Raw genomic sequence first — 112,403 nt, 5'->3', positions numbered from 1 at the left:
GGGCACTAAATACGTATCTATCAATAATAACTTTGAAAGCAAATGGATGAAATGCTCCAATCAAAAGATATAGGGTATCAGAATGATTAAAAAATAAAGACCTGGGGCGCCTGGGTGGCTCAGTGGGTTAAAGCCTCTGCCTTTGGTTCAGGTCATGATCCCAGGGTCCTGGGTTCGAGCCCCGCATCAGGCTCTCTGCTCAGCAGGGAGCCTGCTTCCTCCTCTCTCTCTGCCTGCCTCTCTGCCTACTTGTGATCTCTGTCTGTCAAATTAAAAAAAAATAAAAATAAAAAAAAATAAAGACCTACTTGTATGGTCCCTATAAGAGACTCCTTTCAGACCTAAAGACAAATGCAGATTGAAAGTGTGGGAAGGAAGAAACGCTCATCAAACAAATGGATGTCAAAAGAAAGCCAGAATAGCAAAACATGTTTTAGAAAAAGTAAACTGGGGACGCTTGGGTGGCTCAGTTGGTTAAGCAGCTGCTTTCGGCTCAGGTCATGATCCCAGCGTCCTGGGATCGAGTCCCACATCAGGCTCCTTGCTCTGCAGGGAGCCTGCTTCTCCCTCTGCCTCTGCCTGACATTCTGTCTGCCTGTGCTCGCTCTCCCTCTCTCTCTCTGATAAATAAATAAAATCTTAATAAAAACAATAAAAAATAAAAAAATAAAAAAAAGAAAAAGTAAACTGTAAAACAAATCTTTTTTTAAAAGATTTTATTTATTTATTTGACAGACAGAGATCACAAGCAGACAGAGAGGCAGGCAGAGAGATAGAGAGGGAATCAGGCTCCCTGCTGAGCAGAGAGCCTGTGTGGCTCCATCCCAGGACCCTGAGATCATGACCTGAGCCGAAGGCAAAGGCTTAACCCATTGAGCTCCAAAACAAATCTTAACAGAAAACAAAGAAGAAAATATGTAATCATAAAGGGGACAATGAAACAACAAGATATAGTAATTGTAAATATTTATGCACCTAACATGTGAGCACCCAAATATATAAAACAATTACAGACAAACATAAAGGAACTAATTGAGAATAATACAATAATAGTAGGGGACTGTAACACCCCACTTACATCAATAGACAGATTATTGTAACACAACATCAACAAGAAAACGATGCCACACTGGACAAGATTGACGTAGATATATTCAGAACATTCCATCCTAAATTAGCAAAACACACATTCTTTTTGAGTACACATGGTATACTCTCAAGAACAGATCACCTACTAGGTCATAAAACAGGTCTCAACAAATACAAAGTGATTGATATCACACCATTCACCTTTTCTAACCACAACATTATGAAACTAGAAGTTAACCTAAAGAAAAATTTTATAAAGACCACAAATACGTGGAGGTTAAACAGAATGCTACCAAACAATGAATGGACCAACCAGGAAATCAAAGAAGAAATTTTAAAAATATGAAAACAATGGAAATTAAAACACAAAGGTCCAAAACTGTTTAGATGCAGTAAAAGTGGTCCTAAGAGGGAAGTATATAGAAATAGAGGCCTACCTGAAGAAGCAAGTAAAATTTCAAATAAACAACTTATACCTACAGAAGCTAGAAAAAGGCCAACACAGCTGAAAGCCAGGAGAAGGAAAGAAGTATTAAAGATCAGAGCACAAATAAATGATATATAAACTAAAAAAAAAAAATAGAACAGATCAATGAAACTAGAAGCTGGTTCTTTGAAAAAACTTAAGAACATTGATAAACCTCTAGCCAGATTTATGAAAAAGAAAAAAGAAAGGACCCAAATAAGAAAAGATAAATAATAAACAACACCTCAGAAATTCAATTATAAGAGAATATTATGAAAAACTATATGCCAACAAACTGGAGAACTTGGAAGAAGTGGACAAATTCCTAGACACATGTAAACTACCAAAACTGAAGCAGAAAGAAATAGAAAACTTGAACAGACTGATAACCAGCAAAGAAATTTAATCAGTTATGAAAATCTCCCAACAAACAACAATCCAGGGCCAGATGGCTTCACAGGCAAATTCTACCAAACATTTAAAGAAGAGTTAATATCTTTTCTTATGTAATGATTCCAAAAAATAGAAGAGGAAGGCAAACTTCTAAATACACTCTATGAGGCCAACATTACCCTGATACCAAAACCAGATAAATGCTCCATTAAAAAAGAGAACTACAGGCCAACATCCCTGATAAATATGGATGCAAAAATTCTCAATGAAGTACTAGCAAACTGAATGCAACAGCACATTAAAAGAATCACTCACCAGGATCAAGAGACATTTATTCCTGTGTTACAAGGGTGTTTCAATATTTGCAAATCAATCAATATGATATACAACATTAATAAAAGAAAGGATAAGAACTATACGATCCTTTCAATAGATGCAGAAATATCATTTCACAAAGTGCAATATCCATTTGTGATTTAAAAAAAAACCTCAACAAAGTGTCATTAGAGGGAACATACCTCCACATACTAAAGGACATATATGAAAAACCCACAGTGAATACCATAAATGGGGAAAAACTGAGAGTTCTCCCTCTAAGGTCAGGAACATGATGGGGATGTCCTCTCTCACCAATATTATTTAACACAGTACTGGAAGCCCTAGCCAGAACAAACAGACAAGAAAAAAATAAAAGACATCCAAATTGGCAAGGAAGAAGTAAAATTGTCATGATTTGCAGATAACATGGTACTCTGCATAGAAAACCCTAAAGAGTCCACCAAAACCTGCTAGAACTGATACACAAATTCAGTAAAGTTGCAGGATACAAGATCATTGTACAAAAATCTGTTGCATTTCTATACACAAATAATGAAGCAGCAGAAGGAGAAATCAAGGAATCAACCCCATTTACAATTGTACCCAAAACCATAAAATACCTAGGAATAAACCTAACTGAAGAGGTGAAAGACCTATATTCTGAAAACTATAAAACACTGATGAAAGAAATTGAAGATGTCACAAAGAATGGAAAGACATTCCATGCTCATGGGTTGGTAGAACAAATATTTTTTAAATGTCTGTACTCTTGGGGCACCTGGGTGTCTTAGTCATTAAGTATCTGCCTTCAGCTCAGGTCATGATCCCAGGGTCCTGGGATCGAGCCCCACCTTGGGAATCCCTGCTCAGTGGGAAGCCTGATTCTCCCTCTCCCACTCTCCCTGTTTGTGTTCCCTCTTTCACTGTCTTTCTTTCTGTCAGACAAATAAAAAAAATCTTTAAAAAAATCTGTACTGGCCAGAGTCATCTACACATTCAAAGCACTCCCTATCAAAATACCACCAGCATTTTTCACAGAGCTAGAACAAACAATACTAAAATTTGTATGGAACAACAAAAGACCTCAAATAGCCAAAGCAACCTTGAAAAAGAAAAGCAATGCTGGAGTCATCACAATTCTGGATTTCAACATATATTACAAAGCTGTTTTCATCAAAACAGTATGTACTGGCACAAAAATAAACAAATTGATCAATAGAATAGAATAGAAAACTCAGAAATAAACCCACAACTATATTGCCAATTAATCTTCAACAAAGAAGGAAAGACTATCCAAAGGGAAAAGGACAATCTCTTGAACAAATGATGTTCAGAAAAATGGACAGCACCATGCAAAAGAGTGAAACTTGACAACTTCTTTACACCGTGCACAAAACATAAATTCAAAATAGATTAAGACCTAAATGTGAGACCTGAAACCATAAAAATTTTAGAGAAGAACATGGGCAGTGACCTCTTTGACATTGGCTATAGCTACTTCTTTCTAGATATATCTCCTCCAGCAAGGGAAACAAAAGCAAAGATAAATTATTGGGACTTTATAAAAATAAAAAACATCTGCATAGTGAAGGAAATAACCAAGAGAACTGAAAGGTAACCTATGGAATGGGTGAAGATACTTGCAAATGACATATCCAGTATAGAATTAGTATCCAAAATATAGAAGGAATTTATAAAACAAATAATTCAATTAAAAATGAGCTGAAGAGATGAAAAGACATTTTTCCAAAGAAGACATACAGATGGCCAACAGACATATGAAATGATGCTCAACATCACTGATCATCAGGGAAATACAAGTCAAAACTATAATGAGATATCACCTCACACCTGTCAGAATAGCTAAAATCAACAACACAAGAAACAACGGGTGTTGGTGAGGATGTGGAGAAAGAAGAACCCTCTTGCACTGTTGGTGGGAATGCAAACTGATGCCTCCACTGTGGAGGACAGTGCAGAGATTTCTCAGAAAGTTAAAAAAAGATGTATCCTGGGACCCAGCAGTTGCACTACTGGGTATTTACCCAAGGAATACAAAAGTACTAATTCAAATGGATACATACACCCTTGTGTTTATAGCAGCATTTTTTTCAATAGTCCAATTCTGGAAACAGCACAAGTGTCCATCAACTGATGAATGAATACAGAAGATGTGGTACATGTATACAATAGAATACTACTCAGCCATAAAAATGAGTGAAATCTTGCTATTTGCAATGATGTGAATGGAGCTAGAGAGTATTATTCTAAGTGAAATAAAGTCAGTCAGAGAAAGACAAATACCATATGATTTCACTCATATGTGGGACTTAAGAAACAAAAGAAATCAAAAGCAAAAAAAGAGAGAGTCAAACCAAGAGATAGACTACTAACTATAGTAAATAAACTGATGGTTACCAGAGGGGAGGATGATGGGTGGATGGGTTAAAAAGGTGACGGGGATTAAGGAGTGCACTCATAATGAGCACCAGGTGTTGTCTGGAAGTGGTGAATGACTATATCAGATCCTGAAACTATTACAATGTATGTTAACTAACTAGAATTTAAGTAAAAATTTTTTAAAAATAACTATCTTCTCTGGTATCCAGTATGAAGTACCTTCAAAGAAATTTCCCACTGTTTTCATTTTCCTTGATGTCTTTTAAAAATCACAAATGTGACTGTGACATTTCATACAGGTATTCCTGAGCTTGAAGATCACACTCCTTGACTTTGGGTGAGTCACTTTCAACTCTGGCACCATTCATTTGCACCATTAAGGAGTGAACCTAAAGTACGATTCTATGGCACAGGGCAGAATCCACTTCTGACTCAGGGAGTCCAGTGCTTGCCAGCCCCTCAGCAGACCAGCAGTTGCTTCACACCTTGCCCAGCTGCTCTTCAAGCCAAAGTGCACTGTAGTCCTCCACCTGTCTATGGCCCTCCACCCATGCAGCTCCCATGTCATTGTGGCTCATGCCCTCACAGGCATAAACTGCTGGCACTATGTACATGTTCCTGTGCTGTCTCAGCCTCCACATGGCGGCAGAGAATCCGGAGCCCATGCTCTGAGTACATGAAGACCCATGGTTCTGCAAATTTTGAGTACCACATAAAGATTATGGATATTGTTGTCAGGCCTAGGTTCTAGTCCAAGTTTTAATTGACCCAGACAAGTCATTTAACCTCTTTGAGACTCAGTTTCCTCATCTGTAATAATGTGGTAAAGATCGCACCCTTTGTTCAAGGTTTTTGTGATACTTAAATAAGATCATTTTGTTAATTAAGATGCTTTAGTGCAGTGCCTGGCACCCAATAAATGTAGTTTGTATTGTCATTTTTTTGTCATCCCCAAGCAGTGCGAAGGGTACAGAAGTGAATAAGCCATGGTCCTTGTTTTCAAGAAGCTTGTGATGAGCCCTGCGTGTTATAAGCAACTAATGAATCATTGAACACTACCTCAAAAACTAATGTTGTACTATATGTTGGCTAATTGAACATTAAAGGATGTAATGGATATACAAATAGCTACTATAAGCTCTATGGCTCTTATAAGATAAATGACACCAAGGTAGGGTTACCAAAAGGCTGTGTGAGTTCAAAGGCTTGAAATGTGGTAGCTGATATCAGAATTTTTTTAATTGTTACATGTGTGATTTTATTAACGCTGATGTCTGGGAATACAGCGCTAAAGCTAGGAGGGCAAGTATGCTAATGCCCTCTTTCTTACATCCATTGACAGACACTACTACTTGATCTCAGATATGGCTTTAAAATTTTTGACATACTGCTTCAGGCATCATTACTAACCAATTGAATTTGTCCTTGAAATAAATTATGGTACCTAACCATATGATGCTCCTGGGAGGATATCAAGAAGAAGGGGACATAGGCTAACAGAACCAAGTAGTAGAGGTAAAAGAGATAGATAGGTACCAATTTTGAAGAAACTTATCCCAGTGAATACTGAGAGACAAATTATATTAAGTTGTAATGTATGATCCATAGTAAAAGTCATAGAGTTGGAGCTTAAAATGGATAGAATTCATGGCTATTGGAGTTGTGGGCATCAAGGAGCTTTGAAGCTAAATTTGTATGGACAATCTAAAGAAATCTTGAAGTTGCCCATGAAGATGGTAGAAATTATAGTGGAAAACAAGAACTGACTGCATGCTGAAGAGCAATGACTTAGGACACAATAGATTATTATTTTTTCTTTTTTTATTAACATATAATGTATTATTTGTTTCAGGAGTACAGGTCTGTGATTCATCAGTCTTACACAATTCAAAGTACTCCCGATAGCACATAACCTCCCCAAATGCCCATCACGCAGCCACCCCATCCCTCCATACTCCCTCCCCTCCAGCAACCCTCAGTTTGTTTCCTGAGATTGAGTCTGTTTATGGTTTGTCTCCCTCTCTGATTTCAACTTGTTTCATTTTTCCCTCCCCTCCCCTATGATCCTCTGCCTTGTTTTTTAAATTCCTCATATCAATGAAATCATATAATAATTGTCTTTCTCTGACTGACTTATTTCACTCAGCATAATACCCTATAGTTCCATCCACATCTTTGCAAATGGCAAGATTTCGGGGTTTTTTGATGGCTGCATAGTATCCCATTATATATACATTCAATATATATACCGCATCTTCTTTATTCATTCATCTGTTGATGGACATCTAGGCTCTTTCCATAGTTTGGCTATTGTGGACGTTGCTGCAATAAACATGTGGGTGCATATGCTGCTTCAGATCACTACATTTATATCTTTGGGGTAAATACCCAGTAGTGCAATTGCTGGGTTGTAGAGTAGCTCTATTTTCAACTTTTTGAGGAATCTCCATACTATTTTCCAGAGTGGCTGCACCAGCTTGCATTTCCACCAACAGTGTAGGAGAGTTCCCCTTTCCCCGCATCCTCACCAACATCTCTCATTTCTTGACTTGTTAATTTTAATCATTCTGACTGGTGTGAAGTGGTATCTCACTGTAGTTTTGATTTGTATCTCTGATGCCAAGTGAGGTTGAACAATTTTTCATGTGTCTGTTGGCCACTTGTATGTCTTCTTTACAGAAATATCTGTCCATGTCCTCTGGCCATTTCTTGATTGGATTATTTGTTCTTTGGGATTTGAGTTTGATAAGTTCTTTATACATGTTAGATACGAGCCCTTTATCTGATATGTCCTTTGCGAATATCATCTCCCATTCTGTCTGTTCTGTTTTGGTTTTGTTAACTGTTTCCTTTGCTGTGCAAAAGCTTTTGATCTTGATGAAGTCCCAATAGTTCATTTTTGCCCTTGCTTCCCTTGCCTTTGGCGATGTTTCTAGGAAGAAGCTGCTGTGGCTGAGGTCGAAGAGGTTGCTGTCTGTGTTCTCCTCAAGGATTTTGATGGATTCCTGTCTCACATTGAGCTCTTTCATCCATTTTGAGGCTATTTTTGTGTATGGTGTAAGGAAACGGTCCAGTTTCATTCTTCTGCATGTGGCTGTCCAATTTTCCCAATACCATTTGTTGAAGAGACTGTTTCTTCCATTGGGCATTCTTTCCTGCTTTGTCGAAGATTAGTTGACCATAGAGTTGAGGCTCTATTTCTGGGCTCTCTGTTTTTTTCCATAGATCTATATGTCTGTTTTTGTGCCAGTACCATACTGTCTTGATAATGACAGCTTCATAATAGAGCTTGAAGTCTGGAATTGTGATGCCGCCAACTTTTGTTTTTCTCTTTCAACGTTCATCTGGCTATTCAGAGTCTTTTTTGGTTCCATATAAATTTTAGGATTATTTTTTTCCATTTCTTTGAAATAAATGGATGGTATTTTGATAGAGATTGCATTAAATGTGTAGATTCTTCTAGATAGTATAGACATTTTCACAATATTTGTTTTTCCAATCTATGAGCATGGAACGTTTTTCCATTTCTTTGTGTCTTCCTCAATTTCTTTCATGAGTACTTTATCATTTTCTGAGTACAGATTCTTTATCTCTTTGGTTAGATTTATTCCTAGGTACCTTATGGTTTGGGGTATAATTGTAAATGGGATTGACTCCTTAATTTCTCATTCTTCTATCTTTCTGTTGATGTACAGAAATGAAACTGACTTCTGTGCATTGATTTTATATCTTGACACTCTACTGAATTCCTGTATGACTTTGAGCAGTTTTGGAGTGGAGTCTCTTGGGTTTTCCACATAAAGTATCATATAATCTGCAAAGAGTGAGAGTTTGACTTCTTTGCTGATTCTGGTGCCTTTTATTTCTTTTGTTGTCTGATTGCTGAGGCTAGAACTTCTAGTATTATATTGAATAGCAGTGGTGATAGTGGACATCCCTGCCATGTTCCTGACCTTAGGGGAAAAGTTCTCCTTTTTTTCCCCATTGAGAATGATATTTGCTGTGGGTTTTCATAGATGGCTTTGATGATATTTAAGTATGTACCCTGTATCCCTACACTTTGAAGAGTTTTGATCAAGAAAGTATGTTGTACTTTGTCAAATGCTTTTTTAGCATCTATTGAGAGTATCATATGGTCCTTGTTCTTTCTTTTTTTTTCTTTCTTTTTTTAAAGATTTTTATTTATTTATTTGACAGAGAGAGATCACAAGTAGGCAGAGAGGCAGGCAGAGAGAGAGAGGAGGAAGCAGGCTCTTTGCTTGGCAGGGAGCCCGATGTGGGACTCAATCCCAGGACCCCGAGATCATGACCTGAGCCGAAGGTGGAGGCTTAACCCACTGAGCCACCCAGGTGCCCCCCTTCTTTTATTAATATATTATATCATATGGATTGATTTGTGGATGTTGAACCATCCTTGCAGCCCAGGAATAAATCCACTTGGTCATGGTGAATAATCGTTTTAATGTACTGTTAGATCCTATTGGCTAGTATTTTGGTGAGAATTTTTGCATCCATGTTTATCAGGGATATTGGTCAGCAGTACTCTTTTTGATGAGGTCTTTGTCTGGTTTTGGGATCGAGGTAATGCTGGCTTCATAAAATGAGTTTGGAAGTTTACCTTCCATTTCTATTTTTTGGAACAGGTTCAGAAGAATAGGTATTAATTCTTCTTTAAATGTTTGGTAGAATTCCCCTGGGAAGCCATCTGGCTCTGGGCTCTTGTTTTTGGGGAGATTTTTGATGACTGCTTCAATCTCCTTACTGGTTATGGGTCTGTTCAAGTTTTCTGTTTCTTTCTGGTTCAGTTTTGGTAGTATATATGTCTCTAGAAGTGAATCCATTTCTCTGGATTGTCAAATTTGCTGGTGTATAGTTGCTCATAACATGTTCTTACAATTATTTGTATTTCTTCAGTGCTGGTTGTGATCTCTTCTCTTTCACTCAAGATTTTATTAATTTGGGTCTTTTCTTTTTTCTTTTTGATGAGTCTGGCCAGAAGTTTATCTATCTTATTAATTCTTTCAAAGACCTAGTTCCTAGTTTCATTGATTTGCCCAGTGTTCTTTTGTTTTGTATTTCATTGATTTCTGCTCTGCTCTTTATTATTTCTCTTCTCCTGCTGGGTTTAGACTATATTTGCTGTTCTTTCTCCAGCTCCTTTAGTTGTAGAGTTAGGTTGTGTATTTGAGACCTTTCTCGTTTCTTGAGAAAGGCTTGTATTCCTATAAACTTTCTTCTCAGGACTGCCTTTGCTGTGTCCCGCAGATTTTGAACAGTTGTGTTTTCATTTTCATTTGTTTCCATAATTTTTTTCAATTTCTCTTTAATTTCCTGGTTGCCCCATTCATTCTTTAGTAGGATGCTCTTTAGTCTCTGTTTATTTGAGTTTTTTTTCCAATTTTCCTCTTGTGGTTGAGTTCTAGTTTCAAAGCATTGTGATATGAAAATACACAGGCAATGATCCAAATCTTTTGGTACCAGTTGAGACCTGATTTGTGACCTAGGATGTGATCTGTTCTGGAGAATGTTCCATGTGCACTAGAGAAGAATATGTATTCCGTTGCTTTGGGATGGGATGTTCTGAATATATCCATGATGTCATCTGGCCCAGTGAGGACACAGTAGATTATAACAAGGAAGATTTTTTTTTTTTTTTTTTTTTTTTACAAGGAAGATTTTTTAACATTTTCACTCCCTTTACTAGATAATGGCATGTAAAAGCCAAGGAATTATATCTTGTTTTCTTTAAATCCCAGGATTTAAATGCAGAGTACAAAACGTTGAGTGAGTGGACAAATGAATGAAGCAATGTTTGGTTATCTTCAAGCAGGTAAGTGTAGACAACTTATTTGAGCACAAGTTGTAGAATCACCCTAAGAGAGATTTGTTTGGGACTAAAGAGAAGTAATGAAAATTGAGTTTCCCTTGAGTAAATCATATCTTCCTTTTCCCGGATATTCAATAGGGAATTTGTCCTCATTCTTATATCATTCTATGCCACATGTACTTTATCTACAAGTTAGAAACACCTAAATACTTTTTAAAAAATCCAATTGCCCCACTGTGCCTCAGAGAAGTCAAACTAGAGTCTCTGGAGGTGTGATCTAGTCTTTGATATTTCTTAAACTTTTTTTAATGGTTTGTATTTCTAAGTATTCTCTATACCCAATGTAGGGCTTGAACTTAAAACCCTGAGATCAAGAGTGGCACACTCTACTGGCTGAGTTAGGCACGCCTAGTCTTTCATATTTTTAAAGATTTTATCTATTTATTTGATAGAGAGGCAGAGAGGCAGGCAGAGAGAGAGAAAGAGAGAGGAAACAGGCTCCCTGCTGAGCAGAGAGCCTGATGAGGGACTGGATCCCGGACCCTGAGATCATGACCTGAGCCGAATGCAGAGGCTTAACCCACTGAGCCACCCAAGTGCCCCTAGTCTTTCATATTTTTAAAAGCTCCCCAAGTCAGGGCATTTGATGTAATGAGCATTTGGTGTTATATCCAACTGATGAATCACTACTAATACACTATATATTAATTAATTTAATTTTAATTTAAAAATTTAATTAATTAATTTTTTAGAAGCTCCCCAGGTAATTTATGCTCCCAGGATTGAAAACTATGAGGTTGAGACTAGATAAAACAAGATGCCAGTGTATTAAATTATTTAATTACACAATAATTAAACATTACAGCTAGATTTAATTTCTAGTAATTTTCTGTAAGAAATGAAGTATCTCAGTTCTCAACTTCTACTTAAAATGTTTACCCCATAATTACATGGTGCCTGGAAGCCTCTGGATGGGTTGTGTTTGGCCCTTATAATGCTGAAAATTTTCGATTTGTTGGCCAACATTTAAAAAATCAGATTTCACATAAAAATAAGAACTTGCAATTTCTCTTCACAATTTGAAGCACCAGTAGAACGATGTTTGCATTCCCTTGTGGAAAAAGTCAAAACTCAGTAGCTGCTGCCCCATTTAGATAGAAATAGTCATTGAATTTTTTTCTTCTTCACTTTGATTAGAGATTTATCAATTTTATTGATATCATAGAACCAGATTTTGGGTTCATTGATTTTCCATTGTTTTAATTTTTTTGCCTTTCATCAATTTCTACTTTGATCCTTATTATTCTCTTTCTTCTGCTTATTTTGGGGTTAATTCTCTCTCTGTGCCACCTAGGCACCTCTATTGGGACTTGTTTTTATTCCACAGAATATGATTCATATTGTTAAGTGTTCCATGTGTACTTGAGAAGAACATATATTCTACTGTTGCTCAGTAGAGTGTTCTATAAGTGTCAATCAAGTCTAGTTGGTTGATTGTGTTGTTCAAGTCTGCTTCATATCCTTGATGATTTTCTGCTTATGTTTTGTATCAGATATGAGAGAAGAGTATTGAAGTCCTTGACTATAGTTCTAGATTTGATTATTTCACTTTGCAGTTGTGAGATAATAGAAAAAATATATATTGGTCTCAGGCCCCAGTTTCTTGGACAGAGCTCCTAAAATCCTTGTAAATTCCTATGTGAGAAGAGTACCAGGAACATCTTTTGTTATAATATTTTCTCTTTGACCCTGGTTCCAGACACAGGGCTCCTGAAACCCTCGCAAATTCTCAAGTGATAAAAGGACTAGTGATGTGGGAAACAAAGGCAAAAGAGAGGTAGTTTAAAATTAAACTAAATTAAAATCTCCTTTCAGCTTGCATCCCACTGATAGATACCTGAAACATGTAGAGTGTGACCTTCAAGGAACTTGTGACTGCCTTAGTGTCTTAATGTTTGAAAGGAACCTGATCTCGGCAGCAGCAGCCGGCCCCTCAAGGTCCTGAAGCCTTTCTTCTAGATTCTTACAGACTTGCACTATCCCTATCTCTGACTGATTAAAAAGTATTCAATCAGGGCGCCTGGGTGGCTCAGTGGGTTGGGCCGCTGCCTTCAGCTCAGGTCATGATCTCGGGGTCTTGGGATCGAGTCCCGCGTCGGGCTGTCTGCTCAGCAGGGAGCCTGCTTCCCTTCCTCTCTCTCTGCCTGCCTCTCTGCCTACTTGTGATCTCTGTCTGTCAAATAAATAAATAAAATCTTTAAAAAAAAAAGTATTCAATCAGTCACCCCTCACAATCCCAGAATAGTCCTTTCTGCCCACAAGTCCTGTCCCATGAATAGGGAGGGGGTTAAGGTATAAGCAGAAGAGAGAGGAGGCCCCTGAGACCTCTGACTAGGCTCTGGAACTACTCCTGGCAGGTGGAGATGCTGAGACAGAGTGGAACAAGAGGTAAAGGAACAAACCTTGATGGCAAAGGAATCTCAAGGCCACAAGCTTCCCAGTCAGTTCTCAATAAAAGACTACCACTAAAGGTCCCTTCAGGAACCCTTTCACTCTAGAGAGTTTTTTCTTTCCTTTCTGCTCTCACCTTCACTTAATAAACTTACACTTCACTTCACCCTTTTGTGTCCATGAGATTCATTCTTGGACTCCTTGAAACAAGAACCCTGTAATCCCGCAACACTAGGCACATCTTTTGTTCCAGTGAGGCTGCTCTAGGTGGGATCCTGGGTGCTGATTGGTCACCAGAAAGTCCAAGCTAAGATTAGAAACTTGGAGTTTTCAGCCCTATTCACCCCATCCCCATCCTCCAGAAAAGGGGACAAGAGCTGGAAATGGAGTTAATAATTGACCATGCCTATGTGAGGAATTCTCCATAAAATCCCAGTAAGTATGGGATTCAAAGAGCTTCTAGGTTAGTGAACACATCCACATAGCAGGAGGGTGATACACCCTAACTCCATGTGGATAGAAGTTCTGGTGCTCAGGACCATCCTAGACCTAATCCTATGTATCTCTTCATCTGACTGTTCCTCTTTATCTTCAATCATATTCTTTAATAATCTGGTAAATAGGGGTGCCTGGGTGGCTCAGTTGGTTAAATGGCAGCCTTCATCTTAAGTCATGATCTTGGGGTCAGGGGATCAAGCCCCACATCAAACTCCTTGCTCAGTGGGGAGTCTGCTTGTCCCTCTGACCCTCACCACCTCCTTGTTCATGCTCTCTCTCTCTCTCTTTCAAATAAATAAATAAATAACTTTAAAAAATAAACTGGTAAACATAAGTAAGTGTTTCCCTGAGTCTTCTGAGTCACTGTAGCAAATTTATCAAATCCAAAGATTTGAGCTTCAGATTACTAATCCATTAGTCAGAAGCAGAGGTCTTATGGGCCTGAGTTCTTAACCTGTGGATCAGGTAGTGAAGGAACTGAATTGAATTGAGTTAAATCACAGGACACCCAGCTGGTGTAGCAGAATTGCTTGATTGGGAAAACCCCACACACATCTGGTGTCAGAAGTGTTATGGGTGTGGTAGTACTGTGAGAATAAAGGAGAAACACAGGAGGAGGACTGGATTTTATCCTGACACAACAGTTCTAACAGGTTTTCCTCCATATGTTTTAATGTTCTGTTATTAGGTAGATAAACATAATTGTTATGTTCTTTTATCTAATTGACTAATTTATCATTAATAAATATCCTTATTGTAATGTGGTAATATTCTTTGCCTTAAAATCTACTTTGTCTTTTCTTTACACTAGAGTTAAGATGGTATATTTTTATTGAAACTGTTTTTATTCTATTTGTTTTTAAAAGTGAATTGTACCTCTTATACGCAGCAGATAGTTGTTTCATTTTTATCTGATCTGCCAATCTATGACATTAAACTGGAATGTCCAAACCAGTAATATTTTGTCATTATTGATATGATTTGGTTTGAGTCTAGTATTTTTCTATCTTTTATTTGTCCTATTTGTTCTCTGTTTCTTTTTCTCTCTTTTTCTGCCTTCTTTTCCTTTAGTCAAGTATTTTTCTGAATCCATTTTATCCCTGTTGCCAGCTTACTACCTATAACTTTTTAATTTTTTTGTTTAGTGGTCAGTCTTGGATTTATGGCATACATCTTTATTTTTTAAATTTAATTTTGTTTTTTCAGTGTTCCAAAATTCATTGTTTATGCACCACACCCAGTGTTCCATGCAATACTTGCCCTCCATAATACCCACCACCAGGTTCTTCCAACCCCTCACCCACCTCCCCTCCAAAACCCTCAGAGTCCACAGTCACAGTTTCTCAGGGTCCACAGTCACTCATGGTTTGTCTCCCCCTCTGATTTCCCCCAACTCACTTCTCTCCATCTCCCAATGTCCTCCGTGTTATTCCTTATGCTCCACAAGTAAGTGAAACCATATGATAATTGACTCTCTCTGCTTGACTTATTTCACTCAGCATAATCTCCTCCAGTCCCATTCAGGTTAATACAAAAGTTGGGTATTCATCCTTTCTGATGGAGGCATAATACTCCATTGTATATATGGACCATATCTTCTTTATCCATTCGTCTGTTGAAGGGCATCTTGGCTCTTTCCACAGTTTGGTGACTGTGGTCATTGCTACTATGAACATTGGGTGTACAGATGGCCCTTCTTTTCACTATGTCTGTATCTTTGGGGTAAATCCACAGTAGTTATGGCATGCATCTTTAAATTACTGTAGTCTACCTTCAAGTAATATTATGCCAGTTTGGGTACAATATAAGATCTTTAAAATAGCTTGCCCATTCTTGCCTCTTGACCTTTATTCCATTATTGTATACATTTTACTTTTACATATGTTATAAAACTTAAAATACATATTATTTTTGTTTAAACAGTCAATTTTCTTTTTAAAAGTTTTAAAAAAGAAAAACACTTTCTTATCCATTTTGTTGCCATTTCTAGAGAAAAACACCCTTCTGTGTGTCTCCTCCACTCTCAATACTCTACTATAATACAATTTCCTTTCTAACACCAGATATGTGTGTGTGTGTGTGTGTGTATGTGTGTGTGTGTGTGTGTGTGTGTGTGTGTAGGGAGGCATTTCCCCATACCAAACAATTCTTTACCAGTTGAGTTTCCTAAAATTTAATTCCACAAGTTAAAGGCTCAATCCCACAAAACTGCCCCCATAACTTTAGACACCAATAGCAAGTCCAAGTTGTTACCTATGCATCTGACCAACTGATTATGAATCAGGTTTTCGCATGAATCCCTCCTTGAGTTTAATTAATTTTCTAAACCAGCTCACATAACTTAGGAAAACATTTACTTACTAGATTACTGGTTTATTATAAAATATATAAATACTTATTTATAAATATATAAAAATATAAAATATATCTCAGGAACAGCTAGATGGAAGAGATACATAGGACAGAGTTTCCATGCTTTCTCCAGGCACACAATTCTCACATCCCCCAATATTTACCAACCTGAAAGTTCTCTGAACCCATCCATCCATTTGGGTTTTCATCAAGGCTTTATTACATAAGCATGATGGATTAATTAAGTCTTTGGCTGTAAGTGATTGAACTCAATCTCCAGCCCCTCTCCCTTTCCTGCAAGTTGGAGAGGATAGATAGAACTGTAATTTCCAACCCTGTTATCAGGCTTGGTTCCCCTGGCAACCAGCCTCCATCCTTAGAAGCTTTCCAAAAGTCACCTCATTAACATATTTTCAGGTGTTGTTGAAAGGGGTTTGTTATGAATAACAAAAGACATCCACTTCACCTTTATGCTCTGAAGCTATTTCAGGAACTGAGGACAAAAGACCAAATAGTATAACAAAGGATGTCCTCATGGCTCTTAAGAAATTATAAGTGTTTTAGGAAATATGTGCCAGGAATAGCAGACAAAGACCAAATATGTATTTATTATAAATAGCAATATCACACCATTTTTGGCCCTCTTCATTCCTTTCTATAGATGCATATTTTTTTTAAAGATTTTATTTATTTATTTGACAGACAGAGATCACAAGTAGGCAGAGAGGCAGGCAGAGAGAGAGGAAGGGAAGCAGGCTCCCTGCTGAGCAGAGAGCCAGGCACGGGGCTCCGTCCCAGGACCCTGAGATCATGACCTGAGCCGAAGGCAGAGGCTTTAACCCACTGAGCCACCCAGGCGCCCCTAGATGCATATTTTTATCTGCTATCATTTTCCTTCTTCATGAAGCACTTTCTTTAACATTTCTTATAGTACAGGTCTGCCAATAATAAATTATTTCAGCTTTTGTAAGTCTGAAAAAATGTCTTTATTTTACTTTCACTTTCAAAAGATTCTTGTCAGATATAGATTTTTACCTTGATTTTTTCTTTTGGTATGTTAAAAATGTTTCTTCACTGTCTTGAGTGCATTGTTTCTCCAAGGAGAAATAAGATGTCATTGTTATTTTAGTTCCTCCAGATATAACATGGCTTTTATCTGTGGATGTTTTATGACTTTGATCAGGAAAAAAATAATGACTTCCTCTTTTTCATCTTTTTTTGGCTACATAATAAGTTAAAACTATTTTTAAATACACGATTTCTTTCTGAGTTTATGATTTTTTTTCTGCCAATTACTAATATTTCATGTTTCCCAGACCTCAGCAACCAAGAAGTACAATAACAATTAAAAAGGAATATTCCTTTAATTCTGCTCTCACTTTTCAGGCACGTTAGTCCTTGCCAAATTCTACCTAAATGGCTTTGAATGAACCTAGGGCAATTTCTTATGCCTCCAGTTTTTCTCACCTTGATCATTATCAAAATTATTTCAGATCCCATCCTCAAGGAACTGTTATGATTCCTTTTATTTTATATTCTGCTTTTATTACCATAATCTTTCCCTAAAACTCAATCTTTGGGTCCCTGAGGCAGGGCTGATGGACAGTCTGAATGACTGACTAGGTTATATTTATCATTTTTCTCTTCGTGGCTTTGATACGCATTTCCTGATGCGTAACAATGTTGCACATCTTTTCATGTACTCATGGGCCATTTGAGGAATGTCCATTTGGATCCATTTCCCATTTTTTAAGTTGGATTATTCATTTTTGAGTTGTACAAATTCTTTATATATTACATATACAAGTCCTTCATCAGATATATGATTTACAAACATGTTCTCCCATTTTGAGTGTTTTCTTTTCATCTTCTTGATGGTATCCATTGAAGCATGAAAGATTTTAATTTTGAAAATTCCAAATTTACCTACTAGTTTTTTATTTTGTTATTTGGACATTTGTATCATATCTAAGAGGGCTTTGCCTAACTTGTAGTTACTCCTGTATTTTTCCCAAGATTTGTATAGCTTCAGTACTTATATTTAGGCTTATGATCCACTTTGTGCTAATTTTAGTATATAGTATGATGTAGGGTCAGGAGGCTTCATTCTATTCCTAGTTTGATGTTGTTCTTGTTGTTTTTTATCATGAAAGAATATTGGATTTTGTCAAGATTTTTTTCTGTGTCTGCCCAAATGATTATTTAGTTTTGTCCTTTATTTTATTGATATTGTGCTTTACTTTAATAGATTTTTAGATGTTATACCAACTTAGCATTTCTTGGATATATTACACTTGGTTATGGAGTATAATTTTTTACATATGTCAGTGGGTTTGGTTTGATAGTATTTAACTGAAAATTTTGGCATAAAGGTCTGTGGTATTCTTTTCTTGTCATGCTTTTGTCTCCTTTTGTTAGCAGGAAAATACAAGCCTTACAGAATTTGCAAAATGTTTCTCTTCTATTTTCTGTAACAAATTGTAAACAGTTGGTATTGATTATAATTAGTTATTTAAAAGTTTGGTAGAATTTATCAGTGAATTTGGACATGGACTTTTTCTTGTGGGAAGTTTTTTAAATTACAAATTCAATCTCTATGCTTGTTACAGGTCTACTTTGATTTTCTGCTTCTTGAATTTGTTTTAGTAGTTTGTTTCTTTTTAGGAATATGTCCATTTCACCTACTCTATCTAATTTACTGGCAAACGGTTATTCATAGTATTCTCTTATTTTCTTTCTTTTTCTTTAATGTCTGTAGTAACAACTGCTCTCTCATTACTCCTTTTAGTAATTTGAGTCTTCTCTTTTTTCTTGGTCAGTTTAGCTAAAGATTTATGAATTGTGTTGGTCTTTTCAGAGAAACAATATTTTTGTTTTGTTGATTTTCAATGTATTGAGGCTTATTTTCTGGCTTAGTATATCGTCTATCCTGGGGAATGTTCCATGTGTACTTGAAAAGAATATGTATTCTGCCTTTTCAGAGGGGAGTATCCTATTAATCCTAGTTTTTTTTATATTGCTGGGTTAATCTTCTATTTCCTCTTTGATCCTCTGCTTTGTTGTCCTTTTCATTCCTGAAAGTGGAGTATTAAAGTTTCCAACTATTGTTGAATTTTCCATACCTCTCTTAAATTCTATAACTTTCTGTTTCTCTTCTTTGGGGCTCTGGTTTTAGGTGGATATGCACCTGTGTTTGTAATTTTAATATCTTATAGATGGATATATTCTGTTATCATTATCAATTTTTTTACTTGTAATAAAATTTTTTGTTTTAAAGTCCATTTTTTTCTAATATTATAGCTACTCCAGCTTTACTTAATGCTGAAAAATTGAATGCTTTCCCTTTAATTTCTGGAACAAAACAAAGAGACTCTTCTCATCACTCCTACTCAACATTGCAGTGGAAGTCCTAAACAGTGCAATTACTTATGAAAAAGAAACAACATTAGTACTAATTGAAAAGGGGAAAATCTTTCCTTATTGCAGACAACATAAGTGCCCAGAAAAAATTCCCAAGAAATCTACAAAACAAAACCCCTTAGAAATATCAAGTAAGTTTAACAAAAACTCAGGATATAAGTCAGTACACAAAATCTATCATATATCTAAAAACCAGTAATGAAATATAAAAAATTTACAATACATCTAACAATTAAACAAAATTGAAAAAAACAATACAATTTATGATAACTCAAAGAATGGAAACAATTAGGTGTGAATTTAGCAAAAAAATAAACAAGATCTGCATGTTGAGAACTATAAAGCACTGATTCAAGAAATCTAGGAAGATCTAAAGGAATGGAAAGACATCTAGTATTCATGGATTTTTAGGATCTACATACTAAGATGAAGGAAATTCCCAAATTAATCTAGATTTAACACAATTTCCACCAAAATCACAAGATTTTTTGTAGTTATAGAAAAGCTGATTACATAACATATAGGAAAAATCAAAGGAATTAGAATAACTAATTTTGAAAAAGAAGAATAAATTTGAAGAATCACACTACTTGAGATTAAAATTTACTTTGAAACTACAGTTATCAAGACAGTGTGGTATTGGTAAAAGGAGGACATATATATTGGTGGAAAAGAATAGTGTATTTAGAAATACACCAATACAAATATGGTGAGCTGATTTTTTACAAAGGTGCAGTTTCAATGGAGAAAAAATAGTCCTTTTAACAAATAGTGCGCATATTAAAGCCACAGAGATTCTATGTACCACATACCTATCTGAATAATTACCATTAAGAGAAGTATGAATGGGTGCCTGCCTGGCCCTGCTGGAAGAGAATGTGACTCTTGATCTTGGGCTTGTGAGTTCAAGCCCCATGTTGGGTGTAGAAATTACTTAAATAAACACTTTTTAAAAAAAGTATGAAGAATACCAAGTGCTGGCAAGGGTGTGAAGTAACTAGAACTCACACATTGCTGGTAGGAATGCAAAGTGGTTCATCCACTTTGAAAGACATTTTGGCAGTTTCTTATAAAGTTAGACATCCAGATACCATAACCGTTTATGAGCAATCCTATTGCTAGGCCTTTCTCTTGAGATATTAAGACTATGTTCACACAAAAACCTGCATATATAAATGTTATAGTCTTTTAACTCATCATCTCCAAAAGTAGAAATTGCCCAAGTGTTTCAACTGGTGAATGGATAAACAAGTTGTGATATACCTATACAATGAAATACTATTCAGAAATAAAAACTAATGAATAATTGATACATGTAACAACTTGGATAAATCTCAAAGGTGTTATCCTAGGTAAAAGAAGCCTGTCTCAAAAGGTTACTTGTTCTATGTTTCCACATATAGGACATTTTAGAAAAGTAGAAACTAGATTGAAAGAAAACAGGAGTCTTTGCAAGGGTTTTTGGGCAAGGAAGACTGTGACTAAAACAGGGGGAATTTGGGGGGTTAAGGGGTTGTTCTGTATCCTGACTGTGGTGTGGTTACATGAATCTATGCATGTGTTAGTACTCATAGTACTGTTCATACCAAAAAAAGTAATTTATTATATGTAATTTTAAGAAATGACAAATCTCTTTATGTAACAAGATGAAACACATGCCTAAATATATATAGTTAAGTAAAAAAATTCTTGGTGTAAAATAGTTTGTATTATATGCTGTTGTTTGGTAAAAACATAAAAAATATATATACATGTGTATGTTCACATATGTATAAAATATCTTTGAAAGAATAACTAAGAAATTCAGTAGGTGACTAGGGGCTAAGTATAACATGGAAAGTTTTTATTGTATATGATTTTCTGTCAGTTTGGGTAACTGTTTAAAATTATTCTTTATATCTTTATCATATATGGTATATACAAAATAATACGTGTGGTTTTAATGGGCACCCAGAGTTGAAAACTACTGCTTTATAAGTTCCATATTTATTATGCTATTTTTGTTTATTGTTTGTCTTCCTCACTAAAATGTAAGTTTTAGAAGTGTGAGGATTTTTTCCACTCCTTTGTTTATGCAAGTATCTCTACTGCCTTAAACAGCGACAACCTCATAGTAGTTGACCAACAAATGTTTGTTGAGTGAATAAAATAAAGTGATAAGAACAGGATATATGGTGGACTCAAAGAAGAGGAACAGTTGTCTGGTTTGGGTTAAGGAGTGAAATTAAGAGTCAGTAGGTCTTAATGAAAGAGTTAAAATATCAGCAGATATATGAAAGGTGAATACTAGATAGCAGAGTGAAAGCACACATTATTTGAGATCTCAGTGCACTTTCCAAATTGTAAGCACTTGTGTGAGACTTTGACTTAGGGTGGGAAAAGCTGAGTGGTGAGAGATGAGGCTGGAGAGAGAGACCAAGTTAGACTTTTGTATACCATGCTAAGGGGTTGGGATTTGGGGAGAAACATGAGGGGTCTGAACTAAGTGATCCTTATGACTGAGAGAAATGGATGAAGTCTATAAATATCCATATACCACCCTTTCAACTTTTTCATGTGGCAATCTTCACCCCCTCCCCCGTGTACATTGTTATCCTACTTACTTGCTTTATTTCTTCTTAGTACTTGTCACTTTCTGGCATGTAATTTCTTAAATATTTTATTATCTGCCACAAGAATATAGTTTCTGTGAGAGCAGAAATTTTTGTCCATTTTGGTCATGGTTCTATCTTTAGAGCCTGGTGCATATTAACAGTTTGATACATATTTGTTGCATGAATTTTTCAAAATTTTGAACATAGAGGAAGTCAAGGGAAAATTATCAAGTTTCAATGCCTCTGGATTTCTGATAATCCACTGGCTAATTTTTCCAGATCAATTTGCAAATACAATTGATTATTAATAGCATAAGACCTAATTTTCTGTATTTATTCATTGACTACCACAATATCCTCTAAATCAACTTCTGTGCCTCCAGATTGCACCAGTACAGTCCATTTTCTATATTGTGGTTTTAAACATTACCACATACTTTCTTGTTTAAAATTCTTCTTTGGATTTCTGTTTTCCTTATAATTAATCTCAAACTCCATGATGTGGCTTGCAAGGTCCTTCCTTCTCTGGCCTCTTCTTACATTCAGCTTCATCACTCATTACTGTTCCTTTCACACTATAGTTCAAGTTCACTGACATTCTTCACTTTTATTCATCCGTTCAATAATCTAGTCAACATTAAACAAGTCTTTATTGAGCAACCTTCAGGAGATAAGGTATATTTCAGGTTTTTAATATTCACCAATCAATGGGACGGCCATAGTTCCTAAACTGTCTCCTCTACCTATTATTTTGTCACATTATAGTGCTATTAGTTGTTTATGTATTAATTTCCCCCACTGCTTGGATAGCCTTGAAATCCAGGACTGTGTCTTACTTTTCTTTATATGGGCAATATCAGGAACAGAGCCTTACACTGAGTGGTTGTTCAGAATCTCCTGGCTGAATGACAAAATATGAGTTAAAACATTGAAATGAACTATAAAAATACCAGCAAAAATAAGGACTTGGTGCTGGTCCCTGTCATTTCCCTGACCACATTTTGGTTATTTATTCATCAGACAAACATTGATAATCGCCTATTTTATGCCAGGCTCTTATGTGTTTAAAAATATCATCTTTAGGGCACCTGGGTGGCTCAGTGGTTAAGCCTCTGCCTTCGGCTCAGGTTATGATCTTGGGGTCCTGGGATCGAGTCCCGCATCGGGTTCTCTGCTCTGCAGGGAGCCTGCTTCCTCCTCTCTCTCTCTCTGCTTGCCTCTCTGACCACTTGTGATCTCTCTCTGTCAAATAGATAAAATCTTAAAAAAATATATATCATCTTTAGTCCCTAAGCTGTGGGCTCCTATTGCAAAGCTCATGGTTGTAGCATAGTATTTGGTACATGGTAGATTCTCACTATATATTTATAGATTGACTGAAAATAACCACAAAAAAAAAAAAAGGAGAACTGGGGTACAGATTTGGGGCCCAGAAGAGCTTTCTGGAGGTAGTGGCAATAGGTAATTCAACACTGAACTTTTTTAAAAAAGGGTTTTATTTATTTATTTATTTGATAGAGACACAGCGAGAGAGGGAACATAAGCAGGGGGAGTGAGAGAGGGAAAAGCAGGCTTCCCCCAGAGCAGGGAGCCCAATGTGGGGGTAGATCCCAGCACACCGAGACCATGCCCTGAGCCAAAGGCAGATCCTTAACGACTGAGCTACCCGGGCGCCCCTCAATACTGAACTTTTAACCACAGCAAAAATTATTCTTATTATTGAAAATTTGTTAGTTGCCCGTGGGGGGCGGGGGGGGGGGGTGGTGGTATATACATATACATTAATGCTTTCTACATGAGTTTCCCTTATTTATTTGGAAATCTGAGTATGATATGTAGTTCTTTGGATACCGTTCCGAGACAAAAATTGATTCAGATTTAAGATTTTTAAAAAATCTTGAGATCAAAGTATGCCACTAATAAAAATGAACTTTTTTCCCCAACATAATATGTCAGAAAACAGTAAAGCAGTATGACAAACACGTAATTGTTGACATCCAAGAGTCAAGGGACTAAGGGTTAGGAAGGTATTCAAAGGCTAAATCGACAAGGCGAAGTGACAAATTTGGGTACTTGGGGGCTGGCTGAAATAATGGGTTCTTGGAATGACTAGAGCTAGGATTTGTAAAAAGTTACGGATTCCCCCTCCTAGCGGGTTTACATCACTATCCAGCTTCTGATAGGGTGAGAGAGTCAGGGCGATAAAGTATTGTAAGGGATTGCTAGAGAGCCACAGGAAGTTGCCTGGCAAAGGGGGCGTGGCGGCGGAAGCAAGGCTTCTGCCAAACGAAGGAAAATAGCACTTCCGGTCACGCCATCGCTGCGTTGCGGCTTTCTTCAGGAAGGTGAGTGTAAAGAAAGAGGGTGATAATTTTCCCAAGTGAGTCCCCAGACACCCCGGAAAAACTTTCCTTCAACGTGGGGCGGAAAGAAATTTTCATCCCCAGAGTACGTTGTGTGAAGGATGTTTCTGACGCTTAGGTTCCGGTCGCCCATCTTCCCCCTCTTCTGAAGATGACAGACCGTCATCCTCTCCCCTTTTTCTCTTACAGTACTTTTATCCCTGGTCATTCTTTACCTCTCCTCGTTATCCCAGATCCTCTTCCTGATCTTTCTGAGCCTGGGTCATCCCCTCTACCGCAGATTCTTTCCCTACGTCTTACCTCTCACCTTGTTCCCCGCCCCCTTTTAGCCTTAAAATTTTTGGATCCCCTTTCTCCCGCTCTTCCTTTTCCTTCGACTCCAGTACTTTGCTCCTCTACCTGCCCCTTCCTCTCCCTCCCTTCTGATGCCTCTTGTTCCCCTCCTACAGAGGCCATTGAATTACATAATTCTGAAAACCAGGTATGTCTTCAATTTCATGGTCAATGCTGTTTTTGTTCTTAAAAATATTATTTTACTTGTTAATTATTTTTTTTATTTTTACTCTAAACAAAATGATACATCAGAAACTGCCCTGATTTTAATCCTCTATTCATGACATTTAAAAAAAACAAACAAACATGGGCGCCTGGGTGGCTCACTTGGTTAAAGGACTGCCTTGAGCTCAGGTCATGATCCTGGAGTCCTGGGATCGAGTCCTGCATCTGGCTCTCTGCTTAGCAGGGAGCCTGCTTCTCCCTCTGACCTTTTCTCTGTCATGTACTCTTTCTCATTCTCTCTCTCTCTCAAATAAATCGATTTTTAAAAATTGGCATAGAACTCAGTCCCCACTTTTTAAAGGAGCAAGGGTTTTGCCTGTTACCTGGTGTCAGCTCTTGACACTGGCAGTTTTCCCATCTCCTTTAGAACTTTACATGGAATAGGACTGGTTGACAGATATGACATACAATCACAAATTTATTTTTTCATATGAGTTACATTTATTATGCAAATCCTTTTCTGTTCTCTGGTAGCAACATTGAACAGGAAGCTGGCAGATTTTTCAAAGTTTTCCTGGGAACTTTGCATGTATTCTCTATTTGGCGCAGAAATGCATTTTTCTGTCCCATTCATCAGGTTCAGTTTGTCTTGTGAGAACATTAGTTAATCATAATTTATTATTCCAGTTTTACCCAAGAGAGGGACATCATGATCATTAAACTTATGATGAGGGTCAGGGTTTTTCAGGCTCTAAAAGGGAATTTAATCAAGGATCTCCTTTTTTTGTTTTGAAGATTTTTTATTTATTTATTTGACAGAGAGAGAGAGAGATCAGAAGTAGAGAGACAGGCAGAGAGAGAAGGGGGGGGAAGCAGGCTTCCCGCTGAGCAGAGAGCCTGATGCAGGGCTCCATCCCAGGACTCGGGAGATCATGACCTGAGCTGAAGGCAGAGGCTTAACCCACTGAGCCACCCAGGTGCCCCTAATCAAGGATCTCCTTGAACAAGCAATTTATTTCTCTCCTCTTGTAACTACAGTGTTATACTTGCCAAATAAGAGGTAATCCTATTTTTTTTTCTGGGCCATGTATAATTTTCAGTTCTTTTAGAAGAAATGAGGCAGAGATTTTCATGATACTAAAACACTTAGAAACTTTTTTGAAGGGTATTGCTGATGTCTGTGTATTCTTTATTCAAGTCATAATTACAGGGCATTTAAAAATCGCATGGCTTCAATCCAGTGGGCAACCATCATTTATTCATCCAAGAATTTTTTATTGAATAACTTTATGTGTCAGACAGTGTTAAGCACTGAGGATACAACAGTGGAAAATAGTTTATTAAACTGTAGTTGAGAGACAGTAAATGAATATATAATAAATATGAATAGGTTGTGATGGAGAGGGGATGTACTATTTTAAATAGGATGGATAGGAAGGCCTCCCTGTAAGGCAACACTTGAGCCAAACCTAAAGGTAGTGAGGGCACAAGCTATACAGCTATTAGTGGGAAAAACAGGATGTATCTATGTTGATGTCTCTATTTTTTGTTCACTCGCTTTCCTACACACCCCTTTTGCCTGTGGTCACTTTTCTACATAGCTTTAATGCAGCACTCTGCATAGTGAAATAACCTAATCCAAGCACTTATATTTCCCATATTCTTTTTATCCTGGCTAACTTCTTGCTATCATTTAGGTATATTGTCAGTTACCAGCCCTGCTAGGAAGACATCTTTATATCCATCCTCACTTCTCTTTCAGTCTGTGTATCCATGGTGCATTGTGTGCTATCCCACAGCAGAGTTAATTACCTCTTTCACTGCTCTTATCACTGTGTTCATGATACGTTGCCCATAAATGTTGGTATGTTAAATTGGAAGAATTTAGTACTTGATCTGTCTGTACAGGCAACCTTTTAAATATAGTTGGTCACTTAATGTTCGAAACCATCCTCTAAGTTCAGTATTATCATTGTCATCTTACTGATGATAAAACCAAGACTCAGAGCTAGATGGTAACTTACTATTGGTGGTGGAGTTCCTGGAGGTATGGTCTGCGAAACACTCAGTCCTGGCCAGATTCTCTTTGTCTTTATGTCTGTCTCTCTTTCTCTGTTTATTAATGAGAAATAGAAAATATGTGGAGTATTTTACTGTTTTATAAGACACAATCTGGGAATAGAAATTTTATTTTAAAAATTTCCTTTCATAAATCAGATTATATTAGGTACATGTTATAAATATTAAGAGCTGAGAGGCATGGTGACTCGTTTTACTTGAACATTTTTTAATTTAACAAGCATAAGTTGAAAGAAGAGTATGAATACTTTTATGCTCTGAACCTAGATTCAACAGTTAACTTTTGCCATATTAGCTCACTTGTTCACTCACACATGAGCAAACTCACTCATCCATCCATCCATTCATTTCACAGTGTAAACACCTTTGTAACCAGCATCCAAATTAAGAAATAGAATATGATTACCATCTGAAGGCCCTTGAATGCGTCCCCTACCCTTCGCATCTAAACTCCCATTAGTCACAATCCTAGCTTCTGTCACATTATAATAATTTTGTCTATTTTGGGACTTTGTAAAAATATTATAGTATAGTATTTTTTGTGTGTGCCTGACTTCTCTGGCTTAAGATTTTTTTAAGGGGCACCTGGGTGGCTCAGTCGGTTAAGTGTCTGCCTTTGGCTCAGGTCTTGATCTCAGGGTCCTGGGACTGAGCCCTGCATTGGGCTCTCTGCTCAGCGAGGAGCCTGCTTCTCTCTCTCTCTCTCTCACTCTCAAAAAGTAAATAAAACCTTTTATAAAAAAGATTTTGTTTTTGAGATTCATCCATATTATTGGGTGCAATGGTAATTCCTTCATTCTCATTGCTATGTATGCCATTGTTTGAATATATCATAGTAGATGGATATTTTGTTTATTTCCATTATTGGTCTGTAAATAATACTGTGAGCAATCTAGTACATGTCTTTTGGTAATATATGCACACATTTATTTTGGGCATATACCTAAGAGTAGAATTGCTGAATTATAGATTATGTATATGATTAGCTTTAGTAGATAATGTCAACTGTTTTTCCACAGTGGTTGTATAGATACACCTTGTTTTATTGCACTTTGCTTTGTTGCACTTTGCAGATACCGTTTTGTTGTTGTTGTTGTTGTTTTTGTTGTTGTTATTGTTTTTTACAAGTTGAAGGTTTGTGGCTGTCCTGAGTTGAACAAATCTATAGGTACCATTTTTCCAACAACATTTGCACACTTGATGTCTCTGTGTTACATTTTGGTAATTCTTGCAGTATTTCAAACTTTTTCATTATTATTGTATTTGTTGATAGTGATCTGTGATCAGTAGTGATGACTTGCCAAAAGTTCAGATGACGGTTGGCATTTTTAAGAATATTTTAAATTACAGTATATACATTATTAAACAATGTTATTGCATACTTAATAGACTACAGTACAATGTAAACATAACTCTTATATGCACTGAGAAACCAAAAACTTCATTTTACTTGCTTTATTGTGGCATTCATTTTATTGTGCTGGTATGGAACCAAATCCACAATGTCTCTGAGGTATGCTTGTACTATAAAACTCTCAGTATAAATCTTTAACAGTTCCACTTGCTGTAGAATATTGTCAGCACTTGTCATTGTCTTTGCTTTTGAAGTGAAAAAAAAAGCCATTCTAGTGGTTATGAATGGTATCTTATTATGATTTTAATTTGCAAATCTGATGATAAATATGCATATGTTTATATGTTTGTAAGCCTGGATATCTTCTTATGAAATACATGTTTAATCTTTGTCTTTTTCTCCTGGAATATCTTTTAGGTTTGTAGGAGATCTTTTTATATTAAGAATGTTGATATTTTGGGGGCGCCTGGTGGTGCAGGTGGTTAAGTGTCTGCTTTTGGCTCAGGTCATGATCTCAGGGTTCTGGGATCAAGCCCCGCATGGGGAAATCCCTGCTCAGCAGAGAGTCTTCTCCCTCTGCCCCTCCCCCTGCTCATGCTCTCTCCCTCTCCCTCACAAAAATAAATAAATAATATCTTTAAAAAAAAGAATGTTGATATTTTGTTAGATATGTTTATTACAAATCTCAGTTCCTTGCATTCTCAGTTTTTTAATGGCGTCCTTTGATGAACTGAATATCTCAATTTTAATATTGTTCAGTTTCATAGTTTTTCCCCTTTATGGCTAGCGCTTGTTCTGTTAGTCTTTGCATTTCTCAAAGTCCTGAAGACATTTTTCTGTGTTGTGCTATTGTTTAATCTTTCATTTGTATTCACAATTTATTTGAATTGATTTTGTGTATGATTTCAGTATGAGTAAAGCCACCCCCTTTTTGTATGTCAAAATGGACATTTAGGGGCACCTGGGTAGCTCAGTCGCTTTAAGCGTCATGATTCCAGGTCAGGTAATGATCCCAGGGTCCTGGGATCTACCCCACATCAGGCTCCCTGCTCAGCCGGAAGTTTGCTTCTCCCTCTCCTTCTGCCCCTCCCCCCGCTCATGCTTGCTCTCGCTCTCTTAAATAAATAAATAAACCTTTAAAAAAAAAGAAATGGACGTTCAATCAACCCATTATCACTTACTGAAAAGATCATTGTTTCCCTTGTATAGAGTCATGTTTTTCATAAATCAAATGACTAGATTATATATGTGGGTTTGTTTCTGAATTCCTTTCTGTTTGGTTTATTTCTCTATTCTTGTATAAGTACCACTATCATAATGTCATTTTATAATATATCTTATATATAGTCATTTAGTCCTACAGTTTTGTTCTCTTTCTTCAATAATGCCTACTTATTCTTGGTCTTTTGCATTTCCATATGTATTTTAGAATCAGCTTGTCAGTTTTCACAAAAATGCTTCTTGACATTTTGATTGAGATACCACTTAATAGATCAGTTTGAGGAGCGTGGATCATGGCACTTTACCCCTAAATATCTCATTGTTCATCTCTGAATATTACAGATGTTTTGTAAATAATTTAATTACCATTATGTTACCAAGAAAAATTAAGAATAATTTCCTAATACCATCTAATACCTAACCATTTTCAAATTCCTTTTTTCCCCAATTAGCCTTTTATAGCTGTATTTCTTGTTTTTTAAAAAAGAAGACAAGTAGTATTTACTAAGCATCTATTTTTCATCAGGAAATATATACATATCTAATCAAAACAAAAAAAGACTAAAGATGTACATATTCTTCCATTTTATATGAAAGGAAAGGAATTATACTTGGTTAAGAAATTTTTTTTAATACTTGGTTAAGAAAGTTAATCATAAAGCTTCAAAGGCTGTTTTTTGTTTTTTTGTTTTTAATTTAATTTTATTTTTTCAGTGTTCCAAGATTCATTGTTTATGTACCACACCCAGTGCTCCATGGAATATGTGTCCTCCTTAATACCCACCTCCAGGCTCTTCCAACCCCCCCCCCAAAACCCTCAATTTGTTTCTCAGAGTCCACAGTCTTTCATGGTTCGTCTCCCCTCCAATTTCCCCCAATTCACTATTCCTTTCCTCCTCCTAATGTCTTCCATGTTATTCCTTATGCTCCACAAGTAAGTGAAACCATATGGTAATTGACTGTCTCTGCTTGACTTATTTCACTCAGTGTAATCTCCTCCAGTCCCGTCCCTGTTGATACAAAAGTTGGGTATTCATCCTTTCTGATGGAGGCATAGTATTTCATTGTATATATGGACTGTGTCTTCTTTAACCATTTTCTGTTGAAGGGCATCTTGGTTCCCTCCACAGTTTGACGATTGTGGTCATTGCTGCTATGAACATTGGGGTACATATGGCCCTTCTTTTCATTACATCTGTACCTTTGGGGTAAATACCCAGTAGTGCAATTGCAGGGTCATAGGGTAGCTCCATTTTTAATTACTTAAGGAATCTCCATCAAAGGGTGTTCATATTCAAATGCATAGTTCTGTAATATGAAATCCCATGCTCTTATCACTGAAGATGATGTGTATGATATCATACACAAAAGAATAAAGCCCACAGCACAATAAAAAAAAGAATAAAGGTAAAAATCAAATAATAAAGAGGAAGAAATCCTGGTGAGGAAACTGTTAATTATAAAATGTGAAATATAGGTCTTACAGCTGGCTTTTAAAACCATCACCCAACCTAAATTAAAGTATACTTATATTTTTTGAGATGTCTTTGTTGTCCTTTTCTCTATTTTGCTGAACTTGTGGCTATTTATATATTTAGTACTTTTCAATCCATTGCAGTCATCATTTCAACTGTCCAGTTTGGAAGGAGCCAGTTGCAACCCTTGACTTTGGCTTCTTTTTTCATTTATTACTGAAATTTTCAAATATATTTAAAGTAGAGGATAGTAAAATAAACCAGAATGTATCCATTTCTCATCTTCAACAATTAATATCATTTGGCCAGTTGCCTTTGATTTTTTTCTCCTCACCTGCTTTTTTTCACTGGGTATTTTAAAGCAATCCTGGACGTTATATCATTACATGGGTAAATAACTCACTATCCATCTCTAGCTTTTTTTTTTAAAGATCTTATTTATTTATTTGAGAGGGAGAGAGTGAGAGAGCAAGTAAGAGCAGGGGGAGGGAGAAGCGGACTTCCCCTGCTAAGCAGGAAGCTTGACGCTGGGGTTGGTCCCAGCTGCTGGGATCATGACCTGAGCCCAAAGCAGACACTTAACCATCTGAACTGCCCCACATCTCTAACTCTTAAGTGCATTCTATTAAGTAACCACAAGACCATTATACTTAATAAGATTAATAGTAATTCCTTATATTATCTAATGCCCAGTCCATATTCAAATTTCCATGACTGTCTTAAAGATGTCTTTTTAGGGGCACCTAAGTGGCTCAGTCAGTTAAGCGTCTGACTCTTGATTTCGGCTCAGGTCATGATCTCAGGGAATGATATCATGCCTGGTCCCTGTGTGGGGCTCAGCATTCTTTCTCTCCCTCTTCCTTAGTCCCTCCACCCTCATATGTACATGCGTGCTGTCTCTCTCTCTCGGAAATAAATAAATAAATCTTTAAAAAAGTATTAATAAAAAGATGTATTTTTATAGTTGGCTTTGTTAAATCTATATGTTTATTGACATTAGATATTTTTCTTTTAAGTATTTTTTTCTAACTATCTGTAGTCACCCCCTACATTTTAAAGACCATTGGTTTATTAGAGAAACTAAGTAATTTATCCTATCAACAAATGGATTTAGATGATTGCTTCCTTGAGGTATTCATTTTGTTTTCCCATCTGCATGTTTCTGTTCACTGGCATTTAGAACTAGAGGCTTGATTAGATTCAGTTTCAATTATTTTTTTAAAGATTTTATTTATTTATTTGTCAGAGAGAGAGCATAGCAGGGGGATTGAGAGGTGGAGGGAGAAGCAAGCTCGCGCCTGAACAAAGAACCTGCTGTGGGACTCGGATCCCAGGATGCTGGGATCATGACCTGAGCCAAAGGCAGATACTTAATTGACTAAACCACCCAGGCATCCCTTCAATTATTTTTTAAGGGAAAAAAAAATCATTGCAGGTAGTGATAACGCACTTTCTATTGTATTTCATCATAACTGGTTTAACTTTTTAACTGATTCTGGGGTTGATTTGTGTTTTCAGGTTTTGTCAGCCTGATCTCTCCATTGTAGTATATCCTACCAACCTTTCTCCTGTTGATTTTAGCAGTCATTGAAGATAATTGTCTAAATTCATAATTTCAGTAGTAGTTGAAAGAAAGTGGTCTAATTTAATCAATCCTTCTGCGTTTATTAGCTAAAATTATTATATAAAAAGACTTTTTTTTAATCAACTCTTTTTTTTGTTCCAAAATGTAACTTATAAAAAGAAAGTCAAGGTGAATGCCTTTTCCCCCCCTTTTTTTTACTTATCAGAGTAAGGGTTGGTTTCCTAGAGACTTTCATTGTTTTCTTTAATATTATTAGGAATTCATGGATTTTTATGTGTTTTATTTTATGTATCCACTGTGATTGATTTTTGATGCTCAAACTGTCATTTTAGAAATTAGACTTTTCTGTTTGGCTCCTGTATCCTTTACATGATCTCATTAGCTCTTGCCTTCCTTGCTTTTTTTTTTTTTTTTTTTTTTTAGCTTAAATTTTAGTTAGTTAACATACAGTGCAATATTGGTTTCTGGAGTAGAATTCAATGATTCATCACTTAACATACAACATACAGTGCTCATCACATCACAACAAGTACCCTCTTTAATACTCTTCACCCACTTAGCCCTTCCTTGCTTTCTGACACAAGGTATTTTAGGCTCATTATGTACATTCCCTGCCCCAGTCCTAGAATCAGCCATTTTGCAAGGAGGCATGTATTCCTTCAGTAGGAATTGGTACCTAGAAAGCAAGATGTGAGTGCTCAGGGGATTATTACTATTTTCCTAGTCATCCTACTTGACCTTTTGTTGTGCCTTTTTCCTCACTATTTTGAATACAAGTGAATGACTCCACCAGCATTCCATTGAAAATTAAGCTAAGCATGGCTTTCATTTACTTATGTAGTCATTCATTCAGTAAAAATTTATATACCACACTACCTTGTATCTGATCTTAGGCTGGGTACAGAGGATGTAAAAGTAAAACTGACTGGTTTCTTGTCCTTAATGAAGATAGTTATAATGGGGTATGAGTAAATGAACAGACAGTGTCTAAAGAGTATGATGAGTACTATGGTGAGTATAGGCAAGTGGGGCAAGTGATAGGCTGTGGGGGAACACAGAAAGGGCATCTGCAATGGCTTTGGAAAGAAAGATAATGTTTGATATTGGATGAATAGAGAAAGTATGAAGGTTTAAGAGCTATGAAGGGTGTTCCAGTCAGAAGAAACTAGAAGAATTGTGGAGGAGGGATCTTGATATATTCAAAGAAAGACATACATGTAGTTGGTTATAACTGGAACATAAGTTTTATGTAGAGGAGGAGAACTGAAACTGGGGACTTAGGGGCTAGGAAGTTGAGAACCCCAAAAGTCAGATGAGAGAACTAGGATTTCGCTCTGAAGCCTGTGAGGAAGAAATAATGGAATTGTCCTAAGTGGATGAGATACACAGTTCTCTTTGTGATGTACTGATGATACACTGGGTGGGCTGATGGGAGTGGGACAGTAGGAGGCAGATGAGGAGAGAGGTGTAATGGTCCGGGAGAGAGAGAGAATGTCATGTTACACTGCAGCCTGTGTGGGTGGGAGAGTCGTGTTTGTGTATTACATCTGTTATAATTTATTATAATACATAATAGATATACAAACATATGGTGCAGTGTAACATGACATTTTATATATATGTATAATATATATGCGTATAATATGTATATAAGATAGATATGTGCATACACATGTACATAGTGTTGCAAGTCTATAATTCTTTATGTGCATATATATGCAGGGGCAGTCTCATTGCAACAGGTCTAAAATAGAGAATATTTCAGTGAAGAAACATTGCCCAAGGACAGCTGAAAAGTGGAAAAGGGCTAACAAACACTCCCACCTTGACCAAATGTGAGTCATTCTCCTTGGAGCCCTCTTTTTCAACTAGATACCATCTTTGGACATTGTCTTTGGCCTCTTTGGTCCAGGTTTTGAAAGAATCCTTGCTGAATCAACTTAATGAGATTCCCTCCCCACCCCCTTGATATGTGATCATCCAGGTCTGCCTTCAACAAGAATTCTGTTTAACAAGAATTCCCCTCTTCTTGATATTTTAATCAAGAATCTTGATGTTTTAAGCCCCGCCCCCACCATCCCCACCCAAATCTACTCCTTGGCTGTAGATTCCCAGCTGTCTTTACTGTATTCAGAGTGGAATCCATTTTCTTTTCCCTATTGCAATAGTCTTGACACCTATCGCAATAGTCCTTTTAATCTTACCATTTTAACAAGTGTCAGGATAATTTTTTCTTTAACAGACCCCGTGAGAACTTTTATTTATTGTGTACTTTCGCTTCAAAGCTCCACTAGTTGGCACTGAAGCCCAGTTGTGTATCCTTGAGTAATCTGAGAATTCCTCTTCTTCATGGGATTTAAGGATATGATAAGGAGTGAGATGATTGCTCAGATTCTCCCGGAGGTTGGAATGTAGCCTTGGCAGTTATGTCTGGGAGAATGGAATGATAATTGAAGATACTTATCTTCTTTTATGTGTTTGTGTGTGCCAGGCACTGTTGTATACTAATGAACATGTATTGTTTTTGTTTTTTAAGACTACTGTCTTAAACTTTTTTGTTTGTTTTAAACTTTTTAAAATATAAAAGTGAAATTCCTATACATGGTTATATAAGATGTAGACTGAGAGGGTCCTGTTACATTAGCGATTTAGAGGAAACAAGAGTAGTGAATATGTATGGATCAGTGTTAGTGAAGACTAATGTGCAGAGGACTAATAAAGGGGATAACTGGGGAAGCAAAATGTGGAAAAGATGTGTAGAGAACGTATGAAGTACTGGCCATGAACAAGAGAAGGGGCATCACTTCTGACACTGGTGTTAAGGAGAGTCAGAAAGGGATGTTTTTAATTTTTATGGTTTTGGAAAAGCAAGAAATAGGGAGAGTTTCTTTCTTTGTGCCCCTATATTCTATATGAATAAAGTAGTAAGGCCATTCTGGACTGTAAGAGGAGATGGCCAGGGGCTAGAGGAAAGAAGAGGAAACTTTGCATTCTTCTAGGGAGTGAAAGAAGATTGATGGGCAGTAATGAACACCTATCTAGGTTGGGAATGAAGTGTTTGTAGTTTTGTCTTTTTTTCTAGGTGTTCAGCTGCCAAAAAGTAGGAGTAAAGAAGGCAAACATTGGGTTTGATTTTAGACTGTGAATGTGGTCATGATGATTGTGGGGGGTGGAAGGTTTGAGGGGCTAATAAATTGTTGAGATTACTGATGATATTTGTTCAGGTTCTAGTCTCATCAGGGATCTAGTCTCACCAGGGAAAAGTATATTCTGAGGAAGAGTCTGTGGATCCAGAGAAAAAGAAGCTGTGTGAATATATGTGTGGGTGTGGGAGAAGTTGTATAGAAATTTCAAAGGTTAAAAAGTAGAAGTAAAAAGGTGATATGGTAGAAAAATTGTGGAGTAGATTATAGGAGTTTAACATTTCAGAGGATAAGCAGTTCTGGATGATCAGTGAGTTGTTAGAGTAGAGGAGGTCAGAGGACGGTGAAGCTGGGATGATGGACAAGTTAGCCATGGGATCATCAAAGATACTGTGGAAGATTAAAGGTGATAAAAAGAGTGGAGAGGAAGATGAGGAAGATGTTGTATTTTGTGGAAGGGGTGAGTATAGCTGTGAGACAGATGGCACTGAAATTCAAAGGAGCAGAGATTTTCACAGCAGGGAGATGATTTAAGGAATGAAAGCAGCAATGGCTAACATGAGTTCTTGCCCTTAACCAGTTTAGCAGCAGATTTCCTTGGATGGCCCTGGCTTTGTTTGTCTCAGTTTTGTCTTTGTCCCTGTCTTTGCCCTTTTTTGGGGGGCGGGGGCAATAACCAGGGTTAGGGCCAAGAAAGGACTTGTGGTAAAATCTTGAATGTCAGGGAGCTAAGATAGCATTCTATATTGATTTCTATCTTTGGAGGGACTTAAAAAACTGCCCTTAGAAACTTCAAGGGAAATGGTACTGCTGGTAGGACCCGGGCTTGCCCATGTGTGTGTTTCCAGAAATCCTACTGCAGATGGATATGTTAGCCAGTCCACCTATAGCTTCTTCTATTAGAGAGAGGTAGATACTTTTTATATAGTATTATTCATCATCTCAGAAAGATTGAGAACACATGCTTTAAGGGAATTCTATAGGAAGGCCCTGGATTCTTTCTTTTTTAAAAAAGTATTTTAAAATTGTGCAATATAACAAAAATACCGAAAGTTGCGGAAAATGTAAATGTACACTAAAGTGAATAATTATAAAGTAAACGCCCATAAAAGAACCTTCCAGAACCAAACATAGAACATTGGGCAGTTATTCGGAAGCCTCCACTCATAATCCTCTCTCTCTTCCAGAGGTAACCATTTATCCTGACTTGACTTTTATGGTAATTACTTCTGTGCCTGTGTGTATGTATAGACACATGTGCGCATATACACCTATTTATACATTTTACTGTTAATGGATATTTGGATTGCCTTCTGGTTTTGGCTGTTGTGAATAGTGCTGCTAAGAACATTCTTGTACACCTGTTGGGTATGTGCATGAGTTTCTCTAAGATGTATAACTGGCAGAGGGATTACTTGGTAATAGTATGTGCATCTTTTCAACTTTATTAGATAATGGAAACCTGATCACCACAAGGATTGTACCAGTTTTGACTATGAAATATATGTGGATTTATACCTTGATTTTTTTTTTCCCTCCTCCACAGTTTTGAGGACAGAGATCTATGGCTTGGAGATGATTCAGAGTAGCCAAGACTTGTGATTTGCTGTGGATATGGGGGACTTGGTTACTATTTCACATTTCTCCTGAAACAATTGCATTTAGCTGCTTCAGAAGGCTTCCACAGGGGAACCTTCGTTGATCCTATCTTCCCCAGAATCTTAAGGCCCAAGAATTGGCCCAGCCTCTGAGGCCATTTGAGAATGAAAGAGGCTACACATCATTATCCTCCAATGCAAACAGTTGATTTTAGCAATTAGCCAAGAGTTCTGTAGGGGGGGCTCTGAGTCAGTTTTGTCTTTTTCAGACTCAAGGGTGAAGAATCAGAACCACGAAGTTAATAATCAGCATCTGTGGATGGCAGAGTTTAAAGACTAGTATAGTGGCTTAGATGATCCTGTGTCTTTGGAGGGTCCTTGAACAACTATCTTTATCCAGCTCCCTCCTTGTTCCTTTCTTTCCCAGAATTTGTCCTTTAGGGAGTACTTGCACAGGGCCAGGAGGGTCCTGGCTTGTTTATTTCTTTCCCAGAGTTTCAAGGTTTTACAGAAGTACACTTGTAGTGATTAAAAAATTAGGACTTTATTAACTTTCAGAAAATTGACAAAATGTTCTATATGAAGATACAAAATATCATACATTTTTTTTACTTTAAAACAAATAATGGAATAATAAATAATTCCAAACATGAATTACAATCAGTATTTAATGTACCTTTTGGACCTGACTATATTTTTTAGTTATTTCACAAAAATTAATATATTAGCGTATTTATACTTAGAAGATGCTTAGTTCATGTTTTAGTTCACTGTTTTTTTACTTTTTGCTACTATTATTATTTTTGCTTTCTCTATACATGTTGAGAATTTGCATTTTCAAGATATGTCATTGAAGACAGTGGCATGTTTATTGTAGCTCTTCACTTGACATCCTTTCATCCGTTGGCTATTGTTTGTGTCAAGCTGTTTAATGCCTTGACTACAGCCCCTCACATACTTGCAAGGCAAAGATATTCTAGAAAACATGCCATCTTTCTTTATTATTGGTTGGATACTGCATCAACCCTGCTAGCTTTTACATGTTGTGCTCTGCTCTGTATTACATGGCAACCCACCTGAAGATGTCCATCTCACAGATATTGCTTGAATGGTATGTTATGCACAGGTTTGGCATACCAGTGTGCTGTGTTTTACTAGTTGGGAATGTTAGGACTAGGGGTGTGGAAGAATCAGCAGGCTTATGAGAAAACTGTCTCATCTATGGCTAGATGAAGGGGTTTTCTAAAAATAACTGAAGGGTGTAGATAAGCTTATTTTTCAAGGAGGGGGATTCTTGAGGAATTCTTTCTTACCTTGATTTCATAAAGGTATTCTACTATATTCCCCTGTAAAATTTTTGTAAATTTCTTTTCATGATTAGTTTCCAGTTGTAATTTATTATTGTGTATTATATGATGTAAAAAACTTACATTTTTTTCTGAATGATTTATCCGTTGTTCCAGGACTATTTACTGAATAGTCTGTCTTTCTCCACAGATTTATAATGTTGTCTCTATCATATACCAAGTTGTAATAGATGTAAATGTCTGCTTTTAGGCTTTCTATTCTGTTCCATTGGTCTATTTGTATCTCTTACTAGTCCTGCATTGTTAATTACTATAGCTTTGTAATGCATCTTAATATTTAGTAGGGAAAGACAGCTTCCTTATTCCTCTTCCTCAAAAATACATTTTTTGCCCTTACTTTTCCATGTGAATTTTAAGGTAAGCTTAACATGGTCTGTAAGGAACATTGAAATTTTGATTAGAACTTGTTCCTTTTCTCCATAAAGTGTTTCATGCATATTTTGTTAGACATATCTGTGTACCTGATAAGTTTTTGTTGTTCTTGCTGATACTTTTAAATTATATTTTGTAATTGATTGTGACTGGTGTAAGGGACTGCTTGATTCTGGTGCATTGTTTTTAGATCTGTTCACTTTGCTTATCTCTTTCTCTAGGTCCAATTGTGGTTTATAGGTTTTGTTGAGTTTTTATATAAACTTTATATAAAACATACTTAAAAGTATGTAAATCATAACTATACCGCTCATTGAATTATCACAAAGTGTTTTTAGCTTGTTAGTGTAATTTGTGAATAATTCTAATTTTTCCCCTTTCAGTCCTTGTACCTCCAAATATTGATATCATTCTGTGTAAAATAAAATAGAATTTCTTTTCTAAAACTATTTTCACTGAAGCATTTCTGAGGCTTCATGCTCTAACTAGTGGTGTTTGATATGTAAATACATCTGAAGTTATCAAAGAAAGGAAATTACCTTTACTTGGAAATTCCAGCAACTTAATAAAAGAGCCTGTAGGGTAGTGGTATTTCAGTTAATTGACTGCAGTCCAGGATTTGGTGTTCAGCATTTGTGAAATGCTGATATGAAACTTGGGTGATAAACAAATATATACAAATTAATGTACTGAGACTAAGATAGATAAAGAAAGAAAAACACACCGATCCTACATGAATACATACTTTCTAGTGGCTGAAACACTCAAGTTCTCTTTCCAGAACATGTCAGTTCCCATATTGGGATACTTAGGAAATCAAACTAAGAAGACAGCTTGTTGCTTAATTTGGGCATGGAATTAAAGCAAAGAAGGCAGAGAATCTCACAAACATGGGTTCTTTTGTGCAGTTGTTGATAATTTGAGGAATTCAAGTGCTCAAATGTATTCAAAATGCTCTACCCTCTCTTTATCATACTCCAAGCAGTTTGAGGGACAGCAAAATGTAGTGGAAAAATATTGGACTTTGTTGACAGTCGAAGGGACTTGAATCCTAGCCCTTTGCTTATTGATCTTAGGCAAGTTACTTGTCAGAATTTCATTTTTCTCACTGGTGATAAAGAATCATGACACTGTTAATTTAAAAGAAATACAGTCTTTCAAATTATTTGTTATATAGTGTGTCCTACAGAATTGTAGGTTTATATTTGTTTATCCATGCCTGTAGGTGAAGAGGAAAGTGCCAGTGATTCCTTCTGATTTGTCAGAATGATCTTAGAAGTATTAATCTGTTTCCAAATATAGAGATTGCCATTACGACTTGATCACTAGGTTGTATTAGCTTCCTGTTGCTGCTGTAATAAATTATGACAAATGTAAATAATAAATACATTTATTATCTTACAATCCTGGAGGTCAGCAGTCCTAAAAATCAAGGTGTTGGCAGGCTTGAGCTCCCTCCAGAGGCTCTAAGGAAGAATATTTTCCCTTTCTTTTTTCAGCTTCTAGAGATCACCTGCCATCCTTTGTTCATGGTCCTTTTTTCTCTCTACAGGTCCAGCAGTATAGCATCTTCACCACTTCTGACTCTGACATTCTACTTCCATTATTATATCTCCATCCTTTGATCCTTCTGTTTTTTATAAGGATTCTTGTAATTACATGGAGTCCACCAGGGTAATCCAGGATAACTTCTTCATTTTAAGATCCTTGATCACTTATGCGAAGTCCCATTTGCCATATAAAGTAACATATTCACAGGATCAGGACATCTTTGGAAGGCTATTATTCTGTCTACTACCTAAGGTTAATGAGTTAACAAGCAAGATACCTAGTTAGAATTACACATTTCTTTTGTAGGTTATTTTCATAGAACAAAACATCAGTTTCTAAAGTTGTGGGAGTCCTACAAAATGTCTTTCTTTAAATAGTACTTCCAAGGAAAGATTTGTATTAACAGAGAATAGAATTATTTGGTAGCAGTTATGATTATTCATAAGTCTCCATATTGTAAAAGAGAACTAGATTGACATTCTTGTTAAAATTTCTCAATTTAACATCTTTTAAATTTAGATTATTTGAAATAAGTATGAAGCAAGATGGTTTCTACCCCTCCACAGCTTGAGGGAAGGGAGTACAAAGCCTCCATCTTTCTTTGAGTTTCCTTTTGTTGATTATGAAGATTTGTATTTGTAAAGTTAGGCTCTGGAATTTCATTCACTAATTTTAAGTAAAAAGCACATCTGGAGCCCAATTTTGCTTGTGGAAATGGACAAAGGGTTGAAAAGAATTTTATTATCAATGAAATTCTATATTTTGTGCCTTGTAAAGTAGTTCTTAATATTCGCTGTGATCACTTTACAAGGCCCTGACCTGTTTAGTGAATGAAAGGAACTTTAATACCCTTTTCTGTACTTTCCACCTTTTTGTCTCCTTGTCCTGTACTGTAATAATTTTTACAAATTATTTTCTTAATTTGTTGATTAATGTAGTACCTTGGATTTTTCATTTGAGGCATATTTTATTCTTCCAAAAGTTTGATGAGATTTAATTGTGATATACACCATGTATTAAAGTTTCCTGTTGCTTGGAAATACTTTCAAGTTTATTTACTTCTTTATCTGTAGTAAAATATTGATCTTATAGTTTGTGTTTGCTAACCTCAGTGTTAAGTCTTTTTTGTTATTAGCTGATCCTGCTGTTTTGCTCCTTTATCTAATTCAAGGCTCAAGGATCTCTAGGGCAAGTCATGTAATTCAGCCAGAGCTGCAGAATGACCTGCTTCCATTCATCAGCCCCCTGAGAGGGTAGACTTTTGGGGTCCCTGATTATTGTGGGGAGAGTCTCCTATTAGTTTTCCTACTCTGTATAGTTCTGGACTTAAATCTGTCTCTTTTGCCTTCAAAACATCCAAAATGAAAGTTAAAATTTTTTTTTTGGAATGGACAAATGCCCTCAGGGTAGAAAATGCCTCCCTGCTCATCTATTTCTCTAGATTCCCATTTCCCCCTGCTGTTTCCCTGATGCTTCCATTTTTTTTATTGCCCTGTATTTTTATTTTTAAGAAGATGTTATTTCTTTTTCATCAAGATTTTGTTTTGTTTTGAGCATGAGGGTTTGTCCAAACAACCTTGTGGGGAATAACCAGAAGTAGGAAAATTTCCTATAGCTCTTTCCTACATTTTCTTTGAGATTGAGTTTAGGCTCAGAACTTCTCATTACTTTATGGGTTTTCTTTTCTTTATTTTGTAGACGAAACATACAGTGTTCAGAAGAGTAGGTACTTGCCCAGGATCACCTAGCAAGTAAATAGTAATACTGGTTTTTTTTTAAAGATTTTATCTGTTTGACAGAGGGAAAGAGATCACAAGTATGCAGAGCAGCAGGCAGAGAGAGAGGGGGAAGCAGGCTCCCTGCTGAGCAGAGAGCCCCCATGCAGGGGCTCCACCCCAGGACTCTGAGATCACGACCAGGGCCGAAGGCAGAGGCTTAACCCATTGAGCCACCCAGGCGCCCCAGTAATACTGGTTTCGAGCCCAGCTTTGTCCAGTCCTAAAGCCTGTGTGCTTAACCAGTCCAATGCACTGCATCCTTTGGATTCCGTTGTTTTTTGTTCCTGGAATATGGGACAGCTTTCTTCTAGGAGGAGGGTAAATGTTGCATTGTGTTTCTCTTACCAAGTTTTTATCCCTCAAGGGATAAAAGGTCTGCACCCTCTGAGGAACACATGTATTTCTGTGCCTCTTTCAGAAGATTGATGCCTGTTTCCAAGACATCCTAATAAATACGAGACCCTCTTCTACCACCTACCCTTGGCCTTTCAGAACTGAATTTAGGGACAGTCAGTATCCCAGATTTAACCACAAAGTTTTATTTTTTTTTTAACTGCAGGATAGTCCACTCGAAAGACCAAAATGCACTCCCAACTGAATTTAGAAGGAGCTAAGGACAAAGGGATCCAGGAAGAAATTCTCTTAGGTGAGCGAAGACGGGAGAATGAGACAGGTAGGAGCTTGAGAATTTATAGTTTTGTTAAATAGTGTTAAGAAAATTTTGGAATTTTGGTTGGTGAATGCCTGCAGGGCACCTTGACATGGTGAAAAACACAGGAGCTTTGGAGCCAGACACACTTGAATCGACACTCAGTTCCCTTACTTATTAACTCTAAAATATTGGGTGAATCATTTCTCCTCTCTGGCTTCAGTTTCTTCATCTATATTATTTGAATAATAATACCTATCTCTCAAGGTTTTCATGTGAAATATAGGTAATATACTTTGGTGAAGTGTTTGTGCTTGGTACAGGCTTACTAAATAATTATAGTAGTGTTATCATTCTTGTTGCAACTGTAGGGGCAAAAAAATGTTCACTTTTTTTTTTTTCTAGGTGGACTATTTCATGTATTTATTATCTGTTTGCATTTCTTTTTGTGAATGGTTCACTCATGTTCTTTGCCTGTTTCTGTATTTGGGTCTATCATTTAGTTGATAAGATTTTGACTGAGAATAGTATCTACTTCAAAGAGGGAAATTTCAGAAAAAGTCAGAATTCTAAAGAATGTTAGAGATCCAGAATTCAGGGCCAATTCATCATAGTCTCTGCTGTGGAGAAGACTTGGCATGTGATGACATAGGCTGCAAGAAAGCTTGGCAGGGAAGGATCTAACATAACATACTCCCTTCTCTGCAGAAATCTGTTGTAGGCACAGTACTGCCACTTACAATATATAATCCTTCCAAAGAGACAGACTGTAAGTACATTGAGGAAAGACCGAGCTAGATGTTTTTGTATGAGGAAAACCTTTAGGAGAAAGAGCAGAGAGGTATGGTGGTTTATTTTTTTCAATTTATTTTTTTATTTAAGTTCAATTAATTAACATATAATGTATTATTAGTTTCAGAGGTAGAGTTCAGTGATTCATCAGTCTTATATAGTACCCATGCTCATTACATCACGTGCCCTCCTTAATGTCCATTGCCCAGGGATGGAGTAACTGGGTAACAGAGGTATAGTTTATAGGACCGTAACTCTGCGAAGGTTTTAGAATTTGTGAGACACTAGAAAATTTCCAATGGGGAGAAGCCCTACATGTATGATTAATGTCTAAAAGCCTTTTGTTGGTGTTCAAGGTCGATGCCTCAGAGTACTCATAGTAGAGAGAAACCCTGTGAAGGTAATGAATATAGAAATTTTTTGTCATGATGCTGAGCTTATTTGACATCTGAGGATTCACACCTGAGAATTTATTAATTCCTATGGCTATGAAAACATGAAGAGGCCTCAGGCCGAATTTAATTCTCTTTCAACACCAGAGATTTCTTTCCAGAAGTTTTCACTGGAAAACTTTCCCAGTGTGAGAGAAATTACAGTGGGTAATCAAGCTTTTTCAATTATATGAAAATGCAGAGAGAAACTCTTTGAATGTTTTGACTATGGGAAAGACTTGAGGACAAGCTCAGACTTAAAATTTTTTTTAAATTTTTACTTTTTTTTTAAAGATTTTATTTATTTATTTGACCGAGAGGGGGTGGGGGGAGAGAACAAGCAGGGGGAGCAGCAAAAGGAGAGAGAGAAGCAGGCTCTCTGCTGAGCAGGGAGCCTGAAGCAGGGCTTGATCCCAGGACCCTAGGATCGTGACCTGAGTTGAAGGCAGACATTTAACCAACTGAACCACTCAGGCACTCCCAGACTTTTTTTTTTTTTTAATGTAAGAGGGTTCGTAGGGGAGGAGAACTCTGTTTGCAATGCCTGTGGGAAGACTTGCAGATCCAGCTCAAACCTTGCTAAGCATGAAAGAATTGACAGTGCAAAGAAACCTTATGGTGTGTAATAAATGTGGGGAAGGGATTTTGGTGATAATCAGTCCTTATGGAACATCAGAAAACTTAAAATGGAGATAGAAGGAGATCCTTGTTTATCATCTGTCAATTCATTGTGGAGGAAACTGTACCTGTAATGAATAAGCCTTCATTTAGAGGCTGTTTTATCTATCGTCAAGTAATTCATAAGGGCGGGATCTTCTATGTTTATAAAAAATGTGAGTATGCTTTCAGCAGGATTTAGTCTTTGGTGGGTCCATAGTGGAGAAGAATCTTTCAGGTACAGTGAATGTAGAAAGGCCTTCAGTTTTATTTGAAAGATTTTATTTATTTATTAGAGAGAGAATGAGAATACAAACAGGGGGAGAGGCAGAGAGAGAAGCAGAATCCCCATTGATCAGATAGCCTGATGCAGGACTCCATCTCTGGACTCTGCGATCATGACTTGAGCCACCCATGCATTCTGAAATGGCCTTCAATTTGAAGTGTAATTGTATTCAGCATTAGACAGTACAGGTATCTTACTGATGTAATGATGTGGGAAGGTCTTTGTGAGAAAATCAGATCGTGGTAGAAATGAAAAAAAAAAGATTCATAATAAAAGTTGATTAAAATACACTTGTTCCATATAATTATACACCTACCATGTGCCAAGCAGTGTAAGAACTTTATGTAGTTTGTTTAATCATTTAGCTCTTGCAACAAGCATTTGATATAGGAATTCTTATCCTTGTTTTACATGTGAAGAAACTGGAGAAATGAGATGGAAGAATTTTCCTAAGGTCACATAGCTATCACTGGAAGAGCCAGGATTTGAATCCTACATAATTTAATTGTTAGGGGTTTCTAATGGCGATGTGTATATTTTCAGAGATGTGTTAGCCTTTATTCATCATTAAGGAACTAATTCCAGAAATTGGAATTCACTCTTCAGTGCAGTGAGTTTTGGAAGCCTTAAGTCAGTTTTGGAATCTGGTAGATGGTCCCAGAAATTCCACATTGGGGTCCATAAAATGGAGTAAGTTTCTCTAACTCCCTTTGAATAGGGATTACCTCTAATCTTAGAAGATTTCACTCATAACAAAATTCTGTTCTCAAATGTCCATCCTGTAACCACTTCTCATGATTTAGGCAGTTTGGTGTAGTGTAGAGAGCACAGACTCTGAGATTAACTAGGACAGCTTCATCATCAGGAAGTAAGGGAGAGCTGTCCAATTCTAAAAAAGACTGAGTAGGAATGGAAGACAGACAGATGTCCTGGGAGCTTTAGAAACAGAACCAGGTCATTTTAAGAATTATAACTAGATGAGCCAAAATAAACAGAATCTAGTCCATAAGGAATAAAGAAACTAGGGTATATGCTATGATTTTCTCCTTGGGTGGGTATAAAGGTTGCTTGTTTGTTACCCAGTATTCAGAGGAACTGCTACTTGAAATTGCCACAGGAATATTCAGTTTTCTAGCACTCAGAAATCAGTGTGAGTGATATTAGAGTGAGATTTTTGGGATTTGGAAAAAATGCTCCGGTAGGTTGTTTTTCATTTGAGAAAAAGGTTTTTTTAGTCTTTACTGTACTTTTCCAGGGGGTCTGGATGCAGAAGAAATGAAGGTGATAAGTTGATCCATTGTTTCTCCAAGTGTGATAGGCCTGTTACCTGGTCTTTCAGGTATAGCACTTTGCTTGTTGCCAGATTTCTGATCCTTAGAGATGAATATTTTCTGAATGAATTGACAAAACTGAAGTATAAATCAGAATGTCAATATATGGGATTTTGTCTTCTCTGATAACAAGATGTCTCTCCAATGGGCAGTGCTGGATGCACATGAACAGAATTTATCTCGCAATGTTGATTTTTGCTACAACATTCCTTTGTTACATGTGCCATTGCTGTAGTCATACTGTTGCAAATGTTGTTTAGGAGATACTCTGCCTAATCCCATATTAATTCTCTTAGATCAACTCTGATAATTATTGAGGCACATCTTCGTGGCAGCCCATGCTCTAGGAGAAATAAATTGTATATGTCATGCCAATTCCAACTGATTGAAATAGGTTTTCATAGTATGCTGTCTTGAGAACGAGTCTGAGGTCCAGGGAAACAATATTGGGGATGATAACTAATGTCTGCTATAGATGTGAGTTTGGTGTCAGACTGGCCTCATATATTATATCCTCATGATGACTCAGTCATTCAGAAACATTTGTTAAACATCTTCTCTATACCAGGCACTGTGATAGATACTTTGAGGAGAGATGTGAGTAAGACACGCTTTTTTGCTCCCAAAGGAGCTAATACTAGTAGAAGAGACATATAAACAAATATACACAGCAGTCTCTTACACATGTTTGACAAAAAAAATACATATAGAGTACATTAGAGACACAAAGGAGAAAATAGTTAATTTCAGTGGGTGGGAGAGGGTTACAGAAAGAAATTAATGCTTAAGTTAAATAATGAAAGGTGTATAGATGTTACCAGTGTTAACTGCTGGGGCTGAGGAATAGCAGAGGGTCAGTCATTCCAAGCAGTGGTGGTATGAGCAAAGATACATCATATGAAATAATTCTGTGTTTACAGTATGTTTATGGTATGTTTAAGAAGCTAAGTATAGTTGGAACATAGGGAGTGAGAGAGGGTGTGATGAAAAGGAGACTGGTTAGATCAGGGAGAGCCTTGAGTGCTATACAAATAACAGTGGGGAGATATTTGGAGATTTTAATCACAGGATTAACAGGATCAGATTTGCATTTTATTTTTATTTTATTTTATTTTATTTTTTTAAAAGATTTTATTTATTTATTTGTCAGAGAGAGAGAGAGAGGGAGGGAGAACACAAGCAGGCAGAGAGGCAGGCAGAGGCAGAGAGAGAAGCAGGCTCCCCACTGAACAAGGAGCCTGATGTAGGACTCGATCCCAGGACCCTGGGATCATGACCTGAGCCAAAGGCAGCGGCTTAACCAACTGAGCCACCCAGGCGTCCCCAGATTTGCATTTTAGAACTATGTAGTCAATGAGAATATAATGGATAGACTGGAAAAGCAGAACTGGGCACAGGAAGACCAATTCAGAGGCTATTACAGAAGAGTAGAGCTGTTGAAGCCCGAGTTAAGGCAATGGGAAGGAAATGAGAATACATACATGTGAGAAATTAAGAACTCAGTCACTGACTGAATATGGGGCGGGGGGTGAGAGCCAATGGAGAAGAAGAAATCTAGTGTGATCCTCCATTTTCTTTCTGCCATAGGTGGTTGAGATGTAAAAGCCATCCCATGGTGGGGGTGCCTGGGTGGCTCAGTCTGTTAATCATCTGCCTTCAGTTCAGGTCATGATCCCAGGTTTCCGGGATTGAGCCCTGCATTAGGCTCCCTGACCATGGGGAGTCTGCTTCTCCCTCTCCCTCTGCCCCTCCTTCCCCCACTACTGTGTTCGCTCTCTCTCTCAAATAAATCCTTAAAAAAAAAAAAAGCCATTCCATGAGCTGCGTAGCTTAGAATGGGGAGCTGGGGAGCGGATTTGGCAGGGGGAAGTGTGGCGGGGGGGGGGTGATGAGTTCCGTATTGAACATGCAAAGTCTCAAGCACCTTCAAAGTGTCCAAGAGGAATTATCCAGTAGATAGTCAGGAATTGATTAAGCTGCCATTAAGCAAGTAAGATTATAGATAGATTTGGAAGTCATTAAGCATAGAGGTGGTGGTTTTAAGGTATGAATGGGACTGCTCCAGGGGAGTGTATGGAGTGAGGGAATAAAAGGCGAGCGCAGGAGAGCAGGGCAGAATCCCTGAAACAAGCATTTTAAGGGAGGGCAAAAGCAAGCTGAGAAAGAGCTGCTGGAAAAGTAGGAGGGGGACCAGAGGAACTATTACATTCTAGTTATGCCCTCTTGTGGTGGTCCAAGCTTCTTTCCCAGAATAAATCTTCCCTTTCCTGTTTTTAGTCTCTAGGTTCCCTGGTTCCTGACTGATTTGGACCCCAAATTCCCAGTCATACGCTACCTGTAAGACTGGGGCTACCAAGTCCTCTGGAAGTCACTTCTCAAGTGTAAAACTCCTCTTTAATAATTTAAGAGCAATTTGGAGCACCCCCTTATGAAAGAGTTGCAAAAGAATAAAAAGCAAACATTGGGGGCCCCTCAGTTTCTACATTTACATGTACCCTACCTCTTTTGATCTATTCTGTTGGCCATATTAATTTCAGCAATTCCCAGGTCTCAGCACATCCCTTTCTTTTATAATTAAATGGCTCTGGTCATAACTAAAATATATTTTATTTTGTATTTTTATTATATATATATTATAATAACATATATATATTATTTATTATAGTAAGACCTATATATGGCTTAAAAACCAAATAGTAACAAAAAATAGTATTGTTTACCTTCACCTTTCCCACCCACCAGGCTCAAATACCTGAAGTAGCCTGCTTTGAAATACATTGGCTATTTCTTTTGGTTTTTATCTCAATAATGCTAAATAATATGGCTATACTGGCATAGCTTGGAGATACTCTGTGTTCAGTTCCAGACAACTGCAAAAGTGAATATTGCAATAAAGCAAGTCAAATGAATTTTTTTGGTTTTGCATGTAAAATTTGTGTTTACACTATACTGTAGTCCCTTAAGTGTACAATAACATTATGTCTAAAAAAGCACCATACAGCCCTTAATTGAAAAATACTTTATTGCTAAAAAATGATGACCATCATATCGTCTGAGCTTTCAGTGAGTTGTAATCACTGATCACAGATCACCATAACAAATATGATAATACTAAAAAAATTTGAAATACTGTGAGAATTACCAAAATGTAGCACAGAGACACAAAGTGAGCAAATGCTGTTGGAAAATTGGTACCAATAGATTTGCTCGATGCAGAGCTGCGACAAATCTTCAATTTGTTAAAAAAAAAAAAAAAAAAGATGCAACAATCTGGGGCACCTGGATGGCTCAGTTGGTTAAGTGTTTGTTTTTGGCTCAGGTCATGATCTCAGAGTCCAGGGATGGAGCCCCACATTGGGCTCCCTGCTCACTGGAGAGCCTGCTTCTCCTTCTCCCTCTGTCCCTCTGCCCCTCTCCCCGCTCTCTCTCTCTCTTGCTCACTCGCTCTTGCTATCTCTATCCCAAATAAATAAATAAAATCTTTTTTAAAAATGTAGCTATCTATGAAGCTTTATAAAGTGAAGTGCAACAAAACAAAATACGCCTGTATATTGCATTATTTCAGATATTAGCTGTTGATTGCCCTTTTATAGTAGATAAAAATTAAACTCTCTACCATTTTTCTTCTCCTTCCTTTTAATATAGTTATAGCATATATTTTGGTTAATGATGTTTATTCACATTGGGCAAACTACTAAAGAGACAAGTAGTTAATTGTGATTACATTTCTCTTGTATACCTTTTTGTCATTTCTAGAGATAATAATTGCTTTTCCCCTCCATTTTTTAATATATTCCTATCCTTTCCATCAGATCTCTCATGTCTGATTTTTTTCTGCATGTTCCCAAGTAAGTCAGAGTATCCAAAAAATTTTTTTTCTGGAAATCCCCATCCTAGGGCCTTTTCTTCTGCTTCAATCTGGACTATTTCTACTCCTGATTCCTGGAAGCTTTTAGAATTTCCACTTTATCACTGATTTCCGAAATTTCGTGATGGCGTCTGTTGTGCTGGACACTTGGTAGACTCCTTCAGTTCATATTTAGGCTCTAGAAATTTTTATTATTTCTTTTTATAATTTGCAAGCTCCATAAGGACAGTGATTTTTATCTAATTTCTGTGTCTCCAGTGCCTGAGTTATAATTATGCCTTATACATGATAGGCACTTATTATTTGTTAAATGAATTGCTATTTACATTTAAAATAATATAAATAAAGTAATATCAGTAAACCCACTAGCCAGGACAAGTAAGAGAACATTGGTGGTACCTTAGTGCCCACCTCCCCATGTGCCCTTCTGGTCACACTCCTGTCTGTCTCCACCTAGAGATAGCACTACACTGGCCATTGTATTAATAATCCCCCTGGTTTTCTTATAGTTTTATCACCTGTACGTTACAGGTGATACTATAAACAGCATTCTGTTTAATTTTGAAAAAAAAATGAAAAGCAAGCACAAATCCTAGTTGCATGAGGAATGGGTGATTTGCCCTTGTTAGTCTTCCAAGAAAACGGGTTCTGGGCCGAAGACTGACTTCACCTTCCCTGAAAATTTAATAAAGCCATTTCTGGGAAAATTAGCAAATGACGTCATGAAGTTTGGTGTTAGGATGAAAGTCCTATGTCTATCTAATTTATTTTTTTTTATTGTAGGTAATTTTTTCTTTATCTGTAAGCTTCTAGGATATTTTCTTTATTATTTGAATTCAGAAATTTTGATCGGGGTATGCTTAAGTGTGTCTTAGAATGGAAGCTCCATGAAGGCAGGGATTTTTGTCTGTTTTGTTCACTGATATATCTTAAGTCCCTAGAAAAGTGCCAGATACATAATAGATCCTTATTAGATGTATTGATTAAATGACTTGTAGAAGCATAAATTAATAAATGGATGGGTGAATGGATAGGTAAGTCAGTCTTGTCTGGAATTCAGAGGGCCCTTTTTCTTCTGTCATTTATTTAATGTGGCCTCTCCTGCCCATGTCTCTTTTCTCCTTTAACTCCCCTATCTATCCATCCATATTCACATGGTATGATCCTAAGTATCTTGTCCTTCATTGACTCTATTACTTTATAATAATTGTAATTATTATTATTATTATTATTAAAGTGCTGTGTATAAATTTCTATAAATTTCTAGTCCGGTAACTTAGAGCTCATTAGTGACCCATCATTTTTCATTTTATTATTTAATTGGAACGTTTTAAAGCTTTGAACTTCCAGAAAATTTTTGGTAAGTATGTGCTGAGCTTGACTTTTCTTAGTTGTACTTATTACTCTTTGGTCAGGTTTTCACATATTTTATCCAACAGTTTTGTTTTATTTCTCTTTGACTGCTGAGATGTAATTTTGTTTGTATTTTTGCTTTTATGAGTGGTCACTTTATTAGCCTCAATGTAGATTGGAAAAGGCACATTTGAGTCAGTACCTCTAGAACACCAACTATGTGTAAGTATGAAAAGTGTTCCTCTGCAAAAGTGGTCACATATGAATTCTAATCCTTACACTGCTGTATTTCCAGATAACAGTTGGCATTCCTTCACAACACTGATTGTTCCAGGGTAGAACTGAAAATTTCAATATTTGGGCCTAGTCACCTTGGACACAAATTGTTCTCTGAAATGGTGGTCTTTTAATGAGAGCAGACAAACACAGTATTTAAGTTTCTATGCAGGGGCTCCAAAGCTGGCATGAAGCTAACTAGCAAAAAGAATGAGAACTAAAATGACTGTTGGATCCAAATTTTTAGAGAACTTGTTTTTAACAAGAGCATCCTATCAGACTAAATTCTAGTTTTTTATTAAAAGGTTTTTTTACCCTATAAGGAATGGTTCACACTGATCTTCCTTTAATAAGGCTTCCGTAAATCTGGATGAATGGCCGAACCCCTTTCTAATATTCCATATAAAGGTTTGCCACCCCATTCCATGACAGAGCTCTTTTGGTTTTGCCATCCTAAGACTTAACAGTATAGCCAAGGAAGATCAATCCGGTTGGTATCTGCTCCCCACTACCCTGATTAAGTAGTACTTACTGTACAATGGTAACTCTACTCCTTCAGATTCTGGACTCCCTAATCTAGAGGAATTGGGAGTTTAGGGGTGGTGACATACAGTTTCCTTGTTTAGACCTATTCTTAGTTGCTGCCAAGTATTTGTCTTGAGTTCTAATCAAAAACAAACCTCACTTAAAAACTTACCTGTGTTCAAACAACAAAGCCAGTAAAGAATTTTCATGATTTCAAAGGTGTGGGAATTTTAAGAGACTAATAAATAACACTTTGTCTTCCCTGCCTAGGTTCAGACCAGTTGAAATATAAATTCAGGAATCAGATAGATGGAGATCAAAATATCATCTTCATTACTGATACAGATGGTTGGAGAAGGCAGTTTTAGTGTGAACTTCCTAATGCTGGACCCCAGCTGAAAAACCAAGAGACTCCAGGCCAAAAGTAGGCCCCTTATTGAATGGCAAGGAGCTAGTCAGAATGCATGTTCTCCATAGGCATACAAATCCCTGGGAGAAAAGCAGAGAGCAAGGGCATGAGCCAAGCACACACAGGTATGTCTTTCAAACATATGTCTTATAACTCATTCATTCTCCTGTGGGCAGAAAAGCAAGAGTGTTAGTCTACTTGAAGTCCTTCCACATGGAAACATGAGAAGTAAAGATTAAGTGTTCCGTCTAACACAGCTCAGTGATATATTCAGTATTGCTGCCATTTGCTTGAAGCTGTCTGTCTCTGCAGGACCAAAAATATCACAGTTTTGCTGTAACAAGAAAAGCTATTAGGATGTTTTGGGAAGTCTTAAGTATAGTGCAAAGAGCTTAACTGCATAGATCATAATTAAAAACGGACACATCAGTGAAGTATTTAAAAACCTCATCTAAATGCTATACTAAAACATGAAGAAATGCTTCTTAAAGGCAAATATACCAAAAGGAATCCATTCACAACTATTTACCAAGTGGGAACATTAAATATTGTACCTTTATACCTTCTGAGCATGATACGTTCCTCTATTTACTAGAGCTTTAAATGAAGCTTCAGGTGAGAAATTTCTCTGTATTATCTGGGTGCATGTAATATCTTCATATTGGGAAAGTGTGTGGGTATGGGTGCGGAGAAGAGAAGGGAAGGGAAAAAAGAAAATGGGATTTCAGGGGATGGGCATCATGTGTAAAATTGGATGATCTGGGCCACGTGTTTGATGCAGAGCTGGGGAGAGTATTGAGTGACAGTAGGATAGTGGGAGTGATATGAACAAGCAAGGTATGTGATAATCATGACATTGGGGACAGTGAATAATGGGGGAGAATGGTCTGAAATCACTGAAAATGAAGGAGGTTCAGTGTGAATGATAGTGATAGGACAAGATCAGAATATATGTGATAATGGTAGTTATGGACATGATGTATGTCATACTGTGGAAGATGAGAATTGTGTGTGTGTGTGTGTGTGTGTGTGTGTGTGTGTAGTTATGTGAGAAAGTGAGGAGGGAGAGATAATGGTAAAGGACACAATGAAACAGTGGTATTATTATGTGTAAAAATGTGGATGGGTATTTCAAGTAATCATAGGAGGAAGTAGACAGTAGGTGGAATGAGGAAAGTTTAAGCTATAGTAGAAGATAGATTCGTAGTAGAAGTGATACGGTTAGTGTTTGTATGTATATGTAATGCCGGGGGGAAATGAGAAGTGTATCCACTTTTAGGAGCAGAGAGACGTGGTGAGTATGTGTGATAAGGGGGAGTGTAGAAAGTGTTATGATAATTTGGAGTGTGGATATCACGAATGTCTGAGTGAGGTTGTTGAATAAAGCATATGATGGGAAAATTGCAGTTTCGAGTGTCATTGAGGAGTGGGAAAAGTATGTGTGTGACAAATCTGAAAATGAGTTGTTTAAAATGATTAGGAGATGTCTTTATTTATCTAAAATCCAGCGGGTTGAAGTCCTGCATGATTTCTTCAGTGTCTCAGACCCCAGACATATATATTTTTTTTTGTTTCATGACCATTAGCATGGGGCTCCCATCTTTCAGGTGCCTCATGGTTGCAGGATGCCCTATACAATTTTATTCATCATGTCTGCTTCAGGTAGGAAGATAAGGAAGAGGAGAGGACAAAATACCTTGTCAGTAGAATTAGTTTGCTTTATACAGCACTTTCCCAAAAACCTTACCCAACAATTTCCACTTACATTCATAGGACAGAACTGACACATGGCCACCACTATCTACAAGGGTGTCTGGGAAGTGTAAGTTTACAGCTAAGAATGTTGTCACCTATAATAAAAGTCAAGGTTTATTTAGTAAGAAAGAAGGGATGTTAGGTAGGATATAGCTAAGAGAGAAGGAGAATGGTTGTGGATATGGGAGAGAGGGTACCTGTACCCCTGAAGCAAATAATACATTATATGTTAATTAAAAAAATAAATAAATAAGGTGTGCAATGTAAAAAAAAAATCCCAGAGGTAACAGATACAGGTAGGATTCAATGTACAAGGGGCACTATAAGACTGGCATAGTTTGAGATTCTGGAGATAAAAATAGACATGTTTTCTCTGCCCTCATGGAGCTTACTGTCTTGCAATTAAAGACAGACATTAATCACAGACCCAAATATTTGTGAGGTTGACACTGTAATAAGTGTTGTGGAAGCTAAGTGCATGGTTCTGCGAATAGATTTAATGAGGGTTTGACCTACTCTGGAAGGCCAACAAAGGAGGGAAGTGACAATTGAATTGAGACCAGAAGGCAGATTCAGAATGAATTGGTTGAAGGATGGATGGATGGTTGGGATGGGGGAAGAGTGTTCCCAGAAGAGGAAATGGCATGAACAAAGGCACTCCTGTACTCTTTTTATTTTTAAAATGTATTTTATTTTTATTTCATTTAGAATATTTGTTTCTGTTGTGTCTTCAAGTTCACTAACGTATTCACTAATTAATTCCATCCAGTGAATATTTCATTTCAAATATTATGGTTTTTATTACTAGATATGACTTGTACCTTATTAAAAATGTCTCATTTCTCTACTTAACATGACTATTTTTCTAGCTTTTTGCACATAAGGAATATAGTTATAGTACTTTTTTTAGAGAGAGAGACAGAGAACTCTCATGGGGGTGGAGGGAGGGGCAGAGGGAGAAGAGAGTATCTTAAGCAGGTGCTGGAGCCTGAGGTGGGACTCATTCTCACCACCCTGAGATCATGACCTGAACTAAAATCAAGAGTCACATGCTTAAATCAGCTGAGCCACACAGACACCCCAATTATAGTACCTTTTTAAATTAGCTTGTCTGCTAAATATAACATCTTTGTAAGTTGTGGGTCGATTTGGATTGATTGATTTCTTTTGCCCTCACGTTTTTCTGCTTCCTTGCATGCCTGGTTTTGTTTTTTGTTTGTTTTTTGAATGCTAGGCATTATGAACTTTACCTTTGAACTTTACATTTTTGTGAAATTTTGGTAAATTTTTTGCCTGTTGGTGCTAGATATTTTTGTATTATACATCTTCTTGAGGTTTTTATGGGATGCAGTTATTTCGAAGGAGTTAAATCTTTCTTGAGTCTTGCTTTTAAGATTTTAGGCAGGACAACAGCAGTGTTTTGCATAAAGCTAATTATCCCAGACTAGTGAAGCGAGGCCCATCTGAACACCCCATGCCTCATGAATTACGAGTTTTTCTGCTCTGGATGGTAGGAATAGGTGGGAACAGGCATTATCCCCAGACCTGTGTGAGCTTTTGACATTTGTACCCTCTAATCTTTTCAGGTGGTTCTTTCCCCAGCTTTGGGTAATTTACTTACATGCATTTAACTGATCAATATTCTGCTGGATAGTTTATGACAATCTTCCAAAATTCTTCAGAATTCTCCTTAAGTGCAGCTCTCTACTTTTTGGTATTCTTGTTCTCTGAACTCTAACCACCTTGTTCTTTCTGATCTCATCTCTGTTAACTCAGCGAAGGAAATCCTCTGGGCTCCGACTGCATTCTCCTTCATTGCACCATGAACTAGAAACTCTTCCAAATTGTAGAGGCTCACCTCATTCCCCGTCGCCGCCACCATGACCATCTCTCAGGGATCACTATTTTTTCACAGCCTGATGTCTGATGTCTTAGAAATAATGATTTCATATGTTTGTCCCCCCCACCTTTTTTTAGTGTTTTTGCCAGGTTGGAGGGTAAATCCAGTCCCTGACTTGCCTTATAGGAAGCTGTATGGTGGAGACTTGTTAGTCCTTTCCTTTTCCTTTTCCTTTTTCTCTTCCTTTGCTTCTTCCTTTTTTCTTCTCCTCTCTTCTCCTTTGAGCTTGTTAGTTTCCTCAGTACTGCCAAGTATCAGATATGTGACAGTTGTACTTCTAAAATTTTTATTATTAAGGTGAGAAGGAGGAGTCTGAACAAAACAAGAAACATATTCAAAATCAGGGGTTTAAAGAAGATCTTTATTTTTTTTAAGATTTTATTTATTTATTTGACAGAGAGAGATCACAAGTAGGCAGAGAGGCAGGCAGAGAGAGAGGAAGGGAAGCAGGCTCCCTGCTGCGCAGAGAGCCCTATGCGGGGCTCGATCCCCGGACCCCGAGATCATGACCTGAGCCGAAGGCAGAGGCTTAACCCACTGAGCCACCCAGGTGCCCCTAAAGAAGATCTTTAGATCACAGAGAATATGACCACATATTCCAAGAGTATATCTTCATGACTTCAAACTTAAGAAACTTATGAGTATAAAGTTACGTTAAAGAGGCAGATTTACTTCCCTTCAAAGGATAGATGTTTAAGGCTTGGGATAGATACAGGATTGGAAACAAGACTACAGTAAATGTTAGAATAATTGTGCTCTAATCTCAGACACTGTTGTTCATGAGGATGAACCCATACATAGGGCAGGCAGCCCATGGTGTGGGTCATAGGATCTTAGCTTGCTTTATCCAATTTCAATTTCAGAGATTATAGGTCACCAAAAAAGTTATGATAGTGAGAAAACATGTATAAAGCACATTAAAGAGCCTTTAGCCGGGCTTCAGATTTTGCTAACATCAGAAAATTCATCAGTAGAGATAAACCCTATGAATGTAGTGATCATGGGTCTTTCAGCCAGAGTTCAAATGTTAGTTCGGTATAGTTGAATACATAGTGAAGTGAAGCTATAGGAATGTAGTCAATGTAGAAAAGCCTTTAGGAGCAACAAACCTGAGTAGTCATCAGAAATTTGAATCTAGGGAGAAACTATTAAATATCTAAAATGTGATAAAATACATCCCTCTGTTCTTATCCCACGCAGGCTCCCCGATCTCTATAAGTGATTCTTTGGATTGCTGCTCCCATGGCTTTGACAAAGGAGGGAAAGCACTCTTTCCCAAACCAAAGACTTACAACACTGAATTCTTGTCTAATTTTTTCTAGTCTTTAAGTACCTTTGGTCAGTGAAGGAATAGAATAAGTATCAGTAGGGTGACTACTCTGCTATTCTGCGTAAGTCCTGTAGGAATGTGTTCAGAACTCCTTGGTGGCTCCCTTTAGAATAGGGAGATACTTGGTATCTTTTTTTTTTTAAGCTATGTGGCTTTAACTAAAATTCTGAGGCAACTTTAAAAGTCACATTCAATGGCCTGCTAAATTGGTATTGTGTTTTCTTCATGCTGTAATAAAAATAGGCTTCTGTCATTGTTTAAACATCAGAATAATTTAGATTTGTATAATTTCTCCCTAAGAACAAAGTCTTAATAAATAAATTACTAAGAAGGTATGGATTATTTTAGGTGCCTAAGTATGCATTTCTGAATTACTTTCCTTAAAAATGAGTATTTACTTGGCTTTTGAATGAGTAAGGACACCCCTAGTATTTTTTTTAAAATGGAGGAAATGATGGTAGAAAAGAAAGTAATAATTTGCGTGTTTTCCTAGATCAAGAAATCAGAAACAAAATTAAATGACTTAATTAAATAACTAAATTAATTAAATGACTAAAAAACACTGAAAAGTGTGTTCTCTTAGTTAATTAGTTAATTATATATTAACTATTTAATTTAATTTATTTAATTAAGTGCTGTCTTCATTAATCATAAATACAATGTAAATCAATTAAATATCTTGTCTATCAAGCCAGAAAAGATATTTTTAAAGCAAATACTGAATATGATCAAGGGCACATGAGGACTCTTCTGCATTGCTAGTGTTGATAAAACTTTCTGGAAAGCATTTGGATATTGAATAACAGCCTTAAAATAGTTCATGCCTCTTTGACCTAGTAATTCCATTTCTAATAATATACCCTAAGGAAATAATTGGAGATATACAGAGAGCTTTGTGTGGAAAAATCACCGCAATGATAATCTAATGGACAAAAATAAATGGAAACAACACCCTTTGTTAATTAGTTGAGTAGGTACATTTATATAATGGGATAGTATATAATTATAAAGAAGTTTACAAAGGCTTTTTAATATCTTGGAAAATGTTATAATGTCAGAATAATTGTTAAGTAACATTATGTTCTAAAACAGTTGCAGATGCAGTATATTATCATTGTGCATGGAGAGGTGTGATATTGGAGTTGTTATGGGCCATTTTTCCAGTGTTTTTCACATGATCCTTGTTTCATAAAATGAAGCCAGAACATGCCATAAGCTGAAGTATGTGATGACTTAACTTCAGCTCTGTATCCGTTATAGTTGTTAATGCTTCATGATTCTCAAATTAGGAGGTTTATAAGTTTTATACTGATGGTGAACATTGAGGACACCTTTGGAGCTGAATCTTATCCCAGGTATCTAAGAACATTCAGATATACTTGTGAATTTTCCAGTCCAAATGACAGAGGGTCTCTAAGCCACAAGATACCAAAAGCCCATATGGTAAGATTATCTGATGAGATATCAAACAAACACCCTCAGACTGCATGAGGTTCTCCTTGCAGGGTTACTCTTGTCTCTTCTGATAATCTTCTCCTTATTAATGGAATATTAATTGCTGTGGAGATGGGAGTGAGGTATTAATTGGAAGGGAATAGGGAATTGGTCAGTGTGAAGGAAGATGCAACCTATTTAAGTTTATGCCAAGATCATTTGAAATGTCATTTTGCCTGCTCTCATGCTGAAAATTGGCATAAAAAACTCCATAAAGTATCTCAAAATTCTGCAAGTCTAACTGGACTCAGTTTTGTTTACATTTGACTGAGATACAGTAGTCCTTGAAAAGAGGTAATACATGTGTTTTTGCTCATTATTGTTTCCCCAGCACTTACCACAATGCATAGCATCTAGCAGGCATACTTAAATTTCTTTAAAAATTCTTACACAGATAGAAATACAGGAGGTAAAATCAAGTTAGCTTCCATCCAAAAACATGGAAGGATTTTAAGAATTCTATAGTGCTCATTTTGAGGCACCATAATTTTTTTTATTTTTTTACTTTTTAAATTTCCAGTATAGTTAACATACAGTATAATATTAGTTTCAGATATACAATTTAATGATTCAACAATTCTATACATTACTCAGTGCTCTTCGTGATGCTTGTGTTCTTTAATCCTCATCATCTATTTCACCCATCCCCCCCCCCACCTCCTCTCTGGTAACCATCAGTTTGCTCTCTGTAGTTGAGTCTGTTTCTTGGTTTGTTTTTCTCTCTCTCTCACTTTTCCCTTTACTTGTTGGGTTTGTTTCTTAAATTACACATAGGAGTGAATTCATAGGGTATTACCTTCCTCTGACTGACTTTGCTTAGCCTTATACTCTTTAGCTCCATTCATTCTTGTTATGGGTGAATAATATTCCATTGTATATATACACCACATCTTCTTTATCCATTCCTCTATCAAGGGGCACCTGGGCTGCTTCCATAATTTGACTTCTGTAAATACGTTGTAATAAGCATAGGGATGCATATATCTCTTTGAATTAGTATTTTTGTATTTTGGGGGTACATATCCAGTAGGAAGCATCCTAATATTTTATGTTTGGGTCTCAATGTATAGCATCTATGTAGAAGTTTCAAAAAGGACCCATTATTTCATATGATTATTCTATCATTCACTCCACTATGATTTTGGTTTTATTTCTTCTTGTATATCTGTTAAATTATGATTTTTATATTATGCAGTGAACTTTTCATCTAAAATAATGTTTTACCTTTAAGTACTATGTCTGATATTAATATATCATTTGTTTATTGTGTGCCATAACTTATTCCATCCTTTTATTTTTATCCTGGATATATGTTTATGTTTGAAATGTTTCTCTTATGTATTGCACACAATGATGGAGAAATGTTTTCCATAAATTTCCTTTGACTAAAGCATCCCAAAATATCTATAATTGCAGTTTTGATTTCCTCTTTAAAGGAAAACTTCATTTATTCCTTCTCCAATGCTCCTGTCTTTATGTAGTTCCAAGTTTCTGCCCTATATTGTTTTCCTTCTCCAAGATAATCTTTTAACATGTTCTTATAGGATAGATCTACTGGTGATGAATTCCTTCAGTTTTTGTTTGTCTGAGAAAGTATTTCTCCTTCACTTTTATTTTTTTTAAAGATTTTATTTATTTGACACACAGAGAGAGATCACAAGTAGGCAGAGAGGCAGGCAGAGAGAGAGGGGGAAACAGGCTCCCTGCTGAGCAGAGATCCCAATGCGGGGGCTTCATCCCAGGACCCTAAGACCATGACCTGAGCCGAAGGCAGAGGCTTAACCCTCTGAGCCACCCAGGCGCCCCTCTCCTTCACTTTTAAAGGATACTTTGCTAGATACAGAAATATAGGTCAGTGGGTTTTTTTCTTTAATGTTTTAAATATTTTCCTCCACACTCTACTTGCTTGTGTGGTTTCTGATGAGAAGCCTTCAGTAGTTCTTATCCATATTTCATTATAAGTAAGATACTTTTTTCTTCTAGCTTCTTTCAGGATTTTCTCTTTGTCTTTGATCTTCTACAGTTTGAAAAGTATGTGCCTCAGTGTAAATCTTTTAGTATTTCCCCGTTTGATGTTCTTTAAGCTTTCTGGATCTGTGATTTGTTGTCTTCATTAATTTTGGAAAATTCTTAGCCATTATTATTTGCAATATTTCTTCGCTTCATTCTCTCTCTGTGTTCCGGTAATGCATATATTTCATCTTTTGAAATTGTCCCACAATTCTTAAATGTTCTGTTTGTTTTTTTTTTTAAGATTTTATTTATTTATTTTTTTATTTGTCAGAGAGAGAGAGAGAGCACAAGTGGCAGAGTGACAGGCAGAGGCAGAGAGAGAAGCAGGCTCCCTGCTGAGCAAGGAGCCTGATGCAGGACTCAATCCCAGGACCCTGGGATCATGACCTGAGTCAAAGGCAGTGGCTTAACCGACTGAGCCACCCAGGCATCCCAGTGTTCTGGGTTTTTTAAAATTGTTTTTCCTATTTACTTTTCAGTTTGGTATCTCTTAATCTACCTTCTAGCTTTCCTCAGCTGTGTCCAGTCTACTGATGAATCCACCAAAGGCATTCTTCAGTTGTTATGATTTTTTTCTAGCATTTCCTTTTGATTTTTTTCTTAGCATTTCCATCATTCTGCTTACTTTACCCACATCTATCCTTTGCGTGTTGTTGGCTTTTTTCATTAGATCCTTTAATGTATTAATTACAGTGTGTTGAATTCCTTGTTTGATAAGTCCAACACTCTTTCATATTTGAGTCTTATGCTTCCTTTGTCTCTTCAGACTTTTTCTTTTTGCTTTTTGGTGTGCCTTCTAATTTTTTTTTGAAAGCTGGACATGATATATTAGGTAATAGGAAGTGAGATAGATTGGTCTCTAGTGTGAAGATATGTGTTAATCTTGTCAGGAGTAGGCTTTGTTTAAAGTTTCCTTCAGTATTAGATGTCAGAGGCTCCATATTCTTCTAGCATCCTAGATTTTGTTTCCTCTTTTGACTTTAGGCTTCCTTAAGTTCTCTTCCTTAGTCTGTCTTACAGTTCATTCTGTTATAACCCATTGTTAATATATTGGAGCCTTGCTGCTGGGGTGGTATGGTATGGGAGAAAAGGGAGTGTTTTGTAATATTCCAGTTAAATGTCAGAGTTTTAGTGCGCCTGTGACCTTTGCAGGTATTTCTTCTTGTGTAGTCCCCTTCTCTGTGTCCCTGCCTTAGGTGAGATAGGAAAACTAGAGGGAGTTGGAGTGAGCAGGATGTCCTTCCACCATGGTTCTGGAACAAGGCTCTGGTAGTCTTTCCTCCTGAGGAGTAGGCTTTTGTTGTGGAGAAGGTTCTGGGCATATTTCATTAGGATATTCACAAGGACTCTTCCCCTCTTCCTGCCAGGGCTACAAGGGTGTCTTTCTTGGATCTGCACTCTGACAACCTGGTGAGATTCCTGGAAGTAAAGCCCATGAAAGTGTGCCTCCCCCCAAGACTACCACTCCTGGGAGTTTCTCACTTTCACTGTAGTCCACACTCAGCCTCCAGCAACTTGTCAAAATTATCAGTTAAGTGTTCCTACAAGTTTATAGCTTTAGTGGCTTTGGTTTCGGGTAAGTATATCTCATTTATGATTCTGGATTTGCCTATTCTTCAAGATTTCAGGATGGTGGTTTGTTTTAAACCTCATTTCTCTGTCGAGTCCAAGAAAAGTCACTGATTTTTTGTTTGTTTAGCCTTTTGTTTTTAGCACTTCTTTTCAAGTCTGTACCTCCAGCTTCACGTTGATTGTGTTGAGAAGAAAAGCAGACAAGAAGCAAAGAGTCAGTAGATGTTGTGGGTACCTGAAAACTAGAGAAACCTAGGCCCTGTATTTCAGGGATGGGAAGAAGCCCCAGGTTGGTTTGTGAGATCCTCTAGCAATGTGACCTTTTGCCTCACTTCCTGGGTAAGGCTAAGATAGCTGAAGACTATAAAATAGAAATGGTTTTGTGGTGTCTATAGGGATTTTGAGCTTTAGGCCTCCTCACATAGTTTTTCTCAGCTCAGGGTATATCACAAAAGTATAAAAATATATTAGCAAAGACAGCCTCACAGAGATGAATAGGCCCCATCATATGATAGGAGCAGCAGAATATTCCCCATGTATATGAGTGGTATATGATGCCCTCAGAGAGAGGCAACTATTTTCATTCATTCGTTCTCTGATCCCTGTTTTCTTCTTTCTTCTTTCCTTCTTCCACCTATTCCTCTTCTCTACCTTTTCAGTTTTTCTTTCTCCATTTCTCCCTCTCTTCATGCTCCCTTCTAACAGTAAGATGATAGAATAGAATGCAGTTAAGATGTACTTAAAATTGTAGACTCAGCAGGCATAGGTGGTGGATTACATTTGTGAATAAGGCATAGGGAATATTATGAATAAGTAAAATAGGAGAGAAACTACTAAATATGGTTTTTAAAACTACTTGTAAAAAAGCAACAAACATTCGGGGCGCCTGGGTGGCTCAGTGGGTTAAAGCCTCTGCCTTCGGCCCAGGTCATGATCCCAGGGTCCTGGGATCGAGCCCCGCATCGGGTTCTCTGCTCAGCAGGGAGCCTGCTTCCCTTCCTCTCTCTGCCTGCCTCTCTGCCTACCTGTGATCTCTGTCTGTCAAATAAATAAATAAAATCTTTAAAAAAAAAAGCAACAAACATTCTAAGTGGTAAAATGGTAAAGTCATTTCAGGAAAAAGAAAAGGATGTTACTTATTGAGATTATTACCCAAAATTATTCTTGATATTTTAGCAAATCATCTAAAACAACAAAATAAGTGCTGTATATATTATAAGAGCTCAAATTATTTTTCTTACAGTATGGCCATACATTAGAAATTCCAATAGTTTTACATTTTTAAAAAGCATTAGAATTGAGGATTTCCGCTTCCAGCAGGAAGAGGTAAATGGTGTAATACACTTCCCTATTGATCCCTAGGCATTGTATATAAACCAAACATGAGAAGACCTTGAAAGTTAGAGATAAGATGACACACCTTCTAGGGAATTTGGATCCCAAGGAATGACATGGTGGTGAGTTCCCTGGGTTTTCTTTTGGCCTTATATATCCCAGACCAGATGCTGGAGAAGCTTATAAACTGGAAACAACAAAGGACATAGACCAAAAAATAAAAAGCCCCAACATAACTCTGTTCTTTCCATATATAAAAGACAAAGACAGCATTGCAAGACAGAAATTATTTTTTAGACAATAACTGCCCTAGTCTAGCTAAATGCCAGAGGGGAGACTGTGGCCCTACACCTACCAGAAAAAGCCAGCTAGAGACCCTGTACTTCCACCCTTGACGGGCTGTAATGAGGTCGTTAATCTCCTGACAGAGTGTCAGGGAAGGGCAAATGGGGAGTGGGAATAGCCCAGTCCCCACAATGTCAGAAGGCATGTGGGGAGCCTGGATCTCCATCCCTAAAGAGGATAATGAGATGCATCTCCCTCTAACCAACGAAGTCATGTCAAAAGGAGGTGTAGTAGACAAGTGGGATTTTTATCACCACCCAGCACTAAAAATGATAACACATTTACTGTGTAATTAGGTACCCAGGTCCCTCCCAGTCAGGCTGATACCAGTAAAACCTTAATATGGAGCTGGAACTCTCACTTAGCCATCAATAAAAAGGAGCCCCTCTCTGTCAGGTATCACTGAAGGCTGAGTGGGAATGTAGACTCACTCACATGTGATAAAACAGAAGATTTAAATAAGATTCACATCCTCATAACATACTATGTAAAATATCTGGGATTCAGTTGAAAATAACTAGTTATATCAAGAACTATGTTAATTACAGCTTGAATGAGAAAAGACAGTTAACACACACCAACACCAAGATGACACAGATATTAGAATCATCTAACAACAATTTTTAAATAGACATCATAAGCATGTTTCAAAGAGCAGTTGTGAGCATTCTTAGAAAAAATGGAAAGGGGCACTTGGGTGGCTCAAATGGTTAAGCATCTGCCTTTGGCTCAGGTCATGATCCCAGGATCCTGGGATCGAGCCTCAGATCAGGCTCCCTGCGTGGCAGGGAACCTGCTTCTCCTTTTCCCTCTACTGTTCCCCTTGTTTGTGCTCTCTCGCTCTCTTTGTCAAATGAATAAAATCTTAAAAAAAAAAAAAAAAGAACAAATGGAAAAACAGAAAGTCTCAAAAAAGAAACAAAATCTTCCAAAGAGGGGCGCCTGGGTGGCTCAGTCGGTTAAGCGTCTGCCTTCAGCTCAGGTCATGATCCCAGTGTGCTGGGATCGAGTCCGCATTGGGCTCCCTGCCCAGTGAGGAGTCTGCTTTTCCGTCTCCCTCTGCCCTGCTCGTGTTCTTTTTATCAGTCTCTCTCGCTCTTTCTTTCTCTGACAAATAAATAAAATCTTTTAAAAAAAGAAAGAAAATCTCTCAAAGAAATAGAAGATATAAAGAAGAATTAAAAGGAAATTGAAAACTGAAAACTAATAAATGAACTTTAAAAAAAACTCAATAAATGACTTCAACAGGAGAATAATGACAGAAGAATAAATCCATGAACTCTAAGATGGAACAATAGAAATTATCCAGTCAGACCAACAGAGAAAAAAATAAGAGTGTGAAACAAAAACAGAGCCTCAGGCCCTTGTTGGACTGTTACAAAATAACATAGGTGTCCTCACAGTCACAGAAGAAGAGAGAAAGAAGGATTAGAAAAGTAGCTGAAAATTTCCCAAATTTGGAAAAAAGCATAATCCCATAGAATCAAGAAGCTGCGTAAACTCCAAAAAAGATACTGCCAAATAAATTCATATCAAAGCACATCATTTTCAAACTTGTGAAAGCTAAAGACAGAAATTAAAAATCTTGAAAGCCAGCAGAGAGAGAAATGATACTTTGCCTGTAGGAGAACACCAAATTGATGACAGTAGTTATCTCATTCGAAAGCATGGAGGCTGCAGTATTTTTCAAGGGCACTGAGTGTGAAACTGTCAACCAAAAATTATACATTCAATGAAAATATTCTTTAGTAATATATAGAGGAAATTGAGACATTTTCAAGACAAGGGAAACTAAGAGAATTTGTTACCAGCCTTCTTATCCTAAAAGAATGCCTGGAGAAAGTTCTTGAAAAAGAAACGAAATGATAAAGGGTTTTGGACCATCAGGAAGAAAGGGCAACAAAAAGAATAAAATATGGGTAAACATAATATACTTTCCTTTTCCTCTTGAGTTCTTTAAATTATGCTTCATGATTGAAGCCATAATTAGAACAGTGTCTGTAGTTCTCAATGTATGAAGAGGAGATATTTAAGATAAATGTAATATAAATAATGGTAAAAGCATGGAAACAGAGGTAAGGTTTCTATACTTCACTAAACGGACAAAATGTTACATGAGTGGTGTGTTGATCTCAGACTTCTTAGCCTCCAGAATTGCAAGAAATAAATTTAATAAATAAATAAATGAATGAATATGCAACTAGGCACCCAGATTTCTTCCAGTCAGGACAAGATCAGTAAAACCTTAAAATATATGAATGTCAGGATACCTGGGTGGCTCAATTACCTGGGTGGCTCAATCAGTTAAGTGCCTGCCTTTCTCTCAGGTCATAATCCCAGGGTCCTGGGATTGAGTCCCACATCAGGCTCCTTGCTGGGGGAGCGGGAGCCTGCTTCTCCCTCTTCCTGCTGCTCCCCCTGCTTGTGCTCTTTCTCTCTCTCTCAGTCTCTCTCTGACAAATAAAATCATTAAAAAACAAAAATAAAATGTGTGTGTGTAGACACACACACATATATGTACATACATACATATATGATATGATAATATATAATATGATAATATATATAACGTGATACCTATAGCAATCACTATAAAAGTCTGTTTAAAGTTATATGCTCAAAAACATTATAGATAAAATAGACTTTATCTTAGTCCATTTGGGCTCCTGTAATGAAGTACCACAGACTAGGTAGCTTATAAACAACAGAAATTTATTTATTACAGTACTCAAGTCTGAGAAGCCAAAGATCAGGGCACCAGCATGGTTACATTTGGTGAGGGCTCTATTCATAGCCCTCTTTTCCTGGCCTCTTCTCGCTGTGTCCTCATATGGTGGGAGGGATTAAAAAACTATCTCTGGATCCTCTAAGGCACTAATCTCTTTCATGAGAACTCTACTCTCACAACCTCAATACCTCCCAAAGGCCCACCTCCTAATACTATCACCTATGGGGAGGTTAGGATTTCAATATATGAATTTTAGAGGGATACAAACAGAATAGTGGAGTTCTAGAAAAAAGTTTAGCTTATTGGAAGGCAAGAAAGAGAAATGAAAAAGAGAAAAAGAAACCAATTAGAAAATGGGCAAAAGATATGAAGAAACATTTTACCAAAGAGGATATATGGATGGCAAATAAGTACATGTTAAAAATGTTCAACATCATTAGATATTAGGGAAATGCAAATGTTATTAGTTCATATTTATGAGAGTAGCTAAAAAAGTACAACAAGTTGCTGGCAAGGATTTGGAGAAAATGGATCACTCATACATTGCTGGTGCGAATGTAAAATGATAAAACCACTCTGGGAAAGTTTGGCAGTTTCTTATAAAACTAACATGTTCTTATTATACTACCCAGCAATTGCAGTCCTGGGCATTTATCCCAGAGAAATGAGAACTTATGGTCACAGAAAAAAGAAAAACTGTACACAAATGTTTATAGCAGCGTTTTTCATAATAGCCCCAAACCGGAAACTACCCAGATGTCCTTCAGTGGGTGAATTGTTAAACGAACTGTGGCACAACTAGACCATGGAATAGTACTAAGCAATGAAAAGGAACAAACCATTAATACATACACGTAACAAATTGGTTGTATTTCACGGGTATTATGCTGAGTGAAAAAAAAAGTCATAATGTGACATAGGATTCCATTTTATAACCTTTTGAAGTGTTGAAGTTATGAAGTTGGAAAACACATTAATGGCTGCTAAGGGTTAGGGATAGCGGAGGGAAGGATGATGAATTTGAGTGTACAGGGAAATCTGTGGGGATGTTATAATTCTGTATATTGGTTGCTATGGTGATTACTGTAGAAACCTCCATATGTGGTAGAACGATACACATATATCATACCAGTGTCAGTTTCTTGGTTTTGATATTGCATGATAGTTTCATAACTGTGCCCATTGGGGGAAGTGGCTGAAGAGGTACATAGGATTTCTCTGTACTATCTTTGCAATTGCCTATGTATCTATAGTTATTTCAGAATAAAAAGTTAAACATTTTTAAAGTAGAATTAATAAAATTTGTTTTTTTCAAAAATCATGCTGGTTGTGTTAGCTAAGTGTTAGCTTGTTGGCTACCATTACTGCCACCAATGAACACTGGATACTACATGCTGCCGTTAGTCCTGCTACCAAAGCTGCTCCTAGAAATGGATTGTAGTAGAATTGACTCCACAGATGTGTGGGGTCTGTAAACCCTATGATTTTTTTTTTAAAAAAGTGTATATTCCAAAGATAGGTCTGATTCTTAACAAGCTCCTGGGGGATAATCTCTAAGCCCTTAGAATATTCAGCCTGAGTAGAGTGTCTTTTTGTTTACTTGGAACTTTGGGCCATACTAGATGGTTTATGTTAACAGTGTGATTTATAGTAGGCCTTGGCCCTTTTGGTATTATATATTACATATACAGTGGGCCTGTGGCCTTGTGGTACCTCTGCACAGGCTGGAGGCTGAGTAACTAAGGTCAGCCACACGAGTGTCCAGTGCCTACCTGACTGACCCTCAGTAAAATCCCAGCCCAGGCAAACTTCCCAGGTTGCCACCTAACTTGCCGGGAGATTTAAGCACTGGCCATACAACTACACTGAGAGAAGACAACCAGAAGCATATGCCTAGTTTCTCCTGGAGTCTTTCCTCTGCATCTTTTGGTTTTGTTGATTTAAAATCAGTATGCTTTTGCTGTAATAAAAAATAACCATGACTTTAACACCTTTTCTGAGTTCTGTGAGTCCTTCTAGTGAATCATTGAACCTTAGGGTAGTTTTTAGGACCTTGCCACACTGGTAAATCCTAGATCACATTCTCTTGGCTGCTAAGGGAATGTGAAAAAGTAAATATCTGGCCTTCATAAAGGCTTGTGCAGCTTGAACTGTTATGTAGTATACAGTATGTAACACAGTATTCCCTTACTAAAACATGAAAAAAATAATTGAAGTATATCTAACCCCAAGGGTTTTCAATAAGCATCTGTAGGACTGTAGAAAGAGTCCTAAAAATAAGACAAAAAGATAAAAAGACTTGCACAATTACTTTACAAAAAAATCTAATAGGTCCATTAATCATGAATGTGTGTTTCACTACATGCCTCAGAAATGTAAATTAAAACCACAGGAGAGATACCAATAAAATACATGTCACATTGACACAAAGTTTGGAAAAGTTTTTATATTACCAAGCACTGTAGAGTATGTCAGTCTTATTCCTGGGCATTTGGTGTCACAGGAATGAAAAACATTAAGCATTAAATGCAAGGATATATGTACAAGTATTTTATTGCAGTGTTGTGTGCATGTATTTGCTCCCCGAAACATTGAAGCTAGATGACCGTCATTGGGGAAATGACTGACTACATTGCAGTACATACCTATCATAGAATATTATGCAGCAGTGTTAAAAAACGAGTCAGAGGTAGATTAGTGTTAACTATAATAAATCTGTTGAATTAAAGTGTGTATGACCTTAATTTTTGTGAAATAGTAAAAAATAAGATGACTTTTTAAACATGGAAGGATACAAAAATGGTTGTTAAAATGCATGTTTGGTAGATGAGGGTTGAGGTGGAGGAAAGGAGTGGGAGGCAGTTAAGTGAAAGAATGAAGTTTAAAATACAGCATATCTATAATCCCATTTTTGTAAGCATATGTATGCACAAAGTATTACATGAAAAGGTAGCATCAAAATCTTATTATCAGTTATCTCAGGTTGGTATGATGCCATTTGGAGTGATGTTTACTCAGTTTCTAAAATACTTAATGTTATTTAAATTCTTTTTATTTTCATATTTTAAAGATTTTATTTATTTATTTAGTGTGTGCGTGAGTGGGGGTAGGGACAGAGGAAGAGAAAGAGAATCTCAAACAGACTCCACACTGAGCATAGAGCCTGACGCAGGGCTCAATCTCACAACCCTGAGATCATGACCTTAGCTGAAATCAAGAGTCAGGTGTTCAACCGACTGAGCCACCCAGGTGCCGCAATGTTTAAATTTTTAATGACAAATATGCACTGTTTGCATAAGGAAACACAGGAAGGAAAAAAGAATACCTCTCAGGTTTCTGGCTTGAGCAAGAGGGTGGATGGTGTGATTCATTCATTCGTTAACAAACATTTTTGAGCATACAAAATATGCCAGGTGTCATTGTAGATAAAGGGTATACAGCAATGAATAAAACAAAATGAAAATCCATTTCCCTAAAAGGCTTTTTATTCTAAGGGGGAGAGAGTGGCATGACTAAGGGAGAAACACAGTGTCCGTGAGGAAGAGGATATGTACAAAGGAATCAGTTTGAGACCTATTAAATTTGAAAATATTCAGGAATATCCAGTTGCAGAAGTGAGGCAGGCAGTTGGATTATGGATCTAGAATTCATAGGCCAAAGCAAGACTGGAGATACAGATATAGAAGCAGATAGCATATAAAATGATGTTTCAGACCTCCTTTCCTGAGTCTGATCACGTCCCACTGCAGACACTTTACAGAGGAAGTGCTGAGGAAAAACAGGCAGCTGACAGGGGAGGTTGCTATGCAACAGATGAGGAAAGTCATCCAGCCAGGCAGAATTGATGTTGGCCCTTGGGGACCAAATGCTGCCATCTTCCTAGCATTAGCTTTCTTTCATATGCAGACTCCTGGCAGGAAGTGATGCCAGAACAAATGTGAAATGTACCAAGGTCTGCCTTGTATTTTTGGAAATTATCAGTTAATTTGAGTCATTTCACATCTGTATATGATTTTCTCTCTGAGTCTCCAGTCATCTGGAAGCATATCAGTATGTGTGTCCTTGGGTCGGACACCAGTCAGTGCTATTTGTGCTTCCCATTTTGTATGTTGAGAATCTGGCTCAGGAAGTGGAATGACCTGAGCCAGCTCACACAGCTAGGGGTAGAATATACCAACAATTCATCCCAGGAGTTGAGGCCCAAGCCCTGGAAGGAACCAGAGTAAACATTTACACTAAATCCAGGCTTGCCGTGGAGCCTGATTGTCCTGGCTTCTTAAGCGGGCACCAGGAAGGCCTTAGGGGCAGCGGTGTTTGTGCCACTCACAGGGAGAGAACTGATAATGGGAGCAGGGAGTGGACCCCCCAGGAACAATTCCCACACCTGGATGGACCCACATAGAGGGGATGGGGACTAGGGGTCTCTGTTCTCCCACACGCAGAGCATGAGCTTAAGTCCTGGGGAATACAAACCTTGCTTGTTTAGAATAGGTGTTGACAGGGCACAGGAGGTGTATGTGTGGGCTGTCGCTCAAAACTGAAGAGAGTAGGGTGCCTCAGTTCCCAGGCCAGCACTAGTGGAACAAGGATTTTGGAGTCAACAGGACCCAAAGCTCACATTTTGCATTTTCTCTTCACTGGTTCTGTGGCCTTGTTTAGGTCATTCAGTGTGTATGTGCCTTAGCTTTCTGACCTGTAAAATGGGGTTGCTGACATTCCCTCCCAGGGCTGCTTGAGAGAAAGACAACCCCCAGCACAGATTGCGCTGTGATGTTCAAGCTGTTCCCTTCCCTCCCCTCCTCACCTGCGCACGAAATATGCGCATGGCTGGAGCTGCACAAAGGGCAGGAAAGAAGCTAATGTTTATGAGTCTGGGATCTGTTGAGAGGGATCATACGAATTCTTGTGACAGGTGCAGACTTTCTACCTACAACAGTCTGGCCATTCCTTTCCCTGGGTCCCAAAGTAGGTGAGCTTAGCAGGAGCCTAGCACTTGTTGCAGTAGAGACCCCACACGGACACCTCCTTAATAGTGACCTAAGTGATGCTAGGCGCGGGGGTGTGTGTGTGTGGAGGTGCTTGCCGACTGGACAGGAGGGGCCACAAGAGGGGGGGATAGAACAGAGACGCATTGCGGAAAAGGTAGGGGGCCGGCGTGTGGGGCAAGGGGTGGGACCTAAAGGCACAACGCATCTGTTTGGGGGAGGGGATATTGATGAAGGAGGTGGGACCGTGGTATACTGTCGACCTGGTTGGTGGTGGGATGGTGTGTTGGCAAAGGGGCGGGATTGCCTCCCACTGCACATGCGCACCATGGTGTTCAGGACGAAGCTTTTGTTGGGGAAGCGGGCGGGACTTTTATTTGGTCGGTCAGGTCTTGCGCATGCGCACAACTATCTGAGGCGGTGGGTGGTATATTAGGCGGAGAGGCGGGGTCGTCCTAGCTGCCGCGCTGGCATTTTCTCCTGGACAAGGAGAGGGTGCGGCTGCTGAGAGCCGAGCACTGCAATCCCGATCCTCTGAGTCGTGAAGAAGGGAGGCAACGAGGGGGTTGGGGTTGGGGCCTGAGGCAAGGTGAGATTTAGCCCCCAGACAGGGCATCTGCCCCCTGGTGCGGGCCTCCCATTTTTCATTTCGATCCCTTTACCCCGGATTCTGATCCCCCTTCCACCCCCCGAACCCCCATTCACGCCCCTTACCCGATCCTCCCTTACTCAGAACCCCTGTTCGTTCTCCGAACCCCTCCCATTGTTAAAAATCTCCACAGATTTCTCGACCTCAATCTGTACTGTCATACGATTCCTCCTGATTCGAAACCTCCATTCAATTTACCATATGCGAGTCCCAACCCACTCCCCCTGGATTCAGAACTGTTACTGGCTTTCCAAACCCCGATTTGAAGCTTCTCCCCGTCAGTAGCTTCTCGGGATTCAGAGCCTCCATCCTGACACCCATTCACTTTTCCCACACTGATCCAGCCCGTTCCCTTCACATTCAGCGCCTCATTCTCCCCCACAGTCAAACCCGACCCCCCTCCCCCAAATTCGGTCCTTCCTATTTGCCCTCTGTAGTATAACGCCCAGCTCCTCCCCCACATCCCCCAGGCTCTGCTCTTGCCAGAGGGACAGGAGCCATGGCTCAGAAAATGGACTGTGGTGCGGGCCTCCTCGGCTTCCAGGTGAGATCTCCACTCCCCACCCCACCATTTCCCTAGCCGACAGTTCCCTGGGGCCCCTTTGGCCGCCCAAAAGCCTGGATCTGATTTTGCCTTCTTCGTGCCTAGGCTCCGTCGTCTTTCAAATTCCCATGGTTTATGGGGGGGGGGCGTCCCTTTTCAGCCATCAGTCCCTGCTTAGAGAAAGGGGAGACCCTGTTAGTACTCAGGGCAATCTGCCCAGAGAATGCGGGTTGGGTAAGGAACCATTTTCTTCCACAGCCCTGACGCTTGTAGAGCAGTCTGCCACCCCCTCCCCCCCCCCCCCCTCCCCCCCCCCCCTCCCCCCTGCATCCCCCACGCCTGCAACGCCCCCCCCCCCCCGCCCCACTATTCCCCTCAACTCCTCGAGGCGGCAGCCTTGCTCTGGCTCGCCTCGCATCCATAGCTCCTGCCGCACACCGCAATTCTCTGCTCTAACCTCCTCCATCACCCCCCACCGCCCCCTTCATTCTACTTCGTCCCCCTCCTCATTCCGCCCCACCCCTCATTTAGTCCTGCCCCACTCCATCCCTACCACACGTTTTGTTACCATTCCGCTTCCCATCACCCCTTGCTGATCTTCTAGATCTGCGCCTCAGCCTTTTTGCACCATCCGCCTGCCTGGACTTCCCCTGCACTGCTCCCCCAACCCTCCTGCTTCCACTTCGGAGGCCCAGAAATTTCCTTTTCTCCCCCTGTATTTGCAGGCTGAGGCCTCCGTAGAAGACAGCACCTTGCTTATGCAGACCCTGATGGAGGCCATCCAGATTTCGGAGGCTCCACCTACCAACCAGGCTACAGCAGCTGGGCCGAATGCTAGTCCCCAGAGTTCACAGCCCCCAACAGCCAGTGAGATGGCCGATATTCAGGTTTTAGCAGCTGCCGCTAGGCCCAAAACAGCCTTTAAGGCTCCGAATGCCCCCACAAAAGGCCCAAATGGTGCCTATGATTTCTCTCAGGCTCTGAATGCCAAGGAGATGCCCAATGCGCCACCTAAGGCAGCCTTTAAGTCCCAGAATCCCACGCCAAAGGGCCCAAATGCTGCCTATGATTTTTCCCAGGCAGCAACCACCAGTGAGTTAACTGCTAACAAGTCTGAGACGGCCTTTAAGGCCCAGAATGCCACTACTAAGGTGGGCCCAAATGCCACCTACAATTTCTCTCAGTCTCTCAGTGCCAGTGAGACGGCCAACACTCAGCCTAAGACAGCCTTTAAGGCTTGGAATGACACCACTAAGACCCCAACAGTTGATACGCAGACCCAGAATATTAACCAAGCCAAGGTGGCCACTAACCAGCCTGAGGTAGAGACCAACCCAGGTATCCCTGAATCTGATGGTGCAGCTGCACAGACATCAGCAGATGGTTCCCAGGCTCAGAATCTGGAGTCCAGGACTATAATTCGGGGCAAGAGGACCCGCAAGGTGAGATCCCTGCTAGCTCCACTTTGCTTTGGGCTCTCTCCTTTCTTCTCTGAGGTTCGTTTGTTCTAAATAACACACAAAAAAAATACGTTTATAATGGCCTATATTCAGTTAGGTTGTAGGGGATGATAAGGTGAATGTGATAATTTCTGCCTTCTGGATATCCACAGACTAATGGGGAGATGAGACATGGACACATAATGTATACACTGTGTACGTAATTCAGTTTACATTTTCGTAATAGCCACTGTATTAGGTCTTGAGCTAGGCACGTTCACGCAGGTTATCTCATTCAATCTTCAAGATGTTACCAGCTAGGGTTTATAGTCTCAGTTTCACAGAGGAGGAAACTAAGTTCTAGAGAGGTGAAGTGACTTGAGTGATTTGTCCAGGGTGGTACAAGCAGAGCCAGTGTTGGACATAGGAAGAGGAGAAGCTTCAGGCCCCACCCTTGGGTTGCTCCTGTCCTGATGCAGAGATGAAACTCCTGCTTTGAAGACAGTGAAAGACAAGCCCAGGACTCAGGGTGACCATTGGCTAGTGGGTCAGGCTGTCACTACAGGTGAGGGTTTTAGGGGACCTTCCTGTAATAGATAGGGTGAGGAAACAAACATCTGGTGACCTTGGACCTTCCTTCTCTCTAATGATGCAGATTAATAACTTGAATGTGGACGAGAACAGCAGTGGGGATCAGAGGCGGGCCCCACTGGCTACAGGGACGTGGAGGTCTGCACCGGTTCCAGTTACCACTCAGAACCCACCTGGCGCACCCCCCAATGTGCTCTGGCAGACCCCATTGGCCTGGCAGAACCCGTCAGGCTGGCAAAACCAGCCAGCCAGGCAGACCCCACCAGCACGTCAGAGCCCCCCAGCTAGGCAGACCCCACCAGCCTGGCAAAACCCAGTTGCTTGGCAGAACCCAGTGATCTGGCCAAACCCAGTGATCTGGCAGAATCCAGTGATCTGGCCGAACCCCATTGTCTGGCCTGGTCCAGTTGTCTGGCCGAACCCACTGGCCTGGCAAAATCCACCTGGATGGCAGACCCCACCTGGATGGCAGAACCCACCAGGCTGGCAGGGTCCTCCAGATTGGCAAGGCCCTCCTGACTGGCCCCTACCACCTGACTGGCCTCTACCACCTGACTGGCCAATTCCCACTGACTGGCCGCTCCCACCTGACTGGATCCCCACTGACTGGCCAGTTCCACCTGACTGGCAGAACCTGCGACCTTCACCAAACCTGCGCCCCTCTCCCAATTCGCGTGCCTCACAGAACCTGGGTGCCTCACAGCCCCGAGATGTGGCCCTTCTTCAGGAAAGAGTAAGAACTGTTATTCCTAGTCACTTTTCCCTCTCTTCCTCCTTTCTTTGTTGTCCTTCTATCTTCTAGCTCCTATTCATTCAAGTTTCCTGTAACTATTTTAATAACTTTAATGATTCCTTTTTTTCCCCTCATAGGCAAATAAGTTGGTCAAGTACCTGATGCTTAAAGATTATACCAAGGTGCCCATCAAGCGCTCAGGTAGGCACCCAGTGCCCTCCCCCAGCACTCTGCCCTTCCCCTCACCCCATGCTCTATGGACATCCCTTTGCTTATATGTCCCCTCCCCTTTAGTCCCCTTTCTGTGGCTGGTTCTTCATTTTTCATTCTTGAGGGCCCTGACTCTGTTTCCTTTAGCAGGACTGGCAAAGGGGTTGTAGTTCCATGGCCCCTGCTCAGCTCAGGTACCCTGTTCTCTCTCCTGCAGAAATGCTGAGGGATATCATCCGTGAATACACTGATGTTTATCCAGAAATCATTGAACGTGCATGCTTTGTCCTGGAGAAGGTGAGAAGGCAGCCCTGAGGAACAGGGATAATGAGGGAAGGTTTTGATAACAAAGATTCATGGGATTCCTACTGGGAGTTTAGAGCTGAAGTCTCACAGGGAGGTGAGCAACTGAATATGGGTAGCCAGTGCTAGATACTGTAATTTCACAGTCTGTTTTCTTGTCCCTGTAGAAATTTGGGATTCAACTGAAGGAGATTGACAAAGAAGAACACCTGTATATTCTCATCAGTACCCCCGAGTCCCTGGCTGGCATATTGGGAACGTAAGATGGGAAAAGAGGTGGAACACTGCCTTTCTCAGTGGTGCTTTTTTCTGGGAGTGTCAAGTAGGTCATGGTCCAAGATTCAGGATCACATACCAGCTCATGGTCAGAACGGAGGTAGAATTACCCCCTTGATAAGGAATAGTGGGGAAGCTAGATGGGTAAGCTGCCCTGGGTGTCTAATACAAATGACTACTGAAAACACATTTTTTGTACCCCTTTAGGACCAAAGACACACCCAAGCTGGGTCTCCTCTTAGTGATATTGGGCGTCATCTTCATGAATGGCAACCGTGCCAGTGAAGGTGAGTGGCTGGACCTGCAGCTGGGGGTTGGCTACAGCCTGATTTCTGTGCTCATTTTCCGTGCATTGTCTCCCCTTGCCTCCCATTGCAGCTGTCCTCTGGGAGGCACTACGCAAGATGGGACTGCGTCCTGGGTATGACTGGGCTCTTTCATCTCTTGCCTGTTTATATTATCCTTTGGCAACAGAGGATGGTCCCAGGATTGCATCAGCCTGGTGGTCTAGGGGAATTGGTTTGGGGAGGTACAGAGCCCAAGGATGTACCCTGGGTGGATGGGCAAATAGTTCTGAACTCTATGTCTCTTCTCTCTGACCTCTGTGCTTGGAAGCTCTTTTCTTTTCTTTGGACAGTGTCATAGTTTCTGATTATGGGTTTGTTTTTTTATACTATCAGGGTGAGACATCCTCTTCTTGGAGATCTGAGGAAACTTCTCACTTATGAGTTTGTAAAGCAAAAGTAAGTGCTATCTAAGGGATTTTGTCTGGTCCTCATGAGTTCTTTGTGCTGGTCAGCCTCAGACAATCCTTCCTATGCTCATTTCTTACACTATACGTATACGTTCACATAGAAAAACACATACATACTTGGGAGTGTTTATCAAGTATCCCTGCTTGTGGTTGGATTTTTCTGCAGTATAGTTATCTTGCAAGTAAAGCCTGTCCACTATACCCACACTTGACATTTCCAAGGCTGAGGTGTACAGTAATCATTGCAGTGGGCCAACTGTGTCTCAATAATAAGATTACAAGAATGTGGAGTTAGAGCTGGCACACAAGGGGTGAGATTAAGCATTGTCCTTTCTATGACCTTATATAAGCCACCCTGCAGTTCTAGGTGGCTGCTTAATGTAGAAGCACTGGTACAGGAGTTTGAAGACCTGGCTCTTAGAATATAATTAAGCTAGGTTTATGGGGTGCCCGGGTGGCTCAGTTGGTTAAGCGTCTGACTTGATCTCAGCTCAGGTGTTGATCTGAGGGTCGTGAGTTCAAGTCCAGCATTGGGCTTCACACCGGACATGGAGCCAATTTAAAATAAAAATAAATTTGAAAGAAAATAGAATTAAGCTGGGTTATGAATGAATCCGGGGGGAGGGGTTGCTACCTAAAATTGAGGGTTTCGAATATAGTATGATGCATTGTTGGACTACCATTCTTGCCTGGGTAGAAACAAACACTTTTCTGCTCTATAAGGTACCTGGATTACAGACGAGTGCCCAACAGCAACCCTCCTGAGTATGAGTTCCTCTGGGGCCTCCGTTCCTACCATGAAACTAGCAAGATGAAAGTGCTGAGATTCATTGCAGAGGTAATAGGGGAACTGTTCCAGAGTTGATAGGTGAAGGGATGATGTATGACTGGCTGGGAAAGGCCCAGAGCAAGAAAAAGACCTCAGATATTGCACATGGTAGGTGCTGCATTATTTGTGGTATTTATTGTTGCTGTTATGTAAACAGTAGCACAAAGTAGAGTACTAAATATATAGCAGGTGTGTCATAAATATTAACTCCTACTATTACGGGTTTTGTTTTACTTTCTATTCTTCATCTCAGGTTCAGAAAAGAGATCCTCGTGACTGGACTGCACAGTTCATGGAGGCTGCAGATGAGGCCTTGGATGCTCTGGATGCTGCTGCAGCTGAGGCTGAGGCCCGGGCTGAGGCGAGAACCCGCATGGGGATTGGAGATGAGGCCGTATCTGGGCCCTGGAGCTGGGATGACATTGAATTTGAGCTGCTGACCTGGGATGAGGAAGGAGATTTTGGCGATCCCTGGTCTAGAATCCCATTTACCTTCTGGGCCAGATACCACCAGAATGCCCGCTCCAGATTTCCTCAGACCTTCGCTGGCCCCATTATTGGCCCTGGTGGTACAGCCAGTGCCAACTTCGCTGCCAACTTTGGTGCCATTGGTTTCTTCTGGGTTGAGTGAGATGTTGGGTAGGTATATAACTTTGGTTTGGGCAGTTAGGGTCATTGGGAGATAGAGGGTATGTGGGAATGTATTTATATGCACGATCTGTGAGTCCTAGGAAACCCATGGTGGGGAGATGCAGAAAGTACAGGGAAGCACTATTTGGTATTTATATTTCTTACTATTGGAAATATATCCTTGATTATTAATTTTTTCTTTCTTATGTCCACAGATATTGCTAATCAGTTGCAATAGTCTTTTCCCTGAGTGAGGCTGAAGCCTCAGATTCCTTCTAAACACAGCTATCTAGAGAGCCACGTCCTGTTGACTGAAAGTGGCATGCAAGATAAATTTATTTGCTGTTCCTTGTCTGTTGCTTTTTTCCCCCCTTGTGTGCTGTCAAGTTTTGGTATCAGAAATAAACATTGAAACTGCAAGGTGAATTAGATGTGCTCTCTGATTTTTCCATGTTGGGGAGAGATCAACTTGTTTATATGGGAAAGAGAGGGCCTCAGTTCTAGCCTAAGGGGCAGATTAGCTTTCAACTGGTAAAAATATGGGTAGATTCTGTTTAGGGATTAGGAAACAAAGGAGGAAGTAATGAACACAAATGTTAATGAGGTCCAAGAATGAGTATGGTTTACTTTATAAATTCTGCTTAGGTGACTCATATGTAAGAGACATGCTGCTAGGTGTCCTGGAGTGACATTAAAAGAGATGAAATAATGAGAGAGGGTGTAGGTGGTCAGATCGTTGCATTTAAGAAGACAGAGGAGGTAGAACTCCAGTTAATGACAAGGCCCAAAGAGTGGGTGGTCGAAGGAGAGGGAAAATAACTGTTCCTGGAGATGATGTCCCTGGGATTCCAGGGTGTTGGTTGTATTATCTGTGTGGAAAGTGAAATAACTCCAGGATCAGGGCAGGAGTAAGGAACAGGGAACACTATGATCCTGGTACTAGAGTCTCATGTGTGAGAAAAAATCTCATCTCCTTAGCCACATTGTCCATAAAGAGATGGGCTCACGAGGCCCTCCCTTTTCATCTCTGGGAATGTTGCCCAGGATCCTGTCCCTCTAGAAAGCCCTCACAATCCCCCACCGCAATAGGACCAGGGCCTCATCACAGGGACAAGTTTTTATGGATAGTGAAGGAAACCTCACATTGGCCTCTTTTCCCCCATGCAAGGAGAAAGAGTAATCTTTGTTGCTCAGAGAACAAGAATTGAGAAAGTAAGACAAGGCTTTGTATAAAGCTAGATTACCTTGTGACTGAACAAGGACCTGGTTTGAGCTACTGAGATCTTCACTGGAACTCTCACTGAAGATGAAATTAGGCCTAAAGCCATAACTTCCTCAGAGGCTTGGTGATACCTAATCATGTGGGCAAGGGCAGAAATGAGCTCCCAGGGTTAAAAAAAAAAAAAAAAAAAAAAACCCAAAAAAACAAAACAAGAGCAAAGTCAATTTAGCCTCCTAGGAATGGTGTCCAGGGCTTCCTCAGGTTCTGGAGTGATATCCATTCTGTGGGGGAGGGAGAGAGAGCCCAGGATTAATAGGAAGGAGCCAGCACTGTGGAGCCCCAGCCCCTCCCCTGCCTCTTGTCCTCACTGCCAGGCTCCCCTCCTTCATCCAGGCCTGGATCCTGACCCTTTTCTCAGGCATGTCTCTGGGGAATCTCAATCTGAGGACTTTGGGGATACGGGTTGCTCTATCCCTGCATCTCTGTGGTACCTCAGGCCTGTGCCACGGTTCCTGCATTTCTGTGTGCTAGTTATTGTTGGTATGAAACACCCATGCTCTGTGGGATTGGGGCGGCCTTTCTGTGCAAGTTGGTGCTTACACCATGTGTTGGGTTAGGCCACAGAGTCCCTCACCTACCTCAGGTTTCTTCTGGTATATGTTTACGGCTCCCACATTCAGGCAGATAGACTCCACTTTGCAGTCTCAGAAAAGAACGACCTGCCCATCTATAAGCTCCCCAAGGTAAGTACAGGTCTTCCTTGAAGTGTCATTCACTCCCACACCCATCACCACCCACACCCCCAGCTCCATCCTGTGTGCAGATTGAGACTGTTCTGTAGGGAGGGGAATGTAGACCAGTTGTGTGATGTATGGGGAAGGCACCAAGTCTAAGAGAAGCCAATAGGATGTTCTACCAGCTGCCCCTAGGAGTCTCAGAGTTCTCTGAGCCTCAGTTGCTCAACTGAGAATGGGAAGATGAGAATAGATAATCTCTGGGAACTCCCCCAACTCTTGAGCTCGTAGGACAGTAGTCTAATCTATATAATAGTGATGGATCCCTGTGGATCTTCTAAGCTGTGTTAGGTGCTGATGTGGTGGAAGAGTCTTGGAGCAATCAATCCCAGGTAAAGTTTATTTAAAGAAAAATGTGGTGGGCGCCTGGGTGGCTCAGTGGGTTAAGCCGCTGCCTTCAGCTCAGGTCATGATCCTGGTCCTGGGATCGAGTCCCGCATCGGGCTCTCTGCTCAGCAGGGAGCCTGCTTCCCTTCCTCTCTCTCTGCCTGCCTCTCTGCCTACTTGTGATCTCTGTCTGTCAAATAAATAAATAAAATCTTAAAAAAAAAAAAAAGAAAAATGTGGTTATGGCAACACCAGAGGTGTGGAAGTTCACAAGGGAATTCTGGAAGCCTAAAGAGAAGGAAAGTTATCATTGGAGCCTGGGGATGGCAGAAAGGCCCAATACCCATGGAAGCACCTTTAACTCAATCTGTGGATTATATTTTACTCTGGGCTTCAGTGCAATGTCTGCCCTTTTCATACCCCAGAAGAGATTTGATTCTGTCGCTTCCTTGCTCACAAAAGTCTAGTGCAATTTGGACAGTTGGCAAAATCTACTGAATAAAGTCTTTAAATTAGATAATAGAATTATATCAATGTTAGTGATCTGATTTTGATTATTATACTGTTTTCTGTAAGAGAATGCCTTTGTAACTTACACTAAAAATATTTTAAAAGTTGTGTGTGCATGTGTGTGTGGAGAGAGAGAGAGGATAAAATAAATACAGTGAGTGTTAACATTGGGGAATCTGGGTTAAGTGTATACAGGAACTATTTTTACTATTATTTCAACTTTCTTTTTTTAAGATTTTACTTATTTGTCAGAGAAATAGCGAGAGAGAGAGAGAGAGTGTGCACAAGCAGGGGAAGTGGCAGGCAGTGGGAGAAGCAAGCTCCCTGCTGAGCAAGGAGCCTGATTTGGGACTCCATCTTAGAACCCTGGGATCACGATCTCCTGAGCCGAAGGCAAACGCTTAACCCACTGAGCCACCCAGGCATCCCTCTTGCAACTTTTTGTAAGTCTTGAGTTACATCAGAGTAACAAGAAATAAAAACTATTCTTATTTTAACAAATAATCACTAAAGTTTACTTATCTACCTATACACACTTCTTGCCATTAAACCCTTTGGAAAAAGGACACTGTAACATGATGCAGTTATTCTTCATGCAAACAAAAGTGTCTTCGCTCCTCTCTAAATAGGAAAAAAAAAACCCTAAGTTTCATAAGTTGTTGCATCCAGATCTAAGTCCGGGCTTAATTGTTCATCCCAATTAGCAGAGATTTTGAATGAAGACATTTGGGGAAATGCACACAAAATAGATTTAGGGAAGTGGTGTATGAACTTCTTGGGACTGGTCAGGAACATGAGACTATTATGTTAGATGTGAATGCTCACCAAAAGGCTTTCTCAGTAATTGGGTGGGCAATATGACCTACTGAGTAGTGGTCAGTAAGCCTCTTTATTCAGCTACTCCTGTGCTTGCTCAATGGGCACCTGTACAAAGTGGTCACAGTAGCATGATCAGAGGTTATGTATGTATGGCCTCAGCAACATGGTTTCCCCTCACAGGGACTTATGTGACCACCCTCCTACCAATTGCTGAATGCCCAACTTGGCAATACTATACTGAGTTCCTGATGTGTACCAATCTCAAGGGGACCAGTCAGATACCTGGGAGTATGGTAATTAATTGGACCAATTATGTCATGAAGAAGTTACTTGACTTTATAATTTCTCTGGAATAAATGAGTATCTTCACTATGGATTTACCTTTTCTGCCTGCAATACTTCTGTCAGCACCACTATCTGTGATCTTACAGAGAGGATGCCTCATCCACAGTTGTGAAATTTCATACAGTGTTGCTTCTGATCAAGGGGTTCATTTTAAACCCCAAAGTTTGTTGATTGGCTTATACCCATGGAATTCACTGGTTGTGCACTGCACAACACAGAAAAAATTTGTCCTTTTACAATGGAATAATAACTCTTGAAGACAGCTATGGCACCAGTCAAGAGGCAACACTTAATGTGTTAGAGGTGTTGTCCTACAATATATAGTATATATTCTAGTCACCAATATATATAATGCCATCTAGTCAATAACCAGGATTCTAAGAACTAAATGATGAAAGTTAGAGTTGTTCCTAAAGACATATTCACAAAATGTTTTGTTAATGATCCCTGTAACTGTGCTCTACCAGGTTAGAATTTTTAGTACCCAAGCAAGTCATGTTTCTATCAGGTTACTAAACAATGATTTCATTGATTTGGAAGTTGAGATGTCTACCTGGCAGTTTTGGAATCATCATGCCAATGGACAAAAAGGTAAAAATGGGGGCTTTTGTACTGGCTAAGATGATTGATTTCAATTTTCATGAGAAAGTAAGGTTGCTGCTACATAATGGGGGTAGAAAGGAATGTGTCTGGAGGCTTGAAGATCTTCTAGGGTGCCTTTATCAAATCCCAAAGTGGTAAAAATTATTGGGCTACAGCAACCCCATACATGCAAGGCTACTAATACCTCAGACTACAAACATGAATAAATGTTTGAATCATTTTTTCTAGGTAAAGAGCCCATCTGACTGAGATGGGGACTTGATAGAAACCATGATGTGGAAAGTAAAGGAAAAGAGTTTATACCAACTTTGACCTGGTAACCAGTTTTAGAAGTGAAGACTATAGTAGTTACTCATATTTTATCTTTTATAGTATGTATATATTTACATATTTTAATGTGTCCCATTTAATTCTCTCTTTTACCTACCATTTTATGTATGGTGAGTTGGTGACAGTTGAGTTTTTTAAATTTATCTACCTTATTACAATATATCGATGCAGCATTCATTTGAACTAGAGGGAGAATGGATGTCATCTGAAGATCTTAAACTTGAACCTAGATGCTAGGTTTGATAAGACTTTATATTTATCTCCATCTTGCTTGTATGAAGAATAGTTACATGTTGTCCTTTTTCCAAAGTATGAGATGGCAAAAGTATGCACAGATATTGAACAAACGTACTGTAATGATTACCTCTCTTGTTGGTATCCATTTATCTTGCCTGGTGGCACTCAATTTCCTTTTAAGCAATACAGTTCCCCCATTTTTGTGATAGATGAAACTGTGGTAGACAGAATTCAAGGATGGCCTACAAGATCCCCATCCCTTTTACCCATATACCTTTTAACCATTATTCAATGAAATGCTAATCTAAATGCTGCTGTGAAGGGATTTTCCACATGTAATTAAGGTCCCAAATCAGTTGAACTTAAAATACAGAATGCAACTTCCTGACGGCACACGGGAGAAGAATGAGGCAAAAACAAGTCAGCTGCAAGAGAAAGGGAGCAGGGGACAGCAGTAGAAAAGACTATTGCCCTGAACAACTCCTCAGTCCCCTTTTTATTAGATATAGACAGTAATCAACAAAGGAGCTGAAGAAGGCTACACATTAATCATATGCCTTGTAGATAAACAAGAAGGAAGGCAAAATATATCTGGTCAAGCAGTATAAAGTTTATAGTTGAGCAAGCACATTTAAATGGCTCATCTAATTAGCCACAGATGCTCTTGGGGGAAGGGGAGATAATGGAAAAAATGAAGCAGGCCATATTCTGCCCTGAACGGGCTGGGTGTTCCCAGCTGCTCAGCTTCAAGGACATATATCGTCCTCTCCCCCAGAGGCCTGTTGCCAGTATTTGTTTTTCTTAAGGCTATATCTAAACATGCTTGGTAACTAGTATAATTTCTCATGGGTTATATTTTAAGGAATACATTGTTTTGAGGGACAGTTTGAGCAGAAATCATCTTAGGTGGGCCTGACCTAATCAGGTGAGAACTTAGAGGGGACTGTGCTCTTCCTGGCAAGAAATATTTGAAGAGAGGGATCAGATGCATGAAAATTCTCTATGCCTGGATTTGAAGGTGGAGGATATGTGGCAAAGAATATGGTTGACCCGTATGAACTAAGTGAGGCCTTTAGCAGATAACCAGCAAAGAAACATCAGACCTACAGATGCAAAGACAGGAGTTATACCAACAATCTGAATAGCTTGGAAGTGGATTCTTCCCCAGAGGCTCCAGAAAGGAATGTAACCCTACCAACCCCTTGATTTCAGGCTTGCCTGAACAGAGAAACCAGCCAAACCATGCCCAGACTTCTGACCTACAATTACTATGAGATAATAAATGGATTTTGTTTTATCCACTCAAGTTGTGGTCATTTGTTGGGTATTAATAGAAAATTAATATGTAGCCTTTGTAAGATGACATGTCCAGATGCTTGCCTCCCCCTACTGAAATAGAGTAAACCAGATACCCCCTTTCCTTGTTCTGGTATTGCCAAGGGGGCAGGCATGCAATCTACTCTTACTCAATCACGTGCTCTTTTGTTGGACTTTGAAACTTAAGTGATTGACACTGGAGTGAAAAAGAATGGTTTATGTGATTTTATCCCCAGAACAGAATCCCGATCAGATAATTTCTCTTTGTGCTTCCTATCCAGTTCTCAAGTTACTTTCTTCAGTCACTCTTCAGTTCTATGAGTCTCTGACATCCTTCTAGTAACATTGATTTGTTTACATTGGCAAGAAAAACTTCCTGTTGCTAATGACCAATAATGTGTTGGGGCTAGCTTGCACCAGTGTACACTTTGTCCCGCCTTTTTACATTCAGTGAAATTGGTAACTTGAAATTGACCATGGCGGAATTATTTACTCCATGAAAAGTGGCAACGACTACCAATCAAGGATTTTTTTGTTTTGTTTTGAGAACCAGTTGTTTACCATTTTACCAGCACACTATTGCTTACAATCAAAATGATAAATGATGGAACATGTGAGTATGTGGAAAAGGCTGGGATACTGTGAGCTCTAGGAAGCCAGAGGCAGTAGGGTGTTGCAGAAAGAATTTGGATTTTGCCATCAGAGAGCCCTGGCTTCTAATTCTGGATCCCCCAATGTGTGACTTGGGGCAAGTATTTTCTCTTCTCTGTGCCTTGATTTATTCATCTATGAAAGTATATGAGGAAAATAAAGTACTTGGGGGCGGGGAACAACACTTAGTGTTTATGAAATTTCTATGCATCATTCTCCTACATTTCTCAGCCACATTGCAGTTTTGTTGGGGTCTTATGACTATTTCTAGCCAATGAAGAGTAATGATACATGCGCTTCCAGGACAATACCTAAGAGGTCATGTATCTTCAAACTATTGTGTGCCCAGGAGAATCCAAGGCAGGGGGTAGTTCTCTGGGTGGGTAGCCAGATGTTCTGGTGGAGTTGAAACTGGTGGTAGTAGAATGAGAACAGGGAAAAACTGGAATGGCCTCTAAATCTGGGTCTGGCTCCTACATTCTATGTATCTGCCAGTGTACCCAGCTACAAAAGGGCTCATATGCAGAAGGAGTTGATTTTAGGATTTCTTTTAGAGTGGAGGGGGTAAGTGAAAGACAAACAGACTAGATTGGGAGACCTAGTCTAAAGGTGACCAGATGGACGAGTGTAGACTGGGGCCACGTTGAAGAAAAGCTTCAAAGATCAGACTGAGCAATTTCAACTTTCTTCTGGGGCATGAGCCATGCACATGATGTCATTTTTTTTCACCCGCTAGTTTTAGTAGCCATTGATGATTCTTACCTCATTCAATTATTACCATGCTTATTGTCCAGGGATGATTTTCTATTTCCATCACTCTACTTTCTAAAGGTTGGATTTTCATGTTGGTTATTTTTTGCTATAAAGAATTTCTTTATCTTCCCATGTAAGAATGCATATAAGCATGTATGTGTGTCAGTGTTGACTCACTGGTATTGTTCTATTCAATGTGTTATAATCCTTTACTAAGATTAATTATTTAGATATGATAATAGTTACAGATTTGGTCAGTAAGAAATACTTCAAGTTGACTCCTCAGTCTATTTGAAATATCCCCATCATTTTTTAAAAAAAATTTTATTTATTTATTTGACAGACAGAGATCACAAGTAGGCAGAGAGGAGGAAGCAGGCTCCCCGCTGAGCAGAGAGCCCGATGCGGGGCTCAGTGCCAGGACCCTGCGATCATGACCTGAGCCAAAGGCAGAGGCCTTAACCCACTGAGCCACCCAGGCGCACCCCCCCATAATTTTTTTAAAGCATTTCTTACATTGAGCACAGCAAGATATTACAGATTCATCTTGAATGTTTTCTGCCCCAGCCATCGTACATTTCCCATTGGAGCCCTGGCTTTTATTGGTGGGTAGTAGTGCTTATAAACCAAAATCTGGGTGTTAAGTGTGCTCACTGCTCTTGAGGTATCATTGCTATTAGGCCCTTGCAGAGGACACATCTCTGAGATACATATGTATATGTGTGTGGGGGGGGCATATTTTAATCTATTTTACATCCATATTACAAACCATGAGTTCATACACTCAAATTACAGTCCAATACAGGATTCTTTTCAAGTTTCTCCTTTCAATAATTGTAAACCCCTTCTCTGACAGTAAGAAACATAGTTCCCCTTATCTGACCATGTATATAACTTATTTATTTACTCAATGCTAGTCTACACAGAAATTAGTTTCAGAATTTCTAAATCAAATCAACAGCAAAAACAACAATAAACTATTAGTTCAAATTTCTGTGTATTTTTATCTTAATTCTAGTATAGTTAACATACAGTGTTATATTCTCTTCAGATATACAATATAGAGATTCAATAATTCCTTACATCACCCATTGTTCATCATAAGTACACTCCTTAATCATAATCACATATTTCACCCATCCCCCCATGCATCTCCCTCTGGTAACCATCAATTTGTTCTCTATAGTTAAGAGTCTGTTTCTTTCTTTTCTTAATATTATGTTAGTTAGCCACTGTATAGTACATTAGTTTTTGATGTAGTGTTCAATGATTCATTAGTTAAATATAACACCCAGTGTCCATCACAGCCCTTGCCCTCCTCAATACCCAAAACCCTCTTACCCCCACCTCCCACCCCCTCCCTCCTGTAACCCTTAGTTTGTTTTCTGGGGTCCAGAATCTCTCATGGTTTCTCTCCCTCTCTGATTCCTTCCCATTCCGTTTTCCCTCCCTTCCCATATGGTCCTCTGCACTCTCCTTTATATTCCATATATGAGTGAAACCATATGATAATTGTCTTTCTCTGCTTGACTTATTTCACTTAACATAATACCCTCCAGTCCACCCATGTTGATGCCAATGGTAGGAATTCATCCTTTCTGATGGCTGAGTAATATTCCATTGTATATATGAACCACATCTTTTTTTATCTATTCATCTGTTGAAGGACATCTTGGCTCCTTCCACAGTTTGGCTATTGTGGACATTTCTGCTCTGAACATTGGGGTGCATGTACCCCTTCTTTTCACTACATCTGTATCTTTGTGGTAAATACCTAGTAGTGCAATTGCTGGATTGTAGAGTAGCTCTATTCTTAACATCTTGAGGAACATCCATACTGTTTTCCAGAGTGACTGTACCAGCTTGCATTCCCAGCAACAGTGTAAGAGAGTTCTCCTTTCTCCACATCTTCACTGACTTTTGTTGTTTCCTATTTTGTTAATTTTTGCCATTCTAACTGGTGTAAGGTGGTATGTCATTGTGGTTTTGATTTGTAGTTCCCTGATGGCTAGTGATGTTGAGCATTTTTTTTTATGTGTCTGTTAGCCATTTGCATGTCTCCTTTGGAGAAGTGTCTGTTCATGCCTTCTGCCCATTTATTCATAGGTATCTTATGGCTTTTGATGCAATTGTAAATGGGATTGACATCTTAATTTCTCTTTCTTCTGTCTCATTTTTAGTGTATAGAAATGCAACTGACTTCTGTGCATTGATTTTTTTTTAGTTCTTTTCAGCGCAACAGTATTCATTGTTTTTGCACCACACCCAGTGCTCCATGCAATACGTGCCCTCCTTAATACCCACCACCTGGCTCCTCCAACCTCCCACCCCCCGCCCCTTCAAAACCCTCAGGTTGTTTTTCAGAGTCCATAGTCTCTCATGGTTCACCTCCCCTTCCAATTTCCCTCAACTCCCTTCTCCTCTCCATTTCCCCGTGTCCTCCATGTTATTTGTTATGCTCCACAAATAAGTGAAACCATATGATAATTGACTCTCTCTGCTTGACCTATTTCACTCAGCATAATCTCTTCCAGTCCCGTCCATGTTGCTACAAAAGTTGGGTACTGGGTATTTACCCCCAAGATACAGATGTAGTGAAAAGAAGGGCCATCTGTACCCCAATGTTTATAGCAGCAATGGCCACGGTCACCAAACTGTGGAAAGAACCAAGATGCTCTTCAACGGACAAATGGATAAGGAAGATGTGGTCCATATACACTATGGAGTATTATGCCTCCATCAGAAAGGATGAATACCCAACTGTGCATTGATTTTTATATGCTGCCCTGTTCCTGAATTCCTGTATGAATTTTAACAATTTTGGGGTGGTATCTTTTGGGTTTTCCACATAGAGTACCGTGTCATCTACAGAGTGAGAGTTTGACTTCTTTGTTGCCAATTTGAATGCCTTTTAATTCTTTTTGTTGTCTGATTGCTGAGGCTAGGACTTCTAGTTCTATGTAGAACAACAGTGGTGATAGTGAACATCCTGCTGTGCTCCTGACCTTAGGGGAAAAGCTTTCAGTTTTTACCTATTGAGGGTGGTATTTGCTGTGGGCTTTTCATAGGTGGCTTTTATGATACTGAGGTATGTTCCCTCTATCCCTACACTATGAAGAGTTTTAATCAAGAAAAGATGTTGTATTTTGTCCAAATACTTTTTGTGCATCTACTGAGAGGATCATATGATTCTTGTCCTTTCTTTTATTAATGTAGCGTATCACATTGATTGATTTGGGAATGTTGAACCACCCTTGCAGCCCAGGAATAAATCCCACTTGGTCATGGTGAATAATTCTTTTAATGTACTGTTGGATCCTATTGGCTAGTATCTTTGTGAGAATTGTCACATCCATGTTCATTGGGGATATTGGTATGTAATTCTCCTTTTTGGTGGAGTCTTTGTCTGGCTTTGAGACCAAGGTAATGCTGGCTTCATAGAACAAGTGATTGAGTTCAACTTTCAGAGCATTTTGGTCTGAAAATATCCATACACCTTTTCTGACCCACAATGCTATGAAAGTAGCAGTCAACCAAAAGTAAAAACTTGGAAGATCACAAATACATGGAGGTTAAACAACATGCTACTAAACAATGAATGTGCCAACCAGGGAAATCATGGAAGAAATAAAAAATACATGGAAACAAATTAAAATGAAAAAACAATGGCCCAAAACTTTTGGGATGTAGCAAACCAGTCCTAAGAAAGAAGTATATAGCAATACAGGCCTACCTTAAAAAAGTAAGAGGGGGCGCCTGGGTGGCTCAGTGGGTTAAAGCCTCTGCCTTCGGCTCAGGTCATGATCCCAGGGTCCTGGGATCGAGCCCCACATCGGGCTCTCTGCTCTGCAGGGAGTCTGCTTCCCTTTCTCTCTCTCTGCCTGCCTCTCTGCTTACTTGTGATCTCTGTCTGTCAAATAAATAAAGAAAATCTTTAAAAAAAAAGTAAGAAAAACCTTGGGGTGTCTGGGTGGCTCATTGGTTAAGCCTCTGCCTTTGGCTCAGGTCATGATCTCAGGGTCCTGGGATTGAGTCCTGCATTGGGCTCTCTGCTCAGTGGGGAGCCTGCTTCCCCCTCTCTGCCTGCCTCTCTGCCTACTTGTGATCTCTCTCTCTGTGTCAAATAAATAAATAAATCTTTAAAAAATCCATTTAAAAATTATAAAAATGAACCAAGCTGAGATTTTAAAGCAGAAAAACAGAATAGCTGAATTGAAAAGTTCAGTAGAGGGGATCAATAGCAGATTTGATTAGGCAGAAAAATGAATCAGTGAAGACAGTCATTTGAAACCTTTGAGTAAGAAGAGCAAAAGAAAATAATTTTAAGTAAGCACAGCCTAAAAAAACCTCTCTGTGTTATTTCTTTCTGTGTAAGAAGGGAAAAAGAAAAAAATAAGTGTAAAAAAGCCTAAAAAGCATATTTAAATTCTAGTTGGTTAACATATAGTTTAATAATGGCTTCAGGAGTAGAATTTAGTGATTCATTACTTATATACAACACCAGTGCTCATCAGAAGTGCCCTCTTTAATACCCATCACCCAGTTAACCATCCCTTCCATGCACCTCCCCTCCGGCAACTCTCAGTCTATTCTCTATAGTTAAAAGTTTCCTTTATGGTTTGCATCCCTCTCTTTTTTTTCTTCCTTCCCCTATGTTCATCTAATTTGTTTCTTAAATTACACATATGAGTGAAATCATACAGTATTTGTTTTTCCCTGACTGACTTATTTCGCTTAGCATAATACATTCTAGTGCCATCCATGTTGTTGTAAATGATAAGATTTCATTCCTTTTGATGTCTGAATAATATTCCATTGTACATATATATACAACACCTCTTTATCCATTTATCAATTGGTAGGCATTTGGGCTCATTCCATAATTGACTATTATTGAAAATGCTGCTATAAACATTGGGGAGCATATGTTCCTTTGAATCAGTATGTTTGTATCCTTTGGGTGAATATCTAGTAGTGCAATTGCTGGATTAGAGGGTAATCCTATTTTTAGCCTTTTGAGGAACCTCCATACTGTTGTCCAAAGAAGAAACTATTTATTAAACCAAAACACATTATCTGAGTCCCATTGGGGGAAGAGAAAAAGAAAGGGGCTGAGAGGCTTTTTAAAAAATTTTTAAATTTTTTATGAACAATATAATGTATTATTAGCCCAGGGTACAGGACTGTGAATCGCCAGGTTTACACACTTTACAGCACTCACTATAGCATATACCCTCCCCAGTGTCCATAACCCAACCACCCTTTACTTACCCCCCTCCCCCCGCAACCCTCAGTTTGTTTTGTGAGATTAAGAGTCTCCTATGGTTTGTCTCCCTCCCGATCCCATCTTGTTTCGTTTTTTCTTCCCTACACTCCAAACACCCTACGTTGCCTCTCAAATTCTTCATATCAGGGAGATTATATGATAATTGTCTTTCTCTGGTTGATTATTTCGCAAGCATAATACCCTCTAGTTCCATCCATGTCATTGCAAATGGCAAGATTTCATTTCTTTTGATGACTGCATAGTATTCCATTGCATATATATACCACATCTTCTTTATCCATTCATCTGTTGGTGGACATCTAGGTTCTTTCCATTGTTTGGCTATCGTGGACATTGCTGCTATAAACATTCGGGTGCATGTGCCCCTTCGGATCACTACATTTGCATCTTTAGGGTAAATACCCAGTAGTGCGATGGCTGGGTCATAGGGTAGCTCTATTTTCAACTTTTTGAGGAACCTCCATGCTGTTTTCCAGAGTGGTTGCACTGGCATGCATTCCCACCAACACTGTAGGAGGGTTCCCCTTTCTCCACATCCTCACCAACATCTGTCATTTCCTGACTTGTTAATTTTAGCCATTCTGAGGGGTGTGAGGTCATATCTCATTGTGGTTTTGATTTTTATTTCCTTGATGCCGAGTGATGTGGAGCACTTTTTCATGTGCCTGTTGGCCATTTGGATGTCTTCTTTGCAGAAATGTCTGTTCATGTCCTCTGCCCATTTCTTGATTGGATTATTTGTTCTTTGGGTGTTGAGTTTGATAAGTTCTTTATACATGTTGGATACTAGCCCTTTATCTGATATGTCATTTGTGAATATCTTCTCCCAGTCTGTCAGTTGTCTTTTGGTGTTGTTGACTGTTTGCTTTGCTTTGCAAAAGCTTTTGATCTTGATGAAGTCCCAATAGTTCATTTTCTGCCCTTGCTTCCCTTGCCTTTAGCGATTTTCTAGGAAGAATTTGCTGTGGCTGAGGTCGAAGAGGTTGTTGCCTGTGTTCTTCTCAAGGATTTGGAAGGAATCCTGTCTCATATTGCGCTCTTTCATCCATTTTGAGTCTATTTTTGTGTGTGGTGTAAGGAAATGGTCCAGTTTCTTTTTTCTGCATGTGGCTGTCCAATGTTCCCAACACCATTTGTTGAAGAGACTGTCTTTTTTACATTGGGCAATCTTTCCTGCTTTGTTGAAGATTAATTGATCATAGATTTGAGGGTCTATTTCTGGACTCTCTATTCTGTTCCATCGGTCTGTGTGTTTTTGTGTCACTACCATACTGTCTTGATGATGACAGCTTTGTAATAGAGCTTGAAGTCTGGAATTGTGATGCCACCAACTTTGGCTTTCTTTTTCAACATTCCTCTGGCTATTCGGGGTCTTTTCTGGTTCCATATAAATTTTGGGATTATTTGTTCCATTTCTCTGAAGAAAATGGATGATATTTTGATAGGGATTGCACTGAACGTGTAGATTGCTTTAGGTAGCATAGACATTTTCACAATATTTGTTCTTCCAATCCATGAGCATGGAACATTTTCCCATTTCTTTGTGTCTTCCTCAATTTTTTTCATGAGTACTTCATAGTTTTCTGAGTACAGATTCTTTGCCTCTTTGGTTAGATTTATTCCTAGGATCTTATGGTTTTGGGTGCAATTATAAATGGGATCAACTCCTTAATTTCTCGTTCTTCTGTCTTGCTGTTGGTGTATAGAAAGGCAACTGATTCTTGAACATTGCTTTTATATCCTGACACATTACTGAATTCTTGTATGAGTTCAAGCACTTTTGCAGTGGAGTCTTTTGGGTTTTTCACATAAATCATCATATCAACTGCAAAGAGTGATAGTTTGACTTCTTCTTTGCTGATTCTGGTGTCCTTTATTTCTTTTTGTTGTCTGATGGCTGAGGCTAGGACTTCTAGTACTGTGTTGAATAGCAGAGGTGATAGTGGACATCCCTGTCTTGTTCCTGACCTTAGGGGAAAAGCTCTCACTTTTTCTCCATTGAGAATGATATTTGCTGTGGATTTTTCATAGATGGATTTGATGATATTGAGATATGTACCCTCTATCCCTACACTTTGAAGAGTTTTGATCAAGAAAGGATGCTCTACTTTGTCAAATGCTCTTGCAGCATCTATTGAGAATATCATATGGTTCTTGTTCTTCATTTTATTAATGTATTGTATCGCATTGATTTATTTGCAGTTGTTGAACCACCTTGCAGGCCAGGAATATATCCCACTTGGTTGTTGTGAATAATCCTTTTAATGTACTGTTGGATCCTGTTGGTTAGTATTTTGGTGAGAATTTTCGCATGTGTGTTCATCAAAGACATTGGCCTGTAATTCTACTTTTTGATGGGGCCTTTGTCTGGGTAGGGATCAAGGTAATGCTGGCCTCATAAAATGAGTTTGGAAGTTTTCCTTCTATTTCTATTTTTTGGAACAGTTTCAGGAGAATAGGAATTAATTCTTCTTTAAATGTTTGGTAGAATTCCCCCTGGGAATCCGTCTGGCCCTGGGCTCTTGTTTGTTGGGAGATTTTTGATGACTGCTTCAGTCTCCTTACTGGTTATGGGTCTGTTCAGGTTTTCTATTTCTTCCTGGCTCAGTTTTGGTAGTTTATAGGTCTCTAGGAAGGCATCCATTTCTTCCTGATTGACAAATTTGCTGGTGTACAGTTGCTCATAATACGTTCTTATAATTGTTTGTATTTCTTTGCTATTGGTTGTGATCTCTCCTCTTTCATTCATGATCTTATTCATTTGGGTCCTTTCTCTTTCCTTTTTGATAAGTCTGACCAGGGGTTTATCAATCTTATTAATTCTTTCAAAGAACCAGCTCCTAGTTTCGTTGATTTGTTCTATTGTTTTTTCATTTCTATTTCATTGATTTCTGCTCTGATCTTTATTATTTCTCTTCTCCTGCTGGGTTTAGGTCTTCTTTGCTATTCTTTCTCCAGCTCCTTTAGGTGTAGTGTTAGGTGAGTATTTGAGACCTTTCTTGTGTCTCAAGAAAGGCTTGTATCACTGTATATTTTCCTCTCAGGACTGCCTTTGCAGTGTCACAGTGATTTTGAACAGTTGTGTTTTCTTTATTTGTTTCCATGAATTTTTTTCAATTCCTCTTTAATTTCCTGGTTGACCCATTCATTCTTTCATAGGATGCTCTTTAACCTCCACGTGTTTGAGTTCTTTCCAACTTTGCTCTTGTGATTGAGTTTTAGCTTCAGAACATTGTGGTCTGAAAATACGCGGGGAATGATCCCAATCTTTTGGTACCAGTTGAGACCTGATTTGTGACCAGGATGTGATCAATTCTGGAGAATGCTCCATGTGCACTAGAGAAGAATGTGTATTCTGTTGCTTTGGGATGGGTTGTTCTGAATATACCTGTGATGTCCAACTGGTCCAATGTGTCATTTAAGGCCTTTATTTCCTTGTTGATGTTTTGCTGGGATGATTTGTCCATATCAGTCACAGGGGTGTTAAGGTCCCCTAGTATTATTGTGTTATTATCAATGTGTTTCTTTGATTTTGTTCTTAATTGCTTTATATAATTGGCTGCTCCCATGGTAGGGGCATAGATATTTAAAATTGTTAGATCATCTTGTCGGACAGACCCTTTGAGTATGATATAGTGTCCTTCCTCATCACTTATTATAGTCTTTGGCTTAAAACCTAATTATCTGATATAGGGATTGCCACCCCAGCTTTCTTTTGATGTCCATTAGCATTGTAAATTGTTTTCCACCCCCTCACTTTAAATCTGGAGGTGTCTTTGGGTCTAAAATGTTTCTTGTAGATAGCATATTAATGAGTTTTGTTGTTTTATCCATTCTGATACCCCGTGTCTTTTGATTGAGGCAATTAGCCCATTTACATTCAGGGGCACTATTGAAAGATATGAATACAGTACCATTGTATTGCCTGTAAGGTGACCGTTATTGTATATTGTCTCTGTTTCTTTCTGGTCTATAACTTTTAGGCTCTCTCTGTGCTTAAAGTACCTGTTTCAATATTTCCTGTTGTGCTGATTTGGTGTTTGCAAATTCTTTTAATTTTTGTTTGTCCCAGAGGCTTTTTATCTCTCCTTCTATTTTCAATGACAGCCTAGCTGGATATAGTATTTTAGGCTGCATATTTTTCTCATTTAGTGCTCTGAATATATTATGCCAGTTTTTTCTGGCCTACCAGGTCTCTGTGGATAAGTCTGCTGCCAATCTAATATTTTTGCATTGTATGTTACAGACTTCTGTTCCGAGCTCCTTTCAGGAATTTCTCTTTGTCACTGAGACTTGTACATTTTACTATTAGATGATGGAGTGTGGACCTAGTCTTATTGATTTTGAGGGGGGTTCTCTGTGCCTTCTGGGTTTCGATGCTTGTTCCTTTTGCCATATTAGGGAAATTTGCCACTATAATTTGCTCCAATATACCTTCTGCCCCCCTCTTTCTTTCTTCTGGGATCCCAATTATTCTAATATTGTTTTGTCTTATGGTATCACTTATCTCTCAAATTCTCCCCTCATGGTGCAGTAGTGTTTGTCTCTCTTTTGCTCAGCTTCTTTATTCTCCATCATTTGTTCTTTTATATCACTAATTCTCTCTTCTGCCTCTTTTGTCCTAGGAGTAAGAGCCTCTATTTTTGATTGCACCTCATTAACAGCTTTTTAAATTTCAACTTGGTTAGACTTTAGTTCTTTTATTTCTCCAGAAAGGAGTTTTGTTTATCCGGAAAGGGTATCTCTAATATCTTCCATGCCTTCTTTGAGTCCAGCTAGTACCTTGATAATCATTCTGAACTCTAGTTCTGAGATATTTTAATGTCTGTATTGATTAGGTCCCTAGCCATCAGTATTGCCTCTTGTTCTTTTTTTCGTGGTGAGTTTTTCCACCTTGTCATTTTATCCAGGTAAGAATGTGTGAATGAGAGAATAAAATACTAAAATGATGGCAAAGACCCCAGAAAAAAATGTACACTAGCCAAATCAGAAGAGACCCAAAACCAAAGGGAGAAGAAAGGGGGAGAAAAAAAAATATATATATATATATTACAGTGGTGAATAGAACAGAGCAACCCACTTGATTTTTGGTGTGTTCTGGTCTCTTAGAAGAAACTATCTCCTAAAATTTTAAAGAAAGAAAAACTTATGAATATACAAATTAAGGGTAAACATGATGACAGTATGGAATATGAGTGTATAGAAGAAAATTAAAAGAAATTCCAGAAAAGTAATTGATCAGATAAGGTGGTTGGAAATAGGAAAAAAAAAAAAAGAGGAGAGAAAGTGATCAGGCTGGAGACTAGAACAAAGCCATGTGCTAGGTTTAGGGTATATTTTGATCTATTAGAAGAAATTGTATCCCAGATTTTTGAAGAAAAAAAACTATAAATGTTCAAAAAATAAGGTTAAATAAAATGAAGGGATAAAATGTGACTATAACAGTGATGATTTTAAAATATTTTTAAGAAGTTACTGTTAAGGTAAACTAGTTATAAAATTAAGAGAAAAGAGGAAACATTAAGAAAAGTGGAATAAGAAAAAAATAATATTTAAAAAATTTAAGTTTGCAAGATTAAAGGATCATGGGGAAAAAAAGCCATGAATTCTATGTGTTGCTCTCCCCTAGCTCTGGAGTTCCACTGTTCTCGTTAATCGGTGAACTTAGCCTTGGCTGGATATTCTTGCTGATCTTCTGGGGGAGGGGCCTGTTGCAGTGAGTCTCAAATGTCTTTGCCCAAGGAGGAATTGCACCACCCTTGCCAGGGGCCAAGCTGAGTAATCTGCTTGGGTTTGCTCTCACTAGCTTTTGTTCCCTGCAAGCTTTCTGTAGAGCTCCAGAGGACAGGAATGAAAATGGCGTCCTCCCAATCTCCAGCCCGGAGGAGCCGAAAGCTCAGGGCCCCACTTCTCAGTGCGACCTCAGAGAAAAGCAGTCAGTCCCTCCCATCTCCCTGGTCTCCAGCTGCACTCCATGTTCACCTGGCCTGTGACGGAGCATTTCTATATCTGGCACACAGCACTGTTTGGAGTCTCTAATCCAGGAAGCCAGCAGATTCCTGCCATGTGATCCTCCACTGCTCCTCCTGGAGGAGCAAGGAGGGGGTGTCTCCAGATCTGTCACTTGTGGTGTCCCTGCTTGAAGAGTGGTGGCATGACTGAGCCTGGGATCACAGTTTAAGGTTACCCCCACCTGAGAGCTTACTCCTTGGCTCCATCTCTGTAGTTGGCTTCCCTGCTCTGATACCTGGGAGCTCTGCCACACTCAGATACCCCCAGTCTTTTTGTGACACCGTGGGACTTGAGACCACACTGTCCCTGCAATGACTCCATCCCCTCTTAGCCTCTGGAGATCACTCAGTGGAGCAGACTTCTAAAAGTTCTGATTTTGTGCTCTGCTGTTCCACTGCTTGCCAGGATCTGACCCCTCCCCCCCTCACAGTCTCTCTTCCTGTCAATGTGGATTCTCTTCTTCACCTGTCCAATCTTTCAGAAAGTGGTTGATTTTCTGTTCCTAGAATTGCTGCTCTTTTTCTCTTCCATCTCCTGTTGAGGTGGTAGGTGTTTGGAATGGTTTGATAACTATCTAGCTGAACTCCTGGGACCTGATGTCATTTCAGTCTACTACTCCTTCTCCACCTTGCTTTGATCCCCCAAGCCTTTTTTTTTCTATTGTATCCTTCTGCCCATAATCTCTAGCCCCTTGATATATGTGGGTCTGCAGACTCCCTGAGACTCTATCACACCTACCACTACTCTCTGGGGCCTCCAAGCTGGTATCCAAACCATGTCTTTATACCCATTAGTGCCCTGAGTCAGAGGAGACAGACACCCATCCCTTGGGCATCTCTGATACAAGCTAGAATATTGCAAGCAAGTTCCATTCTTTTCCTTCTGTCCTGATGGAGGAACTGGGAATTGGGAAGTTTCCTCCTGACCACTCTGTCATTTGCCAAGGGGCAGGTGGGCAAGAATAAACAAAATGCCATGAAATTTCCTACCATCGTGATTGTGGCTTTTCTTGCTTAGATGTTTGCTTGGGTGCTACTTCCTCTCATCTGGGTTCTAAAGTTTTCACAAAGCAATTTTGATTAATATATTTTGGTTTACGCAGTGTTTCCATGGAGGAATGAGTGACAAATATTATTTTTTTTAAAGATGGGAACACATTTTTATTTATTTTTTTATTAAAAACTTTCCGTGTTTTAAGCTTTATGTTTTTATTATTTATTTATTTATTTTAAAGATTTTTAATTTATTTATTTGACACAGAGAGAGATCACAAGTAGGCAGAGAGGCAGGCTGGGGGTGGGGGAAGCAGGCTCCCTGCTGAGCAGAGAGCCTGGTGTGTGGCTTGAACCCAGGACCCTGAGATCATGACCTGAGCTGAAGGCAGAGGCTTAACCCACTGAGCCACCCAGGTGCCCCTTAATTTTTTATTTAAATTCCAGTTAATACACAGTGTAATATTGGGTTTAGGTATACAATATAGTGACTCAACAATTCCATACAACACCCGATGCTCATCACAAGTGGACTTCTTATTCCCCATCATCATCTGCATCCCCACTGGTAACCATCAGTTTGTTCTCTATAGTTAAGAGTCTGTTTCTTGAATTGTGTGATGGGTATTAAGGAAGTCACTTGATGTAATGAGCACTGGGTATTATATGCAACTGATGAATCACTTAATTCTAACTCTGAAACTAATAAGACACTATATGTTAACTACATTGAATTTAAATAAAAATTTAAAAAAGCATCTGTTTCTTGGCTTGTCTTCTCCCTTTTTTCCCTTTGCTTATTTTGATTCTTAAATTCCACAGATAAAAGAAATCATATGGTATTTGTCTTTCTCTGACTTATTTCACTTAGCACAATACTATCTAGCTCCACCCATGTTGTTGAAAATGGCAAGATTTCATTCTTTTGTATGGCTGGGTAATATTCTATTATATATATATCACATACTTGTGTGTGTGTGTGTGTGTATGGATACATATATATATCTCACATCTTCTTTATCCATTCATCTATTGATGGACACTTGGGTTGCTCCCATATCTTGGCTATTGTAAATAATGTTGCAATAAACATAAAGGTACATAAATCTTTTTGAATTAGTGTTTTCATTTTCCTTGGGTAAATACCCAGTAGTGGAATTATTGGGTCATATGGTAGCTCTATTTTTAACTTTATGGAACCTTCATTCTGTTTTCCAGAATGGCTGCACCAGTTTGCATTCCCACCAACAGTGCATTAGGCTTCCTTCTTCTCCTCCTCCTTGCCAACATTTATTGTTTCTCGTGACTTGATTGCAGCCATTCTAACAGGTGTGAGGGAGATATCTCGTTGTGGTTTTGATTGGCATTTCCCTGATGATGAGTGATGTTGAGTAATTTTTCACGTGTCTGTTGGCTATCTGTATATCCTTTTTGGAAAAAGGTCTGTTAATGTCCTCTGCCCATTTTTAATTGAATTATTTGTTTTCTTGGTGTTGAGTTGTATAAGTTCTTTATATTTTGAATATTAACTCTTGTCAGATATATCATTTGCAAATATCTTCTACCATTTGGTGGGTTGTATTTTGCTTTGTTGATGATTTCCTCTGCTGTGGAAAAACCTTTGATTTTGGTAGAGTCCCCAAAGTTTAATTTTGCTTTTATTTCCCTTGCCAAAGGAGACACATCTAGAAGAATGTTTGTAAGGCTGATCAAAGAGATTACTGCCTATTTTCTTCTAAGAATTTTATTGTTTTAGGTCTCACATTTAGGTCTTTAATTCATTTTGAGTTTATTTTTGTGCATGGTGTAAGAAAGCAGTCCAGCTGTATTTTTTTTTTTTTTTTGCATGTAGCTGTCCAGTTTCCCCAACACCATTTGTTAAAGAGACTGTCTTTTTCTCATTGTGTATTCTTGCTTCCTTGGTCATAGGTTAATTGAACATATAAGCATGGATTTATTTCTGGGATCTCTCTTCTGATCCATTAATCTATGTGTCGATTTTTGTGCCAGTACCATGTTGTTTTTCTTATTACAGTTTTGTAGTATGTCTTGAAATCTGGGATTGTGATACCTCATCTATTCTTTTTCAAGACTGCTTAGGCTATTCAGGGACTTTTGTGGTTCCATACAAATTTGAGGATTATTTGTTCTAGTTCTGTGAAAAATCCTCCAACAGATCCAGATTTTAATAGCAAAGTCATTTTTTATGCATAGTGTAATTTGTCTATGATAAGATCAGTTTCTTTCAAAACAGTAATGATCTATGTCACTGGGTTGGGGAGGATTCTCCTACAACTGCTCCCTATCTCAGGGAAAGCTCCCTCTCCCAAGCCCTTTCCTCACCCCTCCCTTAGAGGAAATACTCATGTGATGGGCCAGGTTCTGGAGCACTAAGCACAGTACCACTGCACACTGGGAGGTGACACCCATGCATGTAGGACATGCTCATGTTCTCTCTTACAATACTAAATGGTAAGCTGAGCCAGTGTCCACCTGTGAAGGCTGGACACATCACTCTCTCTTCCTTTTGTCCCACTGGAGATTTGGGACTGAGTCCTCATCCTTGCATATTAGGGGTCAGTGGTGGTAAGATGCAGAATGAGTCAAAGGAATTCTGCTTCATTCTTGAGTCCAAGCTTGTGCTTCATTCAACCCAACTCGACCAGAATGCTGTACATTTTTTTTTTTTTTTGCCTCATTAACTGGCCATGTTCAGTTTCCTATCTACACATCATGTTCCCTTCTCTTGGAAGATCCCCTTCTTTCACTGCTTTTCTTGATTACTTCTACCCTCTTTGACCCCTCTCTTTTCTAATTACCTCCCTCACTGATGTCTAAGAGACACAATTAGCACATCGTTATATTCATATATTTATCTGTGCTGTACTTTACCAGATTTTCTTAGTGTTTAGTATATTGTAAGTTATTTTGTATTTGTTGCTATTTTTTAATGCCATACACTATTTTATAACCTATTAGAAAATGTGATGAAGGCCTTACATTGAAGGGTACTGGGAACTGACATTACAGATTCCTCAGTGTATATGTCCTTTAGAAAAAGCCCTAGGAGGAAGCAGAGTGGCAATTTAGGGTAGAAGTAAGGCATTCTTGTGTCCTCTGGACAAATACTAGCTCCATATTGTCAGATTCTCACCAGAACCTCACACTGTACTCTAGATGGTAAACATACCCAACCAAATGTCATCACCTACTTTGAAATGTCACATGTACCCATTCAAAGGTCAACACTGGTGTTTGCAGACATGGTTGGTGGACTATATGTATGAAAAGACAAGGTAAGTTTCTGCACTTCTTAGTTGTTCCAACCATTTTCAGGGTCATCATTCCCTCCCTGTTCTTCCTTCTGCTTCTTCCCTGTTAATTCCCTAAAGGAGTCTATCTTACTTAGCCTTTTTGTCACCTGCTCTTATTTTTTGGATTCACATTAGGATATCATCAGTGCCCTTCTGCCTTCTTAGGACTCATTGTGGTGCAAAAACATGTCTACTGATAATACAAATAGGGGGACTGGTTGATGGGAGGACTGGTCAAGGCCTCCTAAATTCTGGTTCTTAATCTGTTCTCACAATAAGGCATCATTTTGTCTCTCAGTAGTTTGACCTTGACATTTAGATGGCCCAAACTGGCAAACATATCCCAGGCCTACTTACTGATTTTTGGTATTTCTCAGTTGTCTTGATTATAGTTGAATTGGACACATCAGTTTATCTTTAATAACTAATCACTCAGATGTAACTATTGTTTTTCCTTATACACAATATTATGCACAATTGCCTTAAAATGGATAATACATATTGATAAATGCCTTTTAACAATGACTGTTATATATTTTGAAGCATCACTATCACTTTCTGATATATATTTTTCCCTTGTATGAAAATCTCATACTTACAGGCTCATCTCTACTGATAATATAAACATAGTCAAAATGGGATGAGATAAATTCTTCTTTGGTGGTCAGATGCCAAATATGCCTCCACATGAGCAGGTGGAGTCATCTCTATAGCCTCTGTAATCCATCCTAAACTCCCTGTTAACACAACAATTTTTCCACTGCTGGAAAATCGATTCTCTGTTCCCATGGGCTCTGGTAAAGCTGCATTCCTCTGCCATCCCAAAATAAACCCACTACTGAGATCACACCCATATCACATGGTGCCATCACTCAAATTGAGCCCTAGTGGAATGATCATACCCAAAGTTCTCCCTAATACATGCTCAAGAAAGGGCAATACAAGATTTTATGACAAAGCTAAGTTTGATGCAAGAAAGTGGTTTCAGAATGGAAGGAAGTTTTCCATTCTGAGTTCATCTGAGTACTGAATATCTTGGCTAAAAGTCTCCTTATCATCAGTGCTAACAATACTGGCCCATAGTGAATTATAACTCAACATATAACTTAAGAAATACATAGCATCATCTTATAGCTTTGCTCCAAGGTTACACTGGTGTTTAATTGTCAAAGTTAATAATATTTGTATGTATCAGAGAACTAAGAGGCTCATGGATCTTTTTTTTTAATTTTATTTTTTCAGTGTTCCAAGATTCATTGTTTATGCACCACACCCAGTGCTCCATGCAATATGTGCCCTCCTTAATACCCACCACCAGGCTCATGGATCTGGAATGTAAGTTCCCTATTTAGTAGACTTGTTTTTGTTCCATGAATTAAAAATACCAGTGTATTTTGCGAAGAGAGAAGATTAGATAATATCTCAGTGTCCTCAAAAGGATCAAGGATATTTTATACTGAAATATTAAAAATATTCCCGAGTATCATTCTAGTAATGATAAATGAGGCAGTTTGTGTTATTCACTATGTGAGAGGGGAAGCATCCACTACTCTTGCCCATTCCCTGCAATTGATGCTAGCATGAGTTTTATAGAAATACACCCCGGTTAAAATTATTTCAGCTATTTTTCCAACTATTCTTTCTTTACAGAATAAAGATAAAACTTCTTGGCATGTGATTTTTACTTATTTTTTACTTCTGTTTTTATTGAAGTATTATTAACGTACATACAATGTTATATTAGTTTCAGGTATACAATATATTGATTCAACAATTCCATACATTATTCATGCTCACCATGATAAATGTAGTCACCATATGTCACCATACAATGTTATTACAATATCATTAACTATATTTCTTATGCTGTGTTTTTCATCTCTGTGATTTACTTATTTTATAACTGGAAGCCCTTACTTTTCTTTTAAGATTTTATTTATTTATTTGAGAGAGAGACAGTGAGAGAGAGCATGAGCGAGGAGAAGGTCAGAGAGAGAAGCAGACTCCCCGTGGAGCTGGGAGCCTGATGCGGGACTCGATCCCAGGACTCATGACCTGAGCCGAAGGCAGTCGTCCAACCAACTGAGCCACCCAGGCGTCCCAAGCCCTTACCTTTTGATTCCTTTTATCTATTTCACCCATTTCCCCACCCACTTCCCTCTGGCAACTACCAGTTTGTTCTCTGCATGTAACATTTAAAGGTTTCTTATGCTTTGATCAAACTGCCCTAGCAGACCTACCTCTCCTTATTCTCCTGAATAACCACCCCCTCTTACTTGGCACTTACAGCAACATAGAACTCTCTGGTATTTCAAAAGTAACTGATGCATTTTTCCCCTAAGGGATCTGGGCCATGTCTTATTTTTTTATAGTTCTGTCTCCCTTGCAGCTGCTACAATTTGGTGCTACCTTGTGCCAAACTGTTGATACCCCTTGGTTTTTTATCCCCAAAACCCATGAGGAAGAGTGATATTATATTTGGGTCAGGAAGGAAAGACAGCCCTCTGACTAAGTAGTGCTTCTCTGGGCAGTGTTGGGGGCTAATCAATAGAACCTTCCCTTACTTTACTGTATGGGCTTTATCTTCAGAAACATTATATCTTTGGCCTTAAATATTCTCACTTTGGGTAAACTTGATACATTGCAACACCCTAATCATGAAAGACTTTATTAGGAACTTTCCAAGGTAAAAGTTTCCTAGTCAGATCCTTCTGTTCTAATGTGAATTTATTCTGGCCTTGCCCTGTTTCTAATCTGTGTGTTTCTGTGAGGTTCCTAAATTCTCTGTGAAAGGTGTTAGGAGTAAAGGTGCAAAGGAGTAAACAAAAATATGTTAAGGCACCAGGCAGCTGACATAAGTTCCCTGCAGAACAAGGTGTGTAATAGATGAGGACTGAGTCCACTTCCTCTTCCTTTTCCACTTTCATGCCCCTTGGCTCCTGGATAATCCCGGGTACTTTCTAATCTCATAATTGGATGACAGGAGAGGTGCCAAGTCTATCTCAGGATTACTAAAGTTCTTTGCTTTTGGTGACCTATTGTTCTGCATCTGGAAACCACTAATTCTTCAGTTTTTAATTCCAGCAAGACTATCTTTTATTTTCCCTTAATTATAAAAAAAACTGTTTAAGGCAAAAAATATTATGAAGGGTATAATAAATGTTGAAATAAAATATATGACCACAGCCACACAATGGAGAGGGGTAAATGGAATCGAACTATTTTAAATGTATTATGTTTATGTGAAGTAGCAAATATTAACTCTAACAGACTGTAATAAGTTAAAGATGCATACTGTAACACTTAACCAACTACTAAAAGTTATAGTTAAAAATAAAATACAGATATTAAAATGAAATACAAAAACACTTTCTAAAGATTTTATTTATTCACATGAGAGAGAGACAGAGAGAGCACAAACAAGGGGAGAGGAGAAGGGAGAGGGAGAATCAGACTCCCTGCTGAGCAGAGAGCCCCACTGGGACTGAATCCCAGGACTTGGAGATCACAACCTGAGCCAAAGGCAGACCCTTAACCATCTGAGCCACCCAGGTGTCCAAACATACAAAAAGCTTTTATTATCCTTAAGGAACTATGGATGTGAAATAGGGTAATAATAAACAAATAAGACAAGAAAACAAATAGCAAATGATAAACACCATCATACACATAATTACATTAAATAGAAATAAACAAAATACTCAAATATAAAGGCAGGGATTATTAGACAGGGTAAGATAGCAAGACCCAACTATTTGCTGACAAAAAGAGATGCACTTAAAAATACTCAAATAGGTTTAAAATAAAAAGATGTAAAGTGGTATATCATGCAAAATGTAGATCTATGAACACTATTTTGCATAAATAAATACCAAAGAGGACTTTAAGAAAAATAATATCACATGCAATGAAGTGAGATACTCCATGAAGGATAGCAGATTAATACATAATAATGTTAGCTATGTATGCACCTAATGACAGAGCTTCAAATTTCATGAGACAAATGCAGACAGCTCTAAAGAAAGAAAGAAACATAGCCACAGCCATAATTGATTATTTTTATCACTCTTCTCTCAGTAATTGAGAGGATAACTGCACAATAAAATCAGTAAAGATTTAGAGGATTTCAATAATAGTGTCATCCAAATTAGTGTAACTGACATTTTATAAAACACTATATGTAATACCTAGAGAATTCATATTTTTTTTAAGATTTTATTTATTTATTTGACAGAGAAAGACACAATGTTAGAGGGGACAGAAGCAGGGGGAGTGGGAGAGGGAGAAGGACGCTTCCTGCTGAGTAGGGAGCCCAATGTGGGGCTTGATCCCAGGACCCTGGGATCATGACCTGAGCAGACGCTTAATGACTGAGCCACCTAGGCGCCCCTTCATATTATTTCTAAGAACATATGAAATGCTCTCAAAGGGAGGCTTTCTTCTGAGCCATAAAATATCCATATATATATTTCATAGATAGATAGATGTAGATATATAGGTATAGATATAGATAGATATCCATATTTGTCCATAAATACCCAAAGTTTGAAATCTTAGAGTATGTTTTCTGGCTAAAACATAATTATTAGAAATCAATAACTATAAAATAGCTAAAAGATACCTAGAAATGTGGCTCAAATATTTATAAATAAAATGACACACTCCTAAATAAACTATTAATGAGAGATTGAATCACAAAGAAAATTGTTTTGAATTGAATATTATGAAATCACAATACATCAAAATGTGTGAGATACAGCTAGAGCAGTGCATAAAGGAAAAATTATAATTTTAAATGCTTATATTGGAAAAGCAGAGTCTTAAAAATCAGTCATTTAAGGGGCACCTGAGTGGCTCAGTGGGTTAAGCCTCTGCTTTCAGTTCAGGTCATGATCTCAGGGTCCTGGGATCGAGCCCCGCATCGGGCTCTCTGCTCAGCCGGGAGCCTGTTTCCCTGCTCTCTCTCTGCCTGCCTCTCTGCCTACTCGTGATCTCTATCTGTCAAATAAATAAAATCTTTAAAAAAAAATCAGTCATTTAAATTTCCATCTTTAAAAGCTGGCAAAAGAAGAACAAATTAAATACAAAGTAAGTAGAAGGAAGGAAATAATAAGAATATAGAAACAATTAGAATACAAAACAGACCAAAAATAGAGAAACTTAATAAAGTGAGAAGTTTGTTCTTTGAAAAGATTAATAAAATTTACAAATTCTTAGTGAGACTGATCAAGAAACAAAGAGACAGAAAACTCAAAGTACCAATATAAAGGATAAAAGTGTACATCATTACAGATTTTATAATATTAAGAGTTTAATAAGAGAATGCACTCTGGCCAAACAAAATTAAATTAGAAATCAATATTATCAGTAATAATTGGGATTTATTCAAAGAATGGGAGACGTATTTTCTTCCTTAGTTGTATGTCTGATTAGTTTATGTACTTATTGATCTGGTCTCATGTTACCTGAATAGTATGGAAGAGAATTAGGGAAATATGGCATTATGGGAATTGCCCAGTAGAAAGAATTTAGGACTGTCACAGTATTGGGGACTGAGAGAAGCTGAGACTGAAGACTATAGCCTTTCTAGTGCTGCCACAATACATGAGTGGGCAGCCAAGAGGCACATATAACACAGAGGTGCTACATGAAAACCATCAGTCGGAGGTCAATGGGAGTGGTGATCAAATTTCCTAAGGAACTTTCAATAATTTAGGGGAGCTGCACTGGAGTGAGCCCATCACCAATAAGGCATTGGTATAGTCACAATTCATTCTCATTAAGCTCTTGAAAAGAGTTATGTCTAGGGGTGCCTGGGTGGCTCAGTGGGTTAAAGCCTCTGCCTTCAGCTCAGGTCATGATTCCAGGGTCCTGGGATAGAGCCCTGCATCAGGCTCTCTGCTCAGCAGGGAGTCTGCTTCCCTTTCTCTCTCTCTGCCTGCCTCTCTGACTACTTGTGATCTCTGTCAAATAAATAAATAAAATCTTTTTTAAAAAAAGAGTTATGTCTAACCAAAGAGGCAAAGAATCTTTACTCAGAAAACTATGAAGTTCTCATGAAAGAAATTGAAGAAGACACAAAGAAATGAAAAAACGTTCCATGCTCATGGATTGGAAGAACAAATAATATGAAAATGTCTATGCTATCTAAAGCAATCTACACATTTAATGCAATCCCTATCAAACACCATCAATTTTTTTTCAAATAAATGGAACAAATAATCCTAAAATTTATATGAAACCAGAGAAGACCCCAAATAGTCAGAGGAATGTTGAAAAAGAAAACCGAAAGTTGGCGGCATCACAATTCCAGACTTCAAGCTCTATTACAAAGCTGTCATCATCAAGACAGTATGAAGCTGGCACAAAAACAGACACACAGATCAATGGAACAGAATAGAGAGCCCAGAAATAGACCCTCAACTCTGTGGTCAACTAATCTTCGACAAAGCAGGAAAGAATGCCCAATGGAAGAAACAGTCTCTTCAACAAATGGTGTCGGGAAAATTGGACATCACATGCAGAAGAATGAAACTGCACCACTTCCTTATACTGCACACAAAAATAGACTCAAAATGGGTGAAAGAGCTCAATGTGAGACAGGAATCCATCCAAATCCTTGAGGAGAACACAGGCAGCAACCTCTTCGACCTCAGCCACAGCAAATTCTTCCTAGAAACATCGCCAAAGGCAAGGGAAGCAAGAGCAAAAATGAACTATTGGTACTTCATCAAGATCAAAAGCTTTTGCAAAGCAAAGGAAACAGTCAACAACACCAAAAGACAACTGACAGATTGGGAGAAGATATTCGCAAATGACATATCAGATAAAGGGCTAGTATCCAACATGTATAAAGAACATATCAAACTCAATACCCAAAGAACAAATAATCCAATCAAGAAGTGGGCAGAGGACGTGAACAGACATTTCTGCAAAGAAGACATCCAAATGGCCAACAGGCACATGAAAAAGTGCTCCACATCACTCGGTATCAAGGAAATACAAATCAAAAATGACAGATGTTGGCGAGGATGTGGAGAAAGTGAAACCCTCCTACACTGTTGGTGGGAATGCAAGCTGGTGCAGCCACTCTGGGAAACAGTATAAAGTTTCCTCAAAAAGTTGAAAATAGAGTTACCCTATGATCCAGTAATTGCACTACTGGGTATTTATCACAAGGTTACAATTGAAGTGATCTGAAGGGCATGTGCACCCAAATGTTTATAGCAGCAATGTCCGCAATAGCCAAACTATGGAAAGAACCTAGATGTCCATCAACAGAAGAATGGATAAAGAAGTGGTTGTGTATATATATATATATATATATATATATATATATATACAATGGAAAACTATGCAGCCATCAAAAAACCTGAAATCTTGCCATTTGCAATGATGTGGATGGAACTAGAGGTTATTATGCCGTGCGAAAAAAGTCAATCAGAGAAAGACAATTATCATATGATCTCTCTGATATGAAGAATTTGAAATGCAGGGTGGAGGTTGTGGGGGTAGGGAAGGGAAAAATGAAACAAGGTGGGATGGGGAGGGAGACAAACCATAAGGGACTCTTAATCTCACAAAACAAACTGAGGGTTGCTGGGGAGTGGGAGGGTAGGGGTAGGGTAGGGTAGGGTGATGGTGTTATGGACATTGGGAGGGTATGTGCTATGGTGAGTGCTGTGAAATATGTAAGCCTGATAATTCACAGACCTGTACCCCTGGGGCAAATAATACATTATATGTTAATAAAAATAATTTAAAAAAAAGAAAAGAGTTATGTCTATCACATAGTGAGACTTTAAAACTCAGCTAGTTGAATAAAGAGTTACGTTTATTTTTCTCTCTTTTTTGTATCCTACCACATCATGGAAGAGAAAGGAAGTGCCCTGGAAGAAGGATGATAAGGGGAGAGAACGTACAATTCTTGACTTCTTCATCTTCTCCTAAATATTAGATATGCAGTTAAAGTCACGGACTGGTCTAGCATGAACTGGGGTAGAAAAATAGATGTATTAAGGAGGGTACAAACTGCATGGAGCACTGGGTGTGGTGCATAAACAATGAATCTTGGAACACTGAAAAAAAACCATATGATAATTTCAATAGATGCAGAAAAATCATTTGACAAACTACACCATCCATTTGTGATTAAAAACCCTCAACAAAGCAGGCTTACAGGGAACATACCTCAACCTAATGGAGGTCTTGTATGAATAATCCATAGTTAACATCTTCCTCAGTGGGGAAAAAAACAACTTCTCCTTTACAGTCAGGAACAAAACAGGGATGTCCAATCTCACCACTTTTGATCAACATAGTACTGAAAGTCCTAGCCACAGAAATCAAACAAGAAAGAGGAATAAAAGGCAATCAGACTGGTAAGGAAGAAGTATAACTTTCATCATTGGCAGAGGACATGTTACATAACCCTAGAGACTCCACCACAAAACTACCAGAACTGATAAATAAATTCAGTAAAGTCACAAGATACAAAATCAATTTACAGATTTCTGATGCATTTCTATAAACTAATCATGAAGTAGCAGGAAGATAAATTAAGAAAACAATCCTATTTACAATTGCACCAAGACTATACAATAACCTAGGAATAAACCTAACCTAAGAGATCAAAGACCTTTACGTTGAAAACTATAAAATATTGATGAAAGAAATTGAAGAGGACACAAAGAAATGGAAAGACATTCCATGCTCATGGACTGGAAGGACACATATTGTTAAAATGTCTGTACTACCCAAAGCATTTAATGCACATTTAATGTAATCCCTATCAAGATACCAACAGCCATTTTCACAGAACTAGAATAAAAAAAATCCTAAAATTTATACGGTACCACAAAAGACTCTAAAAAACCAAAGCGATCTTGAAAAAGAAAAGCAAAGCTAGAATGATCACAATTCCAGACTTCAAATTATATTACAAAGCTGTAATGATCAAAACAATATGGTACTGGCACAAAAATAGACATGTAGATCAATGGAACAGAGTAGAAATTGCAGAAACAAGCCCACAATTGTATGATCAATTATTAAAGCAGGAGAGAATAACCAATGGGAAAAAGACAGTGTCTTTTTCCAGAAAACTACGTGGCAAAAGGCAAAAGAATGAAACTGGACTTCATTTTAACACCATACACAAAAATAAACTCAAAATGGATTAAAGTCCTAAATGTGAGACCTGAAACCATAAAAATCCTGGAAGATAGCACAGGCAGTAATTTCTACAACATTGTTTGTGGCAACATCCTTCTAGATATGTCACCTGAGGCAAGAGAACAAAAGCAAAAATAAACTATTGGGACTACAACAAAATTAAAAGTTTCTGCACAGCAAAAGAATCAACCAACAAAACTATAAGAGATCCTACTGAATGGCAGAAGATACTTGCAAGTGGCATATCTAATAAAGAGTTAGTATCCAAAATATATAAAGAGCTTATGCAACTCAACATCCAATAATCCAAATTAAATAATCAAATTAAAAGCCAAATAATCCAATTAAAAATAGAAAACATGAACAGACATTTCTCCAAAGACATCTGGATGGCCAACAGATACATGAATAGATACTCAACATCACTGATCATCAGGGAAATGAAAATCAAAACCACAAAATGATATCACATCATACCTGTCAGAAGGGCTAAAATCAAGAGCTCAAGAAACAAGTGTTAGTGAGGATGTGG

At 38.6% G+C, this 112,403-nt stretch overlaps 1 protein-coding gene across 4 annotated transcripts; it reads left to right on the top strand.

Annotated features, from left to right (window-relative positions):
• Positions 1 to 24,068: 24,068 nt before the first annotated feature.
• On the top strand, positions 24,069 to 79,610 carry LOC111140073 (MAGE family member D1). Of its 4 annotated transcripts, none has more exons than XR_002640124.1 (14): positions 24,069 to 24,153; positions 42,752 to 42,865; positions 73,346 to 73,419; positions 74,145 to 74,861; positions 75,514 to 76,182; positions 76,320 to 76,383; positions 76,610 to 76,689; positions 76,863 to 76,954; positions 77,179 to 77,258; positions 77,350 to 77,392; positions 77,652 to 77,714; positions 78,449 to 78,513; positions 78,808 to 79,193; positions 79,400 to 79,610. XR_002640124.1 is itself a non-coding variant. In XM_022492458.1 (14 exons), exons 2-13 carry the CDS (start codon positions 42,775 to 42,777, stop codon positions 79,183 to 79,185), a joined length of 2,466 nt encoding a protein of 821 aa, XP_022348166.1. In that variant the 5' UTR covers positions 24,069 to 24,153; positions 42,752 to 42,774; the 3' UTR covers positions 79,186 to 79,193; positions 79,400 to 79,610. The 4 variants fall into 4 exon arrangements, 3 of the variants coding, with proteins under 3 accessions (XP_022348166.1, XP_022348165.1, XP_022348167.1); XM_022492458.1 differs by having other exon boundaries at positions 78,449 to 78,563; XM_022492457.1 differs by lacking the exon at positions 42,752 to 42,865 and adding an exon at positions 62,629 to 62,837 and having other exon boundaries at positions 24,100 to 24,153; positions 78,449 to 78,563.
• Positions 79,611 to 112,403: the final 32,793 nt, after the last annotated feature.

Source organism: Enhydra lutris, unplaced genomic scaffold (assembly GCF_002288905.1).
Source record: "Enhydra lutris kenyoni isolate GAN:26980312 unplaced genomic scaffold, ASM228890v2 scaffoldscaffold150, whole genome shotgun sequence".
NCBI classification, from domain to species: domain Eukaryota; kingdom Metazoa; phylum Chordata; class Mammalia; order Carnivora; family Mustelidae; genus Enhydra; species Enhydra lutris.
This window is presented reverse-complemented; position numbering and strand designations above follow the sequence as displayed.

Coding starts and splice junctions, on each gene's coding strand:
- LOC111140073 (XM_022492457.1), top strand. CDS start 62,696: ATGAAAGTGTGCCTCCCCCCAAGACTACCACTCCTGGGAGTTTCTCAC. Junction 73,420..74,144: donor CGGGCCTCCTCGGCTTCCAG/GTGAGATCTCCA, acceptor CTGTATTTGCAG/GCTGAGGCCTCCGTAGAAGA. Junction 77,393..77,651: donor AAGATGGGACTGCGTCCTGG/GTATGACTGGGC, acceptor TTATACTATCAG/GGTGAGACATCCTCTTCTTG.